The 128,062-nt window shown below is 45.4% G+C and overlaps 1 protein-coding gene across 1 annotated transcript; it reads left to right on the forward strand.

The window, feature by feature from the left end:
• The first annotated feature begins 7,080 nt into the window (after positions 1-7,080).
• On the forward strand, positions 7,081-121,125 carry Sel1l3 (SEL1L family member 3). The gene is made up of 24 exons (XM_070012928.1): positions 7,081-7,283; positions 19,454-20,024; positions 29,968-30,094; positions 31,898-32,019; positions 33,529-33,644; positions 36,961-37,019; positions 45,735-45,867; positions 48,322-48,454; positions 50,733-50,864; positions 66,411-66,622; positions 69,722-69,901; positions 77,925-78,044; positions 78,749-78,889; positions 83,293-83,355; positions 86,693-86,869; positions 89,244-89,371; positions 93,260-93,343; positions 102,983-103,073; positions 103,228-103,312; positions 104,797-104,906; positions 108,409-108,536; positions 109,123-109,225; positions 109,302-109,374; positions 119,958-121,125. Exons 1-24 carry the CDS (start codon positions 7,104-7,106, stop codon positions 120,095-120,097), a joined length of 3,408 nt encoding a protein of 1,135 aa, XP_069869029.1. The 5' UTR covers positions 7,081-7,103; the 3' UTR covers positions 120,098-121,125.
• The last annotated feature ends 6,937 nt before the right edge of the window (positions 121,126-128,062 follow it).

Genomic DNA, 128,062 nt, shown 5'->3' on the forward strand with positions numbered 1-128,062 from the left:
GACTCTCTAATTACAAAAAAAACAACAACAAAACAAAACAAAACACACACACACACACACACACACACACAACTGCAAGTGGAGCTGTGGCTCAAATGGTAGAGCACTAACCTTGAGCACAAGAAGCCAAGGGACAGTGCCCAAGCTCCAGGGATAACACAAAAACAAAACAAAACAAAAAAACAAACAACAAAATGCTACCCAGGTGCCAGTGGCTTACACCTATAATCCTAGCTACTCTGGAGGCTGAGATTTGAGGATTGAGGTTCCAAGCCAGCCTGGGGAAGGAAAGTCCGTGAGACTCTTGTCTCCAATAAACCACTCAGAAAACTGAAAGTGGCACTGTGGCTCAAGTGGTAGAGCACTAGCCTTGAGCTTTAGAGCTGAGGGAAAGCGCCCAGGCCCAGAGTTCAAACCCAATGACTAGAAAAAAACAAAAACAATGCTTGATGAGAACCCTAAAAGGAAATCTTTCACCAGGAGCCAATGGCTCTTGTCTATAATCCTAGCTACTTAGGAAGCTGAGGTTTGAAGACTGTGCTTTGAAGCCAGTCCAGGCAGTAAAGTCCATGGGATTCTTTAACTCTAATTAACCATCAAAAAGTCAGAAGTGGAGGTATGGCTCAAGTGGTAGATTGCCAGTATAGAGAAAAAAAAAAACCTAAGAGACAGTTTCCTGGTCTTAAGTTCAAGCAACAATACTGGCACCAAATAAAGAGATAGGGTGGGGAGAATCTCTCAGTGAAAAGTTGTAGAGTACCCTGGCCTTGGTTACCTCTTCTGTATATTTTTCTTCATTTTATCAGCTCATGACATATCATTTTGCCTAATACTATATTACCAGGTAGACTAAAAGTCCTAAATCCATGTTAATGCCTGCCCAAGTACTGTGAGTTCACTTGCAGGACACAGTTATAAAACACTCAGGACTGGTAGACAGGGACTGCTTTCCCCTGAGTCCTGGTGTACTCATGCTTTATTTTTGATGATTTATATTGACATTCTCTCTTCTCTCACTCTGCTTCAAGTGCATCTGCACCTTCACACCCAACTTCTCTCCACTGCACTTCTTGTGCACAGGCATGCTCTCAACACACTCACCCAGACATATACCCTTGACCTTCTTCTGCATGTCAGGTACCTTCCAACTTCAGACATCTCTGTGCTCCCATCCCATCCCAAGTGTCCCTGAGGATGTAGTTCTACCTGGCAGGACAGCAAGCAGACCTCTGCATAATCCGGGAGATTCTGGACATCTGGCTGCACGCACCCAGCGATGTTCCGCCCACCGAGCTGAGCTCTTCATCAGGGACCCAAGAGAGTCTGAGGACAGATTTCCTTGCTGCTCCCCTGCACCCCGCACGAGCAGCCTGCTCACAGCCCAGAGAGCTTCCATTGTTAGCTGCGATTTAAGGGGCGAGTGCTTGGCTAAGGCTTGGCTCGGGGAAGCTGCGTGCTTCCCCTAGCTCAGGGTTGGGGGGAGAATTAAGCTGAATATGCACCTATTCAGAAGGGCAAAGAGCCAAAAATAACTAGGAGCAATAGCATTTCATCTGACAGGCCCAGAAATAGAGCTCATTTCGGAGCATATCAGGGCTATAGACCCAGAGACTCGGAGACCTTCAGCATCCCCATAAAACTCTATGACCTCCTCACTGCAGCTCTGGGACCAGTCTTCGTGGCCCGAGAAAGAGCCCTCAGGTCTCCAGGCTCAGGAGGTGAGGCTGAGGCTGGGCTTGGGAGGTGGTGGGATGCTCTAAGAAAGAACAAGAGGTAACCAGCAAATATGGAAGATGCCAAACAAAGAACACAGAGGAGACATGGACTCCGAGAAGGCAAAGCCTACGGGATCATAACAACATGGAAATATTATTGAACATTAAAAACAAAAAAGGCCTGTAGCATGTAGCTGGGTTCCCAGAGGTCATGGGGCAGGAAAAAAGGTCACAGATTCTCTGTGGAGATGGAAAGCACGGTGCCAGCTTGTTTTTCATAGTTTGCTTTCTTCTATTTATGCTGTCTTTTCTTCTATTTTGATACAAAAGGCAAGCGTCACAGTTCATTCATCTTCCTTTTGAATAAGTAAAATTACAGAAAGGAGGAAGAGGGGGAGGGAAGGCAAAAGACAGGGAGCCCACAGAACCCTGAGCTTGGAAATGGATGGGAAGATAACAGTGAATGAGTAAAGAAAAGAAGGAAATAAAGGAGGGGAGAAGACAGGGGAGAGGGAGAAGAGCAAGGGAAGACAAGGGAAAAAATGGAAAGGATGTTGGGCTCAATATCATCCAATGACCACATTTGAAAACTTCCTGCACACATGGCTTGCAGTTAGCAGGTAGGCCCTGAGGAAACAAGCCCTATGCTCAGGCAACTTACCTCTGCTTAAGAACAGGCCAACTGGAAGTTGCCAAGAGCCAACCTAAGGTGTGGGATGGATGGGCAGAGAGCTTAGTGCCATCTATAGAGTCCTTACTTCCCCATCAGCTCTTCAGAGCCGAGTGTCCTTGCAGGGACAGATGTGTGCCCGGGACAGGCCTATTTCAAGTGTCCACATGAACCTTTCCAGACTCACATAGAAAGGACACAAAGACAAGTTATGTGTTTTCCACAAGTGAATTACATTCTGCCTAATAAGCTACCTTTTGTTATGGTCATGGGTCCTTTGTATGTATGTATGTATGTATGTATGTATGTATGTATGTATGTATGTATGTATGTATGCATGCATGCATGCATGCATAGATAGATATTTGAGGCAAGGTCTTCCATTGTACTGACTGGTTGAAATCTTGATTCTCTAGCCAAAGTCTTGGGCTTACAGGCATGTGCCATCTTTCTTTCCTGACCATTTAAGAATTTTTTTTGCCTGTCCTCAGGTTGAAGTCAGGGCCTGGTACTTTCTCTGACCTTTATACTCAAGGCTCGTGCTCTACCACCTGAGTCACAGTTCACTGGCAGCTTTTTGTGGCTAGTTGGAGATAAGAGTCTCACAGATATTCCTGCTTAGGCTGGCTTTGAACTGTGATTCTCAGATCTCAGCCACTGAATAGCTAGGATTACAGGCATGAGTCACTGGCACCCACCTTTCTTGACTTTCTGATCATAAAAAATGCATTCTCTTTTTAATAAAATAATGATTAAAGACAGTATATTTTTAGTTTTTTTCAAAAGTATTTCTACTTGGCAAGTTAATAGAACAACTGTATTGTTGTCTCCTTCCTTCTTTCCTTCCTTTCTTTCCTTTCTTTGTTGCCTCCTTCCTTCGTTCCTTCCTTCCTTCCTTCCCTCCCTTCCTCCCTCCCCTCTTCTTCCCTCTCCTCTCTTCTTTCCTTCCTTCCTTCCTTCCTTCCTTCCTTCCTTCCTTCCTTCCTTCCTTCCTTCCTTCCTTTCCTTCCTTCTTTCCTTCCTTTTTCTTTCTTTCTTTCTTCCAGTCCTGGGGCTTGAAATCAAGGCCTGAGCACTGTCCTTGAGCTTCTTTTGCTCAGGACTACCACTCTAACACTTGAGTCACAGCACCACTTCCAGCTTTTTCTGTTTATGTGGTACTGAGGAATTGAACCCAGGGCTTCATGCATGCTAGACAAGTACTTTACCACTAAGCCACGTTCCTGGCCCACCAATTTCTTTTTGTTGAATCTTATCTATCTCAGAGTCTGAGAACAACTGGGCGCCCTGAGGATAGCTAGGTGCCATGCAGCGCTCAGAGAGGCAGTTGGGCATTCAGTGAGGCATGACCTTTGTCCTCCTCTCTGCTCAGGTGTCTAGCAGCTCCTTCTCCCAGGCTCCCTAGCCTAGTTGGTCTTGGTCCCTTTCTGTGTTGTGCGTGGAGTTACTTTCTTCTTCTAGTCTCTCCTTAAAGGGAATGTGATAAACTGACTCATGCTAACGCAGTCCCTAGAGAGGCAAGATCCATGCAGTCTCCCCAAGGGGTGCCTTTGGATTTTAGCAGAGTATAAAAACTTAATTCATACCAATGAATCGCAGTGATGGGATTTCAGGACTTTCAATGGGAAATAGATATTTATTTTTTACGTAAAGGGTCTTCTGAAAACAAACTACTACACCCTTTGAATAATCTTCTAGACAGGAGGCTGTGGTAAGAATGAACACTATCCTCTAGACCGAAAATGTCACACCCCACTGTGAAAGCAAGCCTTGATGCCTCTGTCCCTCTTGGTATTGGATTCACCCCCACCTCCAGCTGCACTGGCAGAGAAAGAAGCATCCCAAACTGCACTGCAGTGTTTTCTTTCTGCATGCCTGTTGCTCCTGGCAGACATGGATGGTCCTGCCAACCTCTGGGTCTCCTGCCCACTTCAGGCATGTGGCTGAAAATATAAGCAAGCAGTTGGACATAGAGTTCCCAGGTAAATACACCCCAAGACCTCTGACTCGTGATATACCCCCTAGTTCCCATTAAGGCAAGCTACGAGAACCATTCTGTTCCCTGGAGTTAGAGTGTGACTGGACCAAGAAAGAAGAAAGTCTGTACAAAGGCCCAGGAAAACAGGGAGAATCCCAGAAAATCTTTTATGTTTACTAAAGCCCCCTCCTCTTGAACAGCCAACAATTTTCCTTGTACATGCATCAAAACTATAATCTGAACAAGTATGGTGGTTCAGTCCTGTAATCCCAGCACCTGGGAGCTGAAGTAGGAAGATTATGAGTGTGAGGCCAATCTGGGCCACATACATAAAGAGCAAGACCCTGTCAAAAAGAAAGAATGAAAGAACGTGAGGAAGGAAGGAAGGAAGGAAGGAAGGAAGGAAGGAAGGAAGGAAGGAAGGAAGCAAGCAAGCAAGCAAGAAAGCAAGCAAGAAAGCAAGAAAGCAAGCAGGCTGGGAATGTGGTTTAGTGGTACAGTTGGAGCCCTGGCTTCGAGTCCTCAGTACCACATAAACAGAAAAAGTCAGAAGTGGCACTGTGGCTCAAGTGGCAGAGTGCTAACGAGCAAAAGAAGCTCAGGGACAATGCCCAGTCCTTGAGGTCAAGCCCCAGGACTGGCAAAAAAGATTAAAAAAAAAATAAAAAAAAAATAAAATAAAATAAAAGGAAAAAGGAAAGGATTTCAGAAGAAGGTAGTGGGCAAGCAGAGCTTGTATTTGGCCTGATGGAAAAAATACAGGCAGGAACTGGGACAAAGCCGCCCCATCTTTTGTTCCCCTGCACACCCAATAGAATATGTCGTTTTCTGCATCCAACAGGAGAATTTTAAGTGCTTTGTTTTTGTAGAACTGGGACAGGGACAGTGGCAACATTTCTCATACCCCCTCGCATGCGTGCCTCAGTGTGGTAGCAGCTGGCTCATAGCGAGCAGGGCCAATGGGTCTGAAAGCACGGCCTCTGGTCCAGGTCAGTGCTACCTGAGAGCCTGTGAGGACCCAGTCAGTGGAACAGAAACTCCAGGACTGGCTCCACCGCTGCTCTAGCAATCCCTCCAGGGGCTTCCCACCAAGTTGCTTGAGAACCTTGGGAGTCTGTGCTGGCCCGGGGCAGGGGCCTCGCCCAGGGCCTTGGCTCTTGGGTGACCTAAAAAAGAGTTAGGGATGACTCAGCTTCCAGCTGACAGCCCCAGTAGGGCCAGGCCTGCGCCAAGGGCAGGTGCAGGCCCAGGCCCAAGGGGGCGGGGCTGACCAACCCAGGACCCACCAGGCCTCCACCAAGCTTCTCCCTAGGCCTGTTGCGACTTGACCCGCAGCAAAGGCACCTCTCCACGGGGGGGAAAGGGCTGTGTCCTCTCAGACTTCCAATCTATTATTAGTTCCAATCCGCACAAATCCACCAGTGCCAAGGGGGAAGCTGCGGAGAACTTTCGGAGGTGGGTTAACTGTTTCGGAGCAACAACCCTTGGGCCCCAGAGCAGAGCCGCAAGACGCAGCCAAGCGCTACCAGGAGCTCCAGGGCGCAGAGCGAGCTGGTGGCCTTGCCGTCCCATGGTCCCCAGAACCCAGATGGGCGACCAGCCAGTGCCAACCCACGTTCCCCGGGCCGGGGAGGATGTGTCCTGATTTCTAAAGCTGTTGGCGCACTTCAAGGGCCTCACCCCTCTTTCTTTTGGGGCTGGAGCAGGGTGGGACTGGCCTAATTAATTCGTTTTTCTTTCCACTCCAAAGTGGAAGCCGGAGCCCAGGGATGCAAATCAAATACAAACCCGCGCTGGGCGCCAATACTCGGGGCAATTAAAACAAAGAGTGCGGCGACGGCGGTGGTGGCACCGCACAAAAGCCCTCCGGAAACCTCCGGAGCCGCGCGTGGCCCGCCCGCCGGCTGGGTGGGGCTGAGACACCGCGGGCGGCCGCGCGGCCCCAGCCCTGCAGGTGGACAGGTGGGGGGAGGCCGGGGTCAAAATCCATCCCTCAGGACTGGGTGTGTGTGTGTGTGTGACGCGTGGCACAACTCCAGGGGGCACACTCGCCCTGTGGGAATGGCGCCCCAGCCCAAACCGACCAAACAAAACCCTTTGCACCGGCGGGAACTGGGTCGCGCGGCGGGCAAGGGAGGATGGGGTGTGGGGGGGAGATCGGGGTGTGGGAAGAGCGAGAGGGGGAGGGGAGTTGGGGAGAAAGTGGGGGAGGGCGGAGAAAGGGGGGGTCAGGACCGGCCAGAAGAGAGAGGGAGAGCGCGGGAAGGAGGGACGCTGGGGAGAGGAGGGAGGTGGGGCGGGCGGGGGCGCGGAGGGGTGCCGGAGGAGGGAAGGGAGGGCACGGGAGGGCGGGCCGGAGTGGAGCGGGCCGTGGGGGGGGGGCAGGGGAGGCGGGACCCTGGTCGGTCCCCACCTGCGCGGGCGCCCGCTGCCCCGGGGTGGGGAGCGGGGTGGGTGGGGAGGGAGCAGCCGGGCGGCGGGCGGAGGGAGGGAGGGAGGGAGGGAGGGGACGGGACGGAGCGGGGAGGAGCCGGCGCTCGGCGGGGCGCGGGGGCGGCGCGGCGGGAGCGGCGGTGGCGGCGGTGGCGGGTCCGGTGGTGGTGGTGGCGGTGGCGGTGGTGGCAGGTGGCCCCGCGCGCGCGCCGGCCCGGCCGGGGGCGGGCGGGAAGGTGGCGCCTCGGGCGGGGGCCGGTCCCTGCACCAGGTGACCCGTTCCGGCCGGGATCCCCGAGGCCTGGCCATGCAGCGGCGCGGCGCGGGGCTCGGGTGGCTCCGGTGGCCGCGGCGGCAGCAGCAGCAGCACCAACCCCCGCCGGCCGCTCTCGGCCCCCGGGCCGCAGCGATGGTTCCCCGGGGCGCCCGGGTCCCCCCGGGGCTCGGCGGTCACCCTGCCGGCGCACTGCTCCTGCTCTGCTACCTGGTGAGCGCCGGACCCGGCTCGGGTCCTGGGGACGCGGTGGGGGGGACGGGGCGGGGGGCGGCGGGAACCTTCGCCCCCGGAGGCGGGGAGCGCGAGGCTAGTTCTTCTCTCCTCCCTCGCTGCGGGCGCTCCGGGCACCGGCGCTGGGAACCCGGGGCGCAAAGTGGGGCGCGTGGTTGGGACTTGCGGGCTACTCCCTCGCGTCCATTCTCCTTCCTCCCAGACTCCCCGTCGACCCTGTCCGGGCCCCCAGGAGACGCCTTCGGGTCCCCACTCCCTCCGGGGGGCTTCGCCACCCCGCGATCACTCCCTGCCCCGCGGCTCTCCAGACCCTCCCTCCGTCCCTCCCTCCCTCCCCTCCTTCTGCTCCAAGCTCCTTTCCTTCTGGTGCCCAACTTGGTCTCTGCCACCCACTCCCTTCCACCCTGAGTTTCCTTCCACGAGGTCCTCCTGGCCGGGACGTGCCCACGCGCCTCCCGCTCCCAGAACTCTTCCACTCCTCCTTGGGTCACTCCAGCCAAGTTGCAGATGCCAAGAGAAACCTAGTTTTCCCGGTCCCAGCTCCGCGCCCGAGCGGCGACTCGAACGGTGTCTTTTCAAAGACTTGTGCTGGGCTGTGTTTGCACACTTCCTGGCTGCTGGTTTACTCCTCAGACACACGCAAGAACTTATTTTCTTAAGAGAACCGACTCATTTTTAAATACCAGAGTAACTGAGACCCTCAGGAGGAGGTGTGTGTGTGTGGGGGGGGTATTTCTCAGATTCTTTGATGGCTCGCTTCTCTGCTGGTTTTCCATTGCCTTAAATGTACCATAGCAAATTTACACCAGGCAACACCCTCACAGCCCAGCCTACCTTCTGTTCCAGGACCCCGAGGAAACCTTGGGGTTATCTCACTATATATTACTGTAAATATATGAAATGGAAATTGCTGAATCATGAAACTGATGTAATAGGAAATTCACAGAATGCTAAAAAAAAATGAGCAGTGTCATTGTCCAGAATTCTTTTCATTTATGTGTCATTGGCATTCTTTGGAATCTTTTCTTCAGAGAAGCCAAAAGCTGCTTTAGGAGATACTGGCAGGAATTTGAATTGAATTCTGAACAAATTTGCCACTCAACCCAAGTGTTGTTGTTTTAAACACTCTTTACCGCTTGGATGTTTTATTTCTTGAAGCAAAAAAAATAAATGTAAAAATGCACATTGTAATTCTGCTGTTTTTAGATCTACCTGTTGAGCAATCCTTGCTTTGACTTGTGTTTCAGAATTAGCCAATATTAAATTTTGTGGCTGAGTTTACTTCATATTTTCATAAGAAGTTGTCAGTTAACATGAATGATTTCTTTTTGGCCTAAGGGATATTGTTATTTAATATTTATGCCACAGGGTTATAGCATGCAGGCTCATAAATAAATCTGCCATAACAAATGACAGGGTTTTCAGTTTAAACAGATGATCCTTGTACACAAGGCGCTGCTGGTTCCCCATAGAAGCAGAAATGCTGTTGTAGAACAGTGTGGGGAATATTCACATACATGTGGGGGGTCTGAAAAGTTCTACATGAGCATCTCAACAGTTCAAGTTCAAAACCTGATGGGCTTCATAGGCAGTCCGTGAGGAGAGATGCAAAGGATGGAGCAAATTCAGAAGTTCTATATGGGCGAAGGCCGGGTGGAGAGAACAGAGCCCTAAGGGGACAGGATGCCAGGGTAGATTGGAGCCATGGAAGGAAGTGGTGGGATAGAGCTTTAGAATAAGAGACTCTAACAAATATGATAAGCTATGTATCAGTGGCTCATGCCTATAATCCTACCTACTCGGGAGTCTGAGATCTGAGAATTGAGGTTCCACATCAGCCCCAGCAGGAAAGTCCACCAATTTCTTATCTCTAATTAAACACACACACACACACACACACACACACACACACACACACACACACACACACACACACACGCGAACACAAATCTAGAAGTAGAGCAGTGGCTCAAGTAATAGAGTGCTAGTTTTGAGCAAAATAATTTCAGGGACAGCTTCCAGGCCTTGAATTCAAGTCCCAGGACTGGCACATACACAAAAAATACTATAGTGTGGAAAATAACTGGTGTATGGATGAATGTCTTGGCAGTCAGAGAAGATTGGGAGCAAATGGAGGGGCCTTGTTGATGCTTCCTGCCTAGGTGGGCTTCCTTCTGGAGCTGTGACGATGTAGCAGGGTTTACAGACCCAAGACAGCTAAAGTCCCCTTAGGAGGTGGGCTCCAGGCTTTATTCTGAAGTCTAGCCGTGTGCTGTGGATTTTATTCTGCTGTCTCGCTGTATTCTCCCTGATGCTTCTGAAAAGTTAGGCTTCTTGATTGTGGAGAAGGTTAGGGCAAATGTAAACATCCACATGAAAACATGAAAGGTCCACAGACAGATGTGAATCCATCATTGTGTCCCTCCTGCTCAATCAAGAATGTGTCTTTAATTGGCAATGACTTGTCACAGAAGATAGGTAGGTGGGTGGAACACAGCAGCTAGGCGGGATCTCAGCTACACAGGCACACGAAGGGGAAAGTGAGTCCAAAAATTTGAATCCACAACAATAGCTTCCATTGTGCTAAGTCACTTTATAGGCATTACGTTATATTAATTTTAACAGTAACCTTGTAAGGTAAGTGCTGTTAGGGTCTCCTCCATTCAGGTAAATAAGAGAGGCTCAGAGAGGTCAAGTAAAGTCCCTTAAGCCTCACAAATAGTCTGAGATTAAACCCAACACAGAGTCCTAGCTTTAACCCATGGTAGTATATTTATTACCTTTGGGGATTTGCTGCTTGTAACCCATTCCCCTCATGCATAAATGTACAGTCCATTAGCAAAGTTCTAGCAATTAGCAGCTACTGTGCCATTGGTCAGGATGTGAGGTCATTTCTAAAGTAATCTAAAATATACAAAGAAGGAAGCTGAGTCCACAGAATAGAAGCAGGATGTTAAAGACAAAAAAAAAAAAAGTAAAAGAAAATATTTGCCATTGGTAATGGAGAGGTAAAAGATTGGGCCTTTATGTAGCAGGAGGCAGCTGGCAGGTTGAGCCTTTGCATCAGTGTGAATGCATATCCCAAGTGTACAGTGAGTGTGCATGGGAATGCTTCAGAGACGAAGTCTGATTTGAGCACCGATTCTGGATTGCCACTTTGTGTTAGCCTGCTCACAAGGACTGGGTTGAGCATGGCTTTTCTGAGCAGATAGCTCTGAACCCTTGCCCTCACGGGCAGTCAGGGTTCTGAGGGAGGGGTGCCTTTCTTCTCCATCAGCTGGGACAGAGTAACCTTCAGGATCAGCCCACGACAAGTAGTGTGACTGGCTAGGATACTGCCAAAGCATGAATAATTGTGATGAGGCGTGCAAGATAAGTCGCAGAATGATGCCAAGGAGATTTTTGAAAAGATGATCCCTGGTCCCCAATGACTGCCAGCAAATTCTGAGGTCACCAAAGGTCAACAGGCAGAGAGCCTCCTCAGAGAGGGCAGGCGCCCCCAAAGCAAAGGGTAAGGAAATTGCTTCTGCCGGGTCACTGTGCCTGACAATCCCACTCCGTGCAGGATTCTTTTTCTCCCTGCCTAGCAGATCCTCCTGCCATTTTCTCACACCATTGAAATCTACTTCCTCTACGCCTAGCTAGAGCCAGCCTGAGTCTACCCCAGCCCTGCCTGTGACAAACAAGCTTCTAGAAGGAAATTCTGGACATCCCAACTCTAGTCTCGAATGCATAATTTTTTTTTTCTTAAGTGAGAAAATAAGTCTCACCACAGTCAATACTGGTGTCAACCGTAGTGCTGAAATAATCTGAGTGACCATTTGAGCTTGTTAGACATCTAGGTGACAAAGAAACCAGAGACATTAGCAGCTCAGATGTGTGTAGGTATGGATCGTTAGCAAATGCCGGCTGGGATACAGTCTTCTACAGGAGTCTCTGCAAGTGCCACATGGCATCTGTTATCCACCCAGGAGTCTCTATTAGCCCCTTACTATACGTGCAGTGCAGGATGTAGGAAGAGCAAAAGATTAGAGACTGTTACTCAGCTTGGGAAAACGTGGTTGTGTATTTGAAATACAGAGACCATCTCCCAATTCCGCGTCCTCCAGTACACTACATGTTTGTACTAACCGGAGCTGTAACATTTTCCCCACCAGGGTGTCTGCCTTTTCTGCCTTCTATTTCCCCTGGCTGCCTGTTGGCGAGAGCATAGGAGCAAGGGGAAAGGTAGAGGAGAAGAAATAAAAGAACCCAGGCAGTTCACTGAGAAGATAGATAGACTTGAGTGCACCATAAATAGCCTAAAGTGAATTTACTTATCCTCTTTATTGGCTAGTCCTGTCCCTCTGAGAGTGGAACTGAGGGGCAGAAGGGCAGTGAGGAATTATAGTCTCTGCTTTGGCAGCTCTTGCCTACCAAAAGAAGGGGCTCTTCCCGGTGGCAAGTTGACTCCCTTAGGTGTGTGAGACTGTGGGAAAGTTACTAACTGTTCTCCCTAGACTGGAAGCATACAGATGAGCAGGAATCTGAGCCCTCTCTCATTTTCAAGATGGAAGTGATAGTTCCAGATGCTCTAACTTGTAGCCAGAGAGTGGTAACAGGCAAAAGCTAAAGAGTGGAGAGCATCATTTCGGGTGTTTCTGGAAGGCAAGAGGCAAACTAACTATCTTTGCCTTTAAAGTCAACCAATGTGGATTTGATTTTTTGATTCTGCTTTTCAGAGGCTGGTTGACTCTGTACAAGTTACAAACCCACCTGAATCTATTCCATGCCCTCATCTGTAAAATAGGAATGTTGTTCTCCCCATAGGCTTCTAGGAAAGGGTTAGGTTTGTGAAGTTATACACAAAAGGACATGGTTAAACATGAGCAAGTAAGATGATTTTATGTGCTTGTGCTAATGGCTAGCACACAGTAGGTCCTCCATGAAATATAACCAGATCAACTTTAGTGATCCAGATTCAATTGGAGTCAGAAGGAAAGAACTAAGTAGGGGACAGGGGGAGGGGATCTTACTCAACTAGAATATTGACTACCATCATGAAGATGTTTTTCTCTGGCTAGCTCACTTCGGGAAAGAGTGGTTCTCAGCTAAGAACTGTTTCCCCAGGCACATCTTGAAATCCATATTAACATCATCTTGTCCATTCTACTTAAGTGCATGCTTTGTTGACATAAACAGATTTTTTTTTGCTTATATCTAGTCAGCAGAATTGAAAAAAAAAGAAAAGAAAGAAAAGGCCTTTTAAGCCAATACAGTTACCTTGTTGACCTATAGAAAGTTTGATCCAGCTGGCTTGAAGAGAAAAAAACCACCAAGGCTTTCTTAGGTGACAGAGAGAAATAAGCAGGGGTGAGAGAAACAGACATTCCATTACTGTGTTCATATCTGTCCTATTCACATGTACATATGTGTGCAAGTGACCTTCCCATAGCAAGATGTGAACGCTTTAAGATTTTCCAGTTTTGTTCCTGCCTTCGATACTAAGTGGACCATAGAGAGAAAAGGCCAAGTTTCCCAGATTCAGTGCTAGAGGGTCAGCTGAATAGAGTCTGTCCTTATTGATTTTGCTTAAAGGAACCAAATGCAGTCATCCTAAAAGAAGTTTAGGTTGCATTGTCAGTTTTGTTTTTTTTTTCTTCCAGCTGGAAGATACATGAATTCATTTGTGTTTTTGATTTCTAGCCTGAATGTATGCACCCAGCTCTCCAAATGTGAGTCTTCTACTATTCACATGCATTAGCTGGTCCATTTCTTTATTTTGTAAAAAAAAAAAATGACAATACATACACCATTGCACAAGGCAAAGCCTGGACTGTTGTGGCTGTACATTAGGTCTTACTTCTGCTGTCCACAGATATTTGAGAGCCCAGATTGCTTTCAGCTCCCAGCTCCAAGTAGCCAGGGCAGACCGGTGGTTTTGAGCGAGAGCATCTACACGGCTGCCTAAATGGCATTATGTGAAGAGCCCGCAAGTGCCCTCTCTCCACCTCAAATCTCTCACATGGAGCTGCAGTGCAGTCTAGCTGGGTTTTTTTTTTTTTTAGGGCATTATCTCTCCAAGCTGACATAGGAATGCAGATATGTGACATTATTTCGGTATTTATTCATTATCACATTAACATGGACACATTTGCCATGGGAATAGGAGCCCAGTAGAGGGGAAAGGAATAGGAAAATTTAAACTTTTAATTTTACATTGTTAGTGTGGAGAAATGGAAAAACTCTAGAATATAAGGTTGCTGCCTGAAAGATCTGGAGGAACAAAAGGAGCATGAAGTTCCTCCCAAATGGGTTAAGTGGGGACCAGAGTGCCATCTTCTGGGAATTAATAGTCCCCAGGGGTTGGGGCTCTTTGGAGGGAACTGAAATGGCTGAGTAGAAAGTAGAGAGGTGTCTTGCACCTGCAGAGGACTTGGGGCTGTAGGGGGAGGTTAATGGATGCCCAGGTTTGATTCCGATCTTTTGGTTTCTAGGCAGGTACCCCAGGACTGGATCATTGAGGTACCAGGCAGGAATATCCATACCCATGCCCAGAACTTGATTCCAGCCAGGATCCCACTAAATTCTTACAGCATGTCAAGACTGTCCTAGAAACTGCCCACACAAGGGCATAGACTCTGTCTTCCTAGTTTCTAGACACAAGACTATGTGAATAATTTTTAACCTCACGCTAATGCGACTTGGCATGTGAAAATACCTATAGAGGTTGGACACGTGTCATGCCTGTAGCCGGAACTCTTCAAGTTAATTGCCTTATTTTCCTGGCAGGAAACAGCTTATAACCACACACATGACTTGAGCCAGGAAATCAGCTTCAGCTTAATCAATATTTAGAGTGTGATGTGTTGCTAATCGGTGTTGGTTTTGTACATAACAGAGGTAACCACAACTCATAGTGTAGCAGCTGCCCACTGGGCCTGGTCCAGCCTGTGAGATGCCAGCTTCCTTCATGACAGGAGCCCCAAAGATCAAGAATTGTGAGGCCTGCTGGAGGGATTCAGGCTCTGCTCTGCACTCACCACATAGGATTATTTTGAGGCCCAGATGAGGGCCTACACAGCGTACTTACATTCCAAAGCCATTGTCCCTTCCCTTATGTTGCTCTTCCCTCACACTCTGGCTTTTACTTCTTGAATAAGCCATCACAGTCTGTGAAATTATCTCTCTCTGACTAGCCTTGCTTCAAGCTTTCATCTGACTTGGCTCTAAAATAAACAATAGCAAGATGTCAACACCCACCACCTGGGAACTTTAGAAAACTATGGTGTCAAGCCTCATTGACTGCCGAGATATGAAATTGCGCCTAATTGGGTTTCTCATCCCATTTCTCCCAGGTGATAACTCCTTACAAAGCATATCTTCTGTCACTTGGTGCACTTCAAACCCTACCTAGGATAATCTCATGGTAATCTAAAACAGTGGCTGGCAAACTATGGCCCACAGGCCAGTGCAGCCAGCTGCCTATGTTTCTAAATGAAATGTGGGACCACACTTCTAGTTGTTCCTGTGATGCCCCTCTGGTTCCTTTGACACCATAGCAGAGCCAAGTCATCTGAAACACCTGGAATAAACCCTCCACATCCATGGGCTCAATCCTGAAACTCAACCAACCGGAAATCAAAAATATTTGAAAAGTAATTACTTCTGTACCAAAATATGTACAAATTTTTCATGTCATTCTCTTAAAAACTATAGTCCTATAACTATGTGCATTGCATTTATTTTGTATCGGATAGTATAAGAAATCCAGATATGAGTTAAAGTATACAGAAAAGCCTGGTATCAGTGGCTAATACCTGTAATCCTAGCTACTTAGGAAACCTGGACTATTGTGGCTAGAAGCCAGCTTGAGGAGAAAAGTACAGGACACACCATCTCCAGTTAACTAGCAAAATGCCAAACTGGAGACGTGGCTGAAGTGGTAGAATGCCAGCTGAGCAAGAAAGCATGAGGCTGAGTTCAAACCCAATGTAAGTGAATGGGGGGGGGGAGAGGGTACTATCTGCTATAATTATTTACAGAGAATCTCAGATGGAGAATAATACCATCCATAGACGATCTAAGTGACATACACAATTTTATATTCAGCAGTTACCATATTAATAAAAGTAAACAAAAGCTGGGTACCAGTGGCTCATACCTCTAATCCTAGCTACTTAGTATTCTGAGATCTGAGGATTATGGTTCAAAGTCAGCCGGGGCAGGAAAATTCATGAGACTCTTATCTCCAATAAACCAGCAAAAAAAAAAAAAAAAAACACCCAACCCCGAAGTAGAGGTGTGGTTCAAGTGGTGGCGTGCCAACCTTGAGCATAAAAGGCTCAGAGACAGAGCCCAGGCCCTGAGTTCAAGCCTCAGGACAGGTACTAAATAAATAGATAAATAAATAAACAAGAACAAGTGTGATTAGCTTAAATATGTTTTAATTAACTTGATATTTCCATCTATTACCACTTCAACATGCATTCAACATAAAAATTATTAAAAGATAGTTCATAGCCTTTTTGAAATTAGCAAGGCTTTGAAATCTGGTTTACTTTTTCCCTTCCAGCCTGGCTTAGTGAGGACCAGCCACATTCATTACTAGTGGCTCCTCCACCTTGCCAGTTAACATATGTCTGGAATCTGTATCTTTGGGTATGCTTTTGCACTTGAGGTGTGGAGCCAGGTAAAAACAAAATAATCTTCCCAGGTGGCTCACACCTGTAATCCTAGCTATTCAGGAGGCTGAGATCTGAGGATCTTGGTTCAAAGGCAGCCCAGGCAGGAAAGTCCGTGAGATTCTTATCTCCAATAAACCACTAGAAAACTGCAAGTGGTGCTGTGGCTCAAGTGGTACAGCGCTCACCTTGAGCTGAAGAGCGCAGGGACAGCGCCCAAGCCCAGAGTTCAAGCCCCACAACCAACCAAAAAAAAAAAGAAAGAAAAAGAAAGATTTTCTTTGAGCAAGGATTTGAAGGCAAGGCCTCAGAGAGGGACAGCAGGTGTGGAATTCCTTCACCCACTGTGTTAGGAGGGTGACATTTCTGGCCAAGCTGACTGGCCAGTACATTGTGCTTATTAATGCAGAAAAGTATGATGGGGACATTTTTGGCAATCAGATGTAAAAGAACGAACGGGATTATTACTAAATGCACTTTGCAATGAAATCTAATGAAATCAAATGGCAGTTCTCCAACATGCTGTTTTAAAAGAGTATTTTGCTGAAGTTTGTAGTATTGGCATTAGAAATGTTCTGGAAATGAAACAATCAAAACAGGAGCGAGAACTAGACCAGGGTGAGTTTTTCAGCACTGTATAAAAAGAGTGTGGAAGAGGTGTCTTGTGCAGGAGCTAGTGGGGAGGCCTGTTGTCCCTGCCCGGCTTAAGGTGCATAGGCTAGTGGCCTAGGCTTTTAGTGGCTCTGGAGAGCCATAGCTGTGGGTGAGTTCTGACGTGTCCCAGTGGCTTGATTAAGTGCTGTGATTTAGCACACCTGGTCTTTCATTCATCCAATGACGGATGTGCCATACACATGCTGGGATGGTGGGTATATCCCTTTATGTGTGTGCATGCAGAATGCAACCCAGACTTCACAGAGCCATGAAACTCCATCTTGCTCCCAAGTGGGTAGATGATGGAAAGGTGCCAGACTTTAGGCTGGCCTCTGCTCTCCCTCCTCCCCCATCCCCCCCTCCCCCGCAAGATGAGCCACGTGGGAGACACTTGTGGGTTGTCACTTCCTCATCCCCTGAGAGGGGGCAGGTGGGGCACCTGCGAGGGCCTGTGCACTCTAAGGCATGCTCTACTTCTAATTATAAGATTATTTTTGTATTTGTTTTCTCCCTGTAATTTGGCAGTATAAACGAGAGCATGAAACAATTAAGTGGGGGTGGACAGTTTTGGCTCGTACTATTTACATATATTTATTCCCATAAAATTCTCAGGATGGATGGAAAGGAATAGCCACCCCTTCTCTCTTCTGCCTTTTCTAGAAACTGCATTTCCCATGTGCACCTTTTCGTTGGATTGCCCTCCACCCTTTTTGAATATTCATGTGGTTCGAAATGGAAAGAGAAATGAGAGCGGATAACACACAGCTCTCTCCCTCTTACTGTCTCCTGGTCAGTCACCTACCTCCTCCTTATCTGTGGTCCCTGGGAGCAATACCTGCCCTTGTGTATCAAGTGGGCTTTTCTTTGTGAGGATGGCACTAAGGACTGAATACAGAGCCTTTCAGAGGCACTCTACCAGCTCAGCCACACCTCTAGCCTTCAAGAATATTTTTAAAAACCATGTGTGTACGTGTGATCCATATCATATTCTAAACCCACTAAAAACAACAGTAGCCTCACCCCCCCCATACCCTTTAAACACCATTCCATTAGTTGCACATGAAGTTGCTCCTCTTTTCATAGTAGTATAGTACTCCGAGGACAGATCTGTTGCAATTTATTTAACAAGACCTCCTTTGATGGACATTTAAACTTCCCATTTCCTGTTGTGACAAATAGTGCTGCCATGAAAAATCTGCCTACATCACCTTCTGTTTTCCTTCCTTCCCATCTTCCCTCCCTCCTACCTCCCTCGTTTCCTTCCTACTTTTGATTACCCCATTGATAGATACTTGAGTTGCTTTTAGCCATTAGGAATATAAATATTTGTTCAAGTGCTTGTTTTTAATTTTTTTGTATGTATACACACAGAAGTGGAGTTGCTGGATTAGATCCTATAATACCTGTTTTCTTGCTTGTTTTGTGCTGGTATTGGGACTTGAACTCAGGTCCTGGGCCCTGTTCCATAACTTTTTCACTCAAGACTGGCACTCTACCACTTGAGCCAGAATTCTACTTCTGTTTTTGTGTTTTGATTTTTTTTCTGGTTAATTGGAGATTAGAGTCTATAGACTTTCATGCCCTCATGAACCTCAATCCTCAGATCTCATCCTCCTAAGGAGCTAGGATTACAGGCATGAGCCACTAGCACCCAGTTTACTTATCTGTTTTCGAGAAACTTCCATACTGTTTTCCATTGCAACTACTACATTTTAAGTTCCCACCAACCATGCATGGGGGTTCCAACTTCCCTACAACCCATCAATGCTTACTTTCTGTTTTTCTTTCTTGTTATAGAAGCTATACTAATAGATGTGAAGTGGTCCAAGGTGACCTTTACACTGTTGTGTTTTGAAAATGTGAACCACAGCCACGTTCACAAGTACTCTTAGCCACACACATTTCAGAACCTCATACTCTAAACAACACCTTGATTTCATAGCCAAGCTTCCTGGATTTCTTCAGGAAGAAATGCCCACAGTGAGAGCCCTTGTCATTGAAAGAAGCAACAAAGTGAACACATAGCTACAAATCTCTCTTGGCACAGGTAGCATCGTTCATGGTGAAAAGATCAGACAGCCCAGCTCCTGATCCAGGAGTGCTGGTGGGTGACCTGGAGCGGTGGAGACCCCCCGCTGGCCCATCCATCTTGTAGGCTTGTCCTGGCCCTGCATTTGCAGGGCATAAGAGGGCCAGGTTGGCATCTTCAATAGGTTTCTAAAACCATTCGAGTTGGTAGTGTCTGGCCACCATTTGGAGTCAGGACAGTACTTTGCAAATGTCTGAAGCTAGGTGTCTTCTGTTCCCTGCAAAGCAGCTTTCTCTGCTGCCGGATTGCTCTGGAATTACTGCAAGGAACTTTGAAAGTCACATTTGATCAACATATGTTACTGAGTCTGGGGAGAGAGTTCAGTGTGTGTGTGTGTGTGTGTGTGTGTGTGTGTGTGTGTGTGTGTGTGTGTGTGTGTGTGTGTGTGTGTGTGTGTGTGTGTCAGTGTGTGTGTGTGTGTGTGTGTGTGTGTGTGTGTGTGTGTTGGGTTTCTCCAAATGTTTAGTAATCCATTGCTTCACATTCATTGCTTTCTGTCAATTTATCCAGGAAAAATAATGATTCACACAACTATTAATATGATGATCCATGTGTGCGTGTGCATGTGCACGTGCTTGTGCCAGTACTAGAAATTGAACTCATAACCTCACATTCTCATTTGTCTTTTTCCAATTAAGGCTGGCGCCCTACCACTTGAACCACACCTTCCCTCTACTTCGTAAGATCATGATTTTTTTTTAACTTTCTGTATCTTGCTTTTGTTTTTTTCTTCACCTTTCCAGAATGTTGTTCCATCTTTGGGTAGGCAGACTTCCCTGACTACCTGGGTGATGCCCAAAGCCGAGCAGAGCACGACTTACAAAGACTTTATTTCTTTTACTGCCTTTGAAGGAAGCGTGCGCAACGTGTCTGAGGTCTCGGTGGAATATTTATGCTCGCAGCCTTGCGTTGTCCATCTGGAAGCCGTGGCTTCCTCCGAGTTCAGAAGTAGCATCCCCGTGTACAAAAAACGGTGGAAGAACGAGAAGCATCTTCACACCAGCAGGACACAGATAGTGCACGTGAAATTTCCAAGCATTATGGTGTACAGAGATGACTTCTTCATCCGGAACTCCATTTCTGTCTCCGCTGTGATACTACGGGGCTGGATTACGCACCAACACCACAGTGGAGACTTGAATGTTAAATGGGAAGAACACTTGCTCCATGCAGTGGCCAAGAATTACACGCTGCTGCATTCCGTCCCCCCTTTCCAGCGCCCCTTCAAAGACCACCAGGTGTGCCTGGAGTGGAACATGGGCTATCTTTGGAACCTTTGGGTGAACAGGATCCCCCAGTGTCCTGTGGAGAATGGTAGGTCATTGGCTTTGCTAGGAATCCTATCCATGTGTCTTTATAGATGGGAGGAGAAGGTTCTTCAATTAGCAGTGGGGTTGCAAATGCAAATGTAGGGGGTGCATTTGGACTTTGGGGACAAGAGGAGAAAAGAAAAAGGGGGAAGAGAGGAGGAAGATGAGGAGAGGAGATGAAGACAGGGAGGCTTTGAGAAGTTCAGAGCTGAATTGCTGGCTAAGAACATGAATGCTCCCAGGAACAAAGGCTGGGAACTCTTCCTCCTGACTCTGGCCTCCCCTGCCCCCCAAGTTTCAGCTGTTTTTTTTTTTCTTTTTCCAAAGAATGTTTTATCCCAGAGGAAATACAGCCCTGAAGGAATCCTTCTGTTACACAGGGAGGTTGGAGTTCAGAATGCTAACTCCTGCCTGGGTCTGCGTCTATGTAACGATAGAACTCTTTGCATGCGTCAGTTTTCTGTATTTGTAAAATGGGAAAACAATCCCCTCAGAGAACATGGAGGGGATTCATGTCAGCACTCATTAAGATGTAGTTATGGTGGTGACAGAGTCTATATTCTGCATGATATCCTCACACTCACCTGACAGAGCCCCCACAGTACAGCACAGGAGACCGAGGACCCTTCTGTGTGGGGACTAGAGATCTCTGGTGCTACTTAGAATTGGGTCTGAAGTCCTGCAGGTCCCAGGAGTCACCTGGCTGTGGGGGTGCTGAGTTTCTGCCATTTCTGCCCCCCACCTGTACCAAGGAGTGAAGCCAGGCTGACACTCAAGCCCTCGGCCAAGATCTGGTATGCTTCCTATTAGCACCGCCTGAGAGAATTCCCCAGAGCTTTGTTTGGGTTGTCCCTTAGTTTTTCCATTCAAGGGTAGTGCTCTGCCACTTGGGCCAACCACACTTCTGGCTGTTGGGTGGTGAATTGGAGATAAGAGTGTCACGGACTTTGTGCACAGGTTGGCCTCAAACTGTGATCCTTAGGTCTCCGCTCAGATCCAGAGTAGCCAGGACTATAGGCATGTGCCACCAACATCCAGCCAGTTTTTTTTTAATTAAATTTTTTCTGAATTAACATACATTTGTAGGTCACATAATGCCCTTTGGGCAAATGCATGATCTTCACAGGTTCCCTTTGCTTCCTTCCCTCCTCCCTCCTTTGTCAAACAGCATTTGGTGAGTTTCATTATAATATCTTCATATATAGAGAAATAAATGTGTGTGATGCCCTTTGATCTTCATCAGCCCTCAGGGTCCCCTCTTCTCCCCTTCCAGTAGGTCACCTCCTAGATGGACGTCCTGTTACATTTCTCTGTAACTCTAGTACAATAGCAAAGGCAGATAACTAGCGCTGATGGAGTCCTGTTAACTAGACTACAGGCAGAACTCAGGTTCCTCTGCTTTTCACACTCATTTCTGTGTGCATGTGCGGATGTGAGTGCATTCTGCTCAGCTTCATCCTGCATCCTGGTGGTACTTTGATACAGAGATCCATAGAATGAGGCAGACTCTCGCCCCTGTGTGTATGCATGGGTCCTAGGTAGAGTAGGGAGGGTAATTAGATGTCTGAAATAAGTTGAGTTGCGTGCATTTGCATGACCGATGTGCGGCCCTCCTCCAGGCAGAGCCCCGTGCTCACATCTGTCTGGAATGCCTTCCACAGGGATTCTTAATTTGTTGAGCAGAAGGAACGCGGGGCACACGCAGCCACAGTTTTTGCTTCGCCTCTGACTTTGTCAGGCCTTAATGATTCCATTTCATGTTTGGCAAATCGCATATTTCTCATTGAAGAATGGCTGGATTGCAAGCTGGAAGTTTCCAAATGAAATCATTTATGAACCGGCTCCGTTCTTAAGGCACCTGAACATGCCCTGAAAATCTGAAACGTCCTTTTCATTCTTTTGTTGTTCCTTTTCAGGGCTTACAGGTTTCAGGAATGGCACAGTGGGATTTTTTTTCTCCCCACCTTTCTTGGAGCATTAGTCTTGGTGTGAGAACTAACCTAATAAAATCAGAATGCAGAGGAAAACCTTTGCTAAGAGTTAAAGTGGCTGAAAATGATGTGGGGAGATGCAAGCCCTCTCAAAATCAGCTCTGTTCCTACCATGTTTTGTTGATCAGAATAAGGGAACATTTCCTCTTTTTCTCCTTAAAAGCTGAGCTCTGGTGACTCACACCTGTAGTCCCAGCTCCTCAGGAGGAGGCTGAGATCTCAGGATCACAGTTCAAGGCCAGCCCAAGCAGGGAAAGTCTGTGAGACTCTTATCGCCAATTAACCAGCAAATAGTCAGAAATGGAAGTGTGGCTCAAATAGTAGAGTGCCAGCCTTAACTGAAAAAGCTGAGGCACAGTGCCCAGGTCCTGAGTTCAAGCCCTAGTATTCCCCCCAGCCCTCTCACACACAATAAGACAAATTGCAGAGACAGAGCAGCAGCTCTGTGGCAGGTGTCCCTGACCTCGGTCCTCCATGTGACTGCCCTCTGCCCTCTGTACCCCACTCTCAACCAGAGAGTCAAGTCACAACAGGAGAAAGCATGGTAAGGCACAGAACTGAGCTTTGGGGCCACTGGCCACATCTGCTCCTCGACACCATCTGCAGCCCTCAATTCTGAGGGCTTGGGGCTGTTTCTGTGTCATGCGCCTGAGGTTTTGCCACGGCCCTGCCTCTGAACTGCAGCATCTCTGCTTGGTGCTGCAGCATGGATGTTGTGCCTCAGCCACTAGTCTCGCTTCTGCTCTCCTAGGTGAAGGTTGTGTGGAGGTTGTATAGCTCCTTCACTAGGACCCGGCCAGGCCACTGAACCAGACTTTAATCTGTCCCTGAGAGCAAACTTAGCCCAAATCAGAAGTCAGCACCCTTTCAGATATGTGTGTGCCAGGCTCAGCAATGCCCCTCCAGTGCCCCTTTCCCTACTGCATGCAGGGCGTGGGCCTCATAGGTAGTTAGGCAGGCAACGCCTGTGGCTCCATTGTTGTCTGCTTCCTTGAGGGAGGGGTCAGGCAGAATCTGTTGTCCCACACAAGTCCTGTGTGCCTGACTCATGCATGAACTCCCAGTGGAAGAAAAGAAATCACCCCCTGAGTCCTCCCCCTCCCCCCACTATTCTCCCCAGTCTCCCCAGTCTGGGGCTTTTGGACTTTTTCTGCCACACCCTATGCTAAGACTCAGCGGGTGCTGTGAGGGACAGCTTCAGCTCATATGTATCACGTGTTCAATCTCTCCTTGCCTCATCCTGGTCTAAGTCACCTGCAAGACTCCAACCACTGCCTGCAAGCTTTATCCTTGTCCCCTTTGGGGTCTGTCTCTGTCCCCTTCTGTAAGATCTCTGTGTGGCTCCCTTCTTGTCTGCTTCGTACTGCTGCTCAAATGACAGCTTCCCTGGACACTTGGTCCAAGGTAGGGCCCTGCACGCCACAACCCCCTAAGACAAAGCCCCCTCCTCCCCAGCAATTCTACCCTAGCACCCAGGCCTCACCTCCCCACACCTTTAGTTTTCTCTACAGCCTCATCACCAACAGGCATTAAAGTTAAGTGACCATTCTTGCCAGTTTGCCTATTGGATGGTTCCCATATTAGAAGTCCCACTGGAGAAGGCCAGGGCCCCTTGCTTTGAGTCCTGGGAACAACATCCTGTGGGACAACATGCCAGTGTCCTCAGTTGCTGTATTGTGGCACTGGGGAGCATGGGGAGGTAAGGAGCAGCAGTGTACCCTCTCATAACTTCCCAGGGGGTCACCCCCACGGGGCACTGGTTAAGATGGCAGACTCCTAGTCATCCATTCTCTTTTGCATACCCACCTGGACCCATCTTAGTGGGCGGAGTCTGTGGTTCTCATAGCCCCTCCCACTGCTCTACCCTAGCCCCAATGCCCTGGACCAACCTCAGCCCATTTCCTCCTTCCTTGTCTTCCTGGCACAATCATGCTAGTCCTTCCATAGCCAGGTCAATTTCTACCCCCACTCTGCATATAGATATGCATGTGTCTATATATGTGAATATGTTCATGTATTTATACTTAATTTCTTTTTTGCCAGTTCTGGAGCTTGATCTCAGGGCTTAGGCACTGTCCCTAAGCTTTTGCTCAAGGCCTTGAGCCACAGTGCCACTTCTGGCTTTTTCTGTTTATATGGTACTGATGAATTGAACCCGGGGCTCCATGTATGCCAGACAAGTACTCTATCACTAAGCCACATTCCTATCCCTACTTAATTTTATTTCCACAATCAGAAATAAACTCCTTGGCTTCACAGAGCCCTCTGTGGGAACCTATCATGATAAGTTTCAAATTCACTTCCATGAAACAAAGGCCGTCTGAACCCCTCTACTAGGTTCCAATTTCTAGACTCAGATTTGGAAGCTCAGGGATGATGGTGGTTCCCGGGAGGTGAGCAGTTCCCAAGGGTTGTAGCTGCTTGGCCTGGTAAGGCCTCTTTGTGTGCCAGGCGCTGTGTGAAGCACTTCCCGTGAGAATGGGACTTTTCTGCAGGGCAGAAGAGGGAAGGGACTTGTGCAGACATCATGACTTGTCCATGGCCACCCTGAGGGATGAGATCTTGAAGCTGTTTCTCTATTTGTTTACTTAAAAACATTCACGGTTGACAGTTTCTGAGATGTCTTTATATATTAAGTGCTTTGCTAGGCTTCTTTACAGAGGTGACATTTGGACAGATATCCAAACTGTGACTATAGCTTTCACCATCAAAAGAACGGAGTGAAGGACATCCAGGCAGAAGGGAAAGCATGAGCCACAACAGCCTGACTGGGGACTAATGACTCACCTGCTTCCCTTGATATACAGATGGCAGACAGGCTTCACTGTGTGTGCTTCCTAGGGCTGATGGGAGGGGCTACCCAGAGCACACGGTGTGTTGATTGACAGATTCTGGGGCTGAGTCTCTCTTGGTTCGAGAACCATGTCATTTAGTTATAAATATCTGCCATAGAATGGAATGTGGACATATTTGCATCCAAAAGCAGAATCTCAGGTGTGAGATAGACATTTCAAGTTAGGACCACGCTATTAAGCACCAAGCCAAAGGTGATTAAAAAAAATCTCTCCTCATGCCAGCTTTTATGAATATTTCTCCTGTCTTGCTTCTTTAGCTAAGAAACAGTTTCCTTCTTTCCCCCTAAAAGTTCATTGTGATCTTCAGCTAAATGGATCAGAAGTATGATCTCCTTGTAACACAATTCCCCTTATAACCAAATAATTCAAAGTTAAGTCAAATGTTAGAGGCAGGCTTGACTTGTCTTTGTAAAAAAATAAAAAGGTTATGCAGCAGCCTGTTCAAGCCAACAAGGTGACGATCCTTCTTCTAATTATAAGCTATATATTTGGTACTTAAAAAAAAAAACACCATACAGACCTAATTCTTTTTCTCCCCCGTTAATCACGGCAGTCTGAATTTTTCAGTAATAACACTAATTAGTGCCTAGTATCTGCATTGCCCTTTCCAATTTTCAAAACACTTTTTCCATGCACATTGTCTCATTTAATCCTCCTGATAGTCCCAGGGGAAAGACAGTATTATTTTCATCCCATCTTTAACGAGGGGGAAAAGCAAGATTCAGGGAATTTATTTAACTAGTTCTTCCTTCTTTCGATGCTGTTAGGCCGCCTCTGTGCAATATGCTAATACAATCCTAACTCAGGTTCTAAATTAGAAGGAATACTTTTTTTTAAGTTGAATTTTTATCTATGTGAATCATCCGTCTCCTTCACCCACTGGACTTTGCCTCTTTGAAGCCAATTGGGCCGTGCTGAAGAGATTCAGAATCTCGAGTGGGAGACTGTGGATCATGGCTGATTTCTTCTCTCTACCTGTGCAGAGATGTTTGAGGCTTTTGTTCTCTTCTTCCTTAGCTGCCAAAGTAATGCATGTTGCTGCTATAAAAAAAAATTCAAATAGTGTAAAAGGTTTAGAAGAAAGAATATGCTCTGCCCACCCCAGTCTTCTGGTCCTATTCCCAGAAGCAAACTTGGTACAAGAGTTTCTTGTGTCTCCTTCCAGAAATATTCTCTGCACATAGAAGCATTAAGTTTAGCTTGTCTGCATGAGCAAATGAGAGAATTCTAGCAACTCCTGCCTGTGCTCATTAGCAATACAGTAGAGATCTTTCTTTATCAGTACCAATGCATGACCTCGTTCTTTTTCAACCAATCTTTAGCATTCCATTGCCTGACAGTCTATAATTTATTTAACCCATCTTCTATGGATAGTTATGCAGGTCATTTCTAGTCTTTTTTTCTTTCAACTAGGCTTCGCTGAACATCCCCGCACATGTGTCTTTCTACAGACATGTAAGTGTATTTGGAGGATAAATTACTAGGAGTGGGATTTATTTCATTCTCAGTATTCCATAGACTTCCACATCCCCAGCTCATATTCTTCTCGGGGGAAGTTGTGACTTAAATCACCTTTGCTAGAATCTTTAGTCTCAAGCTTTGGCTTTAAAGGCAATAAAACATCTGATCACTACTGCCTTTTTAATGTCCTGTGTTTGGAGAGCATTATCGAGTTACCTGGGCTTTTGGGCTGCACTTCTCAAGTTGAAAGACTGTACTTTCTCTGCCCCCAGGTTGCAATCACAGACTTAGACACAGTGATTCCTCCCAGGGAGTCTGGCTAACTTCTCCACACGCAAGATGAAGGTTGGGCTCAGCTTCATTCTGGGCTCAGTTTGAAGTTCAGTCTGACTAAGTCTGTGTCACATGGTGAAAGGACCTTCCCCAGACAAGGTTTTGAATCCCTCGGCTAACCTAGAAAATGGGCCTCGGGATTCCCCCCACCAGGAATGAGATTAAAAGTGGTTAGCAAGCTGGAGCCCGTGGCTCACTCCTGTAATCCTAGCTATATTGGAGGCTCAGATTTGAGCATCACAACTCAAAGACAACCCTGGACAAGAAAGTCCTGGATACTCTTAACTCCAATTAACCATCAGAAAGCCAGAAGTGGAGCTGTGGCTCAGGTGATAAAGCATTAGCCTTGAGCACAAAAGCTCAGAGATAGCACCTAGGCCCTAAGTTCAAACCCCAGGCCCAGCACACACACACACACACACACACACACACACACACACACACACACACACACACACACACACACACACACACACACACACACACACACACACACAGAGTAGTTAGCAAGCAGGAAGGATTGGGATCTACAATTAGTTTTATGAGAGTGCTATACTTAGTGCCAAAGAAAGAAGCCCCACAGCTCTAACCTGAAGGGGGGTTACCTTGGACAGTAGGGCCTTGGCATTCACTTTGAGGATAGTATTCAATAAATTATGTGACATTCAATATTTTATCATAATATAGGCTTTGCCCAAAGGTAGGCAAATGTACATGTTGTGAGACTTCTTTTTTTATTGGAGTTTTTATAGAGTTTGAATTGAGAGCTTCATGCTTGACATTCTACTACTTGAGCCACTCCACCAAGCCATTGCTAGAGATGGAGTCTTATAAACCTATGCTCTAGCTGGCCTCAGCCATGATACCCTGATCTCTGCTTCCCCAAAAGCTGAAATTACAAGCTTGAACCATCACATCCAGCGCTGAGCGTATTTGAAGTAAGTTAGGACAGGTTAAGCTATGACATTTGGTAGGCTTAGGTGTATGAAATTTGTATTTGATACTTAAGTTTTACCACTCCCATTTATTGGACGGTAGCCCCACCATTAAGGAATATCTCTATAGCCTTCTTAGCAGTTGTAATCAGCTACTAGACAATAATCTAAATGTTATGTTGGGCTAGATGAATTCAAAAGTCCCGTTCCAAAATGGCATTCAGAACTTCTGATTATAACAGACACTATTATACCTAGGGAGACTACCACAGAAGTCTGAAATTAGATTATTGAAACTACAGATTTTACAAGAAAATGATTCTTACTTTAGCTTTGTTGGGTAGTAAAGAAATGTTTTCGTAAAATTATTTTAGATAACCATCACTCTCAGAATGCCTTCTGGGGTCTAACGTGCCTGTCTGGTCTCTCCTGCTTCATTCAGCATGGTGGAAGGCAAACCAATGTTGAACTGATTGTCACCCTTTCTGGGAAATCTCTCCCTCAGATTCCAATGACACCTTTGCAGAATTTCTGCTTAATCCCATCTCCACCATCAAAACACACCAGCAACTCCAGTGTGCCCAAGTGAGCTCAAATAAAAAAATTGCTAAGTGTTTCTGTTGGAACTGATTATTCTACCCTTTTGGGTCTTCATATACATCTTTAAGAACATTTATAGGCACTGAGGGAACACTGGCTTATTTAATCTTATTAAATATATACACAAGGGCCTGAGATTCTCCAAACTGCTCTTACGATTTCCAAATTATATTAAACCAAAGGTACTGCTCTACTTAGTAAAATTTCTTGTTTCCTTTTGGGAAATGAGAGCTGGAATGGCTAGTGCCCCAAGCAGAGGGCCCCATAATTTGTGCCAATATTAGTGTTTGGTAACTCTCACAGGAGCTAACTCTTCTTCTGTGAAGCTCAGGAAAATGGATGCTTCCATCAATTAATTATGAATGGTTAAACCCAGAAACATTGTTTTTTCAACTTTTTAAAATGAGTATTGCTCTTTTTTTGGTGGCTAATTGGAGATAAGAGTCTCATGAACTCTTCTGCCCAGGTTGGCTTTAAACCACGATCCTCAGATCTCACTTTCCTGAGTAGCTAGGATTATAGACATGAGCCACCAGCACCTGGCCTCAAGAAACATTTTAAGAAAGAGAAAAGTATATGTGTTTGTTTGTTTGTTTGTTTTTGGTCAATCATGTAGCTTGGGGCTGTAACTCAAGCCTGGACACTGTCCCTAAGCTCTTTTGCTCAAGACTAGTGCTATACCACTTTGAACCCCAATGCTATTTCTAGTTTTCTGGTGACTAATTGGAGATAAGAGTATCATGGACTTTCCTGCCCAGGCTGGCTCTGAACCATGATCCTTAGATCACAGTCTCCTGAATAGGTAGGGTTACAGGCAGGAGCCACAGAATCCTTTTTCTTTGGTGGGGGGAATATGGAAAAAAGAAAATGTATACTTAGCCTTATTCATGGAAATAAGTATTGAATACGTAACTGAAAGAATTCAGTTTTCCTTGTGTGATAATAGTTGGGCATCCCTGTGTTTTCTAGAACCACAGAAATCTCCCAGGATTGTGAACCTGCTGTAAGGGGAGTTGTTAGTCCCTTTTATGTAGGGCAATGTGCTCAGTGTTTCTGGAAACTTCGCACCAAAACCAAACTAAAACAATGCTTTGGATGTAGTTCTGTGGTAGAGCACTTGCCTGGCATATAAACCATTATGTGTGTGTGTGTGTGTGTGTGTGTGTGTGCACACGAGTGCGCATGCATGCCTGTGCACATGTGTGCACGTGCATGAGCACGCTCACCAGTACAAGCTTGCCTCAGTATTGTTCTTAGCTTTTTTGCTCAAGACTAGTGCTCTACCACTTGAGCCACAGCTTCATTTCCCACTTTCTGATGGTTAAAATTACTGCCCTGGCTGGCTTTGAACTGGGATCCTCAGATCTCAGCTTCCTGAGTACCTAGGATGACAGTTACGAGCCACCAGCACCTGGTTAAAAAACATTTTGTTGTTGTTTCTTAACCCCCAAATAAGTAGAAACCTGAGTTTGAGACCTGAAATTTGACTTTGCCACTGTTAAACTTTGTGAACTTAACCTTGGACATTCCATCTGTAGAACAGGGCTAATAATAGAATCCAGACTCATAGGGTTGTTAGAAAAACAAGAGAGAATAGGCTTGTATGGCATTGTTCCTGGCTTGTATTTAGTGTACTATGAACATTTGCTTGAATTTCTAGGCGATTACATTTATATGCTTGATAGCAGCTGGGCAGAGGGGCCCAGGGAGCGTGATTTGGAGAGGCATGTTTTCCTAGAGCTAATGGATGCTGACTCCTTTGCTGTTTGCAGATGAGGCTACCCTCCTTGCCTTTCCCTATGCCTCCAGTGGAGAAAACACAGGCATCGTGAAGAAGCTTCTGAGGTTTCAGAACCGAGAGCTGGAGGCCACCCGATGCCAGCGGACAGACTACCCCGTGTAAGGGTGGGAGACTCTGGGGGGCTGGTTTGATGGGAATTGTTTCCTTGGGTTTGGTGTGTGTGTGTGTGTGTGTGTGCTGGTATTGAGGCTTGGGCTGAGAGTCTGAGCACTACCTCTTTTTTGCTCAAGGCTGGCACTCTACCATTTGATCTACACCTTCACGTTCAGGTTTTTGGTGGTTATTTGAACATAAGAATCTCAGGGACTTTCCTTCTCAGGCTCATTTGGAACTCAGATCCTTAGGTCTCAGCCTCCTGAGTAGCAGGATTCCAGTGCCATGTGGCAGGGCTCTTTTATCTGAGTCCAAGCTGGCTAGCGGAAGAACTGCTTAAAAGGACACAGCTTGGCCAGGTGCTTTGTTCAAATGTTCAGATCTAATATTCAGCACAAATGTGCAGAGAGACCTGTGGACCTGGAAGGTAGGGTTGGAAGCCCTCCATTTGCCTTTATATTTCAGTCCCTGGAATGAAGTGAGCAGGTCAAGGGGTTCCCCATGTAGAGACCTTACAAGGTTTCTAGGGTAGCTGGCCCAAGCCAGCACAGACCTGTGGCTTTGGTTTTGCCTGTTCTGTTCTGGAAGACTGGATGAGCTGCTAGAAATCTCCCAGCTTCCGATCTCCATCCATTGATTTGGGCAAAATCCACATATATCTATTTTTGCCTTCTGCTGAATTGGAAATGCCGAATATGGTTCCTGATTCACCTCAGATCAGATGGATTTAGCAAAATGATTTAATTCTTCCATGCTGCCGGCTGCAGGAAGATCTTGACTCACTTTACTGAGCGTATGTTCTTGCTAAGCTTCCTTGTAATAACTTGTCGTCATGAGCTTGCTCAGCTGGGCGGGTCAGGAGGGAGCTTTGGGACACCATCTGTTTGCATATCGTGTCCCTGATTTTGAGGCTGCATTATAAAGCCAAGAATATTCTAAAGGACTTGTTTGGATATATCCCCAAAGAACCCCAGAGCTACTGATACTTTATTCCAACCTGAATTGGCTCCAGAGGAAAATGGAGAGAACTTGATGTATTTTTTGACCTTGATTCTGCTTGCCTTTGACCTTGACTTGTGTGTTTCCTATGGAAAAGGAATCCATTCCCAGCTCTTTATCTTTGAATTACTGGCCATGGTGTAATGTGTGGCCTAAAACAAGTGTTCAAGTATTTTCTGAGTCACTTGATGGATCACACGTAGCTTGGCTAAGCATGTACTAGTTAAGTAGCTCCACAAATCACAGATGTGTGTTTGCAATTGAAATAGCCCCATCTTGGCTAGCCAAGAGACCCAAGACTGAACAACCTGAAGCAAGTACTAAGATGTTTCTGTAGGTCCAGTTTTCCTGTAAGGAAGCTATTTGCAGATTATTACATTGTTCTACCTTAGGGCTTTTATCTTTGAAAGAAACAAAATTGCCTAAGAATCCCTAATTGTGTTTTTTCTCTTAATCATACATATTAGAAGAGCTTCTTATCAAACCACCTCTTATTAAAATCCATATTTTTATTTGATGTCTGGGCTTTATTAGCTTTAATCAAGAATTCAAATAGCAAGCATGTGATATACTCCAGGAGGCAAGGAAGAGTTAGAATGTCTACTGGCCTTGTCTGATGAAGCTTAAGTCCTGTGTCTGTAGTTATGAGGACTGCTACTTTTGTCTCAAAATATCAGGCTTTGCAAGCGGATCTCCCACGATGAACACTAAGGCAAAGAAAGCAATTTACTTGGCCATTGTTAACTGTAATTACCCATTCTTGGATGATATAAATCCACAGATTATTTTTTTTCCCCTCACTCCTTCAGGTTTACTGTTTCGTTGTGGCTTTATTTACTCCATTATTGCAAGGCCAATCTCTGTGGGATTCTGTACTTTGTGGATGCTGATGAGATGTATGGCACTCCTTCCATATTCCTTACTGAAGAGGGTGAGTGTAAACAGAACCTTTAAAGTGATACTGTCATTTTCTTATCCGCTGTCTGTTAGCAGATGCATCTGTCTAGAACAAGGAGGATTTTGTCAATGTAGGATAGTAAGTACATAAATTGTATGGTTTACTCTGTGTGTGTGTGTGTGTGTGTGTGTGTGTGTGTGTGTGTGTGTGTGTGTGTGTGTGTGTGTGTACTGGTCCTGAGTGTGTGTGTGTGTGTGTGTGTGTGTGTGTGTGTGTGTGTGTGTGTGTGTGTGTGTGTGTGTGTGTGTGTACTGGTCCTGAGGCTTGAACTCAGGGTCTCGGCACTGTCCCTGAGCATTTTTGCTCAAGGCTAATGCTCTACCACTTGAGCCACAGCTCCACTTGCAGCATTTTGGGAGCTTAATTGAGGATCAGTCTCACAGACTTCCTTGCCAAGGCTGGCTATGAACTGGGATCCTCTGATCTCAGCCTTTTGTTGCTGGATTACAGGCATGAGCCACCAGCTCCAGACTGTATCTCAATCATACCAGTTACTTAAATATGAAATCCAGTAAAATTAGACTGGGCAAGAAAAATGAAGTCCTTCTATAAAATCCAAATTCAGCCAACTGTCAGTGGCCCCTAGCTGTAATCCTAGTAACTCAGGAGGCTGAGATCTGAAGATTTCAGTTTGAAGCCAGCCTGGACAGACAAATCTTCAATTAACCAGCAAGAAGCTGGAGGTGGAGGTGTGGCTCAAGTGGTAGAAGACCAGCATTGAGTGTAAAAGCTAAATGAAAGGGCAGAGTTCAGAGTTTAAGCCTTAGGGCTGGCACACAAAAACAAAACAAAAAAAAAAACAAGTTAATTATTTTGGGAAGACACAGTAAAAAGAGGTTACAAAAAAGGTTATGGAGTTAAGACAAGGACAGTTTGAGAATATAAATTGAGAACATCTAGATGGCTCTTGGGCTTGGGATTGTTTGCCAAGTCTCTTTGTTTTCTTTTGATTTGGAAAAAAACAGAGATGGGTTGTTTTTTATGCAAAATAAAGACCACAGGGAACCAAATGTGAGCTTCAAATGAAACCTTTATGTTTTTTTCCTAGAAGCTTAAAATAAATGTGTTGTTTATAAATGCATTTTTACTTTTGTTGTTTTTGTTTTTGTTTTTGCTTGTGGGTTTTAAAGGATTGGGTCTTGCTAGTTGGTCCAGACTGATCAAGAACTTGCACTCCATATTGTTCAAAAAGAAATGTGCTCATTACCTAACTTAAGTAACTGTACCCCTCAGCACATCACCTTTATAATAAACTTAAAACAAAAAAAGAATTTAAAGAACTTGCAGTACTTCTGCCTCAGACTCTTGAGTGCTGGATTACAGGTATACATCACCACACCCAGCTTTTGCTTTTTGTTTGTTTAAAGGGAAAACAGAACATAGTATTCGAGCTTCTTAGGACAATTGTAAAATGTAGCTGTTTACTTTTAAGAGGTGCTCATTTTTGTTCTTCATTTTCATGACCTGTCATGTTCTTTTTAGGTTATTTGCATATTCAGATGCACCTTGTCAAAGGAGAAGACCTGGCTGTCAAAACCAAATTCACCTTACCTCTGAAAGAGTGGTTTCTCCTGGACATCTCTTTCCATGGAGGCCAGGTATCTATAGGCATGCTTCATCTCAAATCATGGTGGCGTTTTCCTTTCCACTTAAGCAACAGCTATAGAGCCAGAAAGTAACCAAATTTGCCAGCAATTTTGCAGTAAATGACGCCTCTTTACAGCACTGCACTTGGCTAAATCAAACTTTTATAGATGGAAGTTTCAATCATCAGAATCTCATCCCATTTAATTAACTTTTAAAGTGCTTCTTTCGACTCTGGCGTGAATGAGTAAATAATCTAGCTGCTCTTGAGACACAATTCTCTGAGCAAATCTAGGCCTTTTTCCCCTAGGGAGATAGATGTGGAAGGGATTGATGTGAAGACTGCATCAGCCATGTTTACATTGTGTGATCAGAGCCAGGACTTTTTTTTTTTTTAAAGGAAATTTATTGGCTTCATTCAGCTGAAAAATGGTTGGATTGCTTTGTATGTGTGTGTGTGTGTGTGTGTGTGTGTGTGTGTGTGTGTGTGTGTGTGTGTGTGTGTATGTGTGTGTGTGTGTGTGTGTTAGTTGAAACAATTACTTATATTTGGCATTAAATGCACTTGTAATAATGGTAAACCCTAGTAGGCTGGAGGATCTTTATCTGCTTTATATGTAAAAACTGACTGTTCCAAACTCCCATAACACAGATTTTATGGATGATGGCAAATCTGTTGTTATAATTGAAGACAAATCCATTTATTCCTGTACCCAAAGCCAGCGTACTTTTTTTTTTTTTCCATCTTCTTTTCTGGTTACTTTATTTTTCTCATCAGCTTTCTTTATTGATTTGTGATTTTCCTGCAACAAAACTGGAAGAGGCGTTTTGTTTGTTCTTGTATATTAGATACTACACAGCTTTCCCCTGATGCTTGGGGTTGATCACATTTCCTTTTTTTTCTAAAGAGAAAAATAAATCAAGCCAGTTCTTGCTGCCTTCCCAAGAAGGCTTTCGCAGTCTTCATAGCTGAGTGCTCTGGGGTATATAAATATTTCCTTAAAACTGTGAAATGACTTCGCTGTGGTCCTCGATTTCCCTTTGGTGTCTGGAGGCTGATGACGGTGGTGGTGCCCGGCTGCTGTTTTCTATGGAGTGCTGCGTGTCATCGAGGCAGGCATCCATCCGGTCTTCAGAGCACATTCACACATCTTACTTTGCACCTGCTGTATGTAAAGCATTAGGCTCCAGTTGCCTATAGACTATTTATGGAAGCAACATTAAGCACGTGAAGAGAAGTCACAAGACAAGTTTAATTGCCAAATGATTCATATTGATTTCCAGCAGGGAGACAGTTTTTTCATGTTGGGGGAGGTTTTGTGAGCAAAATCTTTAGGTTTGGGGAGAAGAATTTAGATGGAGAAAAGAATAAGCAGTTTTTCAGGATATCTAGCAAACATTTCTGCCCACGCTGGCCTTGAATCCTGATCCTCCACATCTCAGCCTCCCAAGTTGCTAGGATTATAAGAGTGAGCCACTGGCACCTGCCTACAACAGAATATCAAGATTTCTGTATAAAAGGAGTTCTTTTCTCACAGCAGTAGAAATGACAAGTTCAACATCAAGCGTCAGTATCTGCTGAGGGCCTTCTTCCTGCATCCCAACAGGGCTAGAGAGTAGGAGCCTAAGGATGGAGCCTCCGTCCTGGTGTGTTTCTTCCTCTTTGTATAAAGTCACTAATACCATCATGGGGGCCGCATCCTCATGGCTTCATCTGTCACTAACACTTCTCCAAAGCCTCACTTTCAAATACCATTAACATGAATTTAGGGAGTAAGCTTTCAAGAAGTGAATTTAGTTGGGGGTCACATACAAACTGAAGTCACTGGATTAGAAAATTACATATTATAAAAAACATAATAGGCTGGGCATATGTAATCGTAGCCACTCAAGAGGCAGAGATCTAAGGATGGAGGTTCACAGCCCACTTAGGCAAGAAAGTCTGTGAGACTGTTATCTCCAATTAACCACCCGAAAGCCAGAAGTGAGGCTGCGGTTCAAGTGGTGGAGTGCTAGCCTTGAGCAAAAAAGCTCAGAAACAGTGCTCAGGCCCTGAGTTCAAGCCTCAGGACTGGCACCAAAACAAAAATTTAAAACCTAACAAGTATATCTTTCAGGCTAGAATATGCAGAATCTTGAGTATCAGGGAATTCATTCTTCCATTTATAAGGCAGTTGGGCATCTTGGAGAGGTTTTGAGCAGAATAAAAAAAATCCCTTAGAAAGATGAACATGTGGGGGAAAATGGAAGAGAAGCTAGGAGGCCAGAAAGGTGAAGAGAAAACAAAGAGTTTTTCTGTGTAGGAAGACTTTGCCTATTTGTTTTCCTTTCCGTTCTATCTGTTCTCCCTAAAGCACGCTGCATTGGTGATTTGGGTTGGTTTCTACTCTTTGTTTTCTGAAGAAAACAAAGGGAAACTAGGAAATCTACTCAGTGATTTTGTGTGTGTGCCAGTACAAGGGCTTGAACTCAGGGCCTGAGGGCTGTCCTGTAGCTTTTCACTCAAGGCTGGAGCTCTACCACGTAAGCCACAACTCCACTCTGCCCCTCCCTCCCCTCCCACCAATTATAAAGTTCGTTTTCAACATAGTGTCTTGTACAGACTATTAGGTAAGTCGTCACAATCACTCCCAGGCTTTTATTGGTTAATTGGAGATAAAAGTCTCATAATCTGGCTTTGAACTGTGATTCTCAGATTTTAACTTCCTTAGTAGCTAGAAATACAGTCCTGAGCCACCAGTGTCTGGCTGCTCAATGATTTGTATGGAAATGTTGGAGAAATAAAAGTAGCTTGTAAGTCCATGGACTTACCTTATAAGTCACAGCACAAGAAAGATCCACATGAGACCACAAACAGCATTCATGACAGAAACACTGTCCCTGCTGAACAAGAGTGATGATTCTTTGTGCTTAGGGAAAGGGAAGTAGGAAGAACAGAGTGTGAACATCCAGTCACAATCTTATTTCTATCCCTAAGGCTCTTAGGGAATCAGACTAAAGTTCAAAACCTTCTTGTGGTATCACACACATTTCCTTGTCTTTTCATGAAACAAGCTTGTAAGCCCAGACACATCAAATGAACCTTTGGCTTGGAGTTTGAAAGCATCTGAAAGCCATTGGCAGAAACTACGCTGTAGATATTTTTAACCAAGCCATTTAGGGACGTTACATTTGTTAAGTCTTAAAATATGTACAGGGCTAGTAAACTGTTGAGCTTATTTTTGCAGAAACGGATCAGGTGAAAGACGAGCATTTTTTATGAGTAATTTATATCGAGGACTCTGTTTGTAATGGGAGATTACTGATCCTTGTATCTCTCTTCCAATGTAGATAATGGTGACCACCAGCCTTGGCCAGGACTTGAAAAGCCATCATAATCAGACCATTAGGTAAGTGCAGTATTTGTATGGGTAGTACTAGGGTTTGAACTCAGGGCCCTGCACTTGATTGGCAGGCACTGTACCTCTGAGATACGCTTCATCCCTTTGGTCAACTGGTTACTATATTTTTGAGATCGGACCTTGCTTCCTGCCCAGACATGTATCTGAACTGTGGTCCTCTTATTTTTTGCTTATTGTCAAAGCTAGGATGAAAGGAGCAAACTACCATGACCAGCTTCTTCCATTGAGATAGACTCTTGTGGGCTCTCCTGCCTGGGGTAATCTGGAAGCATAGTCCTCCCAATCCCAGCCTACCATGTAGCTAGAATGACAAGTGCACCTGTACCCAGCTATTGGTTGAGAAGAGATCTCATATATATTCTTGGACTAGTCTATGATCCTCCTGATCATAGACTCCTAAATTATTAGTATTACAGCATGAGCCACAGATACTTAGCTAATGAGTGTGAACTGTTTCATTTTTGTTTGTTTGTTTTGTCTTTTTTCATCTTGGCCTAGTCAAGGGCTAAGGGATCTTCACACTTCACACTTCAAAACTAATATTATTCTATACACCTAATTCAGCTTTTCCATGCATAGACTATTCCCTGCCCTGTAGCTAGGCTTTGTTCCTTTTTTTTTTTTTATTTCTTTCACTAGGCATAAACTCACCCTACTTTTCCCACAACCTTTTTTTTTTTTTTATTTCTAAGCAATAGAAACTAGTTCTCTCTCCAGCTCTCATTGTAAATTCTTCCTTTCAAGGCACTTCATAATTCATTTTCTTTGAAAATTATCTTCTACAAAGGATTCAGCAAAATATAAATCAAAGTATTAATGTTGCTTATTGAGAATGGTTGGTAACTTTGGCTTGGTGTAAAACATAAAAGCAGACAGCCTCCATATTTATGATCATAATCAAGATTTGAAATGTGTGCAACTATTGATATTAGAGTAACTTTTCATCCTTGTAGAACTGTTCTCTCCAAGATTACTGCAACAGAGAACTGGATTCCTTGCCTTTGCTTCATAATTTTTTTTTAGTTTGCTCTGTACATGTTTGTAATGGGGGTTTTTACAGAGTCAGAACCACAAGAACACCTTCATTAGTAATTTGCAATTCCCAGGGTGACACTGGTAGCTCACACCTGTAATCCTAGCTACTCAAGAGGCTGAGCTCTGAGGCTGATGGATCAAAGCCAGCCCAAATAGGAACATCCATGAGACTCTTATCTCCAATAAACTACCCCAAAAAAGCCAGCAGTGGAACTCTGGCTCAAGTGGTAGAATGCTAGCCTTGAGAAAAAGAAGCTCAGAGATAACTCCTAAGACCAGCACAAAACAAAGCAAAACAAAACAAAAAAGATAGTAGTTAGCACCCAGGGCTTGAGTTCAAGCTCCAGAATCAGCACAAAAAGAAATGAATAATAATGAAAAAAAAAAACCCAGAAATTTGCAATGTCCCGCTATAGTTAGGTAATATATGTATAACTAAATGTTTGTAAGTATAAAGATCAGAAATAAAAATTACCAGATTTTAAATACATGACTTAAAAAAATGTCTGGACCTGGGAATGTGGCTTAGTGGTAGAGTGCTTGCTTAGCATGCATGAAGCTCGGGGTTTGATTCCTCAGTAGCACATGAACAGAAAAGGCCAGATGTGGCACTGTGGCTCAAATGGTAGAATGCCTTGAGCAAAAGAAGTTCAGGGACAGTGCCCAGACCCTGAGTTCAAGCCCCAGGACTGGCAAAAAACAAAAATAAAAACAAAAACAAAACGTCTAGCCAGCTTGGAACTTTGTATGGGGAAGTGGTTTTTTGGCTTGCTTTCATTCAGAGATGCCTTTCGTGCAGGATCAAAGTATGATGTCTCACCCAACCCAACTTCTGTCAGATTCTTAAATAAGGCAGAGGAGGGCAGAGGTAGGAATAGAGGAACATCTCTCTCTCTCTCTCTCTCTCTCTCTCTCTCTCTCTCTCTCTCTCTCTCTCTGTCTCTGTCTCTGTCTCTCTCTCTCTCTCTTCTTTAAGCCATTCCTATTTACATTTAAGTCAAACTGATTTCTTTTGGACTCTGGACACTTAGAACAATTCTTATTTTCCTGGCTGAATTAGAGGATTAGAGGTTTATAGGCAGGCTAAAGAAGCGTTGTCACTTAGCCTGCAAGGAGAAGGTCAGAGAACAACTTGATCACTCCAGTGAAGCATAGAAGAGGGGCCAGGCCAGAGCAAATGCCTTATACTGCTCCAAGGTCAGCAAAGACGTTCAGCAGACAGCCGCTTTTAGTTGTGTAGCGGGCTCTGAGTCTTCGGTGACAAACTCAAGACTGCAGAGGCTAGAGACTTCTCACTGGAAAAACAAGATCTTCGGCTCCTTTGGAAATCCCTCCTAGAGCCATATTCTGTGAAACTCTAGGAACTGAGGGTTTTTATTTTAGGATGTGAAGTCTAAAATAGTAGCTTCTCCCCTTCCCCTGCCACCCACTCTAACCTAAGGATGTGTTTGACAACTGATCAAATATCACTGGCTCCTTTCTATTTCTCATGTAAGGGCCTCGTCGCCTCTGAAATTCCAGAAGCCTGGAGGCCGATGTGAGTGAGTGAGGGGGACAGGATGGTGACAGGATGGGGACCCGGTGAGGTGACTGACAGACATGCCTTCCACATAGCATTTTGGGGAGTACCAGAAAGCTCAAAACGGGGGCATCCGGAAGCCAAATGTCTTCAGGAACCGAACCTTATCTTCCTATTTCTAGAGGCCACAGGTTCAAAATCATGGTTCTGCAGGCCTGTTCTCGCTCTAAAGGTGCTAGGAGAGGACTGGTTCCTGGCCTCTCTTCTGGCTCCATGGAGCAGTGTAACTGCATCGTCCATCTGGGATCTTCCTGTGCATGTGTCTATATTCTGATGTCCTTTCTGATAAGAATGTTTGTCATATGGAGATCATCTGACTCCAACATGATCTTAACTTACTGCATTTGCAATGATTGTACTAGCAACTGAGGTCATAGTCTAATTCACAGGACTTCAGATTTCAGCATATGGCAGGGGGGTGCGGGGAGGGCAATTCCACTCAATACCAATCATGATAGCACAACATTTGAATACAATTTTACCAGGAAAATGGGTGTAAAGACTCGGTGACAAGTAAAATATTAAACTTTGAAGTAAAGATGGGATTAAGATGACTATTTAAGAAACCAGGTCAGACTGGGGAGAGGTGATATCTCTTTAGCATCTCAGTGAAATCTTCAAAGGTGATGCAGGCAATAGTGGGCCCAAGTATACTTTATCACTGCCTCAGAGGCCCTGCCTGCACTTCTGCGGGCCCCCCGCCAACAGCAGAAGAGCTAGAGTCCAACTAGTCCCACCAGAGTAAAGATTTGTCCTGGGGCTCCTAGGCTTAGAGACCGGGACTCAGCTTTGCCAGAGCCCCATTTTCATAGTGAGCCAAGCCAGTGAAGTGAACATCAAATAGTTCAGGCTTTCTGGTCAGAGATGTTCTCAGGAAAGTGTTATATGCTCCACTTGTTCTTGCAATGTAAACATGATGTTGGCTCTGCCCTACAAAGGTGGTGTTAGAAGACCAAGAAAGAAAGTGCTCAGGAAAGAGGCTGTCAGTAACACTCAATGACAGGAACAACATCCATCTATCCATCCATCCAACATCTACCATCTACCCATCATTTGCCATCCATTTATCATCACTCTACCTTCTATCCATCTATCCATTTTCCATCCTTCCATTCTCCATCTATCCATTATCTACCATCCATCATCCATCCACCCATTCATCCATTCATTCATCCATTCATTCACTCACCCATCTATCCGTCCATTTATCATCCACCCACCCATCCATCTATTCACCCACTTACCTATCCATCCATCCATCCATTCATCCATTTATCCTTCCTCCATAATTCTTCCATCCATCATCCACCCACTCATTCAACATATACTTGTTGAGTATACATCATGTATCAGACACAGTGCTTGATTCTGAGAATAACATAATAAACAAAAAGAATACAGTTCCTGTCTTCAGGGAGCTGAGAAACCTAACAGGGGAACAAAGATGATACAAAATTCACGAATCAATTAAAATTTTAAGTTGGAAAAATTGCTGAGAAGAAAACAAACAGGGTAGCTTGGGAGAATCTCCAGTAGGTCAAACTTTTGACCAAGTCCTGAGGAAGTGGCACTGTGAACTATAGTTACATCAGTGATGGAGGGCAGCTATTTTGAGGCTCAAAGTTTTCCACCAGATCCGACTCTTTCTTTTTTGAATTTTTTATAGTTATTATAAAAAGTAACGTACAGAGGGGTTACAGTTATAAAAGTAAAGAGTATGTTTCTCTTTGGACAATATCACCCCGCTTGCACCCTCCCAGTTTTTTCCTCTCATCCCCACTCACATAGATCTGTTTCTTGATTCTGAGTGGGGCCTGCCTGACAATGTCTGTGAATCTTTTGGACCCCTGGTGCTGGGCGGTAATAAAGCAGGGCACTCTGTGTCCAGATAAGAGGAAAAGATAGTTTGCTGGTATGGCTGAGATTTTCAAAAGGGACCAGTCTGGGCTTTGAAAGAATGTTGCTTAGCTTTTATGTCAACAAAATTGATGACCATCTAACAATGCACAGTACAAGGGATTCTCTTGTAATCTTTGTACCGACACAGAGGAATTTCAGAAGACTAAGTGGGAACATCAACCTAGAGCTGGAGGACACCATCAGACAGATCTCCTGATGGCTGATAATAATGACAACTTAAAAAGTATAGTGCAGTGCCATAGGGACCAAGTAATTTCTTGTTGGTTGAAAAACATCAGTTAAGCCAGGTGGTGGTGGCTCACGCCTATAATCCTAGCTACTCAGGAGGCTGAGGTCTGAGGATCAAGGTTCAAGGCCAGCCCGGGCAGGAAAGTCTGTGAGACTGATCTCCAATTAACTACCAGAAAACCAGAAGTAGCGCTGTGGTTCAAATGGTAGAGCACTCACCTTGAGCTGAAGAGCTCAGGGACAGCGCCAGACCCAGAGTTCAAGCCCCATGACCAAAAAAAAGAAAAAAAGAAAAAAAAAGTTTGATTTCAGAGTACTTGGGATTTGGATATTCTGAATAGAGTTACTCAGCCATTAGAACCTATTCAAATACTCCCAACCCCCCAAAATATCTCCACAATCTAGAAGACTTTTGATTCTAAATATTTTATCCATTTCAACTGTCATTAATTTAGCCTCAATAACCAAATACGCAAGTGTTATTATTGTTTCCTGGGGCTTGAACTCAGGGCTTGGGTGCGCTCTGTGTGTGTGTGTGTGTGTGTGTGTGTGTGTGTGTGTGTGTGTGTGTGTGTGTGTGTGTGTGTGTGTGTGTGTGTGTGTGTGTATTTGTGTGTGTGTGCGCGTGACCTAGAACTTGAACTCAGGGCCTGGCCTCTGACCCTGAGCTTCTTTTGCTCAAGGCTAGCACCCTACCCCTTGAACCACATCTCCACTTCTGACTTTTTTGGTAGTTAATTGGAAATAAGAGATTCACAGACTTTCCTGCCTAGGCTAGCTTTGAACCATGATCCTCAGAACTCAGCCTCCTAAGTAGCTAGAATTATAGGTGGGAGCCACCAGCACCCAGCTACTATTTCCATTCTTTTTTTTTTTTTTCCCCGGTCGTGGGGTCTGAACTCTGGGCCTGGGCCCTGTCCCTCAGCTCTTCAGCTCAAGGCGAGCACTCTACCACTTGAGCCTCAGCCCCACTTCTGGCTTTTATCTGCTTATGTGGTGCTGAGGAATCGAACCCAGGGCCTTGTGCATGCAAGGCAAGCGCTCTACCACTGAGCCACCTTCCCAGCCCCACTATTTCCATTCTTAAAGTGGGGAGATGAAGTCACCAGAGGTGCAGCCAGTATCTGGATCATATCATGTCCTAGGCTGCAGGGCAGAGGAGATGGGACCTTGGTAACCCGCTAGGTTGGTTAAATGGAAGCCATTTCTGCTTCTACGGCAAAAATCTTGTATCCAGTGCCAGGACCTGTCTCCCGAGAGTTGGTAGAATAGAATGTTTGAGTCTTTTCAAGGTTGGAAAAGAGAGTCAGTTTTATTCAGACTTAATAAGTCTGTCTTCCCTCCTGAGAGGCTGGAGGGGGAAGAGGGAGGAGTGTAAAAAAAAAAAAAAAAGGAAGACACTTCTTCTAGTCTTCAAGGCTGAGGTTCTGAAAGGATAAATACCTCCAAGGGAAGTCCTTCCTTTCCTTTGAGTTGTGTTAGTGTACACTAATGCGTGGGAGGTGCGGACTTTTCACTCTCCCTTACCTGCCTCCTCTCCAGCCTGGTGCACCTGTGAGAAGCCGGGACTGTGGTCTTTGCTCGGAGGCAGTCAGTCCCTCCCCTGTCCTGGAATGACCCTGGTTGTCTGACTTCCCGGATCCAACTGTGTGTTTATCTTGCTGTCACCCTGGCCCTTTGCCTCCTCCACTCCCCCGGCTCCTGGTGGCCTGCCTAGCATTTTCTCTCTCCTTGTGCTCCCTTTTGCCCTCAGAGCTTCTTGGCTCTTTCTCCTTTGCCTAGTTTCTCACCTGGCACCTGTCCTGGGCCTCGTCCATCCCTGCTGCTCACATATGTTCTGGTACTACCATGGCCATCCATTCTATTTTAATTTTTGAAACAGCTAATAAGTGCACATGGTTTCAAAGAGGAAAAAGGAAGTTGTAATAATCACGGAAAAACAATTAAATGTGTTTCTTTCCTTTTCAACTCTGCTCCCCATTTGCCTAGATGCGTTATTCTCTATCCTATGGGGAAATACTGTTTTTATTTTCTTTTGTTTTTGTTTTTGGTTTTTTTGGGGGGGTCCAGTCGTGGGACCTGAACTCTGGGCCTGGGCGCTGTCCCTCAGCTCTTCAGCTCAAGGCTAGCGCTCTACCACTTGAGCCACAGCGCCACTTCTGGCTTTTTTCTTTTTGCTTATGTGGTGCTGGGGAATCGAACCCAGGGCCTCAGGCACGCAAGGCAAGTGCTCTACCACTGAGCCACCTTCCCAGCCCTGTTATTATTTTCTTATATAAACTTCTAGAGTTTATACAGGGAAAAAAATCATACATTTCTTTTTTAAATGGATACTATAATCTGTTCTGCCCCTTTATTTTTACTGTACTATTTTATTCTATTTGCTCTGCTGAGCTTTGAACTCAGGACCTTGTCCTCAGTAGGCAGGAGGTCTACCACTTGAGTAATCCCCCCCATCCCCTCCCAGCCCTTTTTTGATTTTTCAGATAGGTCTTTTTTTTTTTTTTAAACTTGCCTTGGATCATAATTCTCCTACCTATTCCTCCTGAGTAACTAAGACCACAGGCAAGAGCCACCTTGGCTTATTGATTTAAATGGGGTATTTGCTAACTTTGTGCCTACGCTAGATTGTTTTGGTAGATAATCCCAACTCACCTCCTGAGTAACTGGGATTACAAATGTAAGCCACTACTCCTGTCCTTGCATGTTTACTTCTTATTGGACAGGATGTTTTGCAGATCTTTCCAGTTCTTTCTGACCCTTTCTTAAGCTGCATAATAAACAGCCCGCATTGTGGGCTTTGTGAAGGAATGGATGTACCAGCTCTTACCTCTAGACACCTGGAGTTTTCCAATCTTTGGTGAATGTAAACAACACATCAAGGAACGTGTCAGGCATTTCACATAGAACATCTATTTTCCACATCCTTCCTCTTGCTTCCAGGGCCCTGGACAACCATCGCGTCCCCTGTGGTGGCCACTGTGTACCCCAGCCAATCTCACAGGCTGAATATTGATTCTGAAAATGGATCAATCAATGAAACTGATAGAATTGTTTGTGATTGTTAGTTTTAACTGAAATTATTTTACTCTACAAGAAACAAAAACTTATTGAACAAATAGAGAAAGTGAATACAGAGGGCTTAAAATGCAGACTATTGATAAGGACTGCTGAGGAGCAGGGCACAGTGAAGTCAGTGGGCTTGATCATAGATCTTGACCTGTGTGTAAAAATGTCACAAGTCTTTCTCCTCAGAAAACTAATGTATCCTTCTCCTCCTCCTCCTCCTCCTCCTCCTCCTCCTCCTGCTCCTCTTCTTCCTCCTCCTCCTCCTCCTCCTCTTCCTCCTTCTCCTCCTCCTCCTCCTCCTTCTCCTCCTCCTCCTCTTTCTCCTGATTCTAGGGCCTGAACCCAGAGCATTGTCCCTGAGCTTTTTTTGCTCAAGGCTAGCTCTCTATCACTTGAGCTACAGCTCCACTTCTGGCTTTTTTTAGTGTTTAATTGGATATGAGAGTCTCATAGACTTTACTTTCTGACTGGCTTTGAAAATCAACCCTCAGATCTCAGCCTCCTGAGATCCTAGCTAGGATTACAGGTATGAGTTACTAGCACCCAACTGCTAACATTTTTTTTTTCACTTAAGGCTGGTGCTCTCCACTTGAGCCACAGCTCTACTTCCAACTTTTTGGTGTAATTGGAGATAAGAGTCTCACAGATTTTCTTCCCTGGGCTGACTTTGAACTATGATCCTCAGATATCAGCTCCTAAACAGCTAGGATGATAGATGTGAGCCATAGGCTGAAAAGTATGTTTTAAAATAATCTGATTACAGTTTAGTGATCGTGTGTGTGTGTGTGTGTGTGTGTGTGTGTGTGTGTGTGTGTGTGTGTGTGTGTGTGTGTGTGTGTGTGTGTGTGTGTGTGTGTGTGTGTGTTCTCTAGCTTCCGGGAGGATTTCCATTACAACGACACAGCTGGATACTTCATTATTGGAGGGAGCAGGTATGTGGCTGGTATCCAAGGTTTTTTTGGACCTCTGAAGTACTATCGCCTGCGAAGTCTCCAGCCTGATCAGGTGAGATGGGGGGGTGGTGGCACCAAGAAGAAAATTATGGGATGCATTGGTGATGGGTGGGCCACTAACAGGCAAGGAACCCACTGTAAACAAAAGATTTACCCAAGCGGATCAGCCCCCTGAGCCACGGGCTCAGTCATCAAACGTAATTAATACCGAGGTCTTTCCCCCAGCCAATACAATAATAGATTTCTGTGCACATTTGCTTCATTTAGTACTCATAAAATGGAACCCATTTACTTGCTCTGTTTTAATAACTACTAGCTTAATTATAGAGTAGATTTTTATCAGGCCGTTGCCTATCTAGTGATTAAGCTAATGAAAGGAGAGAATCTTAGTTATTTGGTAAAGCTTCTTTTATACACTATTATTTAAAGTATCACAAGAGGAGATAGATACTCCAGCGAATTAAAATCTTGATGGTGTCTCCTGCTCTCTGCAGAAGCTGGGATTTGGGCTCCTGCTGTGGTGGGCTGGCTGCGGAGGCCTGAACTGCTGAGGACTAAGTACCGCCCACCCCTTCCGGAGCCCTGAGGAGCTCCCACCCATGAAGGGACCTTGTAGCTGCTGGTGGCTCCAGCCAGCTGGGGGCCAGAGGAGGGGGCTCTCTAGCATAGAACTTCAGGGGGGTCTGTTTCGTCAGCTGTATTAGGGAGATCAGAATCCCCATACTCTCTGGAAGTTTCATTCTCTCATGTTCCTGACCTGCAGGGTTTATTCTGGAGAATGCAGAAAGCACTAGGCAAAGTCATAATTAGAACAAATGGGAAGTCCTTCTGCCTATAGAGACATCGTAAAAATTCTAGGAGGTGGAAAGAGGAAATTCATTTGGTTGTGCAGTAAACACTGAATACCTACTGCACATCAGACTCTGGGCTAGATACTAAGCTAGATTGGAATGGTGCTTTAAATATTTTTTGAAGACAGTCTATTTAATAGCATCAGCATACATATGCACACATATATTTATACAAAATGGACCCAAAAGTTTTTACTAAGAAGACATACTCTTGCTATGTACGTACAATGTACTGTGGTATTTTGTATTCTCCACTCAGAGAAAACACATTCAGGAATCTGAGATCTGGAAGATCATTTTAATGCCAGCCTAGTCAGAAAAGTCTGCTTGCTAGAGGCCACCTCTAAAATAATTAGCAAAATGCCAGGCTGGAGGTGTGGCTCAAGTGGTAGAATACCAGCCAGCAAGCAAGAGAAGCAAGCAGAAGGCCCTGAGTTCAAACCCCAGTATAAAACAATAACAGCAATGACAAAGGAAAGAAAAAATTGGGGCTGGGAATGTGACTTGGAGGTAGAGTGCTTGCCTAGCATATATGAAGCCCTGGGTCCATTCCTCAGTAGCACATAAACAGAAAAAGCCAGAAATAGTGCGATGGCTAACGTGGTAGAGTGCTAGCCTTGAACAAAAGAAGCTCAGGGAAAGTGTCCAGCCCCTGAGTTCAAGCCCCAGGACTGGCAAAAAAAAAAATGGGCTGGGGTATGGCTCAAATGGTAGCAATTTTATGGGGATAGAGTATGTGTGCACCCATCCTGGGCTTGAACTCAGGGCCTGAGCACTGTCCCTGAGCTTCTTTTGCTCAAGACCAGCCTTCTTATCACTTGAGCCACAACTCTTACTTCTGGTTTTTTGGTGATTAATTGGAGATAAGAGCCAGGACTTTCCTACCCATATTGGCTTTGAACCTTAATCCTCAGGTCTCAGCTTCCTAAGTAGTTAAGATTGCAGGCTTGAGCCACCAACACCTTATAATCAAATGGCATAGTTCTGAAACCATGAGTTCAAAGCTCATTTTATGAGCTTCTGTTGGGCCCAAAGATGCATTTGGAAACTCAGAGTTAAGACAGATCCCCTGTTCCTGAGGTGCTCCCTTTCAGGGCCTGTAATGGATAGGCCACAAAAGAACACATGACAGGTTTTAAATCTCATATAAGCATGTGTTTGAGCATTTGAAGATGCATGTGTGCACCTGCAGGCCAGAAGGGGTGCTGTAGGGAAATGTGTCCAGAAGTAGCATCCTAACTATGGCTTTATCTAGTGACTCCTGGGCTTTTACTGGGCTTTTGATGGTTGAGTAGGAGCTTGTCAAGCAGAAAGAAGTGGGAGGCAGCAGGTGCAGCCTGGTCAGAATTGGCATCACTGCGTGAGAAGGAAGACCAAGTTAGATCCAATTGTCTAGGGACCACCTATAGCAGGATCAAAGAAAAGGATAGAGGCCTGGTCTCTGGGAAATCCTGACAAAGGAGGGAGATGTCACAAGAAGCCAGAGGTGTCCTTGAACCCAAGTAATAACCTTGATTTACACACCGACAGAAGATAATAGATGTTCAGACAAGATCCGTGGTGGTATCACAGGAGAATGAAGTAGATAGATTGTATCCTTCTAGATTAGTCAGTGGGATCTGATGATTTCTGTTCATCCTATCTTCCTTTTGTAGATCCATAATCCCTTCCTCCAGAAGCAGCTAGCTGAACAAGTCAAGTTGTATTATGAACGATGTGCTGAGGTGCAAGAAATAATATCTGTGTATACTTCAACAGCACAGGTGGGGCGAGAGAGGCAAGAAGCATGTAAGTACGGAGCTCTAGGAGGGCCATGTTTAAACACAGTGCATCTGTAGTAATATGATTAGCTTTCTCCTAATGGACTAAAATAGAACACGTATGGCTTGGCTCAGATACCAGTAGGGACAAGTGTGACCTCAAGCCCTCTACAGATGGATGCAAATGAAAATGAACATTCCACCTGGACTCAAAACACACAAAAAAACAAAAGCCTACCAACAACAGCCAAGAATAACCAAGATTTGTCTCATCGCTTCTGCCAAACCTGATCTTGTTTCAGAATACAAATGCAAAGGGGTGTTTTGAGCTTTGCATGGTATTATTTCTATCCAGAAGGCTAGTTTCAGAAAATAAAAACAAAAAATGAATTGGAAAATAAATTAATCATTAGAAGCGTTTCCCCATCCGCTCGCCTTTGTCTTGGGTCATTAGTATCTAAAGATGAGCTTTCAAAAATAGTGAACAATGGCTTTGTTGTGTGGAGCTCTGATTTATTTCTTTTAAATCTGACTCCTGGAAGACATCAGTAAATTTCAGGAGAAAGAATGAATCTCATACAGATTAGACTCTTTTCACCAACCTCTTTCATTTAGGAGTGTTAATCAGTTACAAAATTCCTTCCTGAATTGTCTCCCAGGGTCCCAACTTCAATTGAAAACTTATAAATTTCTCTGGGCTATAAATCTTGTTTGATATGTGGCACCAGAGTTAGCTATATATGGCTTGTCCAGATGGGAAATTCCTGTGGAGTCTTTGCCACCGGAGAAGCTGACCACGGTGGTTCATGCCTGTAATCCTACTTATTCAGGATGCTGAGACCTGAGGATCAAGGTTCAAAGCCAGCCCAGGATATAAAGTTTAAGAGACTCTTACCTCCAGTGAATCAGTAAAAAAAAAAAGCTGGAAGTGGAACTGTGGCTCAAGTGCTAGTCTTGAGCAAAAAAAGCTAAGGGATAGTGCCCTAGGTCCTGAGTTCAAGTGTGCGAGTGCGCACGTGCGCTCGCACACACATATACACACACAGCAAATAAGTCCTGCTGGCATATGTAATCATATCTGAAGTGGAACTTCCCATTCCAGGCTATGGGAGGGATGAGTGTGTCCTGATCATGTCCCAGTCTACAAGGTAGCACCCCTGCAGTTAATTCTAGTTGAGAATACACTGTCCTGAAATCCTGGCTACTAGGGAGGTAGAGATAGGGAAGATGGAGCTTCAAGGCCTCAAGGCCCAAGTAAAAAGTTAGCGATATCCCATCTTAACTCCCAAGTAGGTTATGGTAGTACACGCCTATTATCCAAGGAATACAAGAAGCAGAGATAGGAGGATCAAAGTCCAAAGCTAGCTCTGGGGGCTGGGACTGTAGTTTAATGGTAGAGTGCTTGCCTAGCATGCATAAAACCCTCAGTTTGATGCCTCAGTACCACATAAATAGAAGTGGTGCTGTGGATCAAGTGGTAGAGTACTAGCTTTGAGTAAAAGAAGCTCAGGGATGGTGCCCAGGCCCAGAGGTCAAGCCCCAGGACTTGCAAAAAAAAAATAAAATAAATAAATAAATAAAAACAAAGCCAGCTCTGGAGAAAAGTAAGAGACCCTTTCCCCCCCCCCAAAAAAAAAAAAAAAAAAACCAAAAACCAAAAACCCACTAAAGCCAAAACAGGTGAGCCCGGCTTCAGCGGTAGAGCGGTAGAGGGAAGCCTGGAGTTTAAACTCTAGTGCCACCCAAAACCAAACAAAGCAGAATAGGATGCCCTGGCAGGTCAGCTTCTATGCTCACTGCGGAGGCACCCAGGAACTATGACACTGTCAGAAATGGGGAAAACTCTGACTTGGGTGACTAATGCCACATCAGAGTTCTCCCCATCAAGTCCAGCCTTGAGTGCTGCTATGCTGGGGGGCATCAAGGAGATTTTCCTAATGTCTCTGACCCGCTGTTCTGGGGCGGGGGCCAACAAAGCGGCTGCCTAGATATCAGCTTCCCGGGGACCGGTCCAAGGCCAGCTGCTTGTGCTGAAGAAGTAGTCAACAGCCATCAGCAACGTTGGCATGTTTTTGTGGCCTTGGCTTTGAACGCTGAGCTCAAGACAGTGGCATCATGATCCATTTCAAATCCCCCTAGACTTTCCTGCCCGTGATAGCTTTGAACCACAATCCTCAGATCTCAGCCTCCTGAGTAGCTAGGATTACAGATGTAAGCCACTGACACCTGGCAGGAAAGGTACTTTGCTAGGGAAGAAGGCTCAGTATCTTCTACAGGTGTAACAGCTTATGCTTGTTACTGTGTAGGTGACCTCCACAACTCCTACCTGGACCTGTGGCGCAGGTATGGGAGACCCTCGATGTGTACCACTTTCCCCTGGGAGAAGGAGCTGAGAGGCAAACACCCCGGCCTGTTCCAGGTGTTGCTGGAGATGGACGGTAATTGCGCCTTGGGTTCCTTTGGATGCTGGTTAGAATGCTTTTCTGCTTTTCTGTTTTACTCACCCTCTTTTGGCGATTCGGGACTCTGTTATTTTTAATCCTAGTGCTCTAGATTAATTTCAATTTAAATTCTGCCCTTGTGTGCCCACAACTCTCAATATATCTAAGCACATATCCAATGCTAAACATAAAGACTTAAATTTAGGAATCACTCAGGCAGTGCTTTATCTAAAGCCAAGGCCACAAATGGACCAGCTCACAGGCCGAGCTGATTTCTCAAATGCAGTTGATTTGCAAGATACCTTGCTGTGTATTTGAAATGAGCCTAAGGATCTGTTGTAGAAAACAAAATGTAACTTTCTAGCTCTACTTCAGAAATCCAGAGATATATGTTCCTCCAGGCAGCAAGACTGGAGGTGAGGCCCGGGCCTAGATGTGCTGTGTGCATCCACTACCCCTCTTCCCCGAGCCTCACCTCCTGCTTTTTACCTTCAAGGATCTGTCTCTCTGGGCCCTTAGGTACTTCAACTGGAGACTGCTGGTTGACTACCAGGAATTTGCATGCAATACAGGGCCAGCTTCTGGTTAGACCCATTGGGCCTAGTAACCAAGTGTGCACTAGAAGGCTGTGAGGGTTAGAGACACTGCGCCCGTCAGGAAGAGGAAGCTGCCTCAGTAGTCAGGGGCTACATGTAGTATTCCTAGGCATGGAGACAGCACTTTGGGTCAAAGTGGCAGAAACTTAACTAAAAAGTACAGTAGCTGGGCGCCACTGGTTCACATCCATAATCCTAGCTTCTCAGGAAGCTGAGATCTGAGGATTGCCAGTCGAAGCCAGACAAGGCAGAATAGTTAAGATTAACCAACAGAAAGCTGGAAGTGCATGTGTGGTTCAGATGGTAGAATTCCAACTCTGAGCAGAAAAGCTAAGTGAGAGCATGAGGACCTGAATTCAAGTACCAGTACCAGCAGGGGGAAAAGTAAATACTAGTATTCACGGACATGGGTTTACTTTGTAAAAAGGGACTCTCTGCCCGAGGAATTCATCCTGTAATGGAATATTCCATCTTTTATTCTCCCAATAGTTGCTTGAGTGGTTATTGGGTCCCTTGGCTGGGAGATACACCTAAGGACACAGAGTCCCCAGGGATGGATTTGAAAGCAAAGACAAATTGTAAGGCATTTTAATTAGAGTAGCAGAGTGGTCAGCTCTACCTGGAGTGCCAGAAGGCTTCCTGAGGAGGTGACATTGGGACTGATTCTTGAAGGTGTTTGCCAGGTACGTGAGGTGGGTGTGGGAGGCAGACTGGAGGCTGGAAGGAGTGGCATAGTGTGTTGAGGGATTCTCAAGGAGTTGCAGCATGAGGAGCTGAAACCCCTGAAGAAGGCGGAATCCAGCTGCAACTTGAGCACCAATCTGGGGCTGTCTGTGGGTGACTGGAAACTTTGAGGTGCCAGGCAGGGAGAAGAGCATGATAATGGGGTTTTTCTGAGGTTTTTTTTTTTTTTTTTTTGGTGGCGATAGGGTCAAGGTGAGGGCTTAGGTTTAATGTTCAGAGTTAGGGTTAGGGTTTAAAGTTATGGTTATGGGTTTAGGATTAGGGTTTAGAGTTAGGGTTGGGGTTAGGATTAGGGGTTAGGAGTTGGGGATTTAGGACTAGGGTGAGGGTTAGGAGTGGAGCTGGAGGCAAGGGGTGTATTGACATGAACCCAGAAAGGCAAGCATGCAGGCAGATTGAGACAGACCTAAAAGACAGGAGAAGAGTCCCCAGAGGATCCATGACCGCTGGTCTGTGGGTAAGGAGGGCAAGGTGCTGGCAAATGGTGTCAAATCCTTGGACAACGTGGCCTTCGGAGTAGGGTGCTGTGGCTGCAGTTTAAGCTAACAGTCATTAACTATGTGCTCTTGGACAAGTGGTTTCTGTGGCGTCTGTTTCCTCATCTATAGGCTGTCCTGGTGCTGGGTAGAGACCTGGCATGTGTGTGGACTGCTTGGGAGCTGTCATGGCAGTGTTTGGCCCCCAGGGAGTAGGGGTTCCCAACCTTGGGGCTATGACATTTTGGACAGGAGGATTTGTGTGTGTGTGTGTGTGTGTGTGTGTGTGTGTGTGTATGTGTGTATGTGGGGGGGGAGGGGTGCTTCTGATACCTTTCTGGCCTCTACTCTGATACTCAATAGCTCCCCAACCCCCTCTCCTTCAAAAGCCGCTACACGTACCAGGCCAAATCACACTAGACTGAGAACCACTACTATTGGGGGTACTGCCAGGATTACTGGATGGAAATAATTCTGGGTTTCCCTTTCCTCAGCCCCCCAGATGGTTCCAACAGGGAGGGGAGGGAGATGGTGTGTAGTGTTGCAGCCAGGACCACAGCCATCTAAAATTACTTTTATGCGATTTCTAATCATTGTTAAATATAGTGTCATTGGTGAGAAGAGGAGTGAATCATTTTTCACAATACATTCTTTTTAAAGAAAAATATTCCCAGGAAGAATATTTTTATGCTGTATATATATTTTTATAGCTCAAAGTTTTATTTATAAAAATACAGGACTATTTTATTCTCCACAGAGGCCTGGAAATGGGATCTAATTAAAAACTCAAATCATGAGCTCTGTAACCACAATAACTCCCAGGATCTTATCATTAAAGAATAATGAGATCCCGGAGAGTTCCACTGACCACAGTTTGGCTACTTAGATCCCCATAGATTGCCAGGGAGAGGGGCAAAGCCCAGATGTGTCACTGTTGGTGCTAGACCTGCCAGTCAGATGTTCCTGGGGACAAATTATAATAGCATCCTAGAGTATACCATGAGAGATGTACATACCACATTTCCTGCTACCAGAGCACATAGCCACCTGCTTCCTGCACTAGGAAGAGAGGGAAGGGAAAGTGGACAGACAAGTCACTCTTCAGAACCATCCCCAAGGCTCCATTCTGCCTTCAGTGCCTGATTTTCTAAGTTAGAAAGGACTGGGGAGCCTCGTGCAAAGCAAGGACCATTCTTCTCCACTCCCTCCCCCCAGTTCATCCCTGTACCTGGCACAGCGCCCTAGCCTAGAGCTGTAATAGCATCTTGTAGCTCTCTCAAGAGAGAGACCAGTGTCATGTACCATGTGCCCAGCTTCCTAACAAGGTTGAGAAAAAGGCAGAAAATTAGATCTTATACATTGAGGCTAAAAGAAAGATACTAAGTTCACGTTGGAGCATCCTTTTGGTCTTTTACAAAGAGAATGGCAGTGAGATTGGCATGACTCTCCCTGCCCGTTCTCTCAGGGCTCTTCCTCCATCAGTGTTAAGCGGGGCCTCGCGTGCTGAGGACATGTTTCACTGATGGGAATTGTGTCTTGCTTCTGCTTTCTGCTGCTGTCCCGACCTGTTGATGAACAGACTTTATTAGAACATCCTCCTGGCATGTTCTCTAAGAGTCTGTGCCTCGCAGGCACAGCATAGTGATGTGAGAAGGGAGCTGATCTTGAGGAGTTGGAGCCTGATGAGAGATCCTTAGGTCATGGGGGAAGACGCCTCAAAAAGGGATTAAGGCCGGGCACTGGTGGCTCACGCCTGTAATCCTAGCTACCTAGGAGGCTGAGATCTGAGGATCTCAGTTCAAAGGCAACCCCTGCAGGAAAGTCTAGGTGACCCTGATCTCCAATTAACCACCAGAAAACTGGAAGTGGCGCTGTGACTCAAGTAGTAGAGTGCTCCCCTTGAGTGAAGAGCTCAGGGACAGTGCCCAGGCCCAGAGTTCAAGCTCTATGACCCCAAAAAGGCATGTGTGTGTGGGGGGGCAGATTTGGGTTATTCTCATGGTACCCTTGAGCCTCTGGCTCATTCTCTGTTCAGTGATATGATTTCTCTCACATGTGCACCAAGTGCAAAATTGAGACTTTCCCAAAAGCCAGGCACCAGGGCTGGGATAGAGCTCAGTGGCAAAGCACTTTCCCAGAAAGTGTGACATCCCGGCTTCGGTCCCCACTACCAAAAAAAGAAAGAAAAAACAAATAATAAAAGTACAGTTAGGGGCTGGGAAGGTGGCTCAGTGGTAGAGCACTTGCCTTGCATGCATGAGGCCCTGGGTTCGATTCCTCAGCACCACATAAGCAAAAAGAATAAAAGCCAGAAGTGGCGCTGTGGCTCAAGTGGTAGAGTGCTAGCCTTGAGCTGAAGAGCTGAGGGACAGCACCTAGGCCCAGAGCTCAGGCCCCATGACTGGACCCAAAAAATAAAAAAAAAATAAAAGTACAGTTAAAAAAGCCAGACATCATCCCATAAACCCCCAGAACTATGAGCTAAAATAACCCTTTTCCTTATAAAGATAGCATGCCTTGGGCATGTCATTACGGTAACACAAAACAGACTAATACATTCATGGCATTGCATTTTCCATACCTGAGAAAAGCTAGGAAAACCAACTTGAGTGTCAGCATTTGATGCTTGGACTTCTTGTCAAAGGAACAGAATAGGTGCAAAACGAAGGCAAGGTATTGAAGTGAAGCGCACATTCTCAAGTCATTCTCAACTGCCCACTCACTCGTATTCACTCCACACTGCGGGCTTAGATTGAGCCGGGAGGGAGCAAAGAATGAACCAAGGCTGAGTTTAAACAAGAGTTATTGGGAACCAACAGTAAGGAAACATATCAACTCCCTTAGTTCCCCCAAGGGAATTAATCTGTAGAATTGTCTTTCCTGCATTTAATAGATTAGATGGACAGAACCATGCCTGCATGTCTGGTGTTCTCTGAGGGAGTCCTCTTTGTTCTGAGTATTATCTCCTCATAGGTACAGCCAACTCTCGGCTCCCAGGCTGCTACTTCTCCACATTTCAGACTGGAGTGATTTCTCCCCACACTGTGATGTTAGATGGCTCACCTGCTCTCCATCTAAGCCAAGCCCACACTTCACAGAAGGGATGGCAGCCTTGCAGGGGTGGAGCGTGCCGGGCTGCAGCTTCATGTCAAGTAGGAGGTACTTGAAGAGCCAGGAGTCTCAGGTGGGGTCAGCAGTGACCAGCACCTTCCGCTTGTTCCCCAGACCACTTTCTCCATCACATATGAGAGAATCACCAAGCATTGACACCTGGAATTTTGTAATGCTTAATTTTTAATGTACTGAAATACATAGTGCAAAATTTGCCATCTGACCATTTCCAAGAATACAGTTCAGTATCCTTGCATTGCTGGATGACTTTGCATCTAGAAAAACAGAAATCTGTCTTCTCTTTCTTTCTTTCTTCTTTCTTTCTTTCTTTCTTTCTTTCTTTCTTTCTTTCTTTCTTTCTTTCTTTCTTTCTTTCTTTCTTTCTTCCATCCTTCCTTCCTTCCTTTCTGTCTTCCTTCCTTTCTTTCTTTCTGTCTTTCCTTCTATCTTTCTCTTTCTTCCTTCCTTCCTTCTTTCCTTCCTTCCTTCCCTCCTTCCTTTCTGTCTTCCTTCCTTCCTTCCTTTCTTTCTTTCTTTCTCTTTCTTTCTTTCTTTCTTTCTTTCTTTCTTTCTTTCTTTCTTTCTTTCTTTCTTTCTTTCTTTCTGTCTGTCTGTCTGTTTTTCTGTCTTTCCTTTTATCTTTCTCTTTCTTTCTTTCTTTCTCTTTCCTTCCTTCCTTTTCTTTTTTCTTTCTCCTCTTCCTCCCTCTTTCCTTCTCTCCCTCCCTCTTTTTTTTTATTATTTTTAAGTAGTTGTACAAAGGAGTTTCAGTTCAACATGTCAGTTTATGAGCCCAATGCATCTCTCCCACCCCAACCCATCCCCTCAAGTTGCCAGTTTACATTTCTCTCTCTCTCTCTCTCTCTCTCTCTCACACACACACACACACACACACACACACACACACACACACACATAATATTATGACTGTGTTTGCCCACCCCTCTTCTCTTCCTTGGTCTACTCCCCTCCCCTTGACCTCATCCCCCTCCCCTTGACCTCATCCCCCTCCCCTTGACCTCATCCCCCTCCCTTTGACCTCATCCCCCTCCCCTTGACCTCATCCCCCTCCCCCAACAACACCTCAAGTTCCAGCTTCCTGGTATTTATTTTGTTAGGACTATAAGTTAGTTGTTCAAAGAAGTCACACCATTAGAACCCTCCCCTGCATACTTTATACCATACTTTAGTCAATATGTTTGTATACATATGTGTATGACCTTGAATATCTTTACATATATATGTATAAATTAGATCTAACTTCCACATATGAGAGAAAACATGGGTCCTTTGTTTCTCTGAGCCTGACTTCTTTTTTTCTCTCCCTCAATTCCTTTCTCCTTCTCTCCCATCTCTCCTCCCTCTCTCTCTCCCTCTCTCCCTTCCTTCCTTCCTTTACTTCCTTCCATTGAAAAATATTCCATTGTTTGTATATGGGCCATTTTATTTATTCATTCATCCACTGGTGTTCGTTGGGTGCCTTCTACCTCTTCCCTATCATGAATAATGCTACTCTGAGCATAGAAGCACAAATCAGCCACATCATTTTCCTCTTCCCACCAACAGTGCCCCAAGGTTCTCTCTCCAGGCACACAGCCCCTCCCTTCTTGCATACATCCTGGCCATCATATAGGAATACCCCTTAACAGTAAGGTAACTGGGATGGTGTATTTGCCTGCTTCCACACTAGAAACTAGGCAAGCTCCTCAAACACAGTGCAAGGGCCCTCACTTCAGTAACTGCTTGCTGAGGAGTTGAGTGGTCTTCAAATGCATAATGGATCTCTGTACCTTCTGTGCTCAGAATATCTCTGTGAGGTCAATGGTTCACTAAGAAAATGAGGAATGGCTCCCAGGAGACCTAAGTTCAAGATCTGTACTGTTATGGTCTAGTGTTCCAGTCCTTTTCTCTGCCCTTTAAAGAATAAAAGGGGAGGAACATGTTTAAAGTAAACAGAGTTAAGTTTATTTGAAGTTAAAAGAAGCCAACTAGGAAGAATTAGCAGACTTAAGTGTGGAGGGAACCCCTGTGTCATCCCTTGAAGGAAAGTCCAAGTCTTCTTTGTCTGTTTCTGCTAGATATTTGGTCCTTAGTCCCCTCCCTCTTGGCAGATGTCTTTGATTTGATTTGTTAAGCAGTGATTACTCACTGTCAAGGGCATCTATGATTGGATGTAAGTTGGACCCCTCCCTTCCTGGGTAAAAGTGGGAGGGCTTGCCTTCTGCTTCTGTGTTCATCTATGCCCTTGCACTTGTTCTGGGACTTAGAACCTGTAGGGGAATAAGAAAAAGAAATTTGGGTCCTTTCTTTGTTTCCCACAATATGGGCCTTTGTCCCAGTCACTTTCTACTCCTAACTGCCTAACTCAGGTCAAATACTTGCTCTTCAGCACTAACCAAGTCATGGCTCAAGTCCAGACTCATAAAGTTTCTGGAAGCCTGGCACCAGTGGCTCCTGCCTAAAATCCTAGCTACTCAGGAGTCTGAGGTCTGAGGATCCTGGTACAAAGCCAGCCTGGGCAGAAAAGTCTGTGAGATACTATCTCCAGTTAATCTCAAAACAACAGCAACAACAACAACAACCTGAAAGTGGAGCTGTGGCGTAGGTGGTAGAGCAATAATACTCGGGAGCAGCACCCTGGCCCTGAGTTCAAGCCCCAGGACTGACACAAAATAAGAGTTCACAGGACATCCTTCCTTCTATGTGTTTCTTTTCTTTTTTTTTTTTTTTTTTTTTTTTTTTTTGCCAGTCCTGGGGCTTGTGAACTCAGAGTCTGGGCACTGTCAGGCTTAGCACTCTACCACTTGAGCCACAGCTCCACTTCTGGCTTTTTCTGTTTATGTGGTGCTGAGGAATCAAACCCTGGGCTTCATGCATGCTAGGCAAGCACTCTACCACTGAGCCACCTTCCCAGCCTCTTCTATATGTTTCTTCTCTATTCTGTTCTTCGTGAGGCTGTTCCCTCCTGGGAGCTACAATCCTGGTCCCCAGGTCTAACAGGGCCCTGTCAGCCTTCTTCCGATGATATACAAAAACAGCCCAGAATCCTTCTCAGGCTGTACGTACTCACTAATTGAAGAATTCCAGAAATGTAGGTCTGGCTGTTCTTGGCTTCCTATTATCTGTACTCGGGTAGCTATACAGATGCCTGGCTGTAGAACAGCCCCAAGGTACATTGCTGATCCAGCTTGGGACCGTGTATTGGGTACCTACTGGCACTGTGCTAGGCCCTGCGGCAACCACAGTGAACAGCAGGATGAGCCCCCACACAGCTCTCTGCCAAGTGCCTGGGGGCCAGAAGGGGAGGCTTGCTAAATGTTGACAGCTGATATGCGAAAGCCGTAGGAAGCCCAGCCGGTCTCACCAGCATCTCCCACTCAGATGTGTAAGATGTGTAACTGTGTAAGATGTGTAACGGGACTTCTCCCTCACCTCCCAGCATCTCCCAAGCCTTTGAATTAAAGATGGCAGCACTCCCCAGGGGTGCCCGGCTGTAATGCATATAGATGGAGCCAGGCCCTTCCTGCCCCCTGGCTTTCCAGAACTCACTCTGCATCCTGATCACCTTGCATGGCCTGGGAATTGTCTGATGTTTTATGCCAGCATTCACTCGGCTCTGGGGTGGCACCAATGTGACGTTTAACAGCCCCATCAGGACTTGGGGGAGGCATTTGGAGAGGCCAACCTCTAGGAGGTTTCCTGGGGACACTGCAGATTCTCCAGGAAAATGGCTCTACCTGGGGTAGAAATTGCCCTGTTATTAGCATTTGGGCTTTTTACAAATGCTAGAATAGTGGGTGTTTAGTGGGCCTGCAGTTCATTATTATAAGATGGCTATTTCTTTCTTCTACTCTCCTGTCATACAGTCCTTGTCAAAACTGAATGGTTTGAAATCAAAAGCTCTTTGAATAGATCCCTGGTACGAAGGGAAGTTACGATGTCTGGCCAGGCTGCAGAGAGACCTCAGGGATGTCAGTGTAAGCCCAGCTCGCTGCCAGAGGGTTGGGAACAGCAGGGACATAAAAGACCCAGGCCCAGGCAGGTGGGATCAAGGCTTCTGAGCAGTGACATGGGTCTGAGAGGGACAGGAGATAGAGTTGAAGTGAGCTGGCCAGCATGTTTATTCTCTTCTGTCCCTTCACCCCGCACCGGACACTGCTGAGCCCACAGCACTGGTACCTGTGGCTAGAGGAAGTCCAGGACTTGCCAATCATTGATTCTCTGGGATGAGGCCAGATCCAGGCCAGGGCTCATCTCCCAGGCCTGCCACCATCTGCCTTGTTCCTACAGAGCCCCTGTCTGCCTCTTGTCCCAGGCTTTGCAGAGCTGCGGAGGGAAGATTTGGAGAGCTGAGGAGGGAAGACATGTCCCCTTGCAATACGCCAAGGGGTTGCGGGCTGCACCAGAAAAGCTCAATTTTGTTCGTGCCAACAATTGCAGTGTTCATTCGGAGGCCCTAAAATGCAGAGCACGGACACGGGAGACATACAGTTATGTTACTGAATAGCACCAGGATACTGTTTTTCTTTATGAGGTATTTTCATGGTCATTTGTTGAAGAAATGCCATCTGGAATATTTTAAAATCATACATTTGTAGTTTTTTTTTTTTAAACAATACATGAAGAGGAAAACCAAGAATGAAACATGGAAGAGAGACAGAGACAGACAGACAGGGAGACCGATCTGAAGGAGAGAGGAAAGGGAATCACATGCATCCAACTAGGAAATTTGCACAGTACCAAAAGGTTCTAATACCTTACCTTGCAGAGATTTGAGCCATCTCCTTAAGTTTTAGGATCCATAGACCTTCCCAGATTACCATGCAAATAAAAAAATGGACTGTGTGTGTGTGTGTGTGTGTGTGTGTGTGCGCGCGCGCGCGCATGTGTGTGTGCACGCACACGCGTGTGCATGGACACATGCACATATCCTAGTACTGGGGCTTGACTGGCTAGCATTCTACCACTTGAGCCACACCTCCACTCCATTCCAGCTTTTTTTGTGTGTGGGGGGCTGGACTCAGGGTCTGATTGTGCTATTTATGAGATTTTGTGCTTGAGGCTAGCACTCTGCCATTTGAGCCACAGTTCCACTTCTGGCATATTTTTTTGATGATTATAAGAGTCTTAGAGACCTTCCTTCTAGGGCTGGCTACAGACCATGGTCCTCCTATCTCAGCCTCCTAAGTAGTTAGGTTTATAGGTGTGAACCACTGATACCTTGCTGTAGTCCAGCTTTTTTGCTGGTTTATTAGAGTCTTGTGGACTTTTCTCCCCAGGTTGGCTTTGAACCACAATCCTCAGATCTCAGCCTCCCCAGTAGTTAGGATTATAGGCAGGAGCCATTGGCTCTTCTGTGTGTGTGTGTGTGTGTGTGTGTGTGTGTGTGTGTGTGTGTGTGTGTGTGTGTGTGTGTGTGTGTGTGTGTGTGTGTGTGTGTGTGTGTGTGTGTGTGTGTGTGTGTGTGTGTGTGTGTGTGTGTTTTAAACCAATAAACCTGATGAAGAGTATGCCTTTTAGTGGTCAAGTGACATTTTCTCCTCTTAATTTTTTTCCTCTTTCAAACTTCTACTTTGAATGCATTATACCTTTCAGAAGCCTGAAACTAAAAATGACTTTCCTATTGATGTCTCCGTTCCTCTCACAAGGAGTGAAGGAGTCTTTCTCCTGAATTCTCAATCAGCTGCAGCTCTGGCCTGTCTGGAGCCTTCCACAAGCGGCTGGCTACCTTCTCTCTCATCTGCTTCTTTACTCTTTTACCAGTGAGCCCAGAAATGCTGACCTTATGGCATTACTGTAAAACAGGAAAATGGCAGAATAAGTGATAACTGTGCTACTTGGACAATTGTAGTGGCTAATAGGTGGGGCTAGAACTTTTCTTTTTCAGTTTCTGGTACAGAAAGAAAGAAAGAGAGATATGGCTTCAGCTATTTTGTTTGTTTATTTCTTTATGGCTCCATCGATCTTCATAAACAAGGCATGTTTTTAGTTAATGACCAGCTAAGAAAAAATACATATGCTAAACCAGATGGGTGAAATTAACAGTTTTACTAAACCAACTTTCACATCACCAGTTCTGCAATACCAACCAAAAGACATCATGGTTTTGATTTTAGGCAACAATTAGAAATGCAAACTTTTTACAAATGTGCTGAATGAACATTTTACCTTAGAATCACTTTTTAAAAAATTAAATTTGGTAGTGCAGAACACTGTTTAGATTCTTGTGCAGAGAAAATACTGATTGGCAATATTGGTGGTGATAAAAGATTTTCATATAGGAAAGAAATAATGAAGTCCTTTCAGTCTGTGAAGTTATTTTTGTTCTAAGAATTTCAGCTTTGTGAAGGATTTTCCCAGCAATCTCAGCTTCCTGGGCATTACTGTTAACGGTTTCTGGAGTTCTATATGAGGGGTCAGCAGGGCAATTGTTTCCTTTAGAACTTCATTTGGTTTGAAGTCTTTCCTCTGAGTCCACAAAGTGCAGGTCCAGGCATGCTCAGACAAACCTGGGCCTCTTATTTAGGCATTAGTAGAGCAGGTAAGGTAAAGATGAATCGTTAAGAAAATGCCAGTGTTGCTTTGCTGGGGATGTTCACAGGGAGGCTTCTGAAATGAGCACATTTAAAACTAAATACGCAGATTAAGAGAGGAAGGGTTTATGTTGCAACCTTTTAGTGGAGACTTTCTGATTGTGGCAGTTGATTGGGTGGGATGGAATTCTTGCCTCAACTCTGCAAAGGGAAGTCTCAGATTCAGATGGAGACGGATATTATCATTTAGCTCTGTCCCAAGGGGTGAGTGAGTTCAGGAAAAGCATTCTAGGTGGCCCATTGCTGTGCTCTTGGAGCCAAGCACCTGTGGCTCACACCTGTAATCCTAGCTACTCAGGAGGCTGACATCTGAGGATCCAGGTTCGAAACCAGCCCAAGCAGGAAAATCTGTGAGACTCTTAATTCCAATAAACCACCAGAAAACTGGAAGTGGCACTGTGGTTTAAGTGGTAGAACACTAGCCAGTCAGGAGCTGAAGAATGAGGCCCAGAGTTCAAGCCCCATGACCAACAAAACACACACACACACACACACACACACACACACACACACACACACACACACACACACACACACACACACACACACACACACACAGAGCTGGAAGCAATCCGAAGGTCTAAAACAATCAAGAATGAGTTGGGGATATGAGGTATTCTAAAGGGCATCACAGCTGGACCTCTCTACCAACTTCTGCAGCTTCAATCAACCATGAAGCAGAAATATTTGGCAAAGCAGGCTGGAGGGTAGCTCCATGGTAAGTACTTTGCCTGGTGTGTGTGAGGCCTTTGGTTCAATCCCCAGTATTGGGAGAGAAAAAACAAACAACAAAACCACACACACGCACAGAGAAAAATTACATCCATAATGAACATGGACAGACATGTTTTTTCTGCTATCAGTCCCTAAATGGTACAGCATGGCACCAATTTCCATAGCATTTCCATTGTATTAAATATGTGATTTAAAGATAAAGCACATGGGGATGTGTGCATTATAGAGATGTGTACATCATATGCCAGTACTGCGTGGTTTATATATGGGTCTTGGGCACAGGAGAAGTTTGGTACCTACCAAAGATGATCTCAAAACTACTCCCCCACCCCAGACACCAAGGGATGATGGCATTATTGAAACATTGGAGAGAACAAGCCTCCGAGGCTGGAAATTTGTCCCAGCTGTAGAGTTGCCTTGTACATCCAAAGCCCTAGGTTCAGTTTTTAGCACTGGAAACAAAAGGAAAAGAATAATCTGTCAGGCTCTGGCAGCTCCTCATACTATAAAATTAATTTAGAAAATGAAGTTGAGACCCAGGTGCTGGTGGCTCATACCTGTAATCCTAGCTACTCAGGAAGCTGAGATCTGAGGATCAAGGTTCAAAACCAGCCCAAGCAGGAAAGTCTGTGAGACTCTTATCTCCAATAAACCACTCAGAAAACTGGAAGTGGTGCTGTGACTCATGTGGTAGAGTGCTTGCCTTGAGCTGAAATGCTGAAGGACAGCGCTCAGGTCCAGAGTTCAAACCCCACAACTGGCAAAAAAAAATCATAATCTATAGCAAATAGACCATTTTTGAAAGAAAATGAATATGTACATATATAGATGAATTATTATATATGCAGTGGGAGAGGAAACTTCTGGATTTTTGTTGTTGCTTCATACCAATTTATGTGTTGGTGTGTGTGTGTGTGTGTGTGTGTGTTGGTACTAGGGCTTGATCTAAGGGCCTCATGCTCTTGCTTAGCTTTTTTACTCAAGACTGACACTTTTTTTTTTTTGTCACTCATGGGGCTTGAACTCTGGGCCTGGGTGCTGTCCTTCAGCTCTTCAGCTCAAGGCTAGCACTCTACCACTTGATCCATAGTGTCACTTCTGGTTTTCTGGTGGTTAGTTGGAGATTAAGAGTCTACTGTGATCCTCAGATCTCAGCCTCCTGAGTAGCTAGGATTACAGATGTGAACCACCGGTGCACGGCACTTTAATTCTTGAGCCATGCTCTGCATCTGGCATTTTGCTGGTTATTTGGAGATAAGAGCCTCAGGTTTGTCTGTCTGGGCTGTCTTGTTCAAACCACAATCCTTAGATCCCATCCTCCTGAGTAGCCAGGGTTACAGGCATGTAACCTCTGGGTACCACCAGCACCCAGCACATTTTATTACTATTATTTTTTTCTGGCAACAAACAGCTATACAAGAAATACAGAAGAAGGGACAATCTGTTCATTCAGTAAGATAAGTTTTGTTTTGGCCCCACAGCCCAGAGTCTGTCAGGACAAACACAGTATCCCCCTCTCAGGGTCAGCCCAGTCCACCTTTATGTCCACAGGGACCAGCACCTGCTCATGAATGTGGTGTCAGCTTTCACTCTTTCACCCTGACTTTTCTGAACTTGATCTCTGACATCTACAAGGACTTCTGCAAGGGAACTGACCTCAAATAAATGAACCCCAAACTTGCCTATATCGGGCAACTCCTCTCCCCTCCTTCTTTGTCCAAGTAGTGAGTCTCTTGTTGCCACCTAAATTTTTTTTCTTTTTAAATTACACTTTTATTTTGAATAGAATAAAGAAAAATAGAAAAATGTCACATGCCAGATTTTAGGCAGGTGAAATTTTAGTTTGTGTTGATATTTAACATTCAAGCTGACATTATTTACGTGTAGCTTAGGATGTAAGTTACATGTAAATAACATATGTTGGATCCTGTCTGGTCTTTTGTTAACATGACACCTGCAAAACTGTTGCCTAGTCACCTGGGTGCTTAGTGGCTCATGCCTGTAATCCTACTTACAGAGGAGGCTGAGATATGAGGATCAAGATTCAAAGCCAACCCCAGTAGATAAATCTGAGATACTTTTGTCTTCAGTTAACCACCTAAAAGCCAGAAGTAGAGGCATGACTCAAGTAGTAGAGTATGAATGTTGAGTAAAAATCTAAGGGACATCTCCAGACCCTGGGTTCAAGCCCAGTTCTGGCACAAAAATTGAAAAAAGAAATTGTTACCTAGAAAGTTAAACATTCATTGGACTGAACTAATCAACAAGAGAGATGAATAACAAAGATAGATTTTAGCTGACTCTACCAGTGACATCACGGGGCTATTAAACGTGTTTGCTTAGATATGGGTCAGTTTATAGACTCGTGGCAGGATTATGTAAAAGGAATCATGTAGCTTAAAGCAGCTGTGTGCATAATACTCCTTTCACGGCACAAAGGTGCAGGTGGATACCAGCACTTGGTTGTACACAAGGACTGGCATTACAGATTGCATGCAAGCTCTTTAAGGGCGATGGAGACAAAGCTGGGTTCAAAGGTTGGTCCCACTGCCCTTTGCCAGCCTTGGTAACTTTAGCCAAGTTACAGAGTTGCTTCTCCAGATCTTAGTCTCTTCTTGTAAAAAACAAAGAAGCTAATAATAGGACCAACCTCATAAGAGTTTACAGATCAAATGACAGAATTGGCAAGGCTACTTTCCAGATATTGGACACCTTATGGTAAGGCTTCCATGAAAGTTCACCCATCTTTTTACTGAATTCAGAGACCCACCAAACCCTCCCCCCCTCCCCTGCCCACACAAAACAAACCAGAAAGCAAAAGATGCTGAAGGAGCATCTCAAAATTAGATTGTCTGTCTGTCTGTCTGTCTGTCCCCAAATTTTGAGAACTATTTGGGAACTATTTCTGGGATAAGACACATTCTTTTCCAGAGACTCTTAAAGAGAGAAAAAAGGCTCTTGGAAGTTTCAGTGGTCCTGATTGGGTGGTGAATTACACAGAGTGAATTCTTCTCTCCAGGCACTTTCTCAGCTATGTAAGGCACATCCTTTTTCCCAGGGTACTAGGCTGTCATTTAGTGCCAAAGAAAAAAGCTATTAAACAGAATGACACCACGGCATCCCCAAAGGGTTTAATTTATGTCCCCAGAAGGTGGTATATTTCAAGGTATGCCAGAACCAACTGTATCAATAACTCAGGTGATTTAATTGGCTTTTGCCTCTTCTTTCTCAAGCCACGTCAATCCCGTGGTAATTAATTTTGTGTACTGTGGATTGTGGTATTTACAGTGCCGAGGAGCCAAAATGAATCTGTATTAGAAATCGGTGGGAAGATATTTGAGCAGGCTGTAAAGAGACTCTCCAGCGTGGACGGGCTTCACCAAATTAGCTCGGTCGTCCCCTTCCTGATGGATTCCAGCTGCTGTGGATACCATAAAGCATCCTACTATCTCGCCGTCTTCTATGAAACCGGATTAAATGTACCCCGAGACCCGCTGCAGGTGGAGTATTTCATGGGGTCCAGGAGCACCTGTCACTGGGTTATGCTTGCCAAGTAATGCCCCTGCTAGACTTCCACATGTGGTGGCTCCTTGGAGTCCCTTAAAAGTCTTTACACCCAGAAAAAATGTCCTTGGGCTGTGGAAATATATAGGATAGCCAATTTTCAATGAGCAGAAAGGGAACATCATCCATTTCCACTCTGGGCCTTGAGGGTATGGTTGTTGTATCATCTAAGGGACCATTTGGGTCAGGATGGCCAGAATTCTAGTCCTTCAGAATAAGAGGCTTCTGGGCTGGGAATGTGGCTTAGTGGTAGAGTGCTTGCCTAGCATGCATGAAGCCCTGGGTTCGATTCCTCAGTACTACATACACGGAAAAAAACGGAAGTGGTGCTGTGGCTCAAGTGGTAGAGTGCTAGCCTTGAGCAAAATAAAATAAAATAAAAAGCTCAGGGACAATGCCCAGGACCTTAGTTCAAAAAAAAAAAAAAGAAAAAAGAAAATGGAAAAGAAAATAAGAGGCTTCTGATGTGTGCAGCTCCGCTCACTGTGAGCTTCCTATTCATCCCATTTTACTTTTAGCTAAGAGAAGCCATTTGAATCTCTTAAGAGAGTATGGTGACAGCCAGCCATCTAGCATCAGAGTGAAATGACATTCTACTCAATTTTTTTTGGTGGGGGGGTGGGGAGGGAGGTTTGGAAATCGAAATTGATGATGCAACTTGTCTAACATTTAGAATCCCAGCTTCGTAAGTGCCTCAGCCAGAGGTCCCCTGAGGAACGAAACCAAGGGGATTATGTAGATAGGAAGAGATTGATTAGGAAGAATTGGTTTGCATACTCATGGAGAGGAGAAGTCCCGTGACCTACCATCTCAGAGAGGGAAGCTGGGAAGTGTGTTGGTGTTTCCAGCCCAAGCCCGAAGGCCAGGAGAGATGATAGTGTGAAGTTCTGATCCACTGCGAGGGGCGGTAGGGGTGGGAAGGGCAGTGGTATCCCGTAGGGCAAAGCAGTCGGCAGGATGCAGGCCTTGAGTCTCTTTAGGATCTCAGGCGATTGGCTGCTTCGTACCCACACTGCCATTTGCTCCACTCTGTCCAAATTCTATTTTTTTTTTAAGAATTGGAGTTTGAACTCAGGGCCTCATGCTTGCCAGGCAGGCACTCTGCTACTTGAGTCATACTCCTAGTGAATTGCTTTAGTTAATTTTCAACTAGGGGTCTAGCCTTTTTACCTCTGGCCAGCCTGGACCTCAATCCACCTATGTATGCCTCCCATGATAACTGTCATAGCTGGGATTACAGGTATGAACTACCAACCCTGGTTTATTAACTGAGATAGGTTCTCCCTAACTTCTTCCCATAGACTGGCCTCAAACCTTGATGCTCCTAATTTCTGCTTTCTAAATAGTGGGGACCCAAGTGTGCAGGTTCTCCCTAACTTCTTCCCATAGACTGGCCTCAAACCTTGATGCTCCTAATTTCTGCTTTCTAAATAGTGGGGACCCAAGTGTGCACCACTACTCCCTGCCTTACCAATGCTAATCTTACCTGGAAACACCCTCCCAGATAAACCAAGAAATAGTGCTAAAGCTTCGTAATAGTGTAGCGCCCAATAGGGTAGCCAAATTGACTTAATGACCTTCACATGACCGCCTTTTGAATGTTCTCTCTCTCTTTTTTTAAGGTTTTTGCCTCTGTTTAGGTGAAACTTGTTCTGTTTAGACTTCCCCAGGGTTGGTTCATTGTTGTTTTTCTGATTTATAGATGCTCCTGACTGATGAAATGTTTTCCTGAGACCCCAAGGCAGCCCCACAAATGGAATGGTGTAGAAAATCTAGCCCTGTCCACTGACTATGGGCAAATGACTTCACTTTTCTAGGCCTCTGTTTCCTCAACTATGAAATGAGATTGTGGGACCAGCTGGTCTGTAAGGACCTGTCTAGCACTAGTATTCTGACAGTGTGAGGTTGGAGCACATATGTGTTATGTAGATCATGAGTTCATAGACTGGATAGCTCATGTACAGGGGTCTTCACACAGTTAAAGGTGCACAAACAGTATTGAGAGAAGTCAGGGAAGAACTCTGTTTCTACCAAAAAATGACAAAAAGAGCATCTAAGTGTTAAACATTAGGAAAACCAAACACCTGGGAATTAAGAATCCATTAGAGAGCTTGGTCAACTTCTTTATTCAAGATTTATTTGCCAGGTACTGGTAGCTCATGCCTGTAATCTTAGTTAACCAGGAAGCTGAGATCTAAGGATCATGGTTCAAAGCCAGCTTGGGCAGGAAAGTCTATCTTATCACCAATTAACCACCAGAAAACTGGAAGTGAAACTGTGGCTTCAAAGTGATAAAGCACCAGCTTTAAGTGGAAAAAGCTCAAGGACAGCTCTAAGGTCCTGAGTTCAAGCCCCACAACTGACAAAAAAAAAGAGATTTATTTATTTAAATAAATTCCAGAAAATTGAAACAAGATTTTTTTCTTTTTTGCTGTTTTTGTTTTCTTTTTAGTCTTATGTGTCCATTTATATGTCTTTGGGAATGTAAGGGTAGGCACAGAAATGGAGGGACAAAGGATGAATAAATGCAGCAGTGGTATTCACTAGACAGTATGTAGAAAATGCACAATACACCTTGTGGGTGGAGATGGGAAGGGAAAACTGGAAGAGAGTGAAAGCGGAGGTGACACTGACTGCTATAACTGTAACCCCTCTGCACATCACCTTTTGATAACAGTAAAAAAATTAAGATTAGGGGCTGAGAAGGTGGCTCAGTGGTAGAGCGCTTGCCTTGCATGCATGAGGCCCTGGGTTCGATTCCTCAGCACCTCATAAGCAGAAAAAAAAAATGGAAGTGGCACTATGGCTCACATGGTAGTGCGCTAGCCTTGAGCTGAAGAGCTGAGGGACAGCGCCCAGGCCCAGAGTTCAGGCCCCACGACTGGACTCCAAAAAATAAAAATTAAAAAAAAATTAAGATTATTTATTTGTAAAGGGAAGTTAAGCTAGAATGGCATGAACTTTCAGTGTTAGCATTTCATGACCCGACAGGAGCAACAATCTTGGGAAACACGTTGTTCATTTCTTCCTAACAGGGCATGTTATATAGTTTGGTTGGCGGCCAGGGCAGCGAGAGACTATCTTCAATGAATCTTGGATATAAACACTACCAGGGGGTTGACAACTATCCTCTAGATTGGGAACTCTCCTATGCCTACTACAGCAACATCGCCACAAAGACCCCGCTTGACCAACACACACTGCAGGGAGACCAGGTAGGACAGAGATGGTCGGAGGTGGTTATGGGCCTGCTTACCAGGGCTTCCTGCACAATTTCATTGGGTCTGCACCCATGGCTGGCTTATTCGTTGGCTTACAGAGAAAATTCATAATCGAATAGAGAGACAAGCTTCCTTCCTGTCTCTGGGTGCGATTCCCTGGCACATGAAGGGGTGATTTGGCTCTGGACAGATTTTGATTTTGTAAAAAGTAGGCACCAGAAACATCTAAGCATCTGGTCTTGTCCCAAGACATTATGGGAGATGGCAAGGTCTGGAGATGTTAAGAAGGATGGAGTCAAATTGTGTGGAAGCAGTAATCTCCCAGGGCTCCCGTTACCATGTGACGAGCAAGCAGGCTCTATAATTCACAAAGCCAGCACTATACCCGGCCAAGGTGCCAAGAATGGGCACTTGAGAAATGTCTGCCCCCATCCCATGATCCTGCTGGCATAATACTCTCACACATGACGCTTAACACTTTTGTCTTTGCAAGAACTAAGGACTGGTGTGGTCACTAACTCTAGCCCCTCATTTTGTAGGCTCTTGAATCGTATTGACAAATCTTATTGGCAAAGAAATTAATGGCTTAGATCTGCCAAAAAAAAATCCCATAATGTGTTAGATTAGACTCACCGGTGGCTTGTTTCCAGACTTCTCTGGAGGACAGAGAATAAAAGACTCTTACGAAAGAAAGATGGGTGAGTCGGAAGAGAAGGCATACTGCCTCTTGATGGTATCCCAGCAGTGAGGTACTGACTTTGTGGTCATTACACGTGCATGGTCAAGTTGAGAAGTGCAAATGATCTATTCAAGGAACTGGCTTTAGTTTTTTCTTTTCTTTCTTCTTTTTTTTTCTATAAAGGATCAACTGGTAACTATTTCGGGCTTTGTCTTGTGGAGAAAAGCTTTTTTGCCTTCTTCAGCAGTGGTAGCTGCTCAGCTCTGCCATAGAAATACAGAGAGAATTGAGAAGCCTGGGTTTGTGCAGCCATGGGTGGTATGCAACTGTGTGGCAGGATTTGGCTGTGATCTGGGCTTAGAGCTGGACTTTGCCCTGCTTGCTGCACAGGCCCAGGGGGAGGCCTGGCTAGGCCAGGGTTATTGAATCTCAGGCTTAGTGACTAACTGGGAGCCAGATCACTTGTCTCTAGCTGTGCTGTTGGATGATGCCAGAAACCTACAGTGCAGAAAATGAATGCTTTGCTATTTGGAGATAGATGGTCCCTCTACAAGGATTCTATAAATTCTCTAGTATATTATCTAGAGTGAGTGTTCTTTCAGTGTATAGAATGATAGACAAAATTTGACCCTAGTTTGGGCTAGTGATAGAGGTCAAGTAGCGGAGCACACACTCAGCAATCACAAGACTCCAGATTTAAACACACACCACACACACACACACACACACACACACACACACACACACACACACACACACACACACACACACACACACACACCTAAGCCAGGCCAGGTGCTATAGTGGCCCATGCTTGTAATCCTAGCTACTCAGGAGGCTGAGCTCAGGATTACAGTTCAAAGCCAGCCTAGTAGGAAAGCCCATGAGACTCTTTCCTCCAGTGAACACACACACACACACACACACACACATACACACACACACACACACACAAAATATATTGAATTATATGACCTCAACTTAATAGGAAGTAATTTCTTTTTTGTTTGTTTTTTGTTTTGTTTTTGGTCGTTTGTGGGGCTTGAACTCTGGGCCTGGGTGCTGTCCCTCAACTCTTCAGCTCAAGGCTAGTGCTCTACCACTTGAGCCACAGCGCCACTTCCAGTTTTTCTGGTGATTAATTAGAGAGAAGAGTCTCACAGACTTTCCTGCCTAGGCTGGTTTTAAACTGTGATCCTCAGATCTCAGCCTCCTGAGTAGCTAGGATAACAAGTGTGAGCTACTAGCACCTGGCAATCAGTATTTTTGTGGGTGTGCCTGGCACCGTCCCTGAGGGTTTTTATGTTTTGTTTTGTTTTGTTGGTCATGGGGCTTGAACTCTGGGCCTGACGTTTTCCTAAACTCTTCAGCTCAAGGCAAGCGCTCTACCACTTGAGCCACAGTGCCACTTCCTGTTTTCTGGTGGTTTATTGGAGATAAGAGTCTCATGGACTTTCCTGCCCGGGCTGGCTTTGAAACACAATCCTCAGATTTCAGCCTCCTCAGTAGCAATGATTACAGGTGTGAGCCACCACCAACTGGCTTTCACTGAGCTTTTTTGCTCAAGGCTAGTGCTCTACCACTTTAGCTACAGCGCCACTTCTGGCTTTTGGGGGGAATTAAAAATCTCATGCACTTTCCTGCCTGGCTGGCTTCCTACTGTCATCATCAGCTCTCAGCCTCCTGAATAGCTAGGATTACAGCCCTGAACCAGAGCTTGGCTTTTAATCAATAATTAAAAAAAAAAAAAAGACTACAAATATCCTGCATGCTGGGAGCATAGATCAAGTGGTAGAGATCCTGAGTTCCACCCCTAGCCCCATATTGAAATATATATATATATGTATGTATATATATAAACAATTTTACAAAATCAAGCCACAAAATAATACCGCCTTTGTCTTTCCACTAAACCCAAGTATGTTAATAATGTCCTGTATGTATAGATTATACTTTTAAGATTTCTAATTCAGCATGAATTAGCAGCAGGAAATGATACGTTGCTAACAAGCTCCTTTTCTTTTGAAGATTTGGCATATGAAATGTTATGATTATGAAAGGAAATGTTTAATTGGTCAGAAGGGGGGGGCGGAGAGATGAACAGGACAGATCCATCTTGCAGCTGAAAAGTCCTGTGATGAAGAATCACAGATAGGAATTATACACTTAGATGGGTTGTGTCATAGCTCATTTTCTTAAGAATGTGTAATTAATGACTTCTTAAGCATTTAAGCAGGTGCCATGCATTGATTTAAATGTCCTTTTGTTGAGATATCTATTAATTCACAAACATAATGCTTCCAAGAGGAGCTCTCGAAAGCCAGACCTCTAATTAACAAACCAAGGATCTGTCAATAGCTCCTTTTCTAGACTCTGGTTTCATCTTCTCTTTTGTGGAACTCACCCTTCCCCTGATCCTTCTTCTGTGTCAGAGCTCTTTCTGCACACCTCTTTTGTGATGGAATAAGGCTTTGCTTTCACATGAACCAGAAAGAGGGGAATGTTTCTGTTTGTTTGTGGTTTAAATTGCAAATCATTTCTCTCATTCACTCTCCAGAAGTTCTTCTTCAAGGCTCAGACCCAGATTTGTGTTCTCTGAATCTTCTGGGAGCTTCAGCCGCCCAGCGCATGGGTGGAATTCCACCTTGATCTCTGGCTGGGATCTTTCTATACTTCCTTATCTGTCATCATCACACCTAGAAGCACCCCTCCACCTGCCCCCCACCCTGCTCCAGCACCTCTACCATTGTTGGTGCTGAAACTGGGAAGTCATCCTTGATCTCTCCACCCTCCCCAGCTTTACATGCCAGTTCCTCTTCATCCCCACCATTACTGCCTATTTTTATTTATTTATTTATTTTTATTTTTTGCCTGTCCTAGGGCTTGAGCTCAGGACCTGGGCACTGTCCATGAACTTCTTTTGCTCAAGACTAGCACTCTGTGACTTGAGCCACAGTCCCACTTCCGACAATTTCTGAATAACTTATTGGAGATGAGAGTCTCATGGACTTTCCTGGCTCAGGCTGGCTTCAAATGGCAATCCTCAGATTTCAGCCTCCTGAGTAGCTAGGAACACAGGTATGAGCCACCAGCTTCCCGCTCCATTGCCTGATTTTGTCCTTCATCCTCTCCCCCTGGGCTATGCTAACAGCCCCCCTGGCACCTTGCTGGACTCCACGGGCATACCCCAGCACAGGAAGAGAGTACAAAGCACATGCATCCCTCCTGAGGAGCCCTGAACACTGCTGGACACAGCTCCTCTCACAGTTGCCAGGGGCGCTCTGCAGCACATTTGTGCAGGTGGGTGGGGCAAATGGAGCCTAGGAAATTGCCCATTCTTGCCTGCAGTTCCTTGGATCCCAGAATGCTGGCTGAGCCATTATAACTCACAAATCTTCAGAGCTGCAGAACTGCAGAAGCTTCTGGGGCTGCTGAAAGGTCTTCAGATCCAGATCCAGGGGACTTTTACCTGCTTGACCTCTTCTGTCTTCTTGTCCTCTCTCCCTCTACCTTCTTCCTCTTCTCTGCCAGTCTGTCTGCCAGTCTGTCTGCCTCTCTCTGTCTCTCTCTTTCTCTGTCTCTCTCTGTGTCTCCCTCATTCCATTATTCTCTTTCTTTATTTCCCTTCCTCTTCCCCACCCTTTCTTCCCTCCCCTGTTCCCTTCCTTCTCCTTTCTTTTCTTCCTTGCTTTTTTCTGTCTCCCTCTCCTTCCCTCCTTTCTTCCTCACTCTTTTTGTTCTTCCTTTTCTCCACTCTTTCTTCCCTTCTCTTCTTTCTTTTTTTCCCCCTTTCTCTTCTCTTGCTCTCTTGCCTTCTCCCTCCTTACTCCTTTTCTTCTCCCCCTCCTCCCAGCCTTCCCAGAAATCAGTGAGAGAAGCCACCTGGTCTGACAGAAACATTGTTTTTGGTGCCTACAGGCTGGGCAGCCACAAGCAAAGCAAAGGCACCAGCATCGACATCTCCTGGCCCATGTGGTGCCTCCTTGGCGCTTGGTGTGCATGGAAGAGGCAGTGGGGCCTGACGACCGCTTGCTTTCCACTCACTATGCCTCCTGGGAGCTGGCAGCACATGTTAACCCCACAGTGTAAGACTGGAAAATCACAGCTGCTCATTCTGCAGACTCTGACTCTAGAAAACATGGACGATCCCAGAACTGGTCTTTTGGGGGCTCTGGATGCCTACTGGCACCCCAGGGCTGCATGACCTGTCCCACCCCCTCCACTGCTGCTCTTCTCCACCTGGCTTCTTTCCTGGCCACCATGTTGCTGTTTGAATGGAAGAACAACTGGCTGTTGTTCCTTTTAAGTCATTCTGTCTCCAGATGGCCTGTGGCTGACAGTCACCCACTTTCTCAGCGGGCCCAGGCATGTGCTCTGCCATGTGCTGATGGCTGCCTTGGTTAGCCTACAAGTATGTCGAGACACCCCCTGTGGGAAGAGGCAAGCAGTAGGGGACTCCAGACTGGCTTGCCATGAGTCCCAAGCCTGATTTCATTGGGTGAAACCATTGGTTTCCCCGCCCCCTGTCCCCAGTACAACACTGATCTGAGCCCAGCTTGTAGTATGAGCTCTTTAGATGTATGGCCTTTGCACCCTCTCCCCAAACTGTCATCCTCGCATTTTCTTTCTTTCTCCCATCCCCCCCTTTTTTTTGGTGTGTGTATATGTCATTACTAGGGATTGAACTCAGAGAACCTGGGCACTGTCTCTTAGCTTTTTTGCCCCCAAGGCTGGTGCTCTACTACTTGAGCCACAGCTCCACTTCCAACTTTTTTCGTGGTCAATTGGAGATGAGTCTCACAGGTTTGTGTGCCAGGCTGAGTATAGCTAGGATTACAGACATGAGCCACGGCGCCTGGTAAAGCTCCATTTTATAAATACAAAAAAAGGAGCATTGCTGGGTGCTGGTGGCTCACACCTGTAATCCTGGCTACTCAGGAGGCTGAGATCTGAGGATTGTGGTTCATAGCCAGCTCGAGAAGGAGAGTTTGTGAGACTCTTCTCCAATAAACCACCAGAAAACTGGAAGCAGCACTGTGGCTCAAGTGCTAGAGTGCTAGCCTTGAGCCGAAGAGCTCAGAGACAGCGCCCAGGCCCAGAGTTCAAGCCTGACAACCAACAACAACAAAAAAGGAGTGTTTAAATGAAGTAACTGTCCCCAGGCCCACAGGGAGAGTTGGTGATGAGTTCAAATTCAAATCACCTGTGTCAGGTAGGAAAGGTTGAGCTCCCAAAGCCCCTGCCTTGCTGGAAAAACTCAATGCCACCACTCAAGAGAGTGGAAAGGGGCCAGTGGTCCACACAACCAACTGTGATGCTTCTTCAGGTATGCTGGATCACCCCAAAACATGAACTCTGCCAAGACAGCATTCTAACCCTCCCTGCCACTCATTCAGGACCCATAGCAAGAAAACAGAACAGGGAAACCAAAATGCAAAATACCCAAACACAAAATCTCCCATTTGACAGTTCCTTATCAGAATGGCTCCAGCTCTGGCCCAACCCCAGGCTCCTCACAGAAGACAGTGTCTCCCCAAGCAAGAGCTCACGCCAAACCTACAACACATGTGCTTGACAAAGAATGAAGCAACATGGCTTCTGCCTCTCTAGGGGGCGCCATCGAGCAAGGGAGTGGAAGAGGTCTGTCATTGGAGTCCAACCAACTGGCTTTCCATGTTTTCTCAGGGCTCTTGGTTGGTTGGTTGGTTGGTTGGTTGGTTGGTTGGTTGGTTGGTTGGTTGGTTGGTTGGTTTGCCTAGACACTGGGGGAAGTGATACCTAGGTCACAGCTTTTCTGTGAGGATTAAATAAAAAAGCTCTTGTTAGATGCCCAGTACTTGGAAGGTCTCAATAAAAGGTAGTGGCTGTCATTATTCTAATTGTCACCTCCTGAGGTGAGCCATCATTCTGGCTGGGCTCCGAGACTCTCTGAGAGGATGTCCCCTAGCCCCACAAAGGGACCCCAGACCCTACATAGGCACAAAGCAGAGGCAACTGAGAAGTATTCGGAAGGACAGGTACAGTGACAGTTGAGACTCTCAATCCTTGGTGGCCAAAGGAAATTCCAGCCTGGCTCCTTGTTCTGAAGCTGCTTTTGCACACTACCCAATGCAATTTCTCACACCTGCCTATGGCCTGTGCGGGCACAGAAAATACTCTCCAGGGTCCCCTTGTGGAAGGTTCCATGGCCTTCACTATGCGGAAGGAGAAACCATGAAACAAAGGGACCAGATTTCTAATAAACAGCCACAGTGGATACACCAAAATGAATTTATTTTCTTCAAAGGCGTCAAATAGCTAGAAGCTTGGGCACAAATTCAAGTCGCTCTGTGAATGTTCCCTTTGGGTTCATCCCCAGAGTATTTTTTTTTTAATTCTCAGAGCTAACATGCCCACTTCTTTTCAGAATAGATTTAAAATTTGCTAGAAATACCAAAAGATGATCAAAATGCCTGGTACTTATAAACTGATTTGTTGGATGGTAAGCCTTTAGTACAACTACTGAAAGATAATAAAAATGTAACACACACACAGTATTTGAAACAAAGCCTGCAAAAATAAAATGGGTAGGCGTATTTGGGGATGAAAAATTAAAGGGATACTCAGAAAATATTGATTTACCTCTTTGATGTGTATGTGTGTGTGTGAGAGAGGGGGGGGAGAGAGAGAGAGAGAGAGAGAGAGAGAGTAGCAGAGCTAGCACTGAGGTGAGTAACAGCAGTGAACTTCCGAACAAGCTTGAATAATAGAAACAGAAGTGGGGGGCGGGGGGAATGCTTCATTCCAAAGCAAACATTTCGATAAGAACAAATGCCCATATACATATATGAGATGTGAGATGTGAGACATTTGTTTCAAAAGAATTTGATCTTGTGGCATTGTAGGCATGCCTCATATTTCAATTATTCATATGGCTTTTGTTTAACAACTGCTGGTTTTAAAACAAGTCATGTTCTTTGCATGCCATAACCATTTGAATCCTTTCCTCTGTTCTTCCCTCCCTTCCTCTTTCACTACCTCCCTCCCTTTATTCTTTCCTTCTTCCTTCCTCCTCCCTCACTCCTTTTCCTCCCTCCTTTTTCCCTCCCTTTACCCTCCCTTCTTTCTCCTGTCCCTCCCTACCTTTTCCTTCCTTCCTTCCTTCCTTCCTTCCTTCCTTCCTTCCTTCCTTCCTTCCTTCCTTCCTTCCTTCCTTTGTTCCCTCCTTTCTTTTTCTTTCTTCTCTTCCATGCTTTCTTCCCTCCTTATCTCCCTCCCTTCTTCCTTCCCTCCTTTTCTCCCCCTTCCCTTTTCCCTCTCACCCTCCCTTTTTTCCACCTCTTCTTCCTTCCCTTGTAGGCCTACGTGGAAACCATCAGATTAAAAGACGATGAAGTACTCAAGGTGCAAACCAGAGAAGATGGCGATGTCTTTATGTGGTTGAAGCATGAAGCCACCCGAGGCAATGCAGCAGCCCAGGTACAAGCGAGACCAAGATGTACAACAAAGCCTCCCAAATGCCAAAGCCTTCGAACACTTTCTGTGTATTTCTTCTTTATCCTATGGAAGTAATGGAGATGGGCAAGGGCTCTGCTCCCACAGCCCCTCGGGCCCAGGCTGACCAGGCTCCTCTACACCTGCTTTCAGAGTCATGGTAAAGTGGTGGCCCCTGCTCATCCATCAGTGAGCCACTACTGTACGGCCATTTCACTGGACAAAGCAGGTCACTGGAGCACAGTTGACTTCCACGTAGGCAGAGTATAGCCTTACCACCCACCCAGAGAGCGGCACAAGACTCCTGATGGATTTTTCTTCTTTTGTATTCATGTGCTGGTCCTGGGGCTTGGACCTAGGGTCTGGGTGCTGTCCCTGAGCTCTTGTGCTTAAGGCTAGCTCTCTACCACTTGAGCCACAGCTCTCCTTCCCACTTTTTTGGTAGTTTATTGGAGACAAGAGTCTCCTAACCTTACCTGACCTGGCTGGCTTTGAACTGTGATCCTCAAATCTCAGCTTCCCGAGTAGCTAGGATTACAGGCACCCACCTTCAGGCTTTAGAAGACAAATATGTCTAATTCTCTGTGTAAAGCGTTATATATCAGGTTTGTCCTCCCACTTTTTAAAGTCTTCTGTTGCATGCATGTGCACAGGAAGAATCACTGTTCTAAATTGCTATTGTCTTTAAGCAACGATTAGCCCAGATGCTATTCTGGGGGCAGCAAGGTGTGGCCAAGAACCCGGAAGCAGCCATCGAGTGGTACGCCAAGGGGGCTCTGGAGACAGAGGATCCTGCATTAATATACGACTACGCCATTGTGTTATTCAAGGTAAGAATGATTTAATTGGGGCTGAACTTGTGTCGTTTGGATAATAGACTTCCTGAGTCATTTCCAGTGGGTGTGCAGGCAAGCAGGGAGTCTGTCACAGAAGACATTTAGCACATGCTTCTGTCACTTACGATAGGGAAGGATGCTAGAAGACAAGACAGCCTGAAGCACTACTCTGGCTAGTCTAGTGGCTCATATCTGTAATCCCAGCTACAGGCAGGAGACTGAGATGGGTAAGACTGAGGTTCCAGGCCAGCCCAGAAACAAAGCTGATGAGGCCTCCATCTCAACAGAAGAGACTAGGCATGGTGGTGTGTATGTCATCCAGATAAGCAGGAAGCATAACTAGGGGATTACAAACTGAGCTAGCCCTGCCGTCTACCCTTAAAAAAAAAAAAGACCCCATCTCAAAATAATCAGAGCAAGGGCTGCCTGCCCAGCATGCACAAAGGCTCAAGTTTGAAGCCTTTTTTGGTTCCATTTTATTTTCTTTTTTGAGATACTAGGGCTTGAACTCAGGACCTCATACTTCCAAAGAAGGCACTCTATCGCCTCCCATTTGCATTTTTTTCCCATCAACCTTCTGTGTGGCACCTAGAGTCTTTGTGATTTCCCAAGCACTGTGGCATTCTGACGCCCGTGTTTCGTTGGTTTGCACCCAGTGGCCACTCATCCCAGGGCAGCATAGTGACCACCAGACTTGTCATCGAATGCTCACCCAGGGAGAGGGCTTATTTGGGCCAGATCCCTATAGCCTGTGAATGGAAATGATCTTGGGTTTGAGCCAAGGGAACAGTAAGAAGGAGGAGCTGGCAAGAGCTGGGGACAGAGGACAGGGATGAAAACATCTCTATAGCAATTGTGGATGTCTTCAGAGACATGCGATCTGAGGGGATGATGGTCATATCTTGGATTGGATGAGAGAATATAACCAGTGTCCATTGAGGATTGTAAAATGTGTTTGCCTTACACAAAAGGTAGTCATCCACGCTGACTGAGGAGCCCTTGTTCCATGAATAAATGTCTTGAACCTCGAGAGCCCCTTAGCCAAGTATTATCACCTATGGACCACATCATGGTCTATATAGAAACAGAGGCACAGAAAGGCCTTGTCACTTATCCAGAGATGCCTAGCTGATCCCTTGGGACAGGGATCCAGGCAAAGCTTTAGCATCTGTATTCTTCATCTTCGCCAATCTTTTTGGTTTTTTTCCTATAAGTTTGGGGGCTTGAACTCAGGGACTGGGTACTGTCCCTGAGTTCTTTTGCTCAAGGCTAGTGTTCTATCACTTTGAGCCACAGCGCCACTTCCGGTTTTCTGGTGGTTAAATAGAAATAAGAGTCTCATGGACTTTTTCCTGCTGGGGCTGACTTTGAAATGCAGTCCTCAGATCTCAGCCTCCTGAATAGCTAGGATTATAGGTGTGAGCTACCAACTCCTGGCATCTTCACCAGTCTTGTAAAGTGAAAAGCTTTAGCTGTGGGAAAGAAACCCTTAAACCTAATACCCATGCCCAAGAGTGCAGCTGCCCCCAGAAGTGTGTGTCTTTGAGCAATGATGGCCTATATTCACGCAGGCAGGCCTGTCTCCAGAACTCTAGCTAGGGCCACTCATTAATCAACAACCAAGAGTCTAGAGACATTTCTACCTGAACACCCCGTTGAAGCCTGAAAACCTCTTGGTTGTTATGGTTTTCAAATTAAGAGCCTAAACCTTGTCTTCCAAAGCATCGAATCAGCATAGAAATTTCTGAATTTTTGCCATATGCCAGTGCATCCATGTATTTATTCAGTAAACATCCACTCCAGGCAGAAAAATGCTAAGATAGAGGGACTTACACATGTGTGAGTCAGGTCCCTGGCCTCGGGGGTTCATACGCTGGAGGAGAAGACAGCAGATAGGGATGGCACAGAACAAGACATCATCCACCAGACTTGAGGCTGTTAACTGTGCCAAGTGTGAAGATAAAGGCATAAACCAGCCTTGGGCTGATTGATGCTAGTGGCTCACACCTGTAATCCTAGCTACTCAGGAAGCTGAGATCTGAAAATCTCAGTGCAAAGTCAACCCAGGCAGGAAAGTCTGTGAGACTCTTATCTTTATTGAACTACCAAAAAGGCAGAAGTGGAGCTGTGGCTCAAGTGGTAGAGTGCTAGCCTTGAATGAAATAGCTCCTAGGCCCCGAGTTCAAGCCTCAATACTGGCATAAAAATAAATAGATAAATAAATACAGTAAAATAAAGCCTTAAATCTGCCTACCAAGAGCTTCAAGACTAGAGGGAGAGGCAAATGCATAAGTAAATGACTCCGCAGGCTACATGTCTCTTCAGGATCTCATTTTCCATACCTTAATGTTTCCTCTTGTTCTGCATTCTGGAGTACCCAGTTATCTCTGGGTGGGGGAAAGGAAGTCCTTTATTATTGGTATCTCAGGGAAACATTTCAGCTCTGGCCAGGTGGTCTTTCTAAGTGCATTTCATGGGAAAGAACCCCCAAATGGAAAAACAGGCTTTCTAAATGTAAAGGAGGAGGGCATGCATTTGGCTGTGGAGACACCCTAAAACTTACTGCGTGCAAAGATGGTGGTAGGATAGTGGCCCTGGGTTGTCCAAGGCAGTCACATACATCCCATCTTTCATCCACATGACAATTAAGTGACTTTGTAGCAACTGACCTCCCTCCCCTGCACTTGGCATTTATCTCCTTTGACAGCTTCTGATTCTCCTCATCGCCGGGGAGAGTGTGCGTTGCCTTTGTGTAAGAAGTCCTCTCAGGAAGCTAGCAGGTATACTGAGCAACTACCCGGCAGGCACACAGGAAGCTGCCCTCGCCTGGAAATGGGAATATATAAATGCCGTTTCATTGTGAGGCTTGACATAAACCACTTTCTCTGGATCCATTTTATTCCTTCAAAACATGGAGGAGACAAAGGGCGAGTCTAACCCAGCTCTGACATTCTATGAGTCCAGTCCTAGCCAGCCAAAAAAAAAAAAACCCACCAAAAAACCACTTCATTTCTTGTCCAGTTTTTCCATGTTCTCTTCCCTCTAATTAGAAGAAGTAATGATGCGCTTCTGAAAAATACCTTCATCATCCCCTTGGCTTCGATTTGCCAGTTTGATTTAACAGGAAAGTTATAAAAACTTAGTAGAAACTTGGTACATGTAAGTTAACCTTTAGTTCGAATCATAAATACAGCGTCAGGCAAGCTGTATTTCTCCTGCATCCTGAGGGAGGTATGAGTCACTGTGCTTTCTCAGCAGTGGGAAAGTGTACCTTACATGCCTGCCTGAGTTCACTTGGCTGAGTTTAAATTTGCCTCCAGTTCTCCCACAGTGAGAGATTCTGGGATGGGAGTTGTAAACCACCCTGGAGGTGTGATGTCATGATTAGACATGGCAGGACTATGTGTGACCCATACTTAAATATATATATATATATATATATATATATATATATATATATATATATATACATACATACATATAGTTATTACAAAGGTGATGTATAGAGGGATTACAGTTACATAAGTCAGGTAAAGAGTTACATTTTTGTTGGACAGTTTGTGTGACCCATATTCATTAATTAACATAGGAATCTAGATGGGGGAAAAAAGAAGTTCTAGATGAGTCTGGACCTGCAGCCGTTTCCAGCTGGCTCCCTTTACCTAGCTTCTTTGCCATCACATTTGGTTAAAAAAGGCCTTGGGGTTCCCCGCCCCATTCCTTTCAGGCCTTCCATTTCCCCACACCCCTTCAACACCCAGGTCTAGTCCACAGAATTTCTTTCTTGCAATAAGCATGCCAAAGACTGTTTCTGTCTGTGAAGGACAAACCACTGCTTGTGGAAAATCCTGACTTTTCCGGAAGAAGCTTGTTAGTTGCCTGTGACTCAGCCTGATTCATGGGGGTCCTATTGTCTTCATAGCAGGTTCTGGAGCTGGTTTTAAAGCCACAAATGTTACATTCTGGGGCCTTAGCCAGGATCAGGAAGGGTGCAGGTAACAGCCTAATAATTCCTGACCATCCAACACAGATTAAGTTCTTTATGGCTGGCCAATCAGACAGTACTTTCAGAGGAAAGCATTCAGGATGACCAAACACATTCACCAATTCCTGGCTTCTCCCCACACAACCAGAGGAGTGATCAGTAGGGGACCTTGCCTCACTGCTGAGCTGGAGATAGAGGTTTGTGGCCTGGGGGCTATGAGTTGGAGCAAAATGAGGATGACCAAGGAGATGCGATGGAATGTGCTAGGCATAGATGCATGTAAGATAAAATGTGGAACTAAAAAGATTCAGGTTGGATTTGTGCTTTCTATTGCATACCAGTATGTCTGTGGTGGTCCTGGGGATGCTCGGAGGTTATTTCCCCCCAATCATGTCTATTTATCACTGTTTAGGGTCAAGGAGTACAAAAGAACAGACGGCTTGCCTTAGAGCTGATGAAGAAAGCAGCCTCCAAGGTAACGCATGCGCAAGGTCAGCAGACATGGGTCCCCCACAGCCCCACACGCTCACACGTCTGGGTGATGAAATAGCCAGCCACTTCCACAGGGCCTAGGTGGGAACGGGGCGGGGAGGGGCTGGCTGGCTCACTGATGAGTTGTTTTTTGAGTTACAGCACACACAGAAGCTTGCCACATTGGGATTAGCAACATTCAAAAGCTAAATTCACCTTCCCATCAATATAATTCAGGCTGATTTTGTTTGAAGGCTGAAATTATCATCATGAGCCACCCTGATAACAAGCAGCAGGGCTCCTTGAAATTGAATGGTACAAATGCCATTGAATTAGGGAGACCCAAAGTCTTAATTTTTTGAAAAGTTAACCCTCTCCTGTCCAATTCGCATTTGCTTCTTGCGCTTTGATGCTGAGCTGTTTACTAAGGTCATTACCAGCTTTGGGAATTATTTTGCCAAGTTAACACTAGTTAACACTTCCATTGTGTCTTCAAGTCAGCAAGTTTCTACATAATGATATAGAATAGAGGTTCTTATAGCACTTGAGAGAGGTGTGTATTTGTGGGTGCATGTTTGCACATATACACCTCATGCAAGCACATACAAACCCAATGCATGTACAGCATGTACTTTCATGTGCTCCATACATTTATCTGCATACAGATGTGCAAGCACATAGATTTGCAGAAACCACTGATTCTATACTTTGACAAGGCAACGTTATAACTCTTGAGTCCTGGCAGTACCTCTATTCCAGGGCTGCTGATACTAGCCTGAGTCATTAGGACTCAGTAGCTGTGCTGATTTTTCTTCCCCATTCTTCTTGAGATGCTCAGACTGCCCTGTTCCAGGAAGTGGGACCAGGGAGGGAAAAACTCAAGAGGCATCTCTCTAGCCAGGGGCTGTGAAGGAGGAACATGATCCAGAAAGAGGGACCTTGCTGATGTGCACACCTACTCCTGACCCAACCCCAGTAACAGAACAGGAATTAAAAAGCAAACCAACAAACCAATGGTGGTCTATGAGAGCACAGTGCCCAAAGCATCCTGAAGTGGGGCATCCAGAGGGTTCCCCAGCAGGTGAAATGTGCATCTCTTTAGTGCCCCCTAGTGGTAATTGCACATCTAGGTGCTTCACTTTGAGTGTCTCCTCCCCGCAGCCCCCCCCGCCCCGCCCCTTTTCCCTCCAATACCCACCACCTCACCAGAGCTTACACAAGGATTGGAGAAATGAAGTCTTGTGCCCTGGAGTATTAATGTCTTTGAAGTGTGATTCTTATTTACCCACTCAGCCTAATCTTTGTCAGGCACTGTGGTGAAAGATGCATAGAGCTTGATTTTGGGAATTAGAAGTTACACTCAGGCAGATCTACTGATGCACCTGGGTAAATGGTTCAGAGTGAAGTCTGAGTACTAAGCAATAAGGCAAGATTTCTTATGGGCTCAGAAACTGCAATATCGGGAGAAGCAGTTCTGTAGAGATTTTAGCCAAACGCAAGTACATCTTCATCAGAACATGGCCTCTCCAGATGAGCACAAAAGCCATTTGATGAGCTCCCTCTGTAGGCATGTCCAAAGCAGGTTCCAGCCACTTTAGGGTATGACCTCGTCAATTCATCCACTAACATGCAGTCTGCAGTCCTTGCTGAGAGCTTACCTTCCCTGGGCTCAAGAAGGATGCATGTAGCCCCAGCACCGGTGGCTCACACCCGTCATCCTAGCCACTCAGGAGGCTGAGATCTGAGAATCTTGGTTTGAAGCCAGTCCAAGCAGGAAGTCCATGAGACTCTTATCTCTAATTAATCAGCAAAAAGCTGGAAGTACATTTGATCGTATTATTGAAATGAACTTCAGGAAATGGAAACAAGAGGTTTTTCTTTGTTGCTGGTAAGGGAATAAAAAAGCTGAAATTGGAGGGTTAGCTCAAATGGCAAAGCCCTAGCCTTGAGCAAAACAAACAAACAAAAGAAACCTCAAAGACAGGCCCTGAGTTCAAGCCCAAGACCAGCACACACAAGAAGAAGGAAATATGTATGATTGTGTCCACAGCATTGACATTTCCTAAATGTCACTCTCAGGTTGAGTATCTTGGTAGCCTGGAGATGGTAGCTCTACTCTCAACCCTGTAGATATAGGATATGGAGTCCCTTTGGTTTTGTATCAATATTTAAAGTATGACTTTTATTTTTTGACACATTAGTTGCTGAGTAGCTACTCTATGCATGGGATAAAAATCAAGATGTTAGGGACAGGGAATGTGGCTTAATGGTAGAGTGCTTGCCTAGCATGCATGAACCCCTGGGTTCAATTCCTCACTATCACATAAACAGACAAAGCTGGAAGTAGTGCTGTGGCTCAAGTGGTAGAGTGGTAGCCTTGAGCAAAAGAAGCTCAGGAATACTGCCCAGACTGAGTTCAAGCCCCAGGACTGCCCCCCCCCAAAAAAAATCAAGATGCTAGCTGGTCGCTGGGTAGCTCACGCCTGTACTCCTAGCTCCTCAGGAGGCTGAGATCTGAAGGTCACAGTTCAAAGCCAGCCAGGGCAGGAAAGTCCATGAAACTTAATTAACCACCAGAAAATTGGAAGTAGAGCTGTGTAGTAGTAGAGCACTAGCCTTGAACAAAAAGGACTCAGGGGCAGTGCCTAGGCTTTGAGTTGGAGCCCCATGACCATCAACAACAACAACAAAAGGAGACACAAGGCTAGTGTAACATGAAGGAACACTTCCTTTGATCAGCTCCAGATTCATATGCAAGCCCTCTTTCCTTCTCCACCCTCCCCTTCTGCCTCAGCCCCTTCCGGACTCTGAACCCCTTGAGAGCTGGCGACAAGCCGTACTGAGCTCTGCAAGTGGGTCATCAGTGCTGCTTCCCTAGCAGGGCTTGATGGCGTTCAGGCAGACGGAAGGATCCAATGGGCAGCCACTCACCTTGAAACCGTGCCGGCAAGGGCAGGTTCAGGCCACCTGCACAGCGCAGGGCTCCTGAGTTTCACGGGCACTGTGGATCCTTAGGGTGAGAAGAAGCATTTGTAGCTCTGCATGACGATTGAGAAGCCCATGTCACTGCTGAGCTAGGAGGCAGAAATCCCAGCAAGCAGCCAGCAAACCCCACCAGGGCAGTCTCCTTGACGGGCTCATGTTTCTCGCACTTAGATTGTCTTTAGTGCCATCTGTCACCCCTCCTCCCCCCGCCCCCTCCATCCACCCAGTCTCCCAAGAAAGGGAAGGTTCTGCTCAGGCTCAAGCAGAATCCACAGCAACGGCTTCCAGATCTCTTTAGATTTCACTTAAGACAAACAAAATAAGAATCAACGTTTCTTTCTTGTTTTAAAATTCAGGGGTTGCACCAGGCAGTCAATGGCCTGGGATGGTATTACCACAAATTCAAGAAAAATTATGCCAGAGCAGCAAAGTACTGGTTAAAAGCAGAAGAAATGGGGAACCCTGATGCGTCCTACAATCTGGGGGTCCTATATTTAGACGGCATTTTCCCAGGAGTTCCTGGAAGGAATCTGGTAAGTGAGCTGAGACCAACCGGAGGATGTCGTCATGCAATCATGAGAGCTTGTGGAAGGTGCCTTGTGTGCCAGCCTGAACTATATACCAGAGAGGATCAGGGCATGAGGATGTGGTCTGCCTTCACCGAGCTCAGGATCCAATATGGGGGCAGGAGGGTAAAGAACAAAGGATGCATTTCTCCAGGTGCCGAGACATAGCGGCACCATGCAAACAGATCTAGAGAGGGAAATCGGGAAAGGCCAGCGCAACCAGGAGGGCTGTGTGGAGGAGGCTGAGGCGTGAGCTAGGAGAGGGCAGGCAAGCGAGGCAGGTGGGAATGAGTGGGACATGACCACCGCACCGGTCTCACTAGCAGTGGAGAGTGGGTGCAGCTGGGGTTGCCTAGGGTTCCCTTGTGCCACAATACTGAAGCAGAAGCGCAGGGGGTCTTTGGTGTTGTGTGTGCCCTGCACCTCACACAACAAGCAGCTCACATCATACTATGATGATGCCCATGCACCACACAGTGACAGAGTCTATCTGTGAGCAGATAGGTAACTGCGTCCTACAGTAGGCCGAGTCTGCATTGGAATCCCAGGGGAAGGGGACCCTCTCTATCCAGAAGCAGCCAGTGAACAGCCACCCCTGCCAGGCATTGGTCTGCACAGGGCCACAGCAGCAGGCCAAACAGCCCTACTCTGGGGCAGCTTCCATGCCACTTTGGGGGACAAAGACAATCACAGATAGCTGACATGAGGGGAGGTGGGGGTTAAAGCAGCACGCTGGGTGGGAGAGGTGGAGAGATGCTATTTCACAGGGAAGATGGGGAAGTCGCCTCTCATGAGGTGAGGTGACATTGTGCAGGCTCCAGAAGGAGTCTCCTGGTCACATGGAAGAACATTCCAGTGGGAGGTGGCAGATGGGGCAAAGGCCCTGCAAAAGGAGGCAGGCTTCGTGAACTAGAAGTAGGAGCAGTCAGCAGGCTGATGGGAGATGAGGCTGAGGAGGTGGATCACTATCTCACCTTGACACCCAGCTTTGCCGGGAAGTGCACACACTCCTGCAGCAGGCGTGTGCTGAGTGTAGAAGGAAGTTTGGAGAGAGTCATTAACATGCCAGAGGCCACATGGCTCATCCACCGAGCCAGAACCTCGAACCTAACTGCCTGCAAAGCACAATGCTTCCAAAAAGAACAGTTCATGCCGGGCGCCAGTGACTCACGCCTCTAATCCTAGCTACTTGAGAGCCTGAAGTCGAAGGATTTGGATTCATTGTTGAATTCTGTTGCCTTGTATTTTATTAAGAACTTTTGCATCTATGTTCATCAGCATGATGGGTCTATGGTTTTCTTTCTTTATTGGGTCCCTGCCTGGGTTGGGGACAGGTGTGATACTGGCTTCATAAAATGTATTTGGTAGTGATCCTTATATCTCATGGAAGAGCTTGAGGAGTATTGGTGCTAGTTTTACTTTAAAGGTTTTGAAGAATTCAGCTGTGAATCTATCAGGACCTAGACTTTTCCTTGATGGAAAAGACTCTACTACTTCCTTCATCACATTGCTTTTTATGGGTCAGGATCACATTTCGAAGCCAACCCAGACAGGAAAGTCCATGAGACACTTATCTCCAATTAACCACCAAAAGACTGGAAGTAGAACTGTGGCTCAAATGGTTGAACCTCAGCTATGAGTGAAAAAGATAAGGGAGAACTCCTGGTCCTGAATTCAAACCCTAGTACAGACACACAAAAGTCCTGCATGCACATGCGCACAGGTACATGTACACACACAAAGCAGTTCACTGCTCTGTAAATGATGGAAATTCATTATTTTCATTGCCAATGTAAGTGTTCGTTTTCTGTATTTCCCTCCACCTCTCTGATTACCCACAAGACTGATATTTTTAGGCATTGAAAATGTCTGGTAACCTCCCACACATCTGGGAGCGTGGATTTATTTTATTGTCATATTCTAATTCTCACCTGCCTACTGGAAATGCAGTTTTTGTGCATGAGTTTAGAGAGGTATTAAGCAAGGTTAACAAGCCAATGCCTGAGTTTTCACCCAGCATAACCTGTGACATTGTCTCGGGTCTAGCACTCAGGGGTGGCGATAGAACAAGATGTCACTGGTGCTCTGTGATTTCAGGTTGTCTTATGTATGGAGTCAATTTAATCAGCACAGTAGCTTTTGGCCAGGTCATATGTCCCTGGCTTTGGTGATGAGCTGTCTTCCTGGAACTGTTGCTTGTCCTGGTTTTCTGACAAGTGTCAGAAGTCACAAGCCCTGGTAAATGTGGGCCTTAAAATCCTCCCCCCCCCCTGGCTCTGGTGGTGGAAGCGCTGGGCCTGGGTGCCACCACTGACAGCCTTGTTTGGTCTTCTCTTCACAGACCTTAGCCGGGGAATATTTCCACAAGGCTGCCCAGGGGGGACACATCGAGGGGACCCTGTGGTGTTCCCTCTACTTCATCACTGGCAACCTGGAGACCTTCCCTAGAGATCCGGAGAAAGCTGTCGTGTAAGAATGACCAATGTTGCCTGGGATGGGAAAGCCATGTCCTCTTATGCCACCTGAGAAAGGGGGGCTTCCCTCTTCCTCGCTCCCTCCCTCCCTCCCTCTGTCCCTCCTTCCTGCCTTCCCTCCCACCAGCTTCTTTCTTCTTCCCTCCCTCCCTTCTTTTTCCCTCCCTCCTATACTTTTCTTCCTCTTTCTCTTTCTCCCTCCTTCTTCTCCCTCCCTACTTCCTTTCCTTCCCTCCTTTCTGCCTCTCTTCCCTCCCTTCCTCCCTCCCTCCCACCCTCTATCCTCTTTCTCCCTTCCTTCCTTCTTCCCTCCCTCCCTCCTTTCTGCCTTCCTTCTCTCCCTTGCTCTCTCCTTCTATCCATCTTGCTTCTTTCCGCTCCCCTCTCCCTCCCTTCCTTGCTCCTTCCTCTGTCCTTTTCTCCTTCTCTTCCTTCCTTCACTCCCTCCTTTCTTCCTTTCCTCTCTTCTTCCTCCCTCTCTCCCTACTTTCCATCTTTCTTCCTTCTCCCCATTGCCCTCTCTCTCTTCTCCTCTATCCCTTCCTTTTCCCTCCCTCTTGCCTTCTTCCTTTGCATTTTTAAAACTAGGTTTCTTCTTTTATCACTTATACATGTATTTAGTTCAGAGAGCCCACTCATTGACAAGGCAATTTTTAGTCTTTTTAAATTAAAAATTAACTAAGTCATCAAGGAAAACAGGCAATCCCTGCCTTCCAGCCCTCCCACCGCACCCCACCCCCACTTCTGCTCCTGGAATAAATCACTTCCAATCTTCTCACTGCTTGTCTTCCTGTCTCATGTTCATGCCACTGTCTTTGGTGGTGTTGTCATAGGCCTTGTCCAGTGATGCCCTGGGAAAGCCCCGCTGTGGTTCTTTTCCTCTGCCATCTTCCCTACCGGCAACTGACGCTCTCTGCATGCTTCTATCTTCCCAAGAAAATTACCTGGTGTCAGGGCTGACATTGTCAAGGCCATGTGACTGCCACGTGGAGCAGAGCCACGTTGCAAATGATGCGTTGCTTTCCTATCTTAGGCGATATATTCTTTCTACGAGACAATAATCATAGTTATCATCTATTTGCTTAGCCCTCTCTTTATATATATTTTAATCTTTTTTGTCTCTACCCTTTGATATCTCTAAATTCTCCTCCACCTAAATCTCCTCTTGATGTGGCCAGAACCATTTGATATTCTTTTTTTGTTGTTGTTGGTTGTGGGGCTTGAACTCTGGGCCTGGGCGCTGTCCCTCAGCTCTTCAGCTCAAGGCAAGCACTCTACTGCTTGAGCCACAGCGCCACTTCTGGTTTTCTGGTGATTTATTGGAGATAAGAGTCTCATGGAGTTTCCTGCGCGGGCTGTCTTTGAACTTAGATCCTCAGATCTCAGCCTCCTGAGAAGCTAGGATTACAGGTGTGAGCCACCAATGCCCGGCTACCACTTGGTATTCTTGAACCTTCTTGGTAGAATCTCTCAGGACAGTGCTGTGACCAGAGACTGACTTGGTCACCAGCATGCAGGTTCTCTTTTCCTCCATCTACCTGTTTTGGAGAGACTTCTTTGGCCTTCTTTGCTGGACCCCTTTCTTCCTCTTTCCTGGCTTACATCCAGGTTTTTGCCCAGCCTATCAAGTAATTTCTTGAAGAATGGCCACCAGGAGGCACATTTTTGAGGTCTTGCCTCTGAAAATGTTTTCTTGGGTTGGCAAACCTTGACCCACAGATAAAATGTGAATCAGGCCTGTTGTGGGTAGCTCCAAGTGCTAAGCATTCCTTCTTTGAAGAGAAAGAGGAAGAGGAGGAGGAGGAAGAACAGTAACAAGACCACTTGTGGCCACACAGGAAAATATTTTCCATCTTGCCCTTAACAGAAAAACCCCATTACCTAGCTGTCTTGCAGGCTACTTCCTGGCTACACATTGGTTCTCCAAAGTGTTTGTTTTTTTTTCCTCATGAGATGTGTAGCATCAACCCATTCTGACTTGAACATGGTAATCTAACTAACTTACCCTGGCTTGAAGGCTTTTATCAGTCATGTGGCAGAACTCGTGTGAATCCTCTTGTTTTGGAGATTTTCCTGTTGTTTGTCCTTTACTGTTGATTGCTGGCTTAGTTCTAATATGCTCAGAGAACATATTCCGAATGGTGGCAACCTTTTGAAATTTATGGAGAACTACTCCATGATCAGAATGCAGTCACTTTTGATAAATACTTTCTGGTCCATTTTGTGAACTTGATGAATTCAATGTCAGTGTATTCATCAGTTATTTCAAGTTCATTAATTATATGGCTCAGACCTACATCCTTTCCGATTTGTCTTTTGTCTATTTACTGTATTAGTTATGAACAGAAATGTGTTAAAATTCCCCATTGTGCTTATAGATTTATTCGTCTCTCTTTTCAATTCTGTCAGTTTTGCATTGTGTATCTTGAATTTATGTCATAGAGTCACACAGATTGATTTTTTTTTACCTTTGAGTTGATACTTTTATCAGCTTAGAGTTTATCTCCATAGATGCTTCTCACCTTAGCCTCTGTTTTCTGATGCTCATTCAATAATACCATTTTATTGTCAGAGTATATATATATATCTTTTTCCCCCATCCTTTTGCTTTGAATATTTTTGTTCCTTAATTTTAATGCATATCTCTTATAAGTCACATATAACTAGGATTATGTACATTACTTACTCAATTTGGCAATTTTAGTTTGTAGCAGTTACATTTACTCTGTCTACATTTAATGTAGTCATAAATATATTGTTTCATCTGTTTTGTTTGTGCCTTGTCTTGCCCTTCATTTGTATTAATCAAATTTTTTGTTGTTGTTGTTGCATTGGGGGGGGGTTCTTTTGGGTTTTTTGTTTTGTGTTTGCTAGTACTGGGGTTGAATTCAGGGCCTTGGCTCTCCTTTGCCTTTTTCAAAACTCAAGGCTAGTGTTCTATCACTAGAACAATACCTCCACCTCCAGCTTTTTTTTTTTTTTTTCAGTTGGTCATGGGGCTTGAACTCTGGGCCTAGGTTCTGTCCCTGAACTCTTCAGCTAAAGGCTAGTGCTCTACCACAGCACTGCTTCCTGTTTTCTAGTGGTTAATTGTAGATAAGAGTCTCATGGACTTGCCCAGGCTGGTTTTGAACCAAGATCCTGAGATCTCAGCCTCCTGAGTAGTTGGGTTACAGGCATGAGCTACCAGTGCCCGGCCACTTCCAGCTTTTTGCTGGTTACTTCAAGATCGGAGTCTCATGAACTTTCCTGCACAGGCTGGCTTTGAATTGTGTTCCTCAGGTCTCAGCTTCCTGAAGGGCTAGCCACCAGTGCCCAGCTTTAGTTAAGATTTTCCTTAAGACTATTTCTCCCTTTACTTCTTGATCTGTGTTCTTACACTAGTCTTTTTTTTTCTTTTTAAGTCTAAAGATTATATCACCATTTCATGAAGCCCCACATTAGGAGACAGAAAAAAAACAGAAATCATATGATAAATTAGTAAATATATTTTACTTATTTTAATTTATATTTTGTGGCACCTAGGACCTCACTCCTGAAAGTCAAGTACTCTTCCACGGAGCTACACTACTAGGCTCAATAAACATAGAACTCTTGGTGGAGATTATTTTCTCCGTGGCAATAGAGACTTTTCATTATGTATGTCGCATGTCTTTGTTTCCATTGAACACCATGCTAAGCATTCGTAAGTAAGGCCGCTAAGTGCAAACCTTCAGAGTGCATTTGCTTTAACTTCTTCACATTCAGTTCCGCCTTGTTGCTTTGTAAAAATTCTAACAAGCAAAATATTCCCCAAATGGGATTTATCGAGATCATATGAAGAAAAAAATGATTATTTAATTTGCCACAATTTGCTTATTTTTCCGTTCCCTTTCCTTTTCAGATGGGCAAAGCACGTAGCTGAGAAAAATGGCTACTTGGGCCACGTCATTCGCAAAGGCCTCAACGCCTACCTGGAGGGATCCTGGTAAGCTCGGGTTCCATGTTAGAGCCAGCTTTCTTGCCCCTTACCTTTTGGTCTATCAGTAGAGGCTTCGGAGAGGGAATGTGTTAAAATGCAACTGAAAAAGTAATTTGCAGGGAAATCAGAGCTTCTCAGTAATGCTATTCAGAGCATCACAGACTGATTGGCTTTGATTGGAAAACATGGCATTTCCATGTTTAATTATACACAAAAATTAGTTCCCTAGGCCGAGTGTCCACAGCCATCAAGTTGCGGCATACACACACAAATACATTGATCCTTCCGCTCCTTCCTCTTGGTTTTAGAACTGGGGACCACATGAGAGGGGAGAGCCTCTGTCTTTCCTTGAAGTCCAGGATCTTCCCTTCTTGGGAGTAAGGATCAGTATGCTTAAGGCTGACTCTGGGTACCTCTTTTCATAGATGGTTTACTGTGTCTGTCATGACCGAGAGTCTAGAAGTCACTTGCTAGAAATCACTTGCCAGTCTCCTGTGTTAAAAACCAAATGATGTCCCCTTCTTAATCTACTCTGTGTGTGTGTGTGTGTGTGTGTGTGTGTGTGTGTGTGTGTGTGTGTGTGTGTGTTCTGAGGCTTAAGCTCAGGGCCTGGGTGTATGTATGTCCCTGAGCTTTTTGCATAAGGCTAGTGCCACAGCTCCACTTCTGGATTTTTGGTGTCTAATTGGAGATAAACTCCATATAGGCTTTCCTGCCTAGGCTATCTTCCAACTGAGATCCTCAGATCTCAGCTTCCTAAGTAGCAAGGATTACGGGTGTGGACCACCAGCACCCAGCTTGACCTTCTCTTAAAACTGATGTGTCCCATCTTGTCCTGTAAGAAATTTGAATACTCTCTCTCCCTCTCTCTCTCTCTCTCTCTCTCCACACACACACACACACACACACACACACACACACACACACACACACACACACACACGACTTACTGAGTCCATATTGTTGCAGAGTGGTTTGCACATGAGCAGTCACCTCTTCAAACACTACCTGGCTGCTTTTTCCGGTCCTGTCAGGGCTGGAGCTCCTCCTTCGTGTCCCCTCAGGGCACATTTGCTTGGCTGTTTTATTGCCCAAATGATCTGGGTATTTCCATTCTGACTAAAATGGATATGCAAATCAGCAAGTATGCCTTCAGTCCACCCCTCCAGGACATAAGAGCAGGCTGGGTGTGAATCACACCTTGATCTGAACTTTAATTAAAAATAAAAATACAGATCTGAAAGAATGTTATTGTCCCTTTTGGCTCATCACTGACACACAAATCCACAGATACCATCTTGGCAAGCATTAGAGCATGTGGGAGAAATGAGCCCAGTGAAAAAGGCATGGAATACAGAGAGTGTGTTGTTGAAAGTTTATTGTCTGTGGCCTTACTTTGCACAATCGGAAAGAAATTTCCTTAAATGAAACTGCTGCTTATAAGTATACCTTTTCATTTTTGTGGGATGTCATCTTGTTTCCTGAGTGAATCTCATAAAACTCAAATCTGGAGCTGAGCATGGTGATGCATGACTGTAATCCTACAATCTGGGAGGTTGAAGTAGGAGGACTCAAGTTCAGAGCCAGCCTAGGCTTCACTGTGAGACTTGTTTCTGTGAGTGTGTGTGTGAGCGCACACGTGCACGTGCGTGTACTGAGGCTTAAACTCAAGGCCTACATTCCCCTTATTTTTTAAAAAATATAATTTTATTGTTATTACTAAGATGCTGTAAATGTGTACAGCGCCCTTATCTATTTTTATAGAGGCTGTTTGTTTACCACTTGACCACAAGCTCCATTTCTCACTTTTTGCTGGTTAACTGAAGGTATGAGTCACACAGACTTTCCTACCTGGGCTGGCTTTAAATCTCAATCCTCAGATCTCAGCCTCCTGAGTAGCCAAGATTACAGGCATGAGCCACCACCACCAGTGCTTGGCTGTGTCTCTGTTTCCAAACAAACAAAAATAAGCAAAACCACCTCTCAAATCCAACTTGAGCATTCTCTCCTCTCTCTCTCTCTCTCTCTCTCTCTCTCTCTCTCTCTCTCTCTCTCTCTCTCTCTCTCTCTCTCTGTCTACTCTCTCTCTCTCTCTCTCTCTACCTCTCTCTCTCTCTCTTTCTCTCTCTCTTGTGTGTGTTCCCCCAAAGCTTCTCAGGTTGAAATCAATGTTCTAATTTCAAAGCATTTCTGTGCATAGCACACAAACACACACACACCCTGAAATGACACAGGTTTCCCCATAAAGAGAATGTTTGCTCATAGCTAAGCTTTCTTGCCTGCTTTTCAATTTAACCTCACGGTACACTTGAACTAACGTGTGTAAATCTATGCCATGGAAGGTTAGGTGAATTAAAATGTCTTGTTTCCTTTCTCAGAGCTCTGAGATACAACATGGGATTCCCCTCCCTGTTTGGGGTAGCAGGGAAGGAGAAGTGTACTTTGCACTGTGTGTGTGTGTGTGTGTGTGTGTGTGTGTGTGTGTGTGTGTGTGTGTGTGTGTGTGTGTGTGTGTGTGTGTGTGTGTGTGTGTGCAGTTAGCAGATTCAAATGCAGGCATCCTGATACACACCACAGGGGACCTTTGCTGCCCCCCCATTCCACATGCATTTTCTCACATGCCCCACGTCCAGCTGGCCTCAGGGCCCTAGCACCTGCTGTTTCCTCTACCCCAGGAATCCCATCTTACTCCTTACTCCTTCTGACCTCCCATGTGAATCTTGGCTGCTCTGTCTCATGGCTTGTATCCTGGTACTTGGCAAAAAGTCAGAGCAACCATAACTCTGGGGCCATGACCAATGTACAAAGAACTTGTGGGATTGGAGGAGGAAAGGCTGCTGTCTGTCTGTCACCCCTGTGAACCTCAATGGCAGAGGTGTAGGTAGTATGGCCTTGGAGGCTGGATGGGATTCCCCCTTAGCCATGCAAGGAACAACATTTACTCTAAAGGGAAGTTGAGGAACAAAAGCAGAGATAAGTTTGGGGTAAGTCTGGAAGTGGGGGGTGGGGGCTTGAACTCAGGGACTATAAACACTGTTCCCTTAGTTTTTATGCACAAGGCAGGCTCTCTACCCCTTGAACTGCAGCTCCATTTTTGGCTTTTGGGTGGTTAATTGGAGATAAGAGTCTCATGGACTTTCCTGGTTTCAAACCTCCATCTTCAGACTGCAGCCTTCTGAGTAGCTAGGATTACAGGTGTGAGCCCTGGCACACAGCTCTATGTCTGGAAACTTTAAAGTCATTTAATTTCTATGAGAATTAAGTGTAGAAATATATGTGTGTGTATATATATGTATGCCAAAGAAATATTCTCATATGGAACTTGGAATAGCAGATTATATACTTTGTACTTTATCTTAAGTAGTCAAGCAAGGAGAAGCTGAAGTGGGGCCGGTTTGAGATCTAGGTAAAAGGAAGCCAGCATTTGAGCTGAAGATGTGGCTTGAACCAGTTAAGTAGCTTTTCTTTGTTTATAGCATAGTGATACACATGAAATCATATGCAATGCATTTGTAAGTTCCAAAGCATAAGAATAAAATGAATGCCTGTAAACCATCCATCCTACTTGAGAAAACTAATACTACCAGTACTAGCTACTCCTTCCCAACTTGTGTCTGTCACAGATTAAATTCCCCTCCCCAGAAATAACCATCACTGAATTTTCTGTTCCTTTTTTCATTTTCCTTATACATTCTGCAACCTATCCATATATTCCTATGCAATGGATTGATATGGGCTTATGTCTGACCTTTATGTTATTAAAATCATATGTCATTCTTCCACTTCTTTTTCAACTTAGTCTATTTTTAAGATTCCTACAGTTTGATACCTGCAGCTTGCTTTCATGTATTACAATTTATTTACATGCTTATTTATGAATTTTCATGTAAACACTTACTTGCACCGTTTCCTCTTACTCTTAAGGACAATATGGTCATGAACATTTTTCTGTGTATCTCCTGGCATATGAGGAAGATTTGCTATAGAATATAAACTTGGGCTGGGAATCCGTGGCTCACTCCTGTAATTCTAGCTACTCAGGAGGGTGAGATCTGAGGATCATTGTTCAAAGCCAGCCTGAGCAGGAAAGTAAGTCCATGAGACACTTATCTCCAATAAAACCACCGGAAAACCGGAAGTGGTGCTGTGGCTCAAGTGGTAGAGCGCTCGCCTTGAACTGAAGAGCTGAGAGACAGTGTCCAGGCCCAGAGTTCAAGCCCCACGACAAACGACAACAACAACAAAAAAAAAGGGTATAAACTTGGGAGTAGGGCTCTGGGCCTCAGAATAGGTACCTGCTAAACCTTCAAGCCAATACCAGTTGTTTTCCAAGATTGTTTCTTTTTTCTTTTTTTAACTAATTTAGTCTTCTTCCCACCACTTACAAATATCTGTTTCTCCATATGCCTGCTGAGGTTATTTTGTGGTTTGGGGTTTTGTTTTTTTTTTGGTCTGGTCTGTTTTTTTGGGGGCCTGAACTCCAGGCCTGGGCGCTGTCCCTCAGCTCTTCAGCTCAAGGCTAGCACTCTACCACTTGAGCAACAGTGCCACTTCCAGCTTTTTTTTTTCTGCTTATGTGGTGCTGAGGAATTGAACCCAGGGCCTCATGCATGCAAGGCAAGCACTCTACCACTAAGCCACCTTCCCGGCCTTTTTTCTTTCTTTTTCTTTCTTTCTTTCTTTCTTTCTTTCTTTCTTTCTTTCTTTCTTTCTTTCTTTCTTTCTTTCTTTCTTTCTTTCTTTCTTTCTTTCTTTCTATGTCAGTACTAAGGCTTGAATTCAGGGCCTCAGGCTCTTGCTTGGCTCTTTCCTCTCAAAGATGGCACTCTATCCTTTGAGCCATATCTCCACTTCTGGCTTTTTGCTAGTGAATTGGAGAGAAGAGTGTCAGATTGGTCTACCTGGGCGGGCTTCAAACCTCTATCCTCAGGTCTCAACCTCCTAATTAGTTAAGATTCCACCAGTCCTGGCTCCTTGCTGAGTATGACTGAAGAGAAGATTCTTTTTGGCCTGGAGAACTCTTAGTCTCCACAGAAGAAACATCTAGTACCCATACCACTGGAACCATCTTTGTCAAAATGGAGTCAAGGATGGGGGCTGGGAATATGGCTTAGTGGTAGAGTGCTGGTCTAGCATGCATGAAGCCCTCGGTTCGATTCCTCAATACCACATACACGGAAAAAGCTGCAAGTGGTGCTGTGGCTCAAGTGGTAGAGTGCTAACCTTGAGCAAAAGAAGCTCTGGGACAGTGCTCAGGCCCTGAGTTCAAGCCCCAGGACTGGCAAAAAAAAAAAAAAATGGAGTCAAGGCAACTTGTTTCTTGGCTTCTTTCTCATGACCTTCTCATCTCCCCAGAGGTAAATAGGAAACAGACGTGGTTGGCTCTCTCTCACCTACGATGTGACTTCTTTATGCCATCTATTTTGTTCTAACTGAACGGAAGCATCCATCAATGTCCCCAGTTCATCCCTCTTTTTCATTTTCATGCGAGTGAATTTACTCTGGGTGTTATTTCCAAATTACATGTGTCACTTTGCTGCGCTTGGGCTTGTCTGTGTGGTTCCAAGATTTATGTGGGGTCATTTTGAAAAAGAGTGTGATTGAAAAGAAGGCTTTCTGCTGTATTGGCATAATGGGGAGAATAAAAGCTGTCAGGCCGCAGGTGGTCCTTGGACACCAGAAGGAGTTAGCAAGGAAGGTCCAGCTGTCATGCTTCATTTCTCTGTGCCTTACCCATGTATGTTTTATCTGGGAGGTGCATATTTTATTGCCCTTTGACTTAAACAAACCCCAAATACTTAACCCTGGAGGTTAGCTGTACAGGGGAAGCTTGAGCAAGACAAGGAGATATAAGTTCCTGCTGAAAGAGATTCACCTTTTTCAGTACAGAAGTGAACTCCACAGAGACCCCAGGATCTTTCCCCCACCCTTCCTATCGGAGCTGCAGCAGGCGTTGGCAGGAAAAAAAAAAAAAAACACCAGAGGATATAATATGGTTTTTTGAGAAACTGCTCAGAGGTTCTCAAATTCACAATTCATAACAAGTAACCAAAGAATTGATTCTTGAAATGTATTATTCTAGCCAGGTGCTGGTGGCTCATGCCTGTAATCCTAGCTACTCAGGAGGCTGAGATCTGAGGCTTGCAGTTCAAAGCCAGCTCAGTCAGCAAAGTCCATGAGAACTGAAAGTGGCACTGTGGCTCAAGTGGTAGAGGACTAGCTTTGAGCTGAAGAGGTGAGGGACAGCGCCCAGGCCCAGAGTTCAAACCCCAGGACCAACAACAACTCTTATATCCAGCTAACCACCAGAAAACCAGAAGCGACTCTGTGGCTCAGAGTGGTAGAGCACTACCTTGAGCAAAAAAGCTCAGGGGCAGTGCCCAGGCCCTGAGTTAAAGCCCCATGACCCCTAACCAACCATCCAACAAACAAATAAATGTATTCTAAAAGTTCTAGGACAAGTCTGCGCCAGGTCTGTTGTGAGAGTGTAGCAGGCGAACCCAAACCTCTTTTCTGTGCATGTCTTTCTTATCTGTACCCATTCTTAATCTCAGTCACATGATTGTTGGGGTATAGGGGGTTCAGCTCAGGGTAATGGAAATGAAGCTTGAGGCCTGAGTGTTTTCCCACTTGGAAAGAAATCATGGTAGGGCAGGAGAGTTTTGAGGTTTGTCTTTGGGTTTCTAGCCATTAGCAAGTACTGAGCAAGTGCTTGATCTGAAATATAAGTGTCGAAATCACTGCCAATAATACTGGGAATGGCTTTTGTGTGTATGTGTGCTAATACTAGAGTTTGAACTCAAGGCCTGGGTGCTGTCTTAGCTTTTTTGCTTAAGGCTGGTACCCTACCACTTGAGTCACAGCTCCACTTCTGGCTGTTCACTGGTTAACTGGAGATAAGAGTCTCATGGACTTTTCTTCCTGGGCTCTGAACCTCAATCCTCAGATCTCAGCCTCCTGAATACCTAGGATTAGAGTCAAGAGCTACCAGCACCTGGTATTGCAATGGCTTCTATGGAGATATGGATAAGTGAATGTGGAGAGGCTGCTTGGGGTGGGAGTGACATCTTTGTCAAATTTTAATAAGCTGGAAAAGCTGGTGAGGGACGTCCGACCCTCCCCACCCCCAGCCCCTATGAGCTCACGCTTCAATATACGGAGTGAATTGGATGATGGTGGCACTGATGCACACAGGCACCGCGTCCTGATTGATTTTGCAGATGGAAGACAGAGGCGGATTTCTGCTCAGTACTTCTGTTGACATCAGTGTTTTCAGACATCAAATTTTGATCGATTTTGGTTCCTTTTTGATGGAAATGCTTACACATCCTAGAAAATCTCCTCTTGGTTTATGTAATAATAGGGAGAGCAAGAAGTCTTCCTATAAAGCTTGTTCCTTTCCACCCTCCCCTATCTCCCAGGAAACTTCGCAGAGGTGAGATATTGTCTTCATAAAGTTTCTTATAGCAAGTGCTCTTACCCCATGCCCATCCCCCACACCTCAGTTGGGTTTTTTTGTTTGTTTGTTTGTTTTTCCAGTCAGTCGTGGGGCTTGAACTCTGGGCCTTGGCACTGTCCCTGAGCTCTTCAGTTCAAGGTTAGCACTCTACCACTTGAGCCACAACACCACTTCCAGTTTTCTGGTGGTTTAATTGGAAATAAGAATCTAGGAGACTTTCCTGCCCAGCCTGGCTTTGAACCATGATCCTCAGATCTCAGCCTCCTGAGTAGCTAGGATTACAGACGTGAGCCACCAGCACTCGGCGCACCTCAGTTTTAATAGCTATAGCAAAATGGGTTTCTGCTGTCCAACCAAGACACAGAGTGTTACGTTTTAATCATGTGAGTCATGGTCGGTCCAGCCAGTCCTGGTGGCAGGGGGTGTTCTAATATTTGACCTTGACCTTCTCCTTCCCTCCTTCATCCCTGCTGGAAACTGAGGCATTAGCACACCCATGTGTCTCCAAACAATTGTGAGATTACACAGCCTTCACAACAAGACCTTGTTATAAAAGATGGGGCTTTCTACTGAGCCTCCCTTCCTGGCCTTTCTTCTGTCTGGGGGTGAGCCTGGGTTCTTGTTGTTGTTTGTTTGTTTGTTTGTTTGGGCTTTTTTGTGCTGGTCCTGGGGCCTGGCCTGGGTACTGTCCCTTAGCTTTTTTCGCTTAAGGGTGGTACTCTACCACTTGAGCCACAGATCCACCTCCAGTGTTTTGGTTAATTGGAGATAATAGAGTCTCATGGACTTTTCTGCCTGGGCTGGCTTTGAACTGTGATCCTAAGATCTCAGCCTCCTAAATGGCTAGGAACATAGTCATGAGCCTCCAGTGAGGCCTGACTTATTTGTTGTTGTTATTGTTGCTATGAAAAGGGGATGTACTGTTTTGTGTTCTGTTTTTTAAAAAATATGCACAGAATGGAAAATTGTGTATTAACATATTTTTGCATATGGGGGAAGGTTTTGTGTGTGTGTGTGCGCCAGTCCCGGGGCTTGAACTCTGGGGCCTAGGTGCTGTCCATGAACTCTGGGGCCTAGGTGCTGTCCATGAGCCATTTTGGTCAAGGCTGGGCATTCTACCACTTGAGCCACAGCACCATTTCTGGTTGTTTGGGGTGGTTAATTGGAGATAAGAGTCTCATGGACTTTCCTTCCAGGACTGGCTTCAAATTGCCATCTTCAGATCTCAGCCTACTGAGTAGCTAAGATTAGCCTACTGTAAACCTCCAACACCCAGATTCTTTCTGTGTTTTGAATGGCCACGGTGAAAGTGGACTCATTAAACCAGTCACTGACTTTCAGATATTCAAGTTATTTCTGGTTCGCTTTGTTGTCATTGAACAGCTCTACTCTGGACTTCTTGACAACTAAACCTATCTCTGATTGTTCCTTTCCAGTCAACATCACAGGGAGAAGGATAGGGCTAAAAGGTGTGTGAATTCCTAAAACTTGCCAAATTGGTATGGCTAGCTGGTGGTCCTTTAGAGCCATTGCAAGAATTGCCAATTGGCCTGCACACTAGGGCTTGGATGAAGGGGTATGTCCACTACCCCAACCCCAGTCATTACTGCACACGAGAATCCTACATCAGTCTTTGAATGGATTGTAAAGTAGTCTCTCATTGTTCTGTAATTGCCAACGACATCCAACATTCATTCAGTCATGTGCTTTGGCCACTGCTATCAAGCGCCTGTCCTTTGCCAAACTTGTAATGCACGACAAAAGCTCTGCTTTAATTAAGCTTGTTCAGAATCCTAAGCCGTAGAAAGCTTTTCACAAAACAGAACTGTAAAGCTCAGAGCTTTTTCTTAATACCTCTTATCTCCTCTAAGCCAAGAAGGAAGAATTCAAGAGCTCAGGATTGATAAACACATCCCCAAGCCTGCGCTTGGCCTACCATTTGGCCAGTAGAGGTCGCTGTTGCATTGACTAGCTCCCAGTTTAATCTGCAACTTCAGACTAAATCAGTGCAGACAGTATTTTTAACAGTTTTTATTTTAAAAAAAAACACAACAAATTCAGGACTTTGTGGTTTTATAAAAGAAAACTGCCTATTTTCTGCACTCTTATGCTTGAATATAAAGCTCTCTGCAAATATTAGGAAGAACCCGTTTATGAAATTTATTATTAATCATCTAAATTTTTAGGCATGAAGCTTTGCTGTACTATGTGTTAGCAGCAGAAACTGGCATTGAAATATCACAGACGAATTTAGCCCACATCTGTGAGGAGAGGCCGGTAAGTACGTGAATACTTTTCCAAGTAGCATCTCCAGGATCAAAGATCATGAATTGAGTTTTACGGGGGGGGGGGGGGGGGGTTTGAGGGGGGTAATTAGTCACTTGACCAAAATATTCATGAATTAACATTTTCCTCCTGGTTTACCTCGTAGGACCTGGCTGGGAGATACTTGGGTGTGAATTGTGTCTGGAGATACTATAACTTCTCTGTGTTTCAGATCGATGCGCCTTCATTTGGTATGTATAGAAAAACAGGTGCTGAACGGAAGCCTTGGAAACTTTTCATCTTCTGTAATGGGGAACAGCTGACAGCTTTGTGTGGCGAGTGATATTGCTAAGCAATTAGGAAGAGAAGTGAAAGACCTCTGCTAAGAAGGTTAATGCTAAACTGCTCTCCGCCCCCAGGCCCACGCCCTCCTCCTTGCCCCCGGTCCTGAGGTGTAGTGGGAACCCATGACTACTTCTGAAGAGAATGCTATGAGGATGCAGGTTCCTGGGCTGGTTATTTTGCTTTGCTGCTATCTTCCCTGTGGTAGAGGCTGGCCTTCAGGACCCGGATGTTGCTCAAAGGCTTCTGATGAATTTCAGCCAATGGGGGCCCTGGTGGGCAGGTAGCCTAGTAGGAGGCATTCCTCTCTCTGTCCACAGTTGTACTCAGTTTCTGCCACTGACTGCCCTTCTGTGGCTCCACCCACTCCCTCCAGCCAGCTCTGCTCCCACTGACTGCCCTTCCGTGGCTCCACCCACTCCCTCCAGCCAGCTCTGCTCCCGCAGGACCAGGAGGCTCTGGTGTTCCACAGCCACACTCAGACCTAGCTTCCTCCAGGCTTAGCTTTATAGCTCCCCCGAAGCCTAGCAATCACTTTTCCATGATGAAACTTCTCTCTCTAGCTCCCCATGATGGATTCTGCTCTTCCAGTTGAACATTGGTACCTACCCTCTTAGCCACACATCAACTTTACAATAACAATAAAAATAAACTTTTTAAAAAAGGAAATGCATGGCGAAACCAAAGTAAAAAGCCAGGCAGGGGCTGGGAAGGTGGCTCAGTGGTAGAGCGCTTGCCTTGCATGCATGAGGCCCTGGGTTCGATTCCTCAGCACCACATAAGCAGAAAAATCTGGAAGTGGCACTGTGGCTCAAGTGGTAGAGCACTAGCCTTGAGCTGAAGAGCTGAGGGACAGTGCCCAGGCCCAGAGTTTAGGCCCCATGACTGGCAAAAATGAAAAAAAAAGAGCCAGGCACCAGCGGCTCATGCCTATAATCCTAGTTACTCAGGAGACTGAGATCTGAGTGTTGGAGGCTTGAAGCCAGCCTATGCAGACAAATCTGACATACTCTTTTGTCCAGTTAACCAACAAAAAGCCAGATATGGAGGTGTGGGTTAAGTGGGAGAACACCAGTCTTGAGCAAAAAAAAAGTGAGAGCCCAAGGTCCTGAGTTCAAGTCCTGCACACACACACACACACACACACACACACACACACACACACACACACACGGAACCAAGACAGCCAACACAGGTAGCAATACTTTAGATGTGAACTAAAGCCAACCTGGATGAAGACAAGCTATATCCAGAGATGAGGGATGGTCAGGCCAAAAGCTAGACAGCAGGGCAACATAAAGATGTTCTGAATTCACAGTACGTAGCGAGCACGCCCCATTGGGTCTAGAATAGAACTTCTTGACCAATGAGTGCATTGTCTTGTGTTCTGCAGCATATTTGAAAATGGGAGACCTCTACTATTATGGCCACCCAAACCAGACCCAAGACTTGGAGCTGTCTGTGCAGATGTACGCCCAAGCAGCCCTGGATGGAGACTCCCAGGTGAGCATCCACAGCTCCAGCTCTGAAGCGAGGGCTGAGCATCTCTCTGGGTCCTTAGGCTGCATAGCTTGCTGACATCTACACAGAGTGCAGCAGCTCCTAGAGAACGCTAACTAGCATGGTGGCCTTGTTGAGCCCCTACTCTGTGGCTTTCTCTCCTTACAATCTCTGAGGGCATTTCTGTCATCTCCTTTCTAATCTGAGAGGCCAGGTAATGGGTTTCTTAAGGCTAAATTACTCAGGGGAAGCAAAGATACCAGAGCATAGTACTGGGTATGTGTAGCTCTAAGCCTGAGGATGCTTCTACCAGATTCCGTGGAACTAATTCACCTGATGGTAACTGACGCTCTAGGGACATCACCACGGTGGGTGTGGTTTATGTATGGTTAGACCATGCTTCTGTAATAAGACTTCTCAGTGACTGGGTTTTTTAAAAACTTATTTTATGTGTTTATTTAATTTCGTCGGGCTTGGGGCTTGAATACAAGGCCTGGATACTGTCCCTGAGCTCTTTGGCTCAAGGCTAGCACTCTATCACTTGGAGCTACAGCGCCATTTCCAGTTCTCTGGTGGTTCATTAGAAGTAGGAGTCACACAGACTTTCCTGCCCGGGCTGGCTTTGAACCACAATCCTCAGATCTCAGCCTCCTCAGTAGCTAGGATGACCGGCATGAGCCACTGTCACTCAGCTTGAAACTTCTTCCAAAATAATGTTCAATTTATTGAAAAGCACAAAAAGAATCTAGAGAGTACCTGTGTGCTCTTTACTTACTTCCTGTGTGTGTGTGTGTGTGTGTGTGTGTGTGTGTGTGTGTGTGTGTGTGTGTGTGTGTGTGTGTGTGTGTGTGTGTGTGTGTGTGTGTGTGTGTGTGTGTGTGTGTGTGTGTGTGTGTTGGTCCTGGGGCTTGAACTTAATGACTACACATTGTCCTTAGGCTTCTTTTACACAAAGCTAGTACTCTACCACATTGAGCTGCACCACTTCTATTTTTTTTTTTCTCAATAGCTTATTGGAGATAAAAGTCTCCTGGGCTTTTCTGCCTGGGCTGTCTTTCAACCACAATCCTCAGTTCTCAGCCTTCTGAGTAGCTAGATTACAGGGATGAGCCACTGGTACCCAGCTACTTCTTTCCTTTAATATGAATGAAGCTATGCCAGTGAAACCATTCACTAGGGGACAGTGACAGTATTTATACTTCAGACTTTGGATTTCATCTGCCTTGTTACTAACATTCCCTCTCTGTCCCATAACCAATGCAGGATTCTATGACATCTTGTTGGTAGGTAGGAAGTATTTGTGGCTGTTTTGCTCAAAGCTGGTACTCTACCACTTGAGCCACAGCTCTACTTCTGGCTTTTTGCTGGTTAATTGGAGATAAAACTTCTGGCTTTTAGCTGGTTGGAGATAGAAGTCTCATGGACTTTTCTGCTTGGGGTTAGCTTTGAACCATTGTCCTCAGATCTCAGCCTCCTGAGTAGCTAGGATTGGAAGTGCGAGCCACCAGTGCCTGGTGCCATCCTTCTTCTTTGGCCTGTGACAGCCCTTCAGTCTCAGTAATGGCCTGCATACTTGGTTGAGTGTTTTGTAGAAGGTCTCTTGATTTTGGTCCATCTTCTGTTTTCTCATGAATAACTTGAGATTGAAGATTTGGGCAAGCAAGAATACTGCAGGGGAATATGTTTGTGTTGGGTCATATTAGGGGTATATGGGACCAGCAAGGTGCATTTCAGCACCTGGTTAAGTGGCTTCTGTTGCATCTCTCCTCTGTTTTTTCCTTGCTAATTTGTAAATATCTTGAGGGGATAGTTTGAGACTATGCAAAGATCCTGCTTGGCCTCAAAAGTTTGCCCCTGAGATTTTAGTGTATTGCACCCCAGCAATAATTATTAGCCTGGTATTGTAATGATAATTTTTCTATTTCCCTCATTCCCTCTCCAGTTGCTAATTGGAATTCTCCTGTGAGGATCTCAGAGTCATTTCCACAAAGGAAGCTGGTATAACCATGGCCTGTTTATGCAAGTTATGGTGGTGTGCTTTGTACTCTGATCACAGAGCAGAAGTTGGAAACTTGTCCCAGCCTTCCTCTGTGTTTCTTGGTCCTCCCCTCCCCTCCTACTCCTCTACTTTCTTTTTTCCCTCTTCTTTCCATTTCTCTTCTTCTGCCTTTCTTTTTATGGAAGTATTCAATTTCTTTATTCCCTCCCTCTATTCTTCCATTTTTTCCCTTCTCCTCTTATAACTGCTTGCACACAGTGAGTCCTCAAGTCTCTGTTTTGTCATCTGTCCATTGGAGTAATAACAGTAATAACACCTCATCAAGTGTGAGGGTTAAGTAAAATGTTTGGTGCAAGTCTCTGGGCCCCGCGCTATGTACATTCAATAAACACCAGCGATTCTATTATTATAACCACTGGAATGCAACAGCAGTTACTGCACAAGGGATTTGAGGTACAAACTCCCTCAGAAGATAACCATTGTTACTTAAAAGAGGCCTGGATAATTTGGGTTTCAGTTTGGTTATTTTTTTAGAAAGATAATACTCCATAAACAACAAAGATAATGTTAAAAGAAAAGTAGCAAAGAATGTCTGCAGTTCCTTCTGTCTTCGTGTAACCTTCCAGGCCAGGCCTACCAGCACATGGGTCTGCCATGTTATCTGTGGTGTGACTGCCAATTTAAATCTGCCTTATCAATAATCACAACACTGTGTAATTAATTATATAGTGTCTTTATTACTCATTGGCTGGCTGCCCTAGATTCCATTGAGCAAATGGATCATAATGCTTTTTTTTCCCACTTTTTGGGATGGGTCCTAGGACTTGAACTCAGGGGCTGGATATTTTCTCTGAACTTTTATGCTCAAGGCTAGTGCTCTACCATTTGAGCCACAGCTCCACTTCAGGCTTTTTACTGGTGAATTGGCAATAAAGAGTCTCAAAGACTTTCCAGAAGTTGCAGGCTGGCTTCTAACTGTGATCCTCAGATCTCAGCCTTCTGAGTAGCTAGGATTACAGGCATGAGCCACCCGTGCCCAGCCTGTACATTTTTACGTATGGAAAGGAGACACTTGACATAAGATCATCAGGCATGAGTAGCACCCCAGCCCCCAAACATTTTGTCAGATTTCTGGCAGGTTGATGGTGACCAACGGCCTAGTGTCTTGGTTTTGCGGCTGGTCCATTGGCATGTTTTCCAACGAGTTTTGTTTCCGAGCTTGGATGGAGAAGGCCAGATCTCTCGGTTGACTGGCTGCTGAGCAGATGGGACGCAGCGTCCTTTGTAAACCTCCTGGTTCTCCTGCAAATAAATTTCTCAGATGCATATATTTAGGGAAACAATTCATCAATGAAATGACAAAGCCATCTGGCTCTAGGGACCGCAGAAAAAAATATTTTTAGGGGGTTATAAAAGTTTATATTCTAGTGAAGGACGTGTATGCATGTCTGGGTTATTATATGTATTCTGAAGACTTGGTAAGTTTGGTTTATGGCTTGTTTTCAGGGATTTTTTAACCTGGCCCTGCTAATCGAGGAAGGTGCTATAATCCCACACCACATTTTGGATTTCTTGGAAATTGACCCAACACTCCATTCTAATAATGTCTCCATTCTCCGAGAGCTGTACGAAAGGTCAGTCCTCTGCTTCTCCCCTAACACCAGGAACTTCAGCAGACCCCCAGTGGGTGGGGCTTGCTCTAAGATTCAGGTTAGCCACTCCCTTGTTTTGCTATATCACGTGTTAAAAAAAAAGAACTCAGGATTTGCTTTGCTTGGAAAGCACTCAACCAAACCCACATTCATTTCCCTTTTGTAGTATCTGAGGGTTGAGATAGAGAATGTACTTGATCTGAAGTTCAAGTGCTGACCAAGAGTTTCCATGCAGAGTGGGAAAATGAACACACTTGATTGACTTATGCTTTCCAGAAAGATAGCAAGCATGCCTACACTTGGACTTTGGACAGACACTCAGAAATATCATTCTGGCAAGTTCTGGGCTCAGAGTCCTCCCTAATAATGAAGGATGGCAATAACCTTTTGGGAAAGAAATTGCTGCTAGGATCTCAGAATGCCAGGACTGACTTTATTCTCTGCATCTCTAATGGAGTGCATCCCGGGTGCCAAGTCCTGAGTGCGGGGGGGGGGGGGGGGCAGTCTGAAAGGCTGGTTGTGAATGGTGCCATGACAACTGACTGACACATCCGGGCTTCATCCGTAGGTGCTGGAGCCACAGCAATGAGGAATCCCTCAGCCCCTGTACCCTGGCCTGGCTTTACCTGCACTTGAGGCTTATCTGGAGCGCCATCCTGCACTCTGCCCTAGTAGGTATCTCCCCCAGCCCTGTCCTCCGGGTCCCTGCCCTGTCAGTCATCTAACACGTGCTCTGGATGTTTGCAGATCTACTTTTTGGGAACCTTCCTGCTGTCTGTGTTGATCGCCTGGATTGTGCACCGTTTCCAGTCCATCTCAGGTAAAGTCTTACAAAAAACCAAGGTAGGATAGAAAGGGGAATTTTTGGGGGCAGGGGGTCTCCTCTAGGGTTTATTAGGGTATATATAATCCCTGTCAGGAAGCCACTGAACAACTTTGTCAAAGTAAGGTTGTGTGTGTGTGTGTGTGTGTGTGTGTGTGTGTGTGTGTGTGTGTGTGTGTGTGTGTGTGTGTGTGTGTGTGTGTGTGTGTGTGTGTGTGTGTGTGTGTGTGTTTAAAGAGCTTAAGAAATTAAAGAAGTGAAAGTGTGGCTCAGGTGGTAGAGCACTAGCCTTGAGTGAAATGTAAGAGACAATACTCAGGCCCTGAGTTCAAGCCCCAGAACCAGTGAAAGAAATTAGTCTAGAATATTTTCTCCCATTAAAAAGACATCATATACCAAAATTCTCCCCCTGTGCTTGAGAATCCACTTCCAAAGCCTGCGTGAAGCCTTTTGTTTATTCCAATCAAGCATCCAATGCAAGAAAGGATGGACCACCATTGACTGAACAAACATGCCAAGCCGCAGGGAGTCGGAAGGAGGGTCCAAGTAGCATTCTCCCCTTTGTTTTTTTCACTACTTAGTACTGTTCTTCTGAGCTGTAGTAAGGGATCTTTAAGGACATGCTTCCTCCATCGCTTCCATTCAGGCTAAGCCCAAACTTGACTTCTCATTAGCGTGTCACTTAGGGTACACTACTCAACCTACTTAATCTCCCAGTTTCTCATGGAAGTTTTTTGTTGCTGTTGTTTTGGAGGTTGTTGTTGTTTGGGTTTTTTTTTCCCCCAGTCCTGGGGCTTGAACTCAGGGCCTTGGCACTGTCCCTTGAGCTTCTTTTGCTCAAGACTAGCACTCTACCACTTGAGCCACAGTGCCACTTCGGCTTTTTTTTTCTATTTATGTGGTACTGAGGAATTGAGCCCAGGGCTTCATGCATGCTAAGCAAGCACTCTACCACTAAGCCACATGGAAGTTCTAAGAGTAGCCATTTCCCAAGGATAGAAGATATAAAAATTTCATTTAAAAGTAAATGTAAGCTGGATATTGGTGGCTCACGCCTGTAATCCTAGACACTCAGGATACTGAGATCTATGGATCATGGTCAAAGCTAGCCCAGGCAGGAAAGTCTTTGAGACTCTTATTTCAAAAAAAAAAAAAAAAAAAAATTGCATTTAAGATACTTATCTAAGCAGAGCTCTGGTGGCTCATGTCTGTAACCCTAGGTATTCAGGAGGCTGAGATCTGAGGATCATGGTTCAAAGCCAGCCCAGGCAGGAATGTCCATGAGACTCTTAGCTCCGGAAATGATGCTGTGGTTCAAATGGTACAACACTTGCCTTTAGTTGAAGAGCTAAGGGATAACGCCCAGGCCCAGAGTTCAAGCCCCATGACCAACAACAAAAAAGTCGCTTATCTAGGGGTTGGAAGCATGGCTCAATTGGTAGATCACTAGCCAATGAATAAAAGCATCAGGTACTGAGTTCAAGTTCCAGTCTTGGGCCAAAAAAAAAAAGATGCTTATCTAAATGGCAACTGGGGTTAAATGGTAGCTACTATACTTCTCTGGCATATAATGCCCTCTGGATAAATCTTAGCCATTACTGCTTGTATTCTCTCTAACTCAGGTAAGCTGAGTTAGAGGAAAGGCTAAGGCTTAAGCCTGGCATTCACAAGAACTCATATTACAAATGTCAGCCCTATAAATGTCTCGTGGTGGAAAAATTGCAGTTTCCCACCATCATGGTGGTGACTGTAGGGTATATTAAATAGGTTTAATTAGGTAACCGATGAAGAGAACATCTCATGGTATACAGGCAGGAAAAGAAGCTTATTTACCAAGCTGCTGCCCCAACCATGACCTACCCCCAGGCCAGGATTTATCTAGACCTGGGAAAGGAAGAGGTGTGGCCAGGTAGAGGAAAGGTGTGGCCACACTGGATCGGATGTGACCTCAGAGCCTGGGTCTCTTCTATGGTCAGATGAGAGGCCTGTGAACAGAGGTGGCCCCAAGATGTGACCTAGCCGGAAGGGGAGGTGACTTCCTCCAGGTGTGCCAGTTACCTTGGTAACACAGGTACTGGGCAGAAACTTTGCCAAGATGTTGGGAGGCATCTGCACAGGGCTTGCAGAGGCCCAGGGCAGACCAAAGGCCGTATAAACTCATGAAGACTAACAGAGACGTACAAAAAGATAAATCAGGAGTACAGTGATATTTGTGTATTGTTGTGGCCATTATTTGTGTAGTCGACAAGGAAAAGGAAAGGAATGCCGCTGCCACACCTCTTCTTGAGGAGGAAGAAATTTGCAAGGTGACCCAGAGTCCTTTCCCGTGATTTAGCGCATTCAAAGCCCTTCCCCACGTGAGGGCTCATCCTCTGTCAGTTAATAAACCTGCCTCATGCAGATTCTGTCCCATCGCTAAATTTGTTGCCAGGTCGGGCACATTTATTTTGCATCTTGTCAGTGTTTTCCATTTCAAATTATCTTTGTCATTTTTTTCACTCTGTAGAAATATTGTTATGATTATTACAAATGCAGTTCTGTTGGAGGAGCTGAAAATTGCCTTGATGATTTTATACCAGCTGGTGGCCATGAAAATTCATGGGCGGTGGAAGAGCTTTTTCAGAAGTCGGCTTTTTCCCTTGTCTTCTCTTCTCCATTATCAGTCTGTCTGCATTCTCCTCTCCCTGTCCTTCCTGTCTGTTGAGATAGCCTTCCTTTTCTGTGGCTCCTGCGTTCATTGGGTCACACATTCTCCTTGTTCCTTCAGCCTTTTTCCAGCTTACCCCCCTACCCACTGGACCAATTCAGAGAATGTGTGTGTGTGTGTGTGTGTGTGTGTGTGTGTGTGTGTGTGTGTGTGTGTGTGTGTGTGTGTGTGTATGTGTTGGTCTTGGTCTTGGTCTTGAACTCAGGGCCTGAGGAGGTCCCTTAGCTTTTTCTGCTCATAGACAGAACTCTACCACTTGGGCCACAGCTCCACTTCATCTTTGTAGTAGTTCATTGGAGATGAATCTCAAGGACTTGCCTGGCTGGCTTTGAACAGTGACCCTCAGATCTCAGCTTCCTTAGTAGCTTGGATTATAGTTGCTAGGTGCTACCGGCACCCGGCTTGCCTTAGCCTTTGCCTAACTCACTTAGAAATCAGTGGTAGGCGTCTATGATTCTGGCTCCACCGTAAACTGTGGTGACTTTAAAAATCAGAGGATCCTACCTGTGCCTCAGTTTTCTCTTCTATAACAGCAGAAATGAGGAAATCAATGATTTGATCTTCCTTCCTTCCCTTCCTTCTTTCTTTCCTTCCTTCCTTCCTTCCCTTCTTTCTTTCCTTCCTTCTTCCCCCCCCTTCTCTCTCTCTTTTTTGTTTTTGTTTTTGCCAGTCCTGGGGCTTGAACTCAGGGCCTGGGCACTGTTCCTGAACTTCTTTTGTTCAAGTCTAGCACTCTACCACTTGAGCTACAGCACTACTTCCAGCTTTTTCTGTGTATGTGGTATTGAGGAATTGAACCCAGGGCTTCATGCATGCTAGGCAAGCACTCTACCACTAAGCCACATTCCTAGCCCTAACCTTTGTCTCTAAAAGCTTGGTGTAAGCTCTGTTTTGGTGGGCAGATCTTTGTAATTGGCCATCTGCAGTTCGCTACTGCTCAAATAAAGACTCCAGAATTCGACCTCTCAATGTGGTTTCTCTATATTCTCATGGCTGGTTTTCTATCTGATTTAAGGTGTAATTTTACTGCACAAGAGTAGCACATTGTCTTCTCATGAAATGACACCATGCGTAGTGCTGAGATCTTCACCTGTGGTATTCCCAAGGAGTTAGGTTTTATGGAGCATTTTACCTGCAATTACAGGGTGCTGCCACCAGGAGCAGCTGCCCTTAAATTTCTTCATTTAGTTCTAACAATTACCAGTGCCTATAGCAAGACTTTTTCTTTTTTTCTTTTTCTTTTTGCCTGTCATGGGGCTTGAACTCAAGGCCTGTCTCTGAGCTGCTTTGGCTCAAGGCTAATACTCTACCACTTGAGCCACAACACCACTTCAGGCTTTTTTCTGTATATGTGGTACTGAGGAATCGAACCCGGGGCTTCATACAAGCTAGGCACTTCTACCACTGAGCCACTTTCCTAGCCCAAGCATACTTTTTTTTTCTATTTTGTGAGACTCTTTCTACAATGTAAGATTCTTTTTCAAAGCATTTAAACTTTTGACAACTAATTTATCAAAAGTACCAAGATAGTGCGTGACTGTGGCACATCTTGTGTTTCCTTTAAGGGCCTTATTTTTCACTCTGAGCTTGTAGTCCACAGGCAGCTTCATCTTTCATGAGCTTAATGCTTCCCAGGATAGCAGAAAAGTCCCTGGGCCTCTTGTAGTCCTGGAGTCACTTCGCTGTCACTAGTCAGAGAGCAAAACACACATCTTCCCTGGCCTAGACTGTCCCTCTGGGGTCCATCAGATACGTAACTTCTGGGTCACCTGGCAGCTCTACCCTCTTTGAAGAAGATAAACACCATTTGCCTTCCTCTCCCATCAACTCTTCTCATTTCAGAAAGCTGCAAGGACAACCCGCCGACAGGCTCGGCCCCTCTCCAGATTCCAGAAAGCTCTTTCCCTACCTCACTGCATCTCAAAAGTACTCTCTCCCACCCACCCCACTGAGGATACCAGACATAATTACTTTAATGGAGCAGGCTTTTGAGAAAATGAAAAAAGAATCCAGAGTAAAATACATTTAGAGTTCTGTCCACTCTGCCCACAACTCCCCTGGAAACAACAGCCAAAAACAAAACAACAGCAAAAAAAAAAAAAAAACAAAAAAAAAAACCCTGGAGCCTGACTGGCTGCCCAAGGGAGGTCAAGGAAGAGAGGCGATTTAGATAGAAACGCCATTTCAAAGAAAGAATCCTGTCTTCCTGTAGACTGAGCATTGCTCATTTGAAAGTACAAAATCTTAAGTGCTCCAGACTCTGAGACTATGGTGAGCACCATCACGACTCCACCAGTGGAAAAGCCCACACCTGGTCTGACCTCGTGTTGTGTGGTTACAGTCAAACTACAGGTGAACTCCATTTATTCGTTGTATAAAAATTGCCTTTCATGCTGTCCGTGTAAAGGGTCCACATGGAACCCAGGTGAATTTCATATTTAGATTTGAGTCCCATCTCCAAGATCTCTCCTTACTTGTATGCCAATGATCCCAATCCAGGAACATCTGGAATCTGAACTATTTCTAATCTCAAGTATTTCAGATAAGGAAAACTCAGCCTGCAGTTTGGGTGTTAATGTCTTAAGTCAAAAGCACCACACTAGGACGAGGGCCATAGAGCTGCCTCCCTAGATACAATTAGGCAAGCCCATCCTACGCCATCCTAATCACCGAATTCACCATTTAAACCAGTTAAACCTTTTCATCCTTTCTGGATGAATGGTCAGCCCCAGATCCTTTTGAAAAGAGTAAGATGATCTGAGTGGGATTAATTAAGCCTTTCCTTGCTCTTTTTCTGTCACTGAATCTACATTTAATGCGATCTCTGCTCCTGGCCTAGCACAAGGCAGAGGAGGAAGGCAGTGGCCTTTGAGTCAGGGATTCCTGGGTCCGGGGTCATCCTGTGTTGCCTTGGCTCGTTGCCCTGCACTCTAAACTGTTGACAGGAGTCTGTGCCAGCGCAGAGTGCTGCCACTCTGAAGTGTGAGATTTCCAGGGTCTCGCTGGTGCACCTCATTCTTGCAAGCACTCTGCCATTCCAACATTACCTCAGTGCATGCCCCATGTTCTTTCCAGCTGGCAAGCAGATGGAGACAACTGTCCCAACAGAGACTGGCAAACTTTTCTGCAAAGATATAGATAAGCAATTATTTGAGTTTTCTGGCTATCTCTGTCAGATGTCCAACTCCATGTCAGACATGCTTAAATTCAAAAGCATTTAATACACCATGAAGTCTTTTCTTTTTTGTGTGTAGTGATACTGGGGCTTGAACTCGGGACCAGGGTGCCCTCCCTTACCTCTTTTTGCCCAAGGCTAGCACTCTACTACTTGAGCCACAGCTCCACTTCAAACTTTTTTTTGGTGCCAGTCCTAAAACTTGAACTCAGGGCTCATTGCTCCCTAAGCTTGCTTGCTTGCTTTTTCTTTTTCTTTTTTTTTCTTCAAGGCTAGCACTCTACTACTTGAACCACAGCTCCACTTCGGACCTTTTGCTGATTAATTGGAGATAAGAATCTCATGGACTTTTCTGCCTGGGGCTGGTTTTGAACCTCGATCCTCAGATCTCAGCATCCTGAGTAACTAGGAATACAGGCTTACACTAGCAGCAGCTGCTGCTGCTCTTCTTCTTCCCCCTACTCCTCCCCCTCCTCCTCCCTCTCCTCCTCCCCCTCCTCCTCCCCTCCTCCTCCCCCTCCCCCTCCCCTTCCTCCCCCTCCCCTTCCTCCCCCTCCCCTTCCTCTTCTTCTTCCTCTTCTTCTTCCTCTTCTTCTTCTTCTTCTCCTTCTCCTTCTCCTTCTCCTTCTCCTTCTCCTTCTTCTTCTTCTTCTTCTTCTTCTTCTTCTTCTTCTTCTTCTTCTTCTTCTTCTTCTTCTTCTTCTTCTTTCTTCTTCTTCTTCTTCTTTCTTCTTCTTCTTCTTCTTCTTCTTCTTCTTCTTCTTCTTCTCTTCTTCCTTTTTTAGTTTGTGTTCACCCATTCTAGGTGTAAAAGCCAGTCCTTAGCTCAAGGACCCTGTAAAAACAGGGGCTACCTTTAACTCCTATATAGTTTGAGCAAACCCCTGGTTATGCTCACTAATGTACAGAGAACCCACAAATCCCTTTCATTTGGCTCTGGAATCTACTCTGTAATTCATTTTGAACAGTGCACTGGTTTTCCTGGTTGCCTTGATTCCAGTCCAGTAATAAAATTAGCATGGCTTCCAGGTGAGCAGAGACAAAGGGACCACTTTAAAATTAGGACAGACGGTGGGGGAAGTGGGGGTGATTACAAAGCCTGCAATCCAGCTCACTGGATAATAAACTCCCTGCAGAACCTTCTAGCAGGTTTTTATTGTGTTCTTATCAGAAGGTTGAAATGGTGACAGTGCTAATTAGGCATTCCTTCTACATTTACACACTGGCACTTTTTGTTTTAATCAGAAAAGTGATTGCTGAGTTATCTTGTTACCATGGTGATTTAAACATTTCCCTCAGCTCGAACAATTCCAGGCTGCAGTGTGGAATTCACATCCAGGGAGATCAGCAGAAAGATAAAGCCTGGGGACCAAGTAGATCTGCACACCATCGGGGTCCCACAATTCACAGGGGAGGAAACGGGGTCCTATGGGATTCAGGCACTTTAGAACTGAAGCATCCACCATTCCGTATCCATCCAAAGTGAGTTAGTGGCAGATAATTGAGATTTTCTAGAGTAGGTCTCCTGACTGCTGTCAAATGGTCTTGGGGGGTGGTGGCGGTCGTGGGGTCGTGAGGCCTTAACTCTGGGTCTGGGCACTGTCCCTCAGCTCTTCAGCTGAAGGCTAGCGCTCTACCACTTGAGCCACAGCGCCACTTCCGGCTTTTTTGCTTATGTGATGCAGAGGAATCAAGCCCAGGGCCTCATGCATGCAAGGCAAGCACTCTACCACTGAGCCATCTTCCCAGCCCCTCATTACCTTTTTTGTTTGTTTGTCTGTTTTGTTTGGGTGCAGATATTGCGGCTTGAACTCTAGGCCACTCCACTTCTTGCTTTTGGGTGGCTACTTGTAGATAAGAGTTTCAAGGACTTTCCTGCCTAGGCTTGTTTGGAATTAGGATCTTCAGGTCTCAGCCTCCTGAGTAGCTAGGATTACAGGCGTGAGCCACCAGCACCCGACCCCACTGTTTTTTTGGTTGTTGTTGTTTTGGGGTTTTTTTTGGGGGGGGTTGATCATGGGGCCTGAACTCTGGGCCTGGGCGCTGTCCCTCAGCTCTTCAGCTCAAAGCTAGCGCTCTACCACTTGAGCCACAGCGCCACTTCCGGCTTTTTTCTTTTTTTGCTTATGTGGTGCTAAGGAATCGAACCCAGGGCCTCAAGCATGCAAGGCAAGCACTCTACCACTGAGCCCCCTTCCCAGCCCCCCACTGTTTTGTTTTTGTTTTTGTTTTTTGTTTTTTGTTTTTGTTTTTTGTCGGTTGTGGGGCTTGAACTCTGGGCTTGGGCGCTGTCCCTGTGCTCTTCAGCTCTGGGCGAGTGCTCTACCGCTTAAGCCACAGTGCCACTTCTGGTTTTCTAGTGGTTTATTGGAGATAAGAGTCTCACGGACTTTCCTGCCCAGGCTGGCTTTGAACTATGGTCCTCAGATCTCAGCCTCCTAAGTAGCTAGGATTACAGGCGTAAGCCACTGGTACCCTGCTCCCACTGTTCTATTCTTTTAGAAAAGCCTCCGGCTCCACAGCCTCTTCTGAAGGTGTTGGGAGAGGCTTGATGGAAAAGTCCAGAAAAGCCAAGAGCTTGTGAGGTCTATAGCAGGGCTTCCTGCAAGGGCCATTGGCTCCTCACAGCCATGGCGTAACTCCTGAAGGCTTTTACCTGCAAGTCATTGGCACCTTGTGGCTGGATCTTACAACCCTGACAGATATTTGAGAACCTTTCAAAATAGCCCCATATGCCAGGCATGTTGCCATACCCCAGCATTCAGCAGGCTGAGGGAAAGGAAGTGAATTCAAGGCCAACCTGAGCTATATAGTAAGACTGTGTTTCAAAGAGAAAAAAATGGACCTACTTACTAAGAACAGAAGAGCAGGACATTGCTGAGAGTAATTAGGATCCCTGTTGAAGGCAAAGTGACAATTATTTGCACAAAATTTGCTTACTAAGTTAACCATCCAGCTCTGAAAATTGCTTCCCCTAATTTACCGATAAAGATCCGAAGGCTCAGAGAAGTTTAAAAACTGGCTCAAGCTTACCTAGTTGATAAACATCAGAACTATTTGTCTCCTGTCCTTTCTGGCTTTGAAGTTGATGCTGTTTTCTTAGGCTCTTGTGGCCCCAAAGAGAACTGTAGACATCACACCATCAAATTCACTAGCTCTTTTATCAGTCCTGTAAAGCCACGTGCCTGGAATGAACAAATCTTAACACATTTCCTCAGTAACCCAGGTCATAGCTAACATTTGCCCAGTGTACTCATTCATGTCAGATATTGATTGTTTGGAGCACTCTGTAAATATTAACTTGTTCAACCCCTACACCAGCTCAGTGAGGTAGAGATGCTTTGATTTCTTCCATTTTCCTTGGAGGTAGGGAGGATGGCTAACGTGTCCAAGATCACACAGCTATGATAGGACAGACCAGACAGGCTCCAGAGCCCAGTCTGAACATTTCTACATCTCAGTACATACAGGAGGACTTATCAGCTCCAGGAGCTGACATTTACAACTTACTGCTCTCTGTCATGGGGTTGTCCTATGTATGCCAGGAGGCCTAGAAGCATCCCTGGGGTTATGGCAACCAGCATCTCTAGACACTGATAGATAACCTCAAAAGCCACTTTCATTTGAAAATGAGTAATATCAACATATAAAACTGTACGTACAAGCTGGTGCTAGTGGCTCACACCTGTAATCCTAGCTACTGAGATCTGAGGATCACAGTTCAAAGCCAGCCTGGGCAGGAAAGTCTGTGAAACTCTTATCTCCAATTAGCCACCAGAAAACCAGAAGTGGCGCTGTGGCTCAAGAGGTAGAGCGCTAACCTTGAGCTGAAGAGCTCAGGAATAGCACCCAGGCCCAGAGTTCAAGCCCCACAAACAGCAACAACAACAACAAACACAAAAACTATCTCCTAAAGAAAAATGGATAAATTATGTTTCCAAACTCTGTGTGTGTGTGTGTGTGTGTGTGTGTGTGTGTGTGTGTGTGTGTGTGTGTGTGTGTGTGTGTGTGTGTGTGTGTGTGTGTGTGTGTGTGTGTGTGTGTGTGTGTGTGTGTGTGTGCTGGGCCTGGGGCTTGAACTCAGGGCCTGGACATTGTCCTTGAGCTTCTTTTTGCTCAAGGCTAGCATTCTGCCACTTGGCCCACAGGGCCACTTCAGCTCTTTCTGAGTTTATTGGAAATAAAAATCTCATGGACTTTTCTGCCTGGGCTGGCTTTGAACTATGATCCGCAGATCTTAGCCTCCTGAGTAGCCAGGTGTGAGCCACTGGCACCTGGCTGTTTGCAAACTTTTATATACAGTTATTTAAATAAAACAATTTCTAGACAATTTGGCTCATGGCCCAATGGAATGATTTATGGCTTAATTTGCATTATCATCATGGAAAAAACAGAGGTATGGCCACCGCCCAGATCCAAGGGATTTGTGCCTAGAAGCCCTGGCAGACACCATTAACTTTGGATCTCAGGATGTCTGAACCTCAGAGATCTTTGCACATCCATTCCAACCTACCATTTTATAGAAGGAGGTAACAAAGTCCAGAGAACCTAGATAATGAGTCAAAGATTGCCTGTCCCCTGAGTGTCGGAGGCCCTGGATTCACATCTCTCCTGTTGGAGACTGGCAGGAGGCGGGGGCTGGGTGCCTTTCACACGCTAATTTACATATTCTGCCTCATTTTGTGCCTGTCTCTGCAGCCACTGGATCCCCTCCAGCACCAGCCTGGGCCTCACCAGAGTCCACCGTGCCCACAGCAAATCCAGCTGTGCCTCCAGCTGCAGATGTCTCTAACCAGGACCAGCCCTCAATCACTAACAACCCTGAGCCACACGGGTGAACTGTGTATCCAGATCTATCTCCCCGGCCGAGAGAAAAACCTTTATAACAGCTGGTACTGAAAGGCTGGGAGCTAGGGCATTATATTGACCTTAAAAGTCTTGTCAGCTGGATACAGATTTTTGCACTTGGTGTCTTTTTCTTTTCTTTCTTCACTTTTAATCAAATTACAAGGATGTTCCCAGAACAGACAAGTTACCAGAGGTTATCAAGATCCAAGGAGTATCTTGATCAGAGAAGGATCTGTATAACCGGATCATCATACACTTGTTCCTGGTGATTGATTGGGAGTCAGAGTTTGCCCTGTGTTACAGCAGGATGCTTGCACACAGGGAAGTGTCTTCATCCTTTTTATATTCCCTTTTATCGGAGAACAGAAAATCCTGGCAGATAATGTTTCCTTCCCAGTATTTGCCATAGCCTGTCTCTAAAAGCCCACTTGACAGATTGCTCCTTGATTTCCAAACACAATAGTTAGAAGGCACCTAGGAATGAATCGTGTGTGGCTAGAAATACAAGGAAAGCGATGGTTTTGTAAATTGGTTTACATTTTTTCCCCTCGAATTTTTCTAAGGTCATAGTGCTTTCAAATCATCGGAGGACATTGTTTTATGTTTCCATTGCAGTCCCTAAGATAACATCTAGCAAATCCTTAGTATTTAAGTGTAGTCCTTCTCTATGAATTACCCATGAGGATAGACTGGCGGCAATGCAATATGCAGAAAACAAGCCTTTAGCTCATAGATTCATTCCAGCCCCTCTATGCCTGCCTGAGTCTGTATAGGAGTGTGTGTGTGTGTGTGTGTGTGTGTGTGTGTGTCTGTGTGCGTGCATGAGCATGCACATGTGTGTGTCGGTACGTATATGTGTGTGCGCATGCGTGTGTCAGAGGACAAGCAAGGGCAGAATGTCTGACTATGGTATGCTGCTAAGGTAGTAAATAAATCAGTAATGCAATATTGTGGGTCCAAACTACTCTTTGCACTACTTTATTTACAGTAGTAAATAAAATTATTTTTATACACTTGACTACCGGAAATTGGTTTTCTTTTCTTTATCAGTTTCTGTGGTCAGGATACAAAGTGCTAAGTTCCCCCACATTCCCCTTGGAGGAGGTACTGTTTCTTGGTAACCATTAACATGAGTGATGGAGGTGGCCGGCAGCCCCTCTCCCGGAACCCTGAGCTCAGTCAGTGTCGGCATGTGATGTTTGCACTGCAGCATGCATTGTTTTGGGGCTTGCCATTAATTCTAGAATAAATCCACGGTTGGCCCTCTTCCTCCTTCCTTTGCTGCTCTGATTTCCCCAAAGGTTAGCCCTGATTGTTAGCAAAAGAACAGATTCCAAGTATCTAACAGTCATGGGTTCAAATTCTGTGTCTGACTTACTAACTCAGCAGATTTGGGGCATGATTGAAAGGACCCTCTTTGGTTCTGTGCTGTAAAAGAGCCTCTCATGAGGCTTATGTGAGATTGTTTGTGTAAAGCCCATAGGACAAGGTCCTGGATGTGGCCAGGTCATTGTTATTATTGTTGTTACAATTAGGAGGAGGAGAGGGAAAGGAGGAGTGGAATGGAGGGGCAGGGAATGGAGACTTAGCACTGTCCAGAACTCTTCAAAAAGCACACACACCCACAGCGGCTGGGAATTGGGCTGCTGAGAACTCAGTGATGCCCCTTCCTGGAAGAGACATTGGACTGCAGGTCCTGCTCAAGGTCATGCCTTTGGACTGCAGGTCCTGCTCAAGGTCATGCCTTTGAAAATGCAGCCCATAGCCATGGGCTCACAGTGGGCAGAGCTTTTCAGTCACAGACCTATGGACATTTGGACTGATGGCTTTTTGTTACAGGGGGTTGTTGTATAAGTGGGATGCTATGCAGCACATCTGGCCACTATAGGATATCACTAGTACCCACTCTTCTCAGCTGTAACAGACATTGCCAAATACTCCCTTGGGAATAAAAGTCCCATCCACCCCACTGTCCCCTGCATAGGAGAACAATCAACACAGGAAAGTCCCCTTTCTTCAAACTGGGAGAACCCACAGGGCATCCTTGCTCCAGAACTCTGCATCACTGCAATCCAGCTTCTCTGCCCATCTCATAACACTGATCCGGAACCTTCACCCTGAGCCCCATTCCTCAGTTCCAAGAAACCCAAATAGATTAGCTTGATGAGGTGGCCACAACTAAGGGTCACATACTGAGTAGCTTGAACACAAGTTTGTTTGTTTGTTTGTTTGTCGGTCGTGGGGCTTGAACTCTGGGCTTGGGTGCCTCAGCTCTTCAGCTCAAGGCGAGCGCTCTACCGCTTGAGCCACAACACCACTTCCGATTTTCTGAGTGGTTTACTGGAGGTAAGAGTCTCATGGATTTTCCTGCTTGGGCTGGCTTTGAACCTCGAACCTCACATTTTAGCTCCTGAGTAGCTAGGATTACAGGTGTGAGCCACCGGGCACCCAGCTGGACACAAGTTTTGTTTTGTTTTGTTTTAATTCTTCTTCCAACTCCATATGCCACAGAATAGTGCCCAAAACTTAGTGCCTCTTTGAGAGATAGTTAAGATCTAAACCATAACCAGCTGAGGTAGTAAACCATAATCCCAGGTGGTAAACCTGTAAACCCATCTCTCAGATTGTTTTGAACTACTTAGAGAGAATCTGTCTCAAACAAAGACCCAAATCCAGAGGCTGAAGGTATGGCCCCATGGCAGAATACTTGCCTAGCATTCCTGAAGCCTTGAGTTTGAGCCCCAGCACAATAATAATAATTGTATTTTTGCTAACTTTGCTTAGCTGGCCTCAAGCTCCATAACCCTCCTGCTTCTAGCTGGGATTACAGGCATGTACTACAATATCCAGCTAAATATGTGCAATGTATTATAGATCAAATATACCTCAAGGAAGGCACTAAGTAATTTGATTGGTAATTTTCTTGTGTGAGTTTACTCTGAGTAGTTTCTAGAATCCCATGGAAGATAAAATGAGCCTTATATTTACTTAGAAAGGATCAAGATGATATAAAAAACTGATTAGAACTTAAGGTCTTTCTTTCTTTCTTTCTCTCTTTCTCTCTTTCTTTCTTTCTTCCTTTCTTCCTTCCTTTCTTTCTTTTCTTTCTTTCTTTCTTTCTTTCTTTCTTTCTTTCTTTCTTTCTTTCTTTCTGAGTGTTCTGGACAATCGTGGCAGTTGTGACTAGGGAAATAGAGGAGAAAATACACTTCTCTCTGCCTGCAGGATGGTTAGGAGAAACAAGAGAAAAAGGGAACTTAGGGAATGGGGACAACGGAGTATGGCATCAAGGCAGCACCTGTGTGTGTGAAGGAGACTGGGAGCTGAGGGCCCCTGTTGTCAGAGAGAGAGGGAGAGGAAGGGAGAAAGAGAGAAGGGGGAAAGGAGGAAGGGAGAGAAAGGAGGGAGGAAGGGAGGGAGGGAGGGAGTTAAGGAGGGAGGGAGGGTGTTAGGGAGGGAGAGAGAGTTCCAGGCCCCAAGTTTGGTTAAAATGACCCAGAGAGTCCGCCATGCATGAGTTTAGGAAGGCCGGCTCTCCTCAGCCCTGGACTTGCCTTCAAGAAACTGCAAAGAAAACCTCGGCTGCGGCCACCCAAAGGCCAGTTGCTTTCTCCTCGGGTTAAGAGGCTGAAAGTGGCCGTCTGATCATTTTCAGAGCTGCAAACAGCTTCCAGAGTCAGTGGGAGGAATAGAGAGTCTTGTATTGATAGGGGGCAGGAGAAACACCAGAGGTCATGCCTACCTCTCTAACCTTGGCAAGACCGCATAAAGAAACAAGGGCCGCGAGACCCTGCCTGGCGCCCTGGGCTGAGAGCTGCTCTTGTTCTCCAGGTTCTCTTCACCCCATCAAGACAGTCTGGATCAATCATCAAGAGCCAGCGGGGCTCAGACTTCCTCCAGCTTCAGCCAGCCAGACATATTGTCACTCTGTAGCCCAGGACATACACACATACTCTCTCTCCCCACTTCCCTACCCCCCACGCCCCAAGCTTTCTCTCTCTCCTACCCAGAAGTGAAAAGTGAAGCAAAGACTGGGCTTTGAAAGACATCAGAACCATGAGGTAGGACCAGAGATATGGTCAGCTAGGACAAGCCCAGAAAGCCAAGGAGTAAAGCCCAGACAGAGTGTTACACGAGGGCCTGTGCCCTGATTGGTGCAAACGTAGCCCTTCTTTTGCATGGACTACACTGATTGGTACAGACACCCTTGCCACACCCTATTTCTGGCCAAGTAAACGGACCATTAGGCTCACTTTAGGAGCTGCCCAGGAGATGTCTTCCTGTGCTGCTTCTTAGTGTTGCAGCAATAAACATAATCAAAATGCTTCTCTCTGGTGGTCTTTTCTTGCCTACTTTTGCTATTTATCATTGGTACCTCAAAAAGAGAATGGAAAAAGTGATGGCAGTCGAAAAGGTGGCCACCGTGACACTGGCAACAGCAATGAGAGGGCAGATGGAGATCGCCCCAGAGCAACCTGGGCAGAACCAATGGGAAGCAGAGGCATCCAATACAATGAAAACTATCAAGAGCTGAAAATGAGAAGCGCAAAGGTGCTGTGTTCTCATCCAATCCCGTCAGAGACCCTAAGGGTTCAGGTAGAACAGGCTTGAGTTCCTGCTGCTGCAGATGAAGGTTCTTTTTCTAAACTTGTCATTGTAGAAGCATTTCAAACAAACTTGAAGAGTTACTAAATTCTGACTCTCTGGGGTCTTGACCAGACCGTGGAGTTCACTACTGAGGACAAGTAAGAGGAAGAACATTTTCTCCTTTCATTTCCTGATCAAAAGCAATTACTGTAATTCCTGCATCTGGCTTCGCATGCCTCTATGCACCACTTGGCACGTATAAGGTTCACAATAGATAGCTGTTAAGTCAATAAGTGAGTTGGGTCGTCTTGCATCATGAAATACAAGTCCAGTGCTCTTTGCTGGTGAGTCTCCACTGTACTTCCACAGATGATCATCCTGGACCTGATCATGGATTAGTACCCTGGCAGAGTGGAGCTCCAGCTGCTCCTTGGTCCGGGTGGGGGTGGGCGTAGGAGGGAGGGGGGACACCATGATACAGAGCACATCAGCTATCTATGGATCCTCTCCTGGGAGGGGACTTTCCCCTTGAGTAGAGGAATCATTCCAAACAAGGTAGCTGCATCATGTGACCACAGTAGCAGTCTCAGAGTGTTGAAATCTGAGGCCTTTGGTTTATATTTCACTAATCTTCACAATACCACTCCAAGTTAAAGATATACCATTTCCCCATTTCTCAGAGGGATAAACTATTGTTATAATATACCAAGTGATAGGCAAACACAAAATACTTTCTAACCCAGAAATGTGTAGGTCAACTATATAGTTCAGTTGATTTAGTGACTGGCAAAAAAAAAAAAAAGTATATATACTAGTGCTCACACTTCAACTTTTTCTCCTATAAACTCCTGTGCCTGACACATATTTATAACAATTATATGCCTTTCCTCTTGTTCATCTCTTTTGTTAATTTAGTTCTCAAGCCCCCAGGAATAACCTAAGAGGGTATGATTTTCCTCCTCAGAAATCTCAAAACAAAAAGGCTCAAAAGCACAACAGAGCAACTGCATTTTGAAGTCTTTTAAATATTTGTCACTCTTGGGGCTTGAACTCTGGGCCTGCTTACTGTTCCTAAGCTTCTTTTGCTAAAGGCTAGCACTCTACCACTTGAGCTACAGCACCACTTCTGGTTTTCTGGTAGCTAATTGGAGGTAAGAGTCTTATGGTCTTTCTTGCCCTGGCTGCTTTTGAACTGTGATCCTTATATCTCAGCCTACTATTTCCTTGGCCAAAGCAAATTAGATGAATAAGCAGAAGTCAAGAAACAAAACAAGTATATGTTTCCCATAAAAGTGGGAGGGGTATTCTCATTTGTCCAACAGGAAAGTTTTGAGCTGTTTACCTTAAAGCCCCCTCTGAGAATTTCCCGGGCTCATTGTCTTTACCACTCAATGAAGCACTTAATCACATACCTCTGTCATTATTTAGGCCTTAGTTCTTCAGGGTTTGCTTTGTCTCTCCAGGGGACTAGGTGAGTTATTAAGGCAGGGCACTTCTGGTCACCCCCAGCACTGCACAATGCAGGCATAGAGAAAGCACATTGCTCATCATGTCAACAATATTTTGTTTTGAGGTGCAAAGGACATACTTTACCACTAAGCTACCCAGCCCATCACTGTGGAATACACTGGTCAGGTGTATTTTTCCTCCTACCTTCCCACCAAGAAGCCTGTAACAAGTGCCACTATGGGTATCCTGGCAGATTACATATAAACAAGCCCCTAAAGAGCTGGCTTTCTGTGAGGCTCCATAGCACTTGAAGAATTGGACAGCTTTTCATTATTTTGGAGCATCTTCTACCAGAAGATACAGCAAAAATAACTCACACTGTGTCCTTGAAGACTTCATTAGCAACTTTATGTCAGAACTCAACTTCTTATAGTAAAATCAGGAAAGAGAGAAGGGGGGAATAAGGGAGAGAGAAGAAGATAGAAGAGGAAGAAGAAAAAGAAAAGAAAGGAGGAAGGAAGGAAGGACAAGGGAAGGAAGGAAGGGTCTAAGCTTATATTCTTACTTTATGTTACTTCTCATCCAAACTTGAACCTGAATTCTCCCTCCCCCCCCCCACACACAGAGCCAAAAGCTGAGAGTCCAAGTGACTTAAAAATGCCTTTCCTGGGGCTGGGAAGGTGGCTCAGTGGTAGAGCGCTTGCCTTGCATGCATGAGGCCCTGGGTTCGATTCCTCAGCATCACATAAGCAAAAAAGAAAAAAGCCGGAAGTGACGCTGTGGCTCAAGTGGTAGAGTGCTAGCTTTGAGCTGAAGAGCTAAGGGACAGCACCCAGGCCCAGAGTTCAGGTCCCACGACCGGACCCCAAAAAAAAAAAAATGCCTTTCCCATCGGATGCTGGTGGCTCATGCCTGTAATCCTACTCAGCCAGGCTGAGATCTGAGGATCAAACTTCAAAGCCAGCCTGGGCAGGAAAGTCTGTGAGACTCTTATCTCCAATTAACCACCAGAAAACCGGACGTGGAGTTGTGTGTTGTGGTTCAAGTGGTAGAGCGCTTGCCTTGATTTGAAGAGCTCACTCAGCAACAGAACCCAGACCCAGAGTTCAAGCCCCATGACCAACCAAAAAAAAAAAAAAAGCCTTTCCCCTAGTTCAATGGAGACGAGGCGATAACACTGGTTACACTTACAGATCACTACCTACACACAAGGATTTTTCATTCATGGCATTGTTTAATCTTTATCTTCCTTAATCTAGCAACTACTCTATAATTATCCTCATTTTGCCTCTTTGGAAAATGAGGCTTAAAGAGATTATGTGACTTGCTGAAGGTCACAGGCCTTACACAGGGGAGTAAATCCTCGGATAATGATGTAGCTCTTTGGTTTTCGGTGCTGGATCCCTACTGTGATCACTTAAACTTCGACGAATTATTCTAAACATCAAGAAACACAAAAAGGGGCTGGGGATGTGGCTTAGTGGTAGAATGCTTGCCTAGCATGCATGAAGCCCTGGGTTGGATTCCTCAGTACCACATAAACAGAAAAAGCCTGAAGTAGCACTGTGGCTCAAGTGGTAGAGAGCTAGTCTTGAGCAAAAGAAGCTCAGGAACAGTGCCCAGGCCCAGAGTTCAAGCCCTAGGAACATAAAAAATAATATTAGATTACTCACCAGCAAAATGTAACCTCTGCCTTTTTTTTCTTTCAGTGATTGCTTCAAAAAAAATTACAGTGGCCGGGCGCTGGTGGCTCACGCCTGTAATCCTAGCTACTCAGGAGGCTGAGATCTGAGGATCGTGGTTCAAAGCCAGCCCGGGCAGGAGAGACCATGAGACTCCTATCTCCAATAAACCACCAGAAAACAGGAAGTGGAGCTGTAGCTCAAGTGGTAGAGTGCTCGCCTTGAGCTGAAGAGCTG

The sequence above is a fragment of the Dipodomys merriami genome, unplaced genomic scaffold (genome assembly GCF_024711535.1).
Source record: "Dipodomys merriami isolate MVZ:Mamm:240054 unplaced genomic scaffold, mDipMer1.0.p SCAF_9, whole genome shotgun sequence".
In the NCBI taxonomy this organism is placed as follows: domain Eukaryota; kingdom Metazoa; phylum Chordata; class Mammalia; order Rodentia; family Heteromyidae; genus Dipodomys; species Dipodomys merriami.

Coding starts and splice junctions, on each gene's coding strand:
- Sel1l3 (XM_070012928.1), top strand. CDS start 7,104: ATGCAGCGGCGCGGCGCGGGGCTCGGGTGGCTCCGGTGGCCGCGGCGG. Junction 30,095..31,897: donor CAGCGGACAGACTACCCCGT/GTAAGGGTGGGA, acceptor TCACTCCTTCAG/GTTTACTGTTTCGTTGTGGC. Junction 37,020..45,734: donor CATCATAATCAGACCATTAG/GTAAGTGCAGTA, acceptor TGTGTTCTCTAG/CTTCCGGGAGGATTTCCATT.